This window comes from Stenella coeruleoalba (genome assembly GCF_951394435.1).
Source record: "Stenella coeruleoalba genome assembly, chromosome: 8".
Taxonomy (NCBI): Eukaryota; Metazoa; Chordata; class Mammalia; order Artiodactyla; family Delphinidae; genus Stenella; species Stenella coeruleoalba.
This window is the reverse complement of record NC_137154.1, coordinates 38244897-38365652: the sequence shown is the minus strand read 5'-3', so window position 1 is coordinate 38365652 and position 120756 is coordinate 38244897. Positions and strand designations below refer to the sequence as shown.

Here is a 120756-nt window from a genome sequence, read left to right as displayed (position 1 = left end):
GCTCCTTTTTTTTTTCTCCTTTTGTTTTATCCTTAGTAATAAGTATGTTTCCTAAGACTGTCCAGGATTATGAATATATATCTTGCAGTTAAAGTGTTAACATATTTCATTTTAGGGCTTCCCTGGTGGCGCAGTAGTTGAGAGTCCGCCTGCCGATGCAGGGGACACAGGTTCGTGCCCCAGTCCGGGAGGATCCCACATGCCGCAGAGCGGCTGGGCCCATGGACCGTGGCCGCTGGGTCTGCGCGTCCGGAGCCTGTGCTCTGCAACGGGAGAGGCCATAACAGTGACAGGCCCGCGTACCGCAAAAAAAAAAAAAAAAATTTCATTTTACAATTCTTATAATTTTGCTACTCCATGAAATTTTTTAATGAATAATGATTTTAAAGTTATAACTTGTCTGAGTGTTTTAAAAATAAGGGAGGAAAAACTAAAATTCCATCTACTAGCTCTCTTTGCCATCTCCCATGAATCATTGTATTAAAATGTTATTTTTTAATTTTAGTCCATTTAACATCTCCTTTTTAGTGATATGAAAATATGTGTCATTTAATTAAATCCTCACCCTCACTTTAGATTCCCTGTGTATGGAGTAAGTAACACATGTACGGCTTATGCCATTCTATATTCGTTTTGTACCATGTGACTTTACCTATTTTGCTGTCCACTATTACTCTTCACTTGTCAAAGTGATTTGAGTTTGCTTTACTTTTGAACTTTATCCTTTCTTTTCTTGGTGTTGCTACTTCATAAATATGTCCTTATTAGAGTAGTGATGTATTGTAGATTATTTCTTTTTTGAGACATATTTGCCATGCCCCTTAATGTTTTAAACATTTTTATGGTAGTATTGAAGCATTTTCCTCAAACGCAACAATTTAAAACTCCTATATCTTTGTGTAGTGATTCCTTCTTGTTCTATAGCATTGAGTAATGTGTATTAGAATTTGTATTTTAACTTTTTCCTGACCAAATCTCAGTTCTAATCCTGTATTCATTTCTTGTTTCCTTTGATGTGTATGTGTTTTCACTCTCTGATATTTCTAGTATGTTTCATTGAGGGTCAAGGTTGATCTTGGGGAAAAGAAAACTATGTCTGCAGAAAAGTCAGGTTTTCTAGAGCTTGTTAGGCAAGAAGGCAGTCCTTGCTAGAGTGGTTTCTGAGCACGGTGGAGAGTGCTTCTAACCCTGAAAAAAGTTTCTGACTCATGAGTAGAGATTTCCTGACTCCTTCCCTTTAACAGAGTGAAACAGCTTACAGAGCAAAAGCGTCCAGATTGTGGTGAATGTCCGTTGTCCAATTCTTTAGCTTTTTTATACCCTCCTTAAATAATAATAGTATTTAAAAATACTTTGTGCATCCCAACAGACATTCTCCATCTAACAGTTGTTAATAAAGGAAAATAAGTATTTTTTGGAACAGAAAGACCAGGACATGAATTTGGCAATCTCTGATTAGAAGAGAAGTAGCATATTTTATTGTTTTATCATCACTTTTGCCTGGATGATCTGAGTTTTAGTTAAGTTCCTCTCTAAGTACTCTCCCATTTTTCTACTGTTGTATTGACTTTTCCACTATTGTATTTCTAATGCACCTCCTTAATCATTGGAGAGTTTCGAGGGATGTAGAATGTTGTAGCACCATTGTTAGAGGTCTTAAGGTATCATAGCCACCAGCTTCATGGGGCTTATTATCCAGACTTTCAAATGAATTCTCCTCTTCCCTCACAATCCCAAATAATAATCTTTTCTCTAAGGAAGTCTGTTACTAATTAAGATTTAGAGGTGATTTTATTAAAACAGGATTAATTTCCAAAAGGTTTATATAAAAGATAAAATAGAGGCTAAATCTTTTATTTTAAGGACAACAGTTTGAAGCCAGTTAATGTTCAGAGTGACTGTTTCATTCATTTGGAATGTTTCTGGTGACTTCCAGGTAGTTTGGTCTGCCCCTCTCTATCTAGTTTAAGGACCTAAGAATGGAAGGGCCCTGGAGGCTGAAGTACTGTAGCCAAGGGGGAGGAAGGAGCCCCCATCCTGCTGAAGGTGTTTCTTTCTCTGAAGCAGTTAGTGCAGGATCTATTAGCAAATGAAAGTTCTAAGCCCTTGCAACTTTCAAAGTATCCGTCTGTGTACCAATTTATGTAGCCTCTAATTGAAAGATCATATTTGTGGAAGGAGTATGTGTTTATATGTAAGCTTGTGCTTAAAACAGGTCTGAAGGGAAGACCATTATTTATCCTGTGTTTTTTGAAAAAAATTGTCTTCTGAAATTAAAACATAAAAAACATTTTTTCATTATTGCTTTTCTTTCTCATGAAGGAAACCTGTGTTGCATAATCCATATTTAATCCATATTTATTATGTTTTAAAAACCATTTAATAATGATGGTTTATATATCCTATTTTGTCAGAATTTTTTAATTAATCAATTAATTAATTTTTGGCTACGTTGGGTCTTCGTTGCTGCGTGTGGGTTTTCTCTAGTTGCGGTGAACTGGGGCTACTCTTCGTTGCAGTGCACCGGCTTCTCATTGCAGTGGCTTCTCTTGTTGCGGAGCATGGGCTCCAGGTGCACAGGCTTCAGAAGTTGTGGCACACGGGCTCAGTAGTTGTGGCTCATGGGCTCTAGAGCGCAGGCTCAGTAGCTGTGGCTCATGGGCTTAGTTGCTCTGCGGCATGTGGGATCCTCCTAGACCAGGGCTCGAACCCGCATCCCCTGCATTGGCAGGTGGACTCTTAACCACTGCGCCACCAGGGAAGCCCTAAGGTCAGAATTTTAAATATCTTTTATTTGTTATTACTAATTCTGGGGGATTTTGAAAAGTTTTCAATTTAAATGAGTTAAAAAAGTAAGCGTTTATAAATATGTGGCCAGACATGTTCTGTTGATTTTAAACTTTGGAAAGAAATTTTATTAGTTTTAAGTATCCTCAGTTTAATTCTTTTTGGCTTATTTAGATACTTTGGACTATTTTTAAAACTACAAATAAATAATTGGATTTCAATTTGATAATTAGGAAGACAGAGAGTTTATACGACTTTGTTATTTTTTTTATTTATTTTTTTTTTGCGGTACGCGGGCCTCTCACTGTTGTGGCCTCTCCCGCTGCAGAGCACAGGCTCCGGATGCGCAGGATCAGCGGCCATGGCTCACGGGCCCAGCCGCTCCACGGCATGTGGGATCTTCCCGGACCGGGGCACGAACCCGTGTCCCCTGCATCGGCAGGCGGACTCTCAACCACTGCGCCACCAGGGAAGCCCTATTTTTTTAAATAAATTTATTTTATTTTTATTTTTACTTTTGGCTGCGTTGGGTCTTTGTTGCTGCACGCGGGCTTTCTCTAGTTGTGGTGAGCGGGGGCTACTCTTCATTGCAGTGCATGTTGCAGTGGCTTCTCTTGTTGCGGAGCACAGGCTCTAGACATGCAGGCTTCCGTAGTTGTGGCATGTGGGCTCAGTAGTTGTGGCTCGCAGGCTCAGTAGTTGTGGCTCATGGGCTCTAGAGCACAGGCTCAGTAGTTGTGGTGCATGGGCTTAGTTGCTCTGCGGCATGTGGGATCTTCCTGGACCAGGGCTCGAACCCATGTCCCCTGCATTGGCAGACAGATTCTTAACCACTGGGCCACCAGGGAAGCTCAACTTTGTTATATTTGAATTTGTCTTTTGACTATATGTTGTAAGAATTCTTCCAATGCAGTATTTATTGGAAAATATTATTCTAGTCATCATTTGTATAGGTTTATATTTAATTATATTAAATGTAAAATCAGAAAAATATGTAATATTTGTTGTGATTTTCTGGGGAAAAAGACAAATTTGACAATGTTGAAAGAATGAATTGTTTGAAAAACACTCATGTTGCACATTTTGGCTAGAATATTAAAATTTGTAATTTGTACATATCCTACATTGTTATTTTAATAGTATCACTAGCATATTTATTTTCTACACTAGATATTGAGCAAAAACATTTCTTTTGTGCGTGTGTTTCCGGCTATCATGATAAATGCTTATATGCATGTATGTAAATGTAACATGGCTGAGCCTTTTTCTTTTACCTCAGTTTAAGAAAATGCCAAACAGCACAATAGCCATAACTAAATTATCTATGGTGTGTTTACTTTGGAGGTGAAATAAGTTCGCTAACAAAAATACTTGAGAATAAACATAATGAGGCAACTTTTATACAGGGAAATATATTTCCACTATTCAAAGTGCTTCATATATTCATAGAAACATTAGAAAATGTAACTCTGCCTAAATAATGCCATACTCTTATAATATAATTTAAGATGTTAAATTCAAATGAAGTGATTTATCATTTCTAAAAACAAACAAACAAACAAGAAACACTAACATTGCAGAGTCATAGAGCCTCAGGGTCTTAGAGATCATTTACCTGGAAGGGACCTCTTCTCCAGCATTTCCTAGTAGACTTTTATCCAGCCCTGCTTCCAGTGATAGGACTGAAGTGGAAATCACAGTAGTTACCAGGCTTGTCTCCAATATTGGAATCACCTAAGAGCTTCAAAAAATACTGATTCCTGTGTCCCACCTCCAGAGATTGTGATTTCATTCTTCTGGAGTGCAGTCTGGGCTATGAAATTTTTAAAAGATCTTCGGGTGATTCTAATGTGCAGACAAGTTTGGGAACTGCTGGTAGATCATGTGGAAAACCAATCAACATTAGAGAATCTACGCTGGGGAGGAAACCTGACTGATGTTATGAAGGCTCTGTAAGCATTTAAATGTCACTTCAGTTACATGCACGCACACACACCAGTGTTTGTAATGTGTAGGAAACATTTCCACTTAAATTCAAGAACCTTTTAATAGCAAGATATCACAGTGACAAAGAATCCATGATAATGGGATAGTGGAAAGTACTGGGGGCTGGGTGTTAGGACCCTGGCTCTGTCATTCTCCAACTATATGATTTTTTTTTCCTCCTAGTGTCTGGAGAAAAAACTCTAAAAGTTCTAGACTGTGAGCTTTTACTAACTAAAATTTCCTAACTTTTCCATTTGAAAGCATTTCAGATTTGCAAAAAGTATGCAAAAATAGTACAAAGAATTCCCATAAGCCCTTCATCTAGCTTCCCCAAGTGATAACATCTTACAAAGTTATTAAAATCAGGAAATCAACATTAATACAATTTTACTAACTAATCTGCAAATTTTGCCAATTATCCCACTAATACACTTTTTCTAGGCTAAGAACAAATCTAGGATCTCACATTGCATTTAGTTGTGTGTACATGTGTGTGTTTGCTAACTCTGACAAAAAATTATCAGGCCTATCCAAAAAGGTTGCAACAATTGTACAGGTAATTCTAGTATGCCCTTCCCCTAGATATATCAGTTCTTAGCAGCTTGCCACATTTGCCTTCAAGCTTTCTGTCTGTATAATTCAGTTTTTTTACTGAAGCATTTCAGTAAAAAAGTTTTTTTTTTTACTGAAGTTTCAGACATTGTGATCCCTTACTGTAAATATGTGAGTGAGCATCTCCTAAGAACAAGGACATTCTTTTATAATAACCGTCTTATAAAAATTATCCTCTTATCAAATTCAGGAAATTTAACATTGTTACTATGGGCAAAGGATGTGGTCTGCCATTTCAATAAAGAAAGGATGTTGCTACCCTCAAGCCATCAGCCACCATAGCTGCCCACAAGAGTGCACCCTGAGGAGAGCTCAGGATGGAGATAAACAGGATACTAGTCCTTAGAGAGTTGAAGTGCATATCAAAGGCATGATTTCAGTGAGCCCAGATTCTTGCATCTTCCCTTACATAGAAAAGTGCTAAATTCATTAACCTGAGATGTCTGGTTTTCTTTAATTAACGGTAATCTTTTAATGTTCTGACGACCTGTTTTTGTTGTTTCTGTTTTTTTCACAAAAACTCCTATACAGTATATCCTGGTTCCTCCCTTACCTCTTTGGAACAGCCCCTTGGAGCTATCTGAGAGGCTGTCTCCCGGTCTTCAGTCCTCAGTAAGTCCCCTGAATAAAACACAATTCTCGGGCTTCCCTGGTGGCGCAGTGGTTGAGAGTCCGCCTGCCGATGCAGGGGACAGGGGTTCGTGCCCCGGTCCGGGAGGATCCCACGTGCCGCGGAGCGGCTGGGCCCGTGGGCCATGGCAGCTGGGCCTGCGCGTCCGGAGCCTGTGCTCCGCGACGGGAGAGGCCACAGCAGTGAGAGGCCTGCGTACCGCAAAAAAAAAAAAAAAAACCACATAATTCTCAACTCTTAGGTTATATGTTTTTTTTCAGTTGACATTCTAATACTATTGATCTATTATAACATCTGGTCCATATTCAGATTTCACCAGTTGTCTGAATACTGTCCTTCATAGTAATTTCTTTTTTTTGTCATCTAGGATTTAATCCAGAATCAAGCTTTGCATTTACTTGTCGTGTCTCTTTTATTTCCCTTAAGCTGAAATAGCTCTTCAGCCTTTCTTTGTCTTTCATGACATTGATATTTTTGAAAAGTACAGGCCAGTTATTGAATGGCCCTCAACTTGCATTTGTCTAGATCAGTGTTTCTCAAAGTATGTTCTGTGACTGGTGCTGGTCTATACACCAGTGTCACCCAAGAATGAGGGGTCAACATAGAAACTGAAATTAGTTATGCCTTTGAAAATAATTTTATGTCTGTTTTATAATAAAAATGGGAGCTTATATTTTTATGTCTTGATTTCCTTTTTCTAAGAATTCATTTTTGTTGTATTTTATAAAATATCAGTCCCCAAAGGGTTGGATATTTTCTTTAAAAGGTCCTTTGTCACAGCTACTTTGAGCAGCACTGGTCTAGATGAGCTTTGTGAAGCTAAGGACTGTGCTTTATTCACCTGAATCCATTATATTCAGACCGTACCTGGCAGAGTTCAGTGAATGGTTGCCTGTGGGATGACTTAAAATGGCCATTCCTGGGCTTCCCTGGTGGCGCAGTGGTTGAGAGTCTGCCTGCCGATGCAGGGGACACGGGTTCGTGCCCCGGTCCGGGAAGATTCCACATGCTGCGGAGCGGCTGGGCCCGTGAGCCATGGCCGCTGACCCTGCGCGTTCGGAGCCTGTGCTCCGCAACGGGAGAGGCCACAGCAGTAAGAGGCCCGCGTACGGCAAAAAAAAAAAAAAAAAAAAAAAAGCCATTCCTTTATTAGAGACACTTATGCTGAGTTCAAATCTGCCTCTCCATAAATTCTACATAGGAACCTTCCTTCTGCCTTCAAAAACATGCAACATGTCTATGCATATAGTTATGTGTTAGCTTTTCAGAGATTTAAAAACTGATAATAAGTCTTAAAGCCCAGTCTACTCCAAGCAAAAGTAGCTCCATTTCTTTTTTTTTTTTTTTTTTTTTTGAAGCTCCATTTCTTTTACCATTTGTAGTGATTAGGATTAAGTTTTGCTGAAATAAGAACACCTCAAATAAGAATGGCTTATTGACTTTGTTTCTTATGTTCTGCAAGCTCAGAGGTGTCATTCTAGGGCTGGTAGGGAAGTTTCCCAAATCATCAGGGACCCAGCACCCCTCTATTTTGCTGTCCCATTGTCTCCAATGTGTGACTTTTACACTATGGTCCAAGATGTTTGCTGATGCTCTAGCTATTACATCTGCATTCCTGCCAGCAGATGGAGGAAAGGGTAAAGAGCATATCCCTCCCTTTAAAGACATTTCCCAGAAAGCACACAAAACACTTCCATTTATATTAATTGGGTCAGAACTTGGTCATATGGCCACAGTGAGCTTGTTCTGCAGATAAGGGAGAATGTAAATATTTGTTTAGTTACTGACAGTACCACTAACTCAAAATTCACTGTGCCAATAAGACTACTCTTTATTGGGATTTGATCCACAGCCCACAGGATACTGTAATTCTTACAACAGTCCTGCAGGGAAGATTTTACGACCTGAATTTTAGAGAAGTGGAAATCGAGGCTGTCGGGGGTAGAGGGGGTGAGGTAACTTGCCTTTTGTCCTGCAAAGAGCAGCTGGTGTAGCTGGCATTTGAGTCCAGTTCTGCCTGTGAGTTTCTGTAGGTTACACTCTTTTTAAAGATGTGAGAAAAATAATTAAATAGGATCAATGAGACTACTGGAATGCAAGATGCTGGAGAAAGAGATATGTGCGTTTATAACAACAGCAAATGCCACTTGTGTTCTGAACTTGGCAGTTTAATTGATTTTAAAGGTGGTCTGGAGATCGTAAAACTTGATCACTGAGCATTTTGTTTTGCTTAAGAGGTCACAAGCCACGTTTTGGTTAGTAAGGGGAAATGGGCTGTTTTCAGACATTTGACTGAAGCATCCTGGAAATATAAATTTAGCTTTAGGTTTCAGTAATATAAGATTTTTTTTAAAGAAATGTAAGTTGGAGCTGGTAGCAGATGTTCCTATTCTATAAGTTTGCTTTACAACAATATGAAAACACGTGACATTCTTTACAGGTTGAAGGGTTTATTTTTTGTACGTCGGCTGAAAAAATACGCGCATCCTAAAAGTTATGGGTTTTTTTTAACATCTTTATTGGAGTATAATTGCTTTACAATGGTGTGTTAGTTTCTTCTGTATCACAAAGTGAATCAGATATACATATATCCCCATATCTCCTCCCTCTTGCGTCTCCCTCCCACCCTCCCTATCCCACCCCTCTAGGTGGTCAGAGAGCACCCAGCTGATCTCCCTGTGCTATGCGGCTGCTTCCTACTAGCTATCTATTTTACATTTGGTAGTATATGTGAGTCAATGCCACTCTCTGAGTTATGTTTTATTCGGCGGGAATTTTTAGGACTTCAAGCCCAGGAGGCAGCATCTCAAGTAACCCTGAGAAAACTGGTCCAAGGAGGCGAGGGGGCGGGTTTTGCAACAAAGGGCAGGTAGTCGGGAACATCAAAAGATTATTGTAATTAAAGAAAACCAGATACCCCAAGTTAAGGAATTAAGCCCATTTCTACGTATGGGAAGATGCAAGAGTCTGGGCTCACTGAAATCATTCCTTTGATATGTACCTCAACTATCTGGGGCCAGTGTCCTGTGTTTTTGTAGGGAGTGGCTGCGGTCTGATGGCTGCTAGATGGCAGGTATTCTTTCCTTCCTGAGTTGCCTCAAGGCTCACCAGCTTACCTTCTGGTGGTGGCTACAATCCCCGGTGACTGTGACAGCCTCTGTTTACTGATATGTTAGGAAATAATCCATTTCTCAGTATCAAAATAAAGAAGGACTTTTCAGAACCGTAAAAAAAAAAAAAAGTAATGTTAGTTTATCATGCTGATGGTAAGAACAATTGCCCCCAATGCGCTCCTGCATAGTGGATCTTCCTTAGAGCAGCGCCCAGGCGATCGGATCCTGGCCTCAGCTTATAAAGCGAACGTAGAGGCTGACGCGAACCCTGTGCCCATGCCGGCCGGCGCGCTCGGAGGCAGGAACTTCCTGCCCACTGCTAGCCGCTCCCACTCCCGGCGCGCGCGCGCAGCCGGTGGAAGTGTGACTGAGAAAGGCGCTGTCAGTAACTTTCCGTCTCTGTGAACGGAGCAACCAAAACGACTTCTCGCAGAGTTGCAGAAGGTGCAAATGCGCCATTAACTAATTCCGCGTAAAGTTCCACTCACCGCGCAAGAGATGTCCCGTCACCCACTCCTTAGGACCTGCCCACTCCTAAGAGGAAGAAGCAACTAAGAGAAAGTTTGAGGATGCAAGTTCCGGGAGGCTGTGGCCACGGCGCAGAGGGCAGGCGGCCCAACGGGGTGGGGCTCCGTGCCGTGTTCCGGGTTCTGGTGCTGATCCTGGGGCTCACGCTGCTCACCGCAGGTAGGGCAGGAGGGAGAGAAGGAAGGAGGCAGGGAGGGAGGAGGGGTGGCTTTCACTACGCAGTGAGGTCCGAGTCCGGCTGGGGCTAAATATCTTAAAAAGCCCCAACCAACCCTGAACTCTGTATTGTGAAATGCGGATTCATTTACTGATTCAACAGTTGTATACTGACGCCTACTATGTGCAGAGTCGGCACCTGTAGGAGTCTGTGAGCACACGCTCTGATGTTCTGTAAACCTCTGCTTCTCTTGCATCATGCCAGTTGCTGGAACGGAGAGGCGTGAAATAAGAAATTTACTCTGGGACTTCCCTGGTGGTCCAGTGGTTGAGACTCCTCGCTTCCACTGCAGGGGGCACGGGTTCGATCCCTGATTGGGGAACTAAGATCCCGCATGCATGCTGCCAAAACAACAACAACAACAAGTTTATTTCCCACAGTTCTGGAAGCTGGGAAGTCCATGATCGAGGTGCTGACTGATTTGGTTCCTGATGAGGGACCCCTTCCCGGCTTGTAGGTGAACGCTTTTTACTATATCCTCAGGTTTGGAGAGATGTCTCATATTTCTCATGTCTCTTATTTTTTATTTTTATTTATTTATTTTTTGGCTGCGTGGCATGTGGGATCTTAATTCCCCGATCAGGGACCAAACCCATGTCCCCTGCAGTGGAAGCACAGAGTCTAAACCACTTGACCGCCAGGAAACTCCCTCTCATGTCTCTTATAAGAGCACTAATCTGATTCATGAGGGCTCACCCTCATGACCTAATTATCTCCCAAAGGCCCCTCCTCCAAATACCATCACACTGGGGATTAGGCCACAACATATGAATTTGGTGGGGACACAAACAGTCCATAACACATCCGCCAAACACATTTGTGGATTAGAAGCAACATTGCTAAGATGGCAATACTTGCCAAATTGATCTACAGATTCAGTTCAATTCCTATTAGAAACTTAGCTGACTTCTTTGTAGAAATTGATAAACTGTTTCTCAAATTCCTCTGAAATTGCAAGGCACCCAGCATAGCCAAAACAATCTTGGGGAAAAAAAAAAAAAAGAACAAAGTTGAAGGAGTTTATGTGGATTAATGAGGGGCCATAAACTAAGGGCCTTTGTATCTGAAGACCCCTCCCCCCGCCCCCACAAAAAGGGAAGTTGTTTCCAATTATATGGCAGTGTTTTAGAGCCCCAGGCCTATGTTTCTTCCAAGGGTCTTCTATAACACAGTTCTCATATTGCCCCAGGTTTTCTGGAAGTGGAGATGGCAGGAAGGACTCAGATGGTTTTCCTGAATGAAAATGCGACTATCTTTTGCAAGATCCCTGGTTTCCCACACCTGGACATCAACAGTATGGGTATCACCTGGTTTCGGAAGGCTCAGTTGTCTGAAATAGAGATCAAAGTGTTTGAATTTTTTGGAGACCACAAAGTGGCATTCCGACCTGGAGCCAACGTGTCTCCATGGAGGCTGAAGAGGGGGGATGCCTCACTGCAACTGCCTGGGGTCCAACTGTGGGAAGCAGGAGAGTACCGATGTGAGTTGGTGGTCACTCCTCAGAAGGCACAGGGGAGAGTCTGGCTGGAGGTTGTAGGTGAGTGCCTGAGGGCAGTGCCCTGTGATTCCCATGGTGATGGGGCTTGGGGTGGAGATGTAGATGGGCCAAGTGGAGCAGAGCATGGGCCTAGGAGTCACATAGACATGGGTTTGAGTCCTGGGCTTCCATGAACTTCTAGACAACTTTGGACAAGTTATTAATCATGCTGAATCTCAATGCCCTTCCCTCTAAACAAATGTAATAATACTTTTCTAAGAGGATTGACTGTAGGGAAGAGGCTATGAAAAATGCAAGGAGGATGCTTAGAATAGTGTTTGGCCCATTTTAAGTTCGCAGTAAAAGATAGTCAAAGTAATTATATAATTTCCTTGGTGTGTGGACAGTTAGTCTTCACTGAAGAGGTACCTCTGAAAGGTAGCTGGGGAAGGAGAGAGATTGCACTCTGGTTCCATGGATCTGAATCCTATTCTATCTAACTTTGTTGCTTCCAAACTGAGTGATTGGGTCAGCCATTTAACATCTTTACACGTGAATTTTCCCATGTGCAAATGAATTTTCCATGTGCAAAATGAGGCAATAAGTCATACCTGCCTCATAGTGTTCTGAGGATTACACAAGATCATGTAGGAAAATGCTCAGCCAGTGCTGTTGTGAGGTAGGTGCTCAGTCAAGATTTATAACAACACTTTTCCCTAAACACGTTTTTGAGCTCCACTTTCTTCTATTATAAATAGGTCAGATACTCTGTGGATGAGCTTGGGGCTGCCATAACAAAACACCACCGACTGGGTGGCTTAAACAACAGAAATTTATTTTCTCACAATTCTGGAGTCTAGATGAGATCAAGGTGGCAGCAGGGTTGGTTTCTTCAGAGGCCTCTCTCCTTGGCTTGTAGGTGCTTGTCTTCTCCCTGTGTCTTCACCCCCTCTTCCCTCTGTATTTGTGTATCCTAATCTCCTCTTCTTATACAGACATCAGTCATATTAGATTAGGATTCAACCTAATGATCTCATTTAACTTACCAACCTCAATGAAAACCCTACCTTCAAATATAGTCACAGTCTGAGGGACTAGGACTAGGGATTAGGACTTCAACATATGAATTTGGGGGGGGCATACAATTCAGCCTGTAACTGAAGGGCAGTGTCTGTGAGCCCTCCATAATTGTACTTAAGACTTTGAATGTTTTGTACATATTAATTTTGGTAATGGGGATGTATATTAGAATTCATTTCCTCTGCAACTGACAGAAAGCCTAAAATAAAAGGGTTTTTTTTCCCAAAAATTAGATACACTTTATTTTTTAGAAGAGTTTTAGATTTACAGAGAAATTGGAAAGTTAGTACCGAGTTCCCATATTACTCTTGCCTCCACACCCCACTTGCCCCATTAGTATCGTCTTGTATTTATGGTATATTTGTTATAATTGATGAATTGATTATTCATTAATAATGTTCTTTTTGGGTTAGTATTAGTTCTCTTTGGGTTCTCTTTGGGTTAGTTCTCTTTGGGTTAGTATTAGTATGGTATATCTTTCTCAATCCTTTTACTTTTACTCTATTTGGGTCCTCATATTTAAAGTGGGTTTCTTGTAGAAAGCACATGTTTGAGTCTTTTTTTTATCCACTATGACAGTCTCTGTCTTTTAGTTGATGTAGTTAGACCATTCATTTAAAGTGATTGCGTATATAGTTGGACTGATATGTACTGTGTTTGTATCTGTTTTCTATTTGGTGCCTTTGTTTTTTAAATTTTTTTAATTTAACTTTCCGCCTCTTTTTATGCCTTCTCTGTTTTGTTTTTTTTTTGTTCTTTTGCAGTACGCGGGCCTCTTACTGTTGTGGCCTCTCCCGTTGCAGAGCACAGGCTCTGGACGCGCAGGCTCAGCGGCCATGGCTCACAGGCCTAGCTGCTCCGCGGCATGTGGGATCTTCCTGGACCAGGGCATGAACCCGTGTCGCGTGCATCAGCAGGCAGACTCTCAACCACTGCACCACCAGGGAAGCCCCCCTTCTCTGGTTTTAATTGAATATTTTATATGATACCATTTTCTCTCTTTTCTCTGTATATCAATTATACTTATTTAAAATTTATTTTAATCGTTGTCCTAGAGTTTGCAGTGTACATTTACAACTAATTTAAGTCTGCTTTCAAATAACACTGTATTGCTCCATGGGTAGTACAGGTCCTTAATAACAGAGTATTTCCAGTTCTTCTCTCCCATCTCTTATAACATTACTGTCATTCATTTAACTTTTTCATATGCTATAACCACCCAGTACATTGTTGCTATTATTATTTTGAATGAACACAATGATCTGTTAGATCAGTTAAGCATAAGAAAAATAAATGTTTTATTTTGCCTTCATTTATTCCTTCTCTGACACTCTTCCTTTCTTTTTGTAGATTCTAGTTTCTGACCTATATCATTCTCCATCTCTCTGAAGAACTTCTTTTAACATGTAGCAAAGCAGGTCTACTGGTGACAGATTTCCTCAGTTTTTGTCTGAGAAAGTATACTTCATTTTTGAAGGGTAATTCTTCTGGATATAGGAGTCTAGATTGGTGGGGTTTTCTTTCTTCGAATACTTTAAATATTTCACTCCACTCTCTTCTTTCTTGCATTTAAGAAGTCCCATGTCATCCTTATCATTGTTCCTCTATAGGTAAGTTATTTTTTTCCTCTGGCTTCTTTCAAGATTTTCTCTTTGTTTTTTTGCATTTTGAATATGGTATACCTAGGTATAAATTTTTTTTTTTCTTTTTTTGGTATTTTTCTGCTCGGTGTTGTCTGAGCTTCCTGGATCTGTGCTTTGGTGTCTGTCATTAATTTTGGAAAATTCTCAGCCATTATTTTTCAAAATGTTTCTTCTGCTCCTTTCTCTTTTCTTCTTCTGGTATTCCTATTACATATGTTACCTTTTGCTGTCATCTCACAGTTCTTGGATATTCTGTTCCCTTCTGGTTTTTTTCCCCATTCTTTTTTCTCTTTGCATTTCAGTTTGGGAAGTTTCTATTGACATTTTTAAGCTAGCTAATTCTTTCCTTGGCACTGTGAAGTTTACTGATGAGCCCATCAGAGGCATTCTTCATTTCTTTTATAATGTTTTTGATTTCTAGCATTTCCTTTTGATTCTTTCTTAAAGTTTCCATCTGTCTATTTACATTATCCATTTGTTCTTGCATATTGTCTGCTTTTTCCATTAGTGCTCTTAACATTTTAATCATTATTTAGAATTCTCTATCTGATAATTCTAAAATCTGTGTCATACGAGAGTCTTGTTCTGAGGCTTGCTTTGTCTTTTCATACTTTTCAGCATGCCTTGTAATTTTTTGTTGAAAACCAGATATTATGTATCAGGTAGTAAGAACTGAGGTGAATAGGCTTTTGGTGTGAGAGTCTATGTTGCTTTGGCTAGGCGTTAGGCTGTGTTTAGTGTTAATGCTGTACCTGTAGGTGCCAGAGTTTTCCCCCTTCCTTGTTTTGTTTGAATTTCCCTATGAACACCTTAAACAGAGCCTGTGTTTAACAGCTCTCTCAGTTGTAATCTGTTACCATTCTGGAACTCTGTTGATGTAGTGGTAAGGTGTTGTGGAGGAGAAGCAGTCTATACTCGTATGGTTAAATCTCATTCTTTTGAGTTGCCTGAGCCCCTAGGCTGTCTCACCTTCAGAAGTGTTTCTAGGTGAGGCGGGAAGGCTAGAGGGGGCTGGAGTTGGCTAATCATCACTATCCCAGGTCAGGCAAGACTCTGGCAAAGACTTTTCCCTTGAGAGCATCCTTTATTATGGAGAATGCACTGGGTATATTTTTAAATAGTTAACTTTTCCTCTCCCCATTGCTCAAAATAGGAGGGAATTTTTCTTGGATCTTCACAGTGAGAGCGTGGTGGGATTCTGGGAGGTAAAACTCATGAAAGTGTTGTGACCCCCCCTAAGACTGGGCCTTTAGGAGTTTTTTATTCTCAATCTAGTCCACACTTATCCTTTAGCAATTTGTCAGAGTTACTGCTTAAGTGTGTCGACCAGTTTATTACTCCAGTACCTTCTGCTTAAGGTTTTATGATCTCGGCTGTGATTCTCTCAATCTGCCTGTCTTTTTTCAGGGTGGTGGTTTGCCCTGTCACCTCAATTCTCTGAAGGATCTAAGAAAAGCTGTGGATTTACAGTTTGTTCAGCTCAGCTTTTTTTTCCTGTTATGAGGATAGAAGTGATGACTTTAGGTCTTTACATGTCAGAGGGAAGCGAGAAGTCAATAGTGCTTTTAAGAAGGTAGTTTATTTTCCTTTCACAAAACTGTAGCTAACCCAGGGCATGTGTGGCAGTTCTGTGATCATCTAGGACCCAGGATCCTTTTATGTCATCACTTCGCCATCCTCAACCTGCATTTCCACCTTGTGCTTGGAAATGTCTTCTCCATCTCCAGCCATGACATGGTATTGCAGCCATTCTGCAAGAAGGAAGAAGTGGAGGGGGAGAGACACTGTTCTTTCCTTTAAGATACCCTTGTTATTTCAGGAGACTTCTTAGAAGTTGCTCTCACTACTTCTGAATACATCCAAACTTCCAGACCCTTAGTTCACATGCCTACACCCAGCTGCAGAGAAAGGTGGGAGAAGTAGCTTTAACTTGGAGGTGTCTTTGAAGAATAGAGATTCGCAGCAAGTAGCAGTCTCTGCCACAACACTGTTCCAAGGCTTTCCTCAGATTCTCAACCATGTCTATGACACAGAGGGGCTTAAGAAACTCTGCTTTATAAAATTGCTGTGGTCACAGCATATCGGCACCCTGCCAGCACTGGAACCAGCATACCCAGATCATTTAGCCTAGGCAGAATACCATTCAGTTGACTCACCTTTCCTGAAGGCTTGCCATGGGTCTGACATTGGGCTAATAATAAGCAAGTCCCTACCCACCCTCAAGGCATGATTTCTCTCCCCTGGCAGCTCACCCAGTCAGTAGCTTGTTTCTGGAGCGAGCCGTGGTGAAAGATAATGAAGACAGACATATTTTGTGTAAGTCAAGTGGATTCTACCCAGAGTATATTAACATAACATGGAAAAGGTGGACCCAGAAGGATCCCCAGTTCCAGGAGATTTCTGAGGACATTATCACTGGCCCCACCATGAAGAATGAGGATGGTACATTTAATATCACCAGCGACTTGAGGCTGAAGCCCTCTCTGGAAGACAATGTGACCATCTACCAGTGTGTGGTATGGCATGTATCCTCACTCATGTGCCAGAGTTTCAACTTCACCCCGATTCTGATAGGTAAGCAGCCCCCTAGACATTTCCCCAACTCTTCCTCTTGAGGGGAATATAATATCAACTTTGGTTCCCACACAGTCTAGGGGAATATGGGGGCCAATAGGGAAGGAGAGAAAGCTTGGTCTGGTTTAGCTCAGCCCCAGAGTCAGCAGTCCAGATTAGGTCCTTAAGCTGGGACAGATGGTCTAATAGGTAGAGAGTGGTGATGACCTGGCTTCCAGGGTCATGGCTCTGGTCCTGCTGGTCCAATGCATCTGCCTAGAGGTGAGGGAGGTAAGGAAGGCAGAGGCTAACCAGTGGCCCTGGGAAATGTGGTCAGGGTGTGCCAGGTGGGGCTTGGGATGGCCCTGAAGGGAGAGAGAAATTGTTCCTGGAAGTAAGGACTAGGGATTGTGTGGGTGGGTGGTGTGTGCAGGGATGTGTTTAGGATACATGTGGGGCATGGGGAATATGAAATTGAAATATGCTTTGTGTGTATGGTGTAAGGCATTTGTCTGGGTGATATGTGTATGTCTTAGTCCGTATGGGCTGCTATTGGGTTGGCCAAAAGGTTCATTCGTTTTTTTCCATAAGATGGCTCTACTAGCACTTAGTTGTCTTTAACGTCATTCAAAACAATTTTGTTAGATTGTACGTGACAGCTGTCATATCAGCGTGCATTTAAAACAAGACATCAAAATTGGTGAAGTTTTGTGTAGCCATTTTAATATTGAAGATGGAAGAAAAAAAGCAACATTTTTGGCATATTATGCTTTATTATTTCAAGAAAAGTAAAAACACAACCGAAATGCAAAAAAGACTTGTGCAGTGTATGGAGAAGGTTGCTGTGACTGATCAAACGTGTCGAAAGTGGTTTGCGAAGTTTCGTGCTGGAGATTTCTTGCTGGACGATGCTCCACGGTCAGGTAGACCAGTTGAAGTTGATAGCGATCAAATCAAGACATTAATTGAGAACAATCAACATTATACCACGCAGGAGATAGCCAACATACTCAAAATATCCAAACCAAGCGTTGAAAATCATTTGCACCAGCTTGGTTATGTTCATCTCTTTGATGTTTGGGTTGCACATAAGTTAAGCAAAAAAAACCTTCTTGACCGTATTTCTGCATGCGATTCTCTACTTAAACATAACAAAAATGTTCTGTTTTTAAAACAAATTGTGACGGGCGATGAAAACTGGATACTGTACAATAACGTGAAACGGAAGAGATCGTAGGCAAGCGAATTGAACCACCACCAGCCACACGAAATGCCAGTCTTCATCCAAAGAAGGTGATGTGTATATGGTGGGATTGGAAGGGAGTCCTCTATTATGAGCTCCTTCCGGAAAACCAAATGATTAATTCCAACATGTACTGCTCCCAATTAGACCAACTGAAAGCAGTACTTGACGAAAAGCATCCAGGATTAGTCAACAGAAAACACATAATCTTCCATCAGGAAGATTACATCCATTACATCCATTACATCCATTACTTCCATTACATCCATAATGTAACACCACGTGTTTCTTTGATGACCTGGCAAAAACTGTTACAGCTTGGCTGGGAAGTTCTGATTCATCTGCCGTATTCACCAGACATTGCACCTTTGGATTTCCATTTATTTAGGTCTTTACAAAATTCTCTTAATGGAAAAAAAATTCAATTCCCTGGAAGACTATAAAAGGCACCTGCAACAGTTCTTTGCTCAAAAAGATTAAAAGTTTTGGGAAGGTGGAATTATGAAGTTGCCTGAAAAACAGAAGACAGTGGAACAAAAGGGTGAATACGTTGTTCAATAAGTTCTTGGTGAAAATGAAAAATGTGTCTTTTATTTTTACTTAAAAATCGAAGGCACATTTTGGCCAACCCAATACAACAAATTGCCACAGACTGGGTCACTTATAAAGAACAGAACTTTATTTTTCACAGTTCTGGAGGCTGGAATTCTGAGATTAGTGCGCCACTATGGCTGAGAGCCCTTTTCCAGGTTTCAGACCTCTCATGGTGTCCCCACATGGTGGAAGGGGTGAGGGATCTCTCGAGGGCCTCCTTTATAAGGCACTAATCTGACTCATGAGGGCTCCACCCTCATGACCTAAAGCTCCCCAAAGCCCCACCTCCTAATACCATCGTATTGGGCATTAGGATTTCAACATAAGAATTTTGAGGGGAGATAGACATTCAGTCTACAGCAGTATACAAGTGATACAGGGTAGTGTAGTAGTATGGAAGCTTTGGACGTGTGCATGGTATGTGTATATTGTATGTGGTGTTTGATATTGCGGTGTTTTTCTGGCAAGTGCTAAGCAGGCTGTTTGATGTGTGAAGGTGTTAAGTGATAGGATGGAGGATGCAAAGACGTGTGGCAGAAGGTTGGTGGTTCTATCTCTGACAGGGAAGATGATACACAGCCACACAGATCCTAGAAGCAGTCGTGTGGTCTTCTTTGGCCCCTGCCAGTAGGTTTCCTCTTAATGTTCTCCTCTTCTTTCTCTCTGCAGAATCTGAGAAGAAAACTGACTCGTGGATTGTTTGGTTGTGTATTGGATTAATCTCTGCTGGACTGATCGTATTAATTTTATTTTTGTTTTTTTCTTTGGAAAAGATAAGAGGCTGCAAAGCAAAGTTTAGACTTATGTTTTGGAGTAGACTCTGGGAATTCAGAACTCATGGCCAATGCATGGTGTTGGGGAGTTCTCAGTGTTGATGCTGGGATATTCTAAGTGTGTTTATGGTGTGTAGCTTTTTCTGATGTGTTGGGGAGGAACTGTCTCATTTGGTCTCCATGTGGTGGCCTGGGACTCTGAGGAGATGCATTGTAAAGCCCCTCTGCCTTCTCATAATAAAGTCTCACTGTAAATCGAACCTGACCTCATTGTTCACACCAGTCCTGTGAATGATGTGGGCTGCACTAGTGTTCTCACATATAGAATCCACAGCTCAGAGAGGGGAATTCCTTCCCCCGGTTGCTCATATTTTGTTAATAGCTCAATGAGATAACTTACCACCCAGATTTTACTGGTTTAACCAAGAACTTCTAACCCTAGTGAGGGTGTTTCCAAACTAAAACATGTTTCCAAACATGTTTATCCCTCTGGCCCACATAGCAAATAAAATAACTCAGGCTGTTGTTAAGACCAGTGTAAATGTGTTGGTTAAATGGTTCTAGGTAATAAAATTGCCTCCAGTTATTTATGAGCCTGCCAAGGCAGAATCTGTGCAATAGCTAATATATCTCATTATAAATGCTTTAGGAAAAGCAGAAAAATCGATTAATCAAGAAAAAGGCTGTTTGTCTAAAGCTGACCCACTGATTCATAGAGCCTGCTGGAGGGTGAGAGACACGGGAATCAGAGCCTGCTAGAGGATGAGAGACCCTGGAAGCTGGAGCTAGTTGCTCTAGTGGAGGCCAGTCTGGATCAGATGACAGCCACCGGACATGTAAGCAAATCTAGCTGAGATCATCAGCATCAACAGAACCAACTCTCAAATGCATGAGAAATACTTATTTTTTCTTTTTCTTTTTCTTTTTCTTTTTGGTGGATGGGCTGTGTCACAGCATGTGGGATCTTAATATTCCCGGCCAGGGATCGAACCCGTGTCCCCTACAGTGGAAGCATGGAGTCTTAACCACTGGAGTGCCAGGGAAGACGCTTTGTTTTTCTTGCTTTCTTTTTTTGAGAAATACTTATTTTTTCAAAGCCACTGTGTTTTAGGGTGGTTTGTTACATAGCAAAAGCTAACTGATACAGCTCCCCAGGAAGCTGAATTTTGACCCAGAAGTGTGGTTGCCGTGGAGATGTGCTGCTGGGAGCCCCTCCAAGACAGAGCCTGCTATGAAGAGTGTACTTAGCCACCATGTTCCAGCTATGGTATCTCAGGGATCTGCTGTAGCTTTTGAGCTTATGCCATGCTCTCCTGGCCAGCCAATGGCCGATCAAGGCAGGAATCTTTGGAGCTCCCTGTTGGGATGGCTGAGATTTTCTTGGAGTTGCACGGTCATCTGACGCTCTTGCTAGCCAATCGTCCTTTCTTCCTCCCTTCACAGGTATAAGACCTATGTCAAAGTTTCAGTCAGAACTGTAGTTATTTACTTCTGTCTGGTTTACGCTGGAGTATCTTCCCTTCCCCAATAATAATGGCATTATAGGGAAAACTGGAGTTGATCAAGTGAAGAGTACACAGAGGCAGGGCTGCGTAATAAATTGTGTAGTGTATCACTGCTTTACTCATTGGCATCAGTGCCTGGAAGGACCTAAGTATGGGGGACAGAGAGAAGTTCACACTCCTGTACCCAAGTTGGCCAGTCTAGGTGGCCTGCCTTTCACATCACTCCAGAGTTGGGCCAGCCCAGAGTGGAAATAGAGTAGGGTGTAGGTAGATGGAGATGTACAATGCCCCAGTCAGGTGGTCCTGGCACAGAGGATGCCAGTAATCTAGATTCTAATGCAACAAACCCACTCTCTGGAACTCAGTTCTGACCTTAATCCCATTGTTCGGCCTTTCCGCAATTCCTTTCAAGTTGGAACAGATCTGTTGTTCTTCAGGCCTGCCCCAGTCTAGGGTCAGCAGCATTCATGTCTTCTTCCCCCAAGTCTTCTGCATGTCTTGGTACAATAGGGTGTCTGACACTGGACCTGGGGAGACCTCAAAGGTGAGCCCAGAGATGTGTGGGGAGCCAGGGCTACTCCCTGCAGCAAGCTCCCTAGGAAAGTTCTCCCTAAAAGAAGATGTTGGAGAGGAACTCAAGAGCAGGACAGAGCTGGGAGGATGCTACCTGAGGAGAATGGGTTCTATAGAAGCTGGGTGAGTCCTCCCCAGCAGAAAGGCTGGAGGTCCACCTTAGTGGGCCACATGTGGGCCATGCAGTGACTGGCTGCATATGCCAAATCCAGAGGCATTAGGCCTGAGCAGGTTTCCAGTATGGGTAGGGGGCTAGTTTTCCCAGACTGGCAATTCAGTTTCACTACTGGAAGAGGGTGGCTTGGCTTCCCTCCTCTCTTGAACTCAGGACTGAGGCCCAGGACACATGTCACAACACCTGGTGTGGGTTGGGGACAGACAGGAGTGGCAGATGTGCCCCATTAGTCTGCATTGCCACCTGACTGGCTGTGGGAAAGGTAGCCTGGAAGGTAGGGACCCCAGTCCATTTGCAAGAAGGCGGAAGATGGAGGGTTCATCATACACATGGGTGGGAGAAAGTGTTGGTGAGGTCCTGTAATAGGGAAGAAACTTTGTATTCTATTACAAGTTAATCACTAAAGGGATGTTGCCTATAAGCTTAAATTATACATAATGGCCCGTCCCTGGGAACCCTGCCTCCCACTAATGAGTATTAAGCTAAAATACCTTTGTTTAGCTCAAAGGAAACATCCTGACCAGGCCCACCTGTGAATGACTGCAGGAAGGAAGAAATTAACACATACCCTCTGGAAGCTGACAGGAACCAGGACATGTTTGACTTTACCCCCTCCCCTTTTAGTATAAAAGAAGCCTGAATTTCTAACTCAGGCAAGATGGTTCTTAGGGGCACGAGCCACCACCTTCTCCGTCTGCTGGCTTTATGAATAGAGTCGCTGTTCTTTGCCCCAACAACTCGTCTCTTGATTTATTGGCCTGGCATGTGGCGAGCAGTACAAGCTTGGACTCAGTTAACAGTCCCTCTGGCTCCCTTGGTGTTTTGGACGTGATCTAGGCTGTCACTTATCATAGCTGAGTCTGTATCAGTCTCAAATCTGGGACCTTCCTGAGTTGCGCTTTCCCTTCCTGTTCTTGGTCTAGAGACATGACGCTTGAGATCAAGGTGGCACCCCTAGAGGAAGGTGGCGCTCAGGAGATTGGGACTGTGCAGCAGGGGAAGGGAGCAGGGCTGTGGTTTGAGACAGACTCGGGTTCAAATCTTGGGCCTGCCACTTACTAGCTGTGAGATGTTAGCAAGTTAACAGCAAGTCTGATCCCGACTCCTCATCTGCAAACCCAGAGAACAGTGCCTCTGTCAGCACTGGACCACAGTGACCTGAGATACATCCTTGGGATCTGGAGAGCCATTTCTGCACACAGGGTGTGGACAAGCTTGGACTGCTACATCTGCTCTCACGTGACACCCAGTGCTGTCCTCGAGGCGGAATATCAGAAACAAAATTCTCACAAAAGTTCCTGCTGGGCTGAGTGGAGCTCAGGGGAGCTCCCTTGTCTAGTTTAGACAAGTGCCTTAAAAAGGGGGTGCCCCCAAATGGTGGGAGCACTGTCAGTGGACAAGAACATCCGGTGGAGGGAGTCAAGGAAGGTCTGGTCCAGCTGTCCCTCCATGCCTGGAACTTTCCAGCTCCTCCCTGAGCTAAGCCTAAAGGCTAGGGGTCTCAGAGCGGAAAGCCTCGACCAGTGGTTCTGAGTTTTGGGGATCAAGTAGGTCTTGTCTGTGGTCAGCAGGTGGCGCTGAGCCCTCAGTTCTGCCGGTTCACTGTCACCAGCTGTTTAAGGTGCATGAGGGAGTGGAGGAAGGTTACTCTGGATGGTCCCCAGAGAAGGTGCTGCCCAGGGGCTTCTCATTAGTGAGTCTGGTCTCCTGCTCTGGTCTTAAGGACGGTCAAGCTGAGTCCCAAGAGCCAGGCACTGTCCCCAGAACTCTGGGCCAGCTCTGAGGAGCTTCTCATCCCTTCTTCCTCTAAGCCAGAAACAGGTCAGCTCAGCAAAGAATCAATGTTGGGGGGTCTGTGGGTGCAGAGAGGGGGCATCTTAGAGCTTCGACCAGCAGCTTCCTGGCCATTCAGGCCTGCCTCTGGAGTAGCCTGGGACAAACTCTCACTGATCCAGCCAAAGCCCTCTGCAGGCCTCAAACTGCAGCATTGACCTTGGCTTGTCCTCTACATTATCCACCATTCATTCATTCATTCAGCACTTACTCAGGGCCAGTCACAGTGCTGAGTCAGGCACAGTCCCTGACCTCAAGGAGCCATGGACTTGGGGATGGGGAGACGGACCCATAAACACAGGCAAAAGTAGAATGCCCACAAGCACAGAGGAAGGGAAGGGACCATCGCTTTCTAGAGGAATCAGGGGAGGCTTCAAGGAGGCATCATTTGGCTTGGACCTTAATGGATTTCAACAGGTAGAGATGAGGCTTGGGCATTCCAGGCAAAGGGAATAAACAAGCAAAAGCTCAGATGTAGGAAGATAAATACAAGGAGGGGATGCTGAGGCTGCCAGCGGGACGGGTGGTTGCACAGTGTCCTGGCCAGAGAACAGTAAGCTGTAAGGCTGGAAAGCAGGCAAAGCCTGAAATGACTGGTCACAGGTCTAGCCTTGACCAGAAGGTGATGAGGAACTACTGGAGGCACTTGACGTTGGAGAGAATGATGTCTTTTAATAAGACCACTCTGGTGGCTACATGGCAGATGGTGTGCAGAGGATGAGATGGAGACAAGAAGCCCAGGTAACAGTTGCAGTCACAGCCCCTGTCATCGGGGTCTGAGCTGGGAGGGGACATTGTGTAGAAAGTAAGACCAGGCAGAGAAACGCATCACCAGGGGACATATAATAGCACCTTCTCTCGGCATTTGCTTGCTCAGTTGTCTCACCACGTGGCTGATTGAATAGCAGTCTCAACAGTTAACATTTATTGAGCACTTATTATGGACGAGGCACTCAAGCATTTGACATAACGCTTTTCACTTACTCCAACAATTCTATGAGGTAGGTACTTGTAGTATCCCCACTTTATAGATGAGGCAACTGAGGCACAGAGAGGTTAAGTTATGTGACCAAGGTCTTAGAACTCAAGCAACTGTTTTGAGAGCTAACGCTCCAATTGCCACACTAATGTCTGTGACATACCCGCCTCTCTCCTGAGCCCCTCGGCCTTCCATCAGCCCCCTGGGAGTGGAGGCAGGGCTCAGGGCTATAAGCCTGATGGGTGCCCAACGGAGACGGTCAGACGGTCTTGTAGGGCTGGGCTACCAAAGGCAGGAAGGGGAAGTCTCTGAACTAGGGGAAGAGGGCCAGCCCCAGGTCCCTTTCCTGGCCTCCCAGCTGGGGTCCATGGCGCCTCTGAGATGTAGGCTGGCAGCTGCCGGCCCCTGCTCTCCCTGCCCACCAGCAAGAACAGCCCAGAGTTTAGGTCACGAAGGGGGAGGCTTTATTGACAATGGAGAAGGCAGAATTCTGGGCAAGTACACACAGCACTGCTCCAAGAGTCCGGCTTGGGGGTCAAGCCTGTCAGGACCAAGGGCCTTTGTGCCTCAGGGACCTCACACACCCACTCCATCCTGAGCTTTCCAACATCTCCTTTTCTAGCAACCCAAAGGCCCTCCATGGCCACCCTCTGGACAAAGTGAGTGGCAGCCACTGGGTGGGGGGGAGCCAGGCCAGGGTACAGTCTGAGGCCTGCCAAGCGTGGTGGGCCCAGGACCCCAGTCTCTCCCCAGCCTCTTTCAGCTTGGCATGCCAGGGTCCGCCCCAGCCCACTCCAGCCTCCCAGGGCCAGGGACAGAATGGAAGTAGGCAGGTGCAGCAGCCCCAGCCCCTGGAGCCCCCGCTGAAGAAGCCTTGGGGTCAGGGGTAAGGGGCCCGTCTCCCCTTCCCCGTGCCTGGGCAGGGCTCAGCAAGGTAAGCCTCCCGGTGCCATTTCCTCTCTGCCAAGCCCGCCCCAGGGAGGCTCCACATCTCCAGCCCTCCAGCTAGACTGTGTTCCCTCATTGCCTGCCGTCCCCAGCAGGCCAGGCCCACCCTTTTGGCCATCACCTTTTCAGGGACCAAGTAGGGGCTGGGGCCTCAGCACAGGCATCTCTCAGGGCCACAGAAACAGAGCAGCAGGCCTCCCATCTGGGGACTGTTCTTCCCCAGCCACCCGTCCAGCTTGCAGCCGGTCGGTCGTGGGGGCCGAGGACTAGATGGAGTCCCAGCTTTAGGGCCTGACACTTCCCACAGCTCCCCTAGCCTGGGGCAGGGTCGGGGGGAAAGCCAGTCCTGAGTTGGGGCTGGGAGGAGCAGGGACAAAAATAACCCGGTACAGGCTCCTGCTGAGGCCAGAAATAGAGTAGCGACAAGTGCCTTGCAACACCCTGGGCGAGCAGCAGGCAGGGAGGCTGAGATGAGGAGGGCCCAGCCTCTTAACAGGTCCTGGCCTGGCCGAGGGGCCCGCACTACGTCCAGTCTACATACCATGCCACACTGGCCTGCACGCACATGAGGAGGGGGGTCCAAGGGAGCAGGGCTCAGGACAGGGAATCTGGAGAGACGCTGAACTTGGCCTTGGCCTTGGCCACGGCCACGCTGCGCTTGCGCAGGGGCCCGCGGGCAAGGGTCAGGACATCCAGCAGGCTGGGGTCCTCATCCAGCTGGCGGGCCGTGCAGAGCGGCGTGGGCACTTTGATGGTATTGCCAAACTTGGAGTAGTCCACAGAGTAGCGGCCATCCTCCTCGGCCACGATGGGTACAAAGCGCTGGCCCCACAGGATCTCGTCGGCCAGGTAGGAGGTGCGGGCCTGGGTGGTGATGCCCGTGGTTTCCACCACACCTTCCAGGATGACGATGATCTCAAGGTCCTGATGGTGGTGCAGGTCGCAGGGCGCCAGGTCATAGAGCGGGCTGTTGGCGTCAATGACGTGGTAGATGATGAGGGGAGCCACCAGGAAGATGTTATTGCCACCCACACCATTCTCCATGGGGATGTCCACCTGGTGGAGGGGTACCACCTCGCCCTCAGGGCTGGTGGTCTTGCGCACCACCTGCATGTGGATGGTGGCGCTGATGATCATGCTCTTGCGGAGGTCGCCCACGCGCAGCATGAAGCAGAGGCGGCTGTGGCGCAGGGCGATGACCGCGTGCTTGCTGAAGATGAGGGTCTCAGCCCGCCGGTGGGCCTGGGCAGTCTTCATGAAGATGCAGCCCAGCATGATGGCATTGATCATGAGCCCCACGATGTTCTGCACAATGAGGATCAGGATGGCCAGAGGGCACTCCTCGGTCACCATGCGCCCGCCGAAACCGATGGTCACCTGCACCTCAATGGAGAAAAGGAAGGCAGATGAAAAGGAGTGGATGCTGGTGACGCAGGGCACAGCAGCACCCTCACCAGGGGCCAGGTCACCGTGGGCGAAGGCGATGAGCCACCAGACCATGGCAAAGAGCAGCCAGCTGCACAGGAAGGACATGGTGAAGATGAGCAGCGTGTATGGCCATTTGAGGTCCACCAGCGTGGTGAACACGTCCTGCAGGAAGCGACCTTGCTCCCGGATGTTCTTGTGGGCCACGTTGCAGTTGCCATTCTTGGACACGAAACGGGCTCTCCGCTCACGGGCACGGTACCGGGGCTCTGTCGGGTCCTCTGCTAGCCGCGTCAGCACATACTCCTCAGGGATGATGCCTTTGCGGGACAGCATGGCTCCAGCGACCACCAGGGAGAGGTCTCCCCCATGGGGGAGGAGCAACCACCTGACTGAGCCTTCAACCTACTTTGGGGTTTCTGCCCTGGGACCACCCTAAGTCTGCACCGGCCTCACTTCTGAGATGCCTCCCCAGCTAGACTCATCCTCAGCTCCACCTGGCCCCTCCTTCACTTTATACCAGCCTCACACCTCAGCCCACCTGCCCACTGCCTACTGAACCCCCTACTCTGCCTGTTCCCCACCTGGCTCTGGATCCCAGCTCAGCTCTCCTCCACTCGCTGACCACCCCTGGGCGTCTCCCTAGGACCCTTCTCCCCACTCAGCCTTCTTTCTCAACCCACCTCTCCCACCTGGGAACGTCACACCTCCGGATCTTACCAACCGACCACACCCCACACAACCCGCACCGTGTTTCCCGCCTCACCCATTTCGGCCCCGGGCTCCCCTCCAAGCTCCAGTTTCATACCGTCTCACCTCCAGGTACCTCTTTCCTAACCCACCCTCCGTAGCGCTCTCGCCGCTCTCCGATCTCCCTCTAGCTCTCGTCCTCTCTGTCTCCTTGGGATCCTCCGCCCTCCAGAGTCACCACTCCACCCAGCTCCACTCCTGATCCCCTCGCCCCCAGCGCGACCTGGCTGGCGGGGCCCACTCTAAGCCGCGGCCTCCCGGCTCCGCGCCGGCAGCACGCACGCCGGCGCCGCGACCCCGCCCGCCGCTCCGTCCCTGCCCCCACCCCGCGCTCCTCGCCGCGGCACCTGCTCCTGCTCATCAAGCCGCAGTCCTCGCCTCCCCGCCCCCTCCTGCTGCCCGGGCGCTCGCGGAGGGCCGTCCTCCGGTCCTTCTGTGTGTCAATCGGCCCGCGGAGGCCGACCTGTGCTAGGTGGGGTGGAGAATTGAGGACACCGAACGCCGGAGGCGTGGAGTGGGGGCCGGGGGCCGCCAGGGGGAGCCCGACCTATTCCTGGGCTGGAGGGCTGGCGGGCACAAGCTCAAGCCCCGCCCCTCGCCATTCACCTCCCACCGTCTTCCTTCTCCCGGCTCGCTTCGTCTGGCCTTGGGAGTTTGCCCAATCAGATGGACTAAAGAGGTTCCTCCCAGCCCACACGCTACGAAATTAGGGCGGGGCGGGGCAGGGCGGGACGGGGGCGGGGTGAAGGGAGTCGTGACCCGCCCTCCCATTCTGGGGACCGATTCCCTGTCTCCCTGGTCCCACCGCAATTTTCCCATCCTGGGTTGGGTCAGTATCCGCCTGGGCTTTGTGGGTTCCCAGCAAAAGGAGGTACCGAGGAGCTGTGTCACCAACCTGGTGACTGGGGTTGGGGCGGGGAGATTAGGTGGCCCGAGGAATCCTAACTGACCGTTTCTTTTCTATGGCGATGATTTTAGTATTTTCAGAGTCACGAATCCTTTGAGGGCCTGATGAAAGCCACGGACTTCCTGGGGGTGGGGCGTGGAGATGTACCTTAGTAGGTGTAGAAACATAGTTTAACACCCACTACAGGGGATGCTGGATGCTGCAGCCCAGAAGCCAGGGTGGTTGCATCTTCTCAATCATGACCCACACTTTCAATCCCACCCCTGCATTTTATTATATCTTATTTTATTATTTATTTATTTAAAAAATTTTAAAATATATTTGTTTATTTTTGGCTGTGTTGGGTCTCGTTGCTGTTCGTGGGCTTTCTCTAGTTGCAGTGAATGGGGGCTCCTCTTCGTTGAGGTGCGCAGGCTTCTCATTGTGGTGGCCCGTGGAGCATGGGCTCTAGGCACTTGGGCTTCAGTAGTTGTGGCACACGGGTTCAGTAGTTGTGGCTCGCAGGCTCTAGAGTGCAGGCTCAGTAGTTGTGGTGCACGGGCTTAGTTGCTCCGCGGCATGTGGGATCTTCCCAGACTAGGGCTCCAACCCGTGTCCCCTGCTTTGGCGGGCGGATTCTTAACCACTGCGCCACCAGGGGAGCCCCCACCCCTGCATTTTAAAGGGGGTTTGAGCTACTGGCACTTGCTTTACACCTCCTTACACCTGCAGCCTGAGGAGCTGTGTCAGGGCTAGCTTGGGCACTGGGGTTCCTAAGCTCTTGGCCTGAAGAGGAGTGGTGTTTCTACTGCAGGCATCAACCTAGTATTGTCCTGTGGCTTGGGCCCCCTCTACTACTCATGGTAGATCTTGGGCTATACTGCCAGAGATGCAGTGCTTAGGGTGGGGAAAGGAAAATAGGGTGAGCAGAGAGGGCAGCTCAAGGAGACAGAGTTACACAGGAAAACTCTGGGGCAACTACGGCTGCTCAGCCATCAGAAAAGGAACCTTGGAGAGTCTTCCCAGGGAGTTCAGATACTATCGCAGAAACCCCTGAGGTCCAAGGAGGATGGACTATTTTGTGTGGTCCAAAGTATAAACCAGTATAGACAGAGTGGAACAGAGGCAGGCTTTGATTTCACGTATGGAAGAGTCATTTCTAATTACCAGAGATGACCCTCATCTATGGGGTATCCAAGTCGAGGCTGGCACACCATCAGGGGTGCTATAGAGGAATTTGGGCTAGAATGGCCTGAGGCATCTCTGCAAGACTTCAGTGTGAGCTGTGACGTGCCCCTGTGCCCTTGCTACTTCCCTTTAATCCCTTGGCTGGTCGTAGGCATGGGGGTGGGAATCCTCTTTTCCCTCCTTAGGCTCTGCTCCTGGGAGGCCCAACGGTGGAGGGAGTGCCGGGCCCCCAGAGGCATCTCAGAGCTGGAAAGGCTAGGACTTGCCTCACAGCGTGACCCTGAGGCCTCACTTGCCGGGAAGGCGAGCCCCCCACCAAAAGGGCTCAGCCTCCTGCTCTGCTCCGTCCTGCACCTCCTCATACTCATCTCCCCCAAACACTGCACTTGTCAGGTCCCTTTTGCATTCAGAAACCTTCTCCACTTCCCTTTTGTGCATAGGCATGTCCCAGACTCCTTGTCCTGGCATTCAAGGCTCTCTGCTTATCTAATTCCCACCCTTCCCATGCCCAACTTAAATCCTGCCTCTCCCAGGAGCCTGCCAGGCCTCACAGAGCTCTCCTTTCCTGAGCTCCTCTGGCTCCTGGAACAGCCAGAAGGGTCTGTGCTGGACCCCTCTCCAATGACTGGTGGATTTTCTTTGCACCGTATGACTCTGACCCCCTTGCATACAACAAGGATGAAGGCCCAAGACTCCTGGGTCTGCACCCCAAGGGCCTGGTACAGCCGGTACTGAAGGCAACGTGTAAATGATAAAATGATACGCAAACAAGCACCTTCCTTTCTTGGTGGGACAGGTATACACTCATGTCTCATGATGCACGTGGAGTCTGAGGACAGCTGTTTTTTAGTCTCCCCAGTGTCTGGGCCCCAGTATGTCCCAGTCACTACCTGGCCGACTTGTGGCATATGCACTGTGCTTTCTCTCTGAAGGGCCGCCCTTCTCCCACTTCTGAATGTCCCTATGTGTGGGATGGAGATGGGGACATGTGATTCAGGCCCCTCTCTTTTTCAGAGGGGTAGGATGTAAGCTGGAGGTGCTAGTGGCCATCTGTCATGGGGGAGGGAGAGGAAGATGGAATTCATCACCCCTGATGTCAAACACCTGGATCTAGCCGTGCTTCAAGTAGTAACCTCCTGGTCTTCTCAATCACATAGGATAATAAATTCCACTGTTTAAGCCACTTTGAGTTGGGTTCCTGTCATTTGCAATGTAAATAATGCTAATCCGGGGTACCTGGGGACCCACAGTTTTAATCCAAGAATTAAACTGAGAAGGAAAAGGGACCAAGATATATGCAGATCTGCTACCTTATCTGATGAGATAATCACAAAAATACTATAACTCTGTTATGGACTGAATTGCATTCCCCCCAAAATTCATATATTGGAGCCCCTGCAATGTGATAGGGCCAGTGAAGAGGTAATTTAGTTTAAATGAGGTCATAGGAGTGCAGCCTCATCTAATATGTCTAGTATCCTAATAAGGAGAGAGAGAGATAAAAGGGGTGTGCACACAGAGGAAAGGCTGCATGAGGACGCAGCTAGAAGGTGGCTGTCTGGAACCGAGGAGAGAGGCCTCAGGAGAAACCAAGCCTGCGACACTTTGATCTTGGACTTCCAGCCTCCAGCACTGTCAGCAATAAATTTCTGCTGTTTAAGCCATCCAGGCTATGGTTTTTTTTTTTTTTTTTTTTTTTTTCAGGCTATGGTATTTTGTTGCAGCAGACAAATACGACCTAGCAGACTAAGACAGCCCTCATGTCACAGGTGAGGAAACATGCTTTTGCCCACACTCACAGAGCTTCGTCAGGTCTGCCTGATGCTAAAGTCAGACTGCTTCCACGGGACCCACGGTCCACCCCAGTCCCTGCCCACCAGACCCACGGCCTCAGGTAGGAAATAACCAGTCTCTTTATTTACAAGTGATTTTTACAGTTAGAGGTGGGGCAGGGTGGGGCATGGGATGGCACTTGGGCTCTGGTAGGTCACTTGTCTGCACGGACAAAAGAGGCGAAGACGCTGTCCTTCTGGCTGAGCAGCTTCTCTGGCTTGTCAAACTCAAGGATGGCGCCGCGCTTCAGGACGATCACCAGGTCTGCACTCAGGATGGTGTGCACGCGGTGCTGGGCGGGGCAGGAGGGGCTGTCAGGGTGTGTGTGTGGGGGGCGGGCTGGGGCAGCTGAGGCATCCCTCCTGCAGCTTGGAGGAGGGGGCATGTGGCCAGAATGTCTTATCTCTGCGGTGACTGCCCTTTCCCGGGGTGGCTGTAACTCCAAACCCTCCATCTGCTAATGCCACCCTCTCCCTCACCAGGTCTCAGCTCTGCCCCACCTCCAGGCTTCAAGACTCAGAGATTCTCCCAACGCCCCCATCTCCCATTTGCTCTGGAGAAGTAACCCTATCCTAGCTCACAGGGCCTTGGGACAGGAGCGGACCTTGGAACCTGGAGAAAGAGGGGAGGTCTGAGGGAAGTGCAGGCACAAACCCTCCTACACCCCAAATCCTGCAATCCAGGCTCGCTGCAAGTCTGCCAGACTCCTTGCCCTGCACTGCCACAGGGTCCTCTCTTGATTACCAGGCGCAGGTGAGCCCAGAGGCTGCCCACTGATGACAGCCTCAGGAGGCCAGCTGTCTCTCTGGGTGTCCCCCCTGCACCCCATCACGGGCCCCTTACCGCTATGGTGACCACAGTGCGGTCTGCGAAGGCCGTCATCACCACCTTCTGGAGGATGTTCTCCTGCCAGGTCGGAGCAGCAACTGTTGGCTCACCTGCCCAGTGGGTGGGGTCTGGCCTGGCTTCTGGCCCAGCTCCCATCTGACCCCAACCCTAGCCCCACCCCCTCCCTCTGGCTCTAGTCCCCATAGGACCAACCAGGCTCCCAGTGTTCAGGGGCTGGGTTCCACCTGTTGGGAGCTCAGCTGTGTGCATGTGTGTGTGCTGTGAGTGTGTCTGGGTGTGCTGGGTTGTGGGGATGGGTGTGAAATTTGTGGGTCCGTGTGCAGCTTGTGTGTTATATTCCAGCCTTAAGACTAGCTGGAACCAGGGTCCCCCAGCCCGTCGCCTTTTCTGCTCCATATGACTGTTGATGTTAAAGGCAACTTGAGTTTCAGGACTATTTTGTGCAACCTTCTCCCTAACACCCCCGAAAACCCTCTCCGAGACCCCCACCCCATGGGTGTGCCCAGCACCGACCGTGGCCATGTCAATGGAAGCCGTGGCTTCGTCCATGATGAAGATGCTGGTCTTCCTCACAAAGGCCCGGGCCAAGCAGAACAGCTGCCTCTGGCCCTGGCTGAAGTTTTCCCCGCCTTCCGTGATGATGGCATCTGAAAACAGCCCCAGGCAGGGGGCGCAGGGCTGAGTTAATTCTGCGTTGTGAGTTTAGTGGACGGAGTGGCTTGGGGTTTCAGGAAATGTGTGTACAGGGGTAAATATGTAGGGGTGTGTCATGAGTACAGGTGTGCACAGGGTGGCTGCACCTTACACAACACGGATGCCATCTGCTAGAGTTACAAAGAGAAGAGCGCTCCGTGGAGTTATGCACGGCTGTGGCCCTGGGCAGTTCTGGGAGGCGCATCAGCACAGAGTGTGTCCGTCCTGCATGTGTATAGGCCTTGGTGGGGTGATTTTCTGAAGCCAAGGCTTGGCCGGCCCCCGGTCCCAGGGGTTTCAACAGATACACCAAGGCTCTGCTGACCCCCGGGGTGGGGACACAGTCTTCCCAGTGGCCTCGATGAGTGACCTGTGCCTGTGGTTTCCAGTCAGTCCTCTCCTTCCTCAGGGCAGAGCTGGGCAGGCAGGTGGATGCGGAGGGCAGGGCTGAATATACCATCATGGTATTGGGGACTTGCAAGCTCTGTCTCCTTACTGTACCCCTGTGCCCCGTAGGAGAGGCCAGATCCTGACTGACCAGTTGTGTGACCTGGGACAAATCACTTGACATCTCTGAGCTCCTGTATAGTGAGAAGTAGAACTTAATGGTCTCTGGGATCCTGCCAGACCCCAGACTCTAAACTCTGAGCAAAGCTAAGACACGGGTGTGAGTTGTCCCTTCCCAGCCCTTACAAGCGTCCTTTAGTACCCAGCCTGTGCTCAGCCAGGAGTAGTTACCGAGGCCTCCGGGCAGCGCCTTCACCACCAGCTTCAACTGGGCTATCTCCAGGGCCTCCCACAGTGTGCTGTCAGAGCACTTCTTCTCCGGGTCCAGGTTAAATCTGGAGGGTGACACACAAAGTCCTTAGAGAGGGGAGCAGGGTCCTGGCTCTATTCCCAGGGGACGCGCAGAGGGTGAGACTGGTGAAGGGAGCAGTGAGTGGGAACTGATTGACTTGGGGGTCTGGCTGGGAGGGGGCAGCAAGGTGCTGGCAGTGGGTGGAGGAAAGCATCCCAGGCTTGAGGGTTGGGGGACCCCTACCAGTGCCTAGGCCTAATGGAAAAGAGAAAGGCATGAGCGTGCAGCTTTAAAGAACCCGCGCCAGCCCTTCATGCCCAGAGCTAGAGCAGGGCTGCTTGCCCAGGGAGGCTCGTCCACCCCTTCCTCTCTATGCCCCAGATCTGGAGGAGCGGAGCCAGGCCTGGGGCTGGGGTGGGCCTGGTGGCGGGGGTCAGGGGGCTCACCGGATGGTGCCGCTGAAGAGGACAGGGTCCTGCAGGATGATGGAGAGGCGCGAGCGCAGGGTGTGCAGCGGCAGTTTGGCGATGTCGATGCCATCGATGATGATGCGCCCTGCATGCAGACAGTGTCACAGGTGGGGCACCAAGGAGCGGGGACACGGTGGCACTGGGGACAGGGTCTGCCTGCAACATGGGTCCCAATGAGGATGCGGGGGAAGGCAGCGATGGCTGGGCCTCCTGTGACGTCTGACCATACCCAGGACTGAGGTCCCATCTGGTGGCTGTGGGTACATGAGGGGTGCCCGTCATACAGCTCACCTTCGAACATGTCCACCATGCGGAAGAAGGCAAGAGAGAAGGAGGATTTCCCACTGCCTGTGCGGCCGCAGATCCCAATCTGGAAAGAGAGGAGCAGGTACGCTGTGGGCACCTGGGGTGTCTGGGAGCCTCTAGTGCTGGGCTGTGCAGGTGTGGGAAGCCCCAGCATCTCTTCTCGTCCTGGTGTTCTGACCAGCATCCCTTTAGCTAGGGCTGGGCCCGGGTTTGGGCTTGTTTCCTGCAGTGGATCCAGAGGGGGCTCCTACTTGGCTGGCTGGGTGTGGTACATGACTGCAGATGTCTGACTGCAGGAGCTGGGGACGTGGGTGTCTCTCTATGTGCCTGGGTGTGGCGGGAGGGCCCGGGGTGGCTGAGCGTAGTGCACAGGATGTACCCCACCTTAAACTGGAGTCGCCTCTCACCCCGTCGCATCCGATACGGAGACAGAGGTGGTGATATAGAAGGATAAGAGAGGCAGGGACAGAGGTACATCTAAAGGTCAGAGACAGTGAGACAGACAGCCACAGACAATGACAGAGTGAGAGAGACAGAGACAAAGAGACAGGAGGAGAGGGGCAGCGTCGGAGCAGAGGGGGAGAGAGGGGGGAGTCAGTCAGAGTCGGATCGGAGTGCCAGACAGGAGCTCCCTCCCCAGGACAGGGCCTCACTCTCTGCCCCAGGACCCTGCTCTGAAGTTCAGGGTACAGTGTCCGGGAGAGCCCCTAACCATTTGTGGGGGGCCCTGACAAAACCCCTCTGAGTCAGGGGAGTCTGGGGTGTCCTGTCCATCTCCTTGGCGGGTGAGTGAGGGCAGCAGGAGGAGAAGGCGAGAGGCCCGGGCCTGGGAGACTGGGGGTCTGAATGGGTGTGAGGCCTGGCGGGCCCTGAGGGCCAGGAGGTGACTCTGTGAGGCGGTCCAGCCCTCTGCCCTCCCCGCTCCCCTGACCTTCTGTCCTGGGGAGATGAGGGCGTTGACGTGCTTCAGCACTGGCTTCAGGGAGCTGTCGTAGCGCACACTCAGGTTCTGGATCTGGATTTTCCCTTGGTCTGGCCAGTTCTTCGGGATCAGCGATGGTGCTGGGGGCCGGGCTGGGGGTCAGCTGCCAGGTGTGGGCCACAGCTGGTATCCAGGCATGCCCTCCTGCCCCCAGGCTCCTCATGTCCCCCTCAACCCAAACACACATCCACGCTGGGTCCTTTCCCCAGAAGTCCTCCCGCGCCCCTCACCCAGCAGCCCCTCGTAGCGCTCTGCTTCAGTGTTCAGGAGCCCGTGGATGCGTTTCACGGCCCCCAGCTGGAGCTCCATGTCCGCCAGGTTCCTCACCATCCAATTGAGGTAGTTGGACACCTGTGGGGAGCAAGCCGTTCACAGTTAGTGATCACTTGGTCCTGTCCCTGGCCACCAGGATGGCTCTTCTTACAGGTGAGGATGCCTTTTGCTGCCCACCGCTGACTGTCCAGGGGGCCATCCATGGAGGTTACAGTGAGTGTGGATCCTCACCCACCCCCACCTGGGGCCCAGGCCTGGGTGAAGGGGCAGGGACCTGCAGTAAGCCCTCCTGTCCACATGGTCCCTCTGGCGTCAGACTCGGTATAGCTTGGGGTAAGGCCTGGGAGCGTCTCAGTCAGGGAAGGTGCCCTGGGCTTCCCCAGGGGCTGGTGTCTGACTCCTCCCCTGCCCCACCTGCTGCCACTCACCATTAAGGCGTAGGTAAGGCCGAGGCCCACCAGGCCGGCAGAGAGCTCCCTGTGCAGGGAGTTGGAGATGGAGGTCACGGCCGCGATGAGGACCACACATGCACCAATGTACTCCTGCAGAGGGAGTGGAGCTGGCCTGGACCCTCAGGGGTTGAAGGCACAGCACCCCTACCCCTCACTCCCTTCAGGGCACAGAGCAGCTCAGCCGAGACTCAACCCCAGCCCCGCAACACATCATCAGACACACAGGAGGCTGTGAAGGCTGGAGCCCCAGTAGATAACGTATGCACACAGCTCTGCTCCCCCCGCCCCCAAGGCCAGCACGCATGCCTCACCAGCTGGCCCACACCTGTCATATGACCCACTTCAGACACACCTGTCACAGCTAAACACACAACTGTTCTCGCTCTTGGCACACACCTCAGACACACAAGCGTCCAGGCAGTGATATAAGGAAGGGAGGGCTCAGGTCAGACACGGGGAGGACCAGCAGAGTTGGGAGAAGCAGGAGGGCTCGATGCCCACCCCGAATGTACACCAGGCCAGTATCCGTCCTCTCTTCCCACCCTCCGGCCCCTGTTTGGCCCTTGCTCTGGCTGCACAGCCCTATGAGAACCCCCTGTCCCGGGGGTGCGGGGGGCTGCGGGGCACTTGCCATGCGAACTTCGAGCCACCTGTTGGCGGCCGTCAGGAAGAGGGAGGCGATGTTGTTGGAGTCCGTGTATTCAAGGAGCTTCTGCTGGAACCGGGCCTCGTACCTGGGGGGAGGATGGGGAGGGGGAGGGGGAATAATCTTGGTCCGTGTAGCCCCCGGGACTTTCCTCACCTGCAGAGGGGGCTGCCTGGGCCTCAGCAGCCCCCAGACGTGCCACCTCTGCCACCTTATGGATGCCACTCCTTCCTGGAACTCCTTCCCAGCTCCCTCCTGCTTATTCAAACCTGTCAAAGGTGCCACCTCCTTCAAACGCTTGTTTTCACCCCAAGACCTGTTCTCCTCTGCAGGGCTTCCCTGTTACAATAAAGCGCACCTCCACCCACCCAGGCGCTCAGGCTGGAAACCCAGGAATCATCGGGATTCACATCTAATCCCTCAGTCCTCTTATTTCTTTCTCCAAAATAGCCCTGGCCTCTGCCTGCCTCTGGCCTGCTTCCTGCCCACTGCAAACTCACTTGGACTATTGTATCAGCTTCCTGACAGGTCTCCCTGCTATCTCCCTTCAGTCTACCCTCCACACAGCAGCCAGCATCATCTTTCTAAGTCATAAATTGCATCCTATCTCTCCCCTGCTAAGAATATGAATGACTTTTCGGATAAAGAACCACCTCCTTGCCAGAAGCCTGTGTGAGCCAGCTCCTGCCAACCTCACCCACCTCCTTCCATGCCACAAATTCCCTTGCTCACTGTGTTGCAGACACAGAAATTACAGTAAAGTAATTTATTACTTTACTTGCCTTTTTTCAGTTTTGTGACCATGCCAAGTTCTTCCCCACCCCAGGGCCTTTGAACATGCTGTTCCCTCTGCCTGGAAGGCTTTCTCCTCTGCTCTTCCCAAGGCTGACTCCTCTCCACTTTCAGGCTTTACCTTAAGTGGCACCTCCTCAGAGTGGCCTTTCCTGGCCTCTTTTTCTCCATCTCTGCAGCCTGTTTATTTCATAACCTCTGCTCATATGCTAATTTCTCTAGCTGTTTAGTGTCCATCTCCCTCACTAGACTGTAAACTCCATGAGGATGGAGACCATGTTGGTTTTGGTCACTAATGTATCCCCAGCACCTGGCACTGTCAATAAATATCTGTCAAACGAATGAACCTTCCCTGACCCTCTAAGATAGATGGGACCTCTCTGTACCAGGAACTCTGGAGGCTTCTTTCCTGCCCTCGTGCCCTCATCACGTTCTCCCTTGGGTTACTTTGTAGGGATCTGCCTCTTCCCTCTGACAAGCCTGGGCTCCTGGTGTCGCTCTCCTTGGCCACCCCTTCAGACTTTGCGCCAGGCCTAGAGGAGGGGGCAGGTGTACTTGTTTGATGGTGAATGCAAGAATGAATGAAAGCTGTCTCAGCGTATGCTCTCAGGGAAACAACTGAGGGGACTCAGAAGAACTCAAGATGGAATTCGTGGGTATTTGCTTTTCACTCCCAGAAGCTGTTTGTTCTGCTTCGATTTTTTCTGGGTGGAGGGCCTGCGTCTGAATCATGTGTCTGAGGAGAGCAAAGCAAGTCTCTGAGTTGTGAGAGGGTGTGATCGCCCAGCCGCAGGGTCGATGTGTGTGTGCGGGTGATGTGTCTGAGGGGGGTGTGAAACCATCGGTCTGAGGGTCTGTGTGAGTAAGTGGGTGTTGTAGATGTGCATGTATGTGTGAGTGCATGTGAGTGACTGGGGAGTCTGAGGGGTGTGTGACTGGCCTGAGGGGTGGGTGTGCATGAGAGTGTGCGTGAGATGGGAGCTTCTGTGGTAGGTGTATGACGGAATAAGGAATGTGGGAAGAGCCCCAGCTTGGGGGCCATGTGGACCCCGGTTGGAGTCTGAGAATTATTACTTACAGGCTGTGCCTCAGGACCAAGGCTCAGTCTCCTCACCAGTAAAATGGGGATAGTAATAGTTCCTACATGGACTGAAACCACCATTCAGTGTTGGGCACCCTTGAAACTTTTCTTGGGAAAAAGCAGGGCCTCCAGAAAAACCCGGAAGGTCAGCCAGGCCTGGGTTCCCAGCCCAGCACCAGCTCTCACTGTCTGTGTGACCTTGGGCTGGATACTCAGCCTCAGCTGTACAGCGTGGCTTCTCCTGCCTATGTCATGAGGCTCTTACGAGGATTAAATGTAATAACCCACACACATACCTGGCACGTGGGACGTGTACAACCAATAAATGCCAGGTAGCTCTCAGCAGGACAGGCCTCTGGGCAAAAAGCCAATGAATTCAACACATTCAGGGATGATGTAAAAAGTCCTTCGCTCAAATTTAAAACTCATTGACCGTGTCAGTGCAGGGTGTGGGAGGCCTCCCAGACAGCAGTTTCTCTGGCTAACCGCTGGCTTGGTCTGAGGCTGGTTGCAGGATGTGGGCATACACTCAGATCCTACTGAAGGGTCTGGCCCACTCTAGGAAAGTCGCACTCTCTCTGCCCCAGGCCCTGCCCAAAGGCCTCCAGGATATCAATTCTAAGAGGAGCATCACCGAAACTTAGAGTAGAGGTTGGCCCAGGAGTGTTGAGGGGTCTGGAAGGTGAAGGAACTGGGGAGTTCAGGCTTGAGAAGAGGAGGAGGCTGGAAGGAAACCCTGGAGTCATGCCAGGCTCCAGGGAGCTTCTGTGGGGAAGACAGCACAGGCTTGCACAGTGGCAGGGGATGTCCAGGGAGCAGAGCCAAGGCCATGGCAGAGCTCTGCTTTGCTTTGCTTTACTAGGACAAGACCCCAAAGAGGACCTCCCATCGGCCCCAGATGCCCCAGAGAGTGAACTGGGGCTGCGGTGCTGTGCCAGGAGCCTGGGCACCTCTCCCAGGGCAGCAGCTAGACTTTGGGGGTTGGAGGGAGGAGATGCAGGCAAGCCTCCTCAAACCCTGTCAGCTGGCCCTTGAGCCCTAGGGTTACTGGACACAAGGCTGGTGTCACATGGTTACTGTCATGCCCCGCACAGCTGTGCCATCCTAAAAATAACCTAGAATCATTCTCTGGGTGAGGCTTAGAGACCAGAGCCCCAGTATCTGGGTCAGGGGTCTCTGACCTGTCTATCTGGAGGAGAGATGCCCTAATACTTCAGACAGAGACTGAGGTGGGAAGCAACAGCCCCCTCCACTCCCAAGGCAGCCTCAGATGCTTCTGTCAAGCCCAATATCACAACTCAGAGTGGCAAGAGGATGGTGGGAGTTTTGGAGGAACTGAAACTGAAGTTTTGGGAGAGTTCCTCCAGCCTGGTGAAGTCTTATCTCCTCTTTGAGTCCCAGCACTAATGACACCTCCTCAATGAAGCCTTCCATGACTGCCTCCCTTCTACGTTCCCAGAGCCTGTGTCCCCCTTTCTTTCAGAGTACTTGTCACATGGGTTTGCCCTGGCCTGCTCAAAGCCTGGACTGTAAATGCTTCCAGGGCAGGGGCTCATCTGACTCATTTTTGTCTTTTTAGTGCCTGGTGTGGGGCTTGGTGAACACTCAGTAAATGTTTGTTGAATGAACAAGCAGGTTCAAATCTGTACTTTGTGGGACCTTACAGAGAGCCGCAATTTCCTTATCTGAGAACTGGGAATAATCAAGCTTTCCGTTTCAGATTGCAGTGCAGAATGAATGAGACTGGCATGTAAAGTACTCAGCATGGTGTTTGGCTCACAGGAGAGTCTCAATGAAAGATGGCCTCAGGGCTGGCCCACACCATGTAAGGGCCTTTCCAGCATTGATGTGTGAGGCATTGTCCCAGCCTTTTCTCTTTTCATGTTTTGCCTTAGTTCACAGAGGCCATGGGCTTGGCTCTAGGCCTGAGATTCTCCTCTCTGGATCATGCCGCTAGAGCCCACTAGACCTGACACCTTGGGTGGACTGGCCTTGGGGACTGATGAGGGGGTGGGAGACATGTGTCCTGGGCTTTCCTAAGCAGAGCCCTGAGAATTGAATCTCATGACCTGTGACCCTGGCTCCATCCCCACCCCTCTACCCACCCCCCCAGGGTGAATCTGGTACCTGAAGGCCCGGATGGTGGTGAGACCTTCCACGGTTTCGGCAAAGTGCGAGAGCAGCGGGAGCTGGGTGGTGTCGTCCAGCTGCTGCAGGTCCCTGTGCAGGGGAGCAGAGCCGAATGGTTAAGAGGGCAGCTCAGGGCTCAGCCTGGGTCTGAATCCTAGCTCCACCTCCTACTACAGTGCGGGCAAATAGCTTCACCTCTCTAGGCCTCAGTTTCTTGCCTGTAAAGAGGGGAGACAAGGGTACCACCCCATCAAGCAGTCATGAGGACTGGATGAGCTCGTTTATGTAGATGCTTAAGCAGAGCGTGCTGAACGGTTACTGTTATCCTGGGCATCGTCCACCTCACGTCTGCATCTATCTATTTGCTTTGCCGCACCGCCTCACTCTGCAGCAGTGTTAGTTCCCTTTCACAGGCGAACAACTTGAACAGCTAGTCAAAGGAACAGAAAGACCAAACTCCACGCTTTCAGTCCCCTCCGCGATAACCACCACAGGCTTTGGATTTAAAGAGCTCCTGGAGAGGGTAAGGCCAGTGGTTTCCATGGCAACGGAATTATTCCTGCTCCCCACAGCTGCACCTTGACAAGTGTATTAGTGCCAAGGGGGTCAGCTTGGGAATGCAGGAAGCAGCTTTCCTGGACAACCTGTCCCCAGGGCCAGAGTGGGTGCCAGGGGAACAGGGTGGTTTCTCTGGCAGAAGAAATGAACCTTGTAGATCAGCTTGTACGGTGTTTCAAAAGCCACTGTGATTTTGTGAATATCAGTGCACTATGTTCCATGTGGGTACCAGGGGATTCTGGATCATCCAGGCAAAAAGCCGTTTATACCAATCGTGATCTTTGTGGGCAGGGTAATTGTGGCCAAAATGTATCTAAATTTCATTATTATTATCATAGCCAATCAGTATTTTGACTCATTTCTAACAAACTCTGTGGACTTGAGAGAGGTACTTAACCTTTCTGACAATTCCTAGTAAAAAACACATTTTGTATCACGAATCAGTACACACACACCCCCATACATGACCAAAACAAAGGTTTCATCAAGCAAAGCTTACTGTTACTATGTGAATACAGTCTCATATTTTCTATTCTATTTCATTAAAAAAGTTACGGGTTGTGATCTATGATACTGATTTCATGACCCACTGATAGGTTGTGATTGGCAGTTTGAGACACACTGGCCTAAAGATTCTTAAAAATTGTCCCTACAAATCTTTGCATCTATGAGCTTAACAGAATCACTCCCAGAAAGAACTTCCAAGAGAACATTCTTAGAAAATTTTGAGTAGGAAAGAGTCATGCGTGGCTCCAAGGCTCACGAAGGCGAATGTGATCAACGCGAAAGGCCGTGAGAGGCTCCCTCGAGTCCAGGCTTCTAGCCACGCTCTGGATCCACGTGGGTTGGGAGGTCTGGTTGCCATAAGACCCCTCACATCAGGTGCCCTCTGATTTTATGCATCAGCCGTCAGCCTGGACACTGGAATCATACAATCCTCCCGGGAAGCACTTTGGCAAAACGAACGAAGGGCATAATCACGTGCCTACACCCTGACCTAGCGATCCCAGTCCTGAGCATATCACCCAAGGAAACAGTTCAACTAGTAACTGCAGTGTGTGCGTGCTGACGGATGGTTATATTAGGGTAGTGGAATATGAATACTTCAATTTTCCATTGTTTTGGGGGACACGACTCTACTGCTTCTACGATGATGATTCTAATAACTGTGCTGAAGTGCCTGTTGCAAAGAACTTCCCATCCCTCACCCCCTGGCAAGTGCTGCCATCACCTGGATGCCACCCGGAAGTACTTCTGGATGAAGTAGCACACGACAGCCAGGGGCAGGAGGGCCACGAGGAACACAGGTGTGACATAGGAGATGACGGCCAGAGCTGAGACACAGAGCAGGGTGGAGCGGCTCAGGCACTCCAGCGTGGACGGGATGTGCTGCAGGAGGGGAGGGTGAGAAAGGGAGGTGAGTTTTGGTATTTGATGGCCTTCAGTGTGTTACCTGGAGTCATATTTTGCTCTCTTCCTTTATTACGGGTGCATGTCTTACCCCTGCAGCTACGCTGTAGGCTCCCTGAGAACAGGAATTAGAGCTTTGTTTTTCACCATCTAGTATGATGGCAAATAAAGAACACAGGCTAAATGGAAATGAATATTCTCCACAAAATCAGTCACCTTGGTTTAGAGTATGTTTGCAACCTTATTGTGAGCCAGAGTGGGCTTGGATGGAAGCCAAAGGGATGTGGTTTCCTTCAGCCTTATTAGGAGGGTCTCCCAGGGGAGGCCCCAGGTCCTGAGGCAGCATTATAATCAGATGGGGGCCACTGGGTTCCTACCCCAAGGCTCTGATCTGGGGAAGCCAGTGCCAGACAGGAAAAGCTCCTGGGGGCCTGGCCTCTCTGAACTGCGGAAATGCGTCGCCGTCCTGTGTACCTGGTCGATGGTGTTACAATCGGATGAGAACCTGTTCAGGATGCTTCCAAGGGGTGTGGTCTCGAAAAACCTAAGAGGTAACCAGAGGAGCAGTTACTCATATGTTTACTGATTTCCTTCCTGTTTACTGAAGGAGGACAGTTATTTCTTTCGTTTCAATGTCTATGGGGTCATCCCCAGGTCTGCTTTCCCAGGGGCATGCGCCTTTGCAGGTCTGTAGACATCTGGCCTGTGTCGCTGAGAATCCGGGTGGCCACCCAAAGGAGTGCTGGCCCCTCCCCAGCCTCTCTGACCCTACAGCCCATGTGTGACCTCTGCCACCGTTCTCAGCTTATCGCTCTGCCCGACACACTCAGGACTCCCTCTGTGTCCTCCTAGGGACACAGAGTTCTCTCCAGAGGGACAACTCTCCCAGGGTGGGGAGGGGACAGGGCCCCGGGGCAGCTTGTTGGCCGGCTGACCCTGCAAGGCCACTCCAGCTGTCAGCACTCCGGCTGTGACCCAGAACCGGCACAACCCCAACAAGAGGATTTCAGAACCACAGATCTGGACAAATAGAGGGTAAGTAAACCTGGAGGCCGTGTCTGTGGGCCACAGAGTGCTCACAAGGCTGAAAAGTAAAAAGTGCAGATGGTGAGGTCTGGCATTGAGGAGGGGCCAGATAAGCTGTTTGCCTACTGTATTTGTAAACCGAGTTAGCCAGCCAATTGGGCTGCGACAGCCTTAAACCTCTTTCACACCAAGCAGCCTTTGGGGGTTTTATCCATCCCATTACGGAGGATGAGAACAGCTTCCCTGTGTGTCCCTGGGGTCAGAACCTGCAGAATGGCTGCTGGCGGAGAGAGAGGCAGGGGAGGTGAGAGGTGAACCGTGGGTGGTACCTGACTAGGGAGGGGAAACTAACATTTACTCAGAGCCTGCAGACACTCGCTGTGAAGGGCTGTGGTGACAATTAGATGAGCTAACCATGTAAGATTCCTAGCACCATGTCTGGCTGAGTACATGCCAGTTTCCCTCTGCTTTCTGCACCGAGGAGGGCACTTTTCTCACATCATCTCCTTGAGTCACCCCCAGAAGCCTGCGACAGAGATCGTATATCCCCATTTTATTGATGGGAGACCTGAGGCCCAGAGAACAATGACTTGCCCATAGCCCAGCACAGCCAGGGGAGAGGCCTACCTCATGGGAGCCAGGATGATCTGGTTTAGCAGGCTACAGTGCAACCTCTTGGCCACCTTCAGGCCTGTCCACTCCACTGTGATGGATGTGACAAGGCACAGCACGATGCCCAGACTGCAGAGCACTGTGAACACCATGGCGTAGACGGTCTGGTCGAGGGAGCACTCCTGGGCCTGGCAGAGAATGAGGCAGGGTCCTGCGGGGGGCGGGGGTGTCCATGCTCAGCCCTCCCCCCACCCCAGCCCTGGCACTGGGGCTGCTGGCCACACCTGGCTGAGGGAGCAGTTCCTGGACGTGGGGCTCAGGATCAGGGCGCTGTCAGTCCACTTGGCCAGCCAGTAGTCAATGGCCACCAAGACCATGTGCTTGAGCAGCTGGGAGAAGACGAGCAGTGAGAGAAGCAGGATGCCGGCCGAGGACAGGTACTTGCTGCAGGCCCGCCACGGGATCTTGGCGCGCTGGTGCAGCACCGACGACAAGTTGTCCTCCTCCTCACTCTCGGCCGCCTCCTCTGCAGGCCGCAAGAACCCTCCCTGTGGCTTCACATTGCACACCCCTCTGAGGGGAACCAGGGGGGTGTGTCAGCCCCACTTACAGATGGAAAGACTGAGGCACACAGATGGGATGGGATTTCATCAGAGGCACACTATCTCCCCACTCCCAGAACCCCAAACCTTAGTCTCCTCATGGTTGATCAGACCTCAGGCCATGATTTCACTCCAGTCCCACTGTCTGTACCTTCCTCTTCTTCCTCATCCTGCAGGAGGCCATCTCTCGAGGACATGGCCCGGGGCAGGCCCTGGGGTGGCTCTGCGGCTTTTCGCTCCACAATGGTCTCCTGAAAGACAGATGGGTCTGGCCGACGTCCTTGGGGTGTGCAGAGGGGAAAAGGGAGGGTAGGGGGGCAAGCACCCCCAGTGATGTCCGGTGTCAGTTTCCAGGTTGCCGCTGTCAGTTTCCAGGTTGCCGTGTCCAGATGGACATGTTTGCCTGCCAGAATTTCTTCCTTCCCCTTCATCAGCTACCAGCACCCCTATATCCCTGTGGGAGACCGCCTCTCCCCCATTCTTAGTCTCTGTGACAGGGGGCTGATCATTCTCCCTTGCTCCTGGGGTGTGCACGTGACCCAGGACTGGTCAATCTTCCCATTCCACATCCCTGACCACAGTGATTTGTTTGGGGTGGGCATATGACCAAATCGGACCAATAAGAGTCAGCCCTGGGACTTTGCTAAACTGTCATGAAAGAGGCACTTTCCTTCTGGCAGAGCTGTTGACCTGGGAGAATGGAAACCTGAGATTGCCAATGGCCCTCATTGTTATATGAGAATGAAGCCAATGTGAGGTGAGTAGAGCCAAGGGATGGTGAGAAATAGATTCCTGATGATATTGCTTGACTACCTGGATCTAGCTCCACCTGAAGCTATGGCATTGACTCTCCAGTTTCTTGAGCCACTAAATCCTTAACTACCCACCCTTTTTTCTTCTTTGCTTAGCCAGTTTGCATTGGTTATCTGAAGCTTTGTAACTGAATGGTACCTGACTATCTCAGGATAAGCGGAAGTCATCCTCCTGACTCTGCCTTGGGTAGCTGGCACAGGTACTGGCTCTCTAGTGGGAGCAAGTTCATGCCCAGCTCCCACATCTGTCCTTTGTGTGTGTGTGGGGGGGGGGAGGAGGGGCTTCCTGGGGCCAATGAGGGCAGGAAGATCTTTATGAGTTCAAGTTCTAGCAAAACCTTCCCCTCAGGGGGTGGCTGACTGACCCCCAAAATACACCCACCTTCTCCAGCTCTTGGTCCTGCCGGTTCATGAGGGTCTTCCAGTGCTCAAAGAGCTGGCACTCAGACCTCTGGAAGTCCTTGAGCGTGCCCTCTCTCTGGATGGTGCCATCCTTCATGGCGATGATCTGGAAAGACAGAAACAAACCTGGCGGGGGGCTGGCTGGGGAGGAAGGGAGGAGGCCACAGCCCTGCCTGACCGAGAGGTCTAAGATGGATGTACACAGAGCACCTATCTCTTCCCCACCACAAACGGCCTCCAGCTTGCCCACTGCCCTCAGCAACACACTCCAGAATTTAGAGTGTGGTACTTCTGGCGGGGGGGTGGTATTCTCAATGGTTGCCCCGAGGTTGATAGAAGGGTTTGCAGAGCAAATTAGAGCATCCTGGTCAAGCTGTCTGGGTATCCCCAAGGACTCCAGCAGTGAGAGCTGTTTCCATACACTGAAAGGGCTAATAGCACGTTACCCTTAGCTCCTCCTCATGGCAGGTCTGATACGTTTCACCTGTGTTTGGCAAAGCACCTGTTGGTCTAAGGGTGTGTGGCCTCTTTGAAATCAATAAAACTTCTTTTATTTGAAACATTCAATGTTTTATACTCATGTAGACCCATCAGTAATTCAGAAACCCATCCTGCTCCTCTCACCCCCACCCACCCCATGCTGGGGTTCAGGGACGGATGCCCAGGAGTCCTGTTCACTGACACCTTGAGGAACCAGGCACCTCCGTGTCTGCCTTCTTTGGAAAGATTGTCCTGAATTGTCTCACCAGAATCACCACAAAAACTCAGACACAAACCTGTACCTGCTTTAATAGCTTTTTTTTTTTTTTTTTTGCGGTACGCGGGCCTCTCACTGTTGTGGCCTCTCCCGTTGCGGAGCACAGGCTTTGGACGCGCAGGCTCAGCGGCCATGGCTCACGGGCCCAGCCGCTCTGTGGCACGTGGGATCTTCCCGGACCGGGGCACGAACCCGTGTCCCCTGCATCGGCAGGCGGACTCAACCACTGCGCCACCAGGGAAGCCCTTTAATAGCTTTTTAAAGAAATCTAATTTTTTTTTCTTTTTTCTGCTTTAATATCTTTTTGTGAAAATCTGGATCTTTTTTTTTTTTTTTTTCCACAGTAGAGGGAAGATCTTACCACATGTAGAAGGAAGACTTATTTGGGGGGAATTAGCAGGGTCAATTAACACAGACCTGAAGCTTAGGAAGGACCTCAATTTCCCCGGACAAATTTATGTAGGATTCAGGCAAGACCCAGATTTCACAAGTCACATGATTTCCATCTTAAAAATTAAATGCTTTCCAATTATTTGAAAAGTAACTATTGTCTTCATGTTGAGGAATATGGGAATTTAACTGATGTGGGATTTCACAAAATTGCATTCTACTGGTAATATTGAAGTTTCTATTACCACTGCCGTTGTTTGTTTCCATATTTTCCATTGGATCCTAACTTGAATCTGAGGCACTAGTGGGCAGGAAGATGGCTCTCCCCTCCAAATGGGCACTCCCCAAGGCTGGGGGTGTGAGTCATCAAACTGGGCAGGAAACAGAGGTAAGAACTGAGTGTCTGCTTCTTTTTGAGACTTCTTTGTGCCAGCCTTGTGTGTACCCACATGGGGCCCGTGTCAGGATATGGATGTCTGCAGCTCTAGGTGATACCAAACCCTTGGGCTATGCAGGGTCTCCCTGACTGGCCCAGCCTGTGTGAAGCCATCCATTGCTGATCTCTTCTGCTTTGTGGCCCTCAGCAGTTGCTACTGAGACATCTGATTGACTCCTTTGAAGATGTCTGACTGCCTCTCCCGCCTCAGCCCTCCACAGCTTGACCCCCTTGTGGCCCCTCACCCAGTCTGCATGCGGCAGGTACTGCAGCTTGTGTGTCACTAGGACCACTGTCCGCTTATCATCTCGGAGCAGCTCAAGGATCCCAGCCTGCATCAGGTGGTCACTCAGATGGACATCCAGAGCTGAGAAGGGGTCATCCTAGGCAGAAGGGAGAAGGTAGGGACACACGCGGGAAGAGGGGATAACAGTGAGCGTAAAAACCACCAGAGTTACACCAGCTCTGTTTTAGGGACTGACACGAACCCAGCCCACTGCGTGGTCCTGGACAGTGCAACCAACCTTTCTGGGCCTCAGTTGCCTCGTCTTGAAATGGGGCTATCAGTTATGCCTCTCAAATAGATCTAATCACAAGCATTTCCTGACTCCTGAACCTCCACTGACTCCCTATAGTTTATTAAGTCTGAATTCCTTAGCACACTAATCCAGGCCCTTTATTTACCACCTGCTCAGTCTTCCTTTCCAGTCTCACTTCTCATCTGTCTTGTGCAAGCTCCCTACGCTCCAGGTTTCCAGGGAATTTGCCATTCCAGGCCTTTGCCCAAGCTGTTTCCTCTGCCTGGAGTGCTGATCTGCCTCTTGTCTTTCTGGTGAACTATTATTCATAGTAATAGTGGAGGGTGGAGAATAAAGCTGGGGTCAGAGACCTGAGGTTCCTTCTTCTAACCGTCTGTCCAAATGGGCTTCTTCTTTCCTTCTGTTTAATTGACTCACTCTTCAAGACCCTCCTCTAGGAAGCCCTCCCTGATTACTCTAGCCCTCACAGTTGTCTCCTTGGACATAGTCTGTGTCACACAGTTTGGCTTTCAAGTGGGCTGTGGCTCTTAAGTGTGGGTAAGCTCTGTCTCCCTAATCAGACTCTCAACCTTTGAGGCCAAGGGCTGGGTCTTAGAATTCTTCAGTATCAACTAAGGTACCTCACTCAGACCTTGGCATGAAGTAGGGCAGGTATAGATAAGTTTTATCTCATGTTTGATTACTAGTGGTTAACTGGAGTGTTGTGTTGAGAAGGATTCTGAGGCCAAGTTAAGTTTCCATGGGAAAGAAAGCTGTGATCAATTAGCAATGTCTGCTCTGGGCATGAGATGTGAAGTGGTAACTCACCTTCCATGTATTTGCCATTTTTATAGTCGGGCTAAATAAATGTTAATAGGTTGGGGCTGTCCTACAGGGAGGAGGCCTATAATTACTACTCGCCTCCCCTCATGGCTACTGCAGAGCCCAGTGTGAAATCCACATGGGTCAATTGGACTAACCTTGCCTCAGTTTCTCCATCAATAAGATGGGTAGGTAATATCTCTGGCAGGAGAGGATTGCTCCTGGAGGGGGAGGCTGTTGGGTGATGGTGTGTGTGGGACTGTCTATCTGTGTAGGCAATGAGCGAAGGTGGCAGCCAGACACGAGGGCCCCAAGGAGGTACCAGCTGGTGCACTCACCAAGAAGACGACGTTAGTGTGCTGGTAGAGGGCTCGGGCCACGCTGATGCGCTGGCGCTGACCACCGGACAGGTTGATGCCCTGCCGCCAAAGGGGAGGAAAGGTCATGCCCTCACAGCCCTTCAGGAGAGACTGTCCTGGCCCCTCCTTGTGAGCTCTTTGGGAGGGAGGCCTGGCTCTATGCACCTCTTTGCCCCCTCTTCACCTGGCAGAGAAGGGGAACTTGTACATGTTTACTGAATTCATTCAGAAGTGGGGAGAATGATTCCCAAGGTGCTAGGGACCATCTGACCCATGAAAACCAGGATGGAGGAAGGGCGGATTTAAATCACACATAAGGAGTACAGCCACAGAAGAATCCTATTTGTTTAAGCTTACGGAGGAGGGACCCCGCCTGGAGAGGGAACAGGAAGAACCACCCTGAGTCTAGCGCAGTGTTGTGCGGGCTCTCAGTACATACTTGGGGCATGAATGGAGATGTCAAGTCATCTCCAGCCTGGGAAAGTGCTAAGCTGACCTCTGCACCAAGCAAGACCGAAAACTTTTCGAGGACAGCCACCAACCCAGGGCTCAAGGAGATCATTTTGATCCCACTGCAGGCAACTCTTCAGCCTTCCCCCTCTCTCATTTCTCATTACCTGTTCTCCCTGAGAAGGATGTCAGGGCATGGTGATGGTGATGGGTGGGGAGCAGGGGAGGCTGAGGGCCCCAACTTTGAGAACCAGCCCCTGGAAGCTGCTACTAACCCGTTCCCCAATCTGGGTCTGGTCTCCATGGGGCAGGATGTCGATGTCTGGCTGCAGGGAGCAGGCTTCGATGACCATCTTGTACCTGCAGTGGGGTGGGTGGGGACACAGCTGATCAGCCTGGCCAGAGGTGGGCCTGGGCATTTGCAGAGGGTCATTACCTTCCAGGCAGACATGCCCAGGAGGAGCAATGGCTTTAATGGGCCTCCTGATGGGTGTAAGCAAACACCCCGTGAGCTTGAAAAGAGCTGAGGGCAGCACCTGACACCATCATGAAGAAAGTTAAATATTTGAAAGATGAAATTGAATGGGAGCAGATAGCCACATAAGTGACAAGAGAGGGCCTGGGGCCCCTGTGCAGTGGGAAAAGCTGTAGCCAGAGCCCATGCTTGGAGCACTGCCAGGGAAAAATCACTGCTGGTTTGCTTAGGCAGTAAATGATGATGGCTGGTCAAATATTCGCCCAGCCTGCTCCCCTCACACTTCCCTGGTCAGCTCTCAGCCCGGGCAGGTGCCAGCCAGAGTGCATGGAGGCATCACAGTGTCTTGGTGACATGTACTTGGGTGTCAGGAAGACTTGGATTTGAAACCCATTTCTGTCACTTACTGGCTGGGTGGCCTTGGGAAAGTTACCTAACCTTCCTGAGTCTTGGTTTCCTCATCTATAAAATGGGGATAATAATAGTACCTGCCTACTGGGATTGATGTGAGCATTACAGCAAGTCATGCATAGCAAGAGCACCTGGAAAGAGCTCCATGATGTTAGCAGTCATTAGCACTGGAGGGGTTTGTGTACAAGTTGCGGAGCTGGGGGTAGGGAAGCAGGAGAATGGAGACCCACGGAGGGCTGGGCGAGCCTTTTCACCCACCTCAAGAGAAGGCACCAGGGTTCCTGCACCTCCCTCCCCTCCTGCCTTCTCAACCACGGGAGCTGGACTGCCCTGATGCTCAGCACATCTGGATCATTTCCAGATGGACCATATGGAACAGGCTGGAATCCAGATAAGGGGGTTGGAGAGCAGGATGGCTGGGTGAGGAAGATCGATGGAGGAGCAGGCAGCCGGCTGGGCTTGGGGGCTGGGGCAGTGGCTCATGCATGACCAATTGCTCCCCCCACCCCAAGCTTGCCCCCCAACCCACCTCCTCGAGGCTTTTACCGTTGTTTGTTGAAGGGACTCTCAAAGGTGATGTTCTCCTCCACGGTGGCATTTAGCAGCCATGGTTTCTGAGAAGCATAGGCCACGGGGCCTCTCTTCCTGGAAAAAGCGGGGCAGGAGTAGGGAGGTATTCTCAGGGGGTTGTTGTCAGAGGTGGTTGTCAAGCTGATGGCTTAAACTGGGGCAAGGGGGTGGGGGCAGCACTAAGATGAGGAGGTGCAGTTGGCAGAAATCTGCTTTGAGTGGCTCCTGGTGGCCTCTCGTTCCCCAAGGGCCCGAGGCAGGCTTGGGTGCTGGGTCTTAGCTGGCTAGGGGATAAGGGACCTCAACCCCTCCCTGCTCTCCACCCCTCCCTATCCCACCCCTTCAGTCTGTTGCCCTTCCTAAGTCTCTATCCAGAGCCTGGGAAGACCCCAAAGTGTGACCAAACTAAGTAAATACTTGAACCCTGATTTCCTCCTTCCTTGAGTAGCCCTCAAACCACTCGACTTTGATGTTAGCAGGTAACACTCCAAATGGAACTTTTTAAAAATGAAGAGTCAAGGAACCCACATTTAGTGTGATGTGGTTTCTGAAGACAAAAAAAAAAAAAAAAAAAAGGAAAGAAAGAAAAGGAAAAGATGACCACCAGACAAAACTGATCTGGTGTGAAGCGAGCGGCTTGACGCACGGAAGCAGCGGCGGCCTCCGAACCACCGCGTGGAGCACAGCGCCCTCCCTGGCCTCCTCTGCAGCTGGGCTGGGCCTGGGGGGCTGCCTTCCAGAGCTCTGTGGCTCCCTTGGCCTGAGACCCCCTCTGAGGAAGCCTGCCTTGGAGGGCGGTGCTCTCGGGACACAGTACCTGATATCCGAGTCGGTTGCCGTCTCCCGCTCTGGGCTGCAGCAGGGGAGGAAAGACGTACCTTCAGGGTTCACCTGAGTAGACTGAGTTCTCCATAGACATTTTGAGCTCCCTCAAACCCAGCGTGAGTGCCTTTATAATCCCTGAGACCAAAACTGCAGCCACAAAAGCCACACGCCACCCAGGGGAAGCCTCCGCTGCCTGAATACACGCGGCGTGTGTGAGGAAGGCCTCAGGGGACCTGGTTAAGTTACGAGGGACAGTGGGGGGAAGGCACCATTGGTGTAGGCTCATGGGGGGGGGGGTGCTTCCCACGTCAGAGGAGCATGAGGCCCAACATGTGGCTTCTGCAGACCCAGCCTCTGCATTAGGGCGCGGACGCACTGGCCGAGGTCTCGGGCTGACATGGCTGCACAAATATCTGGGGCAGGAAGTGCGCTTTGACCGTAGCCAGGCGAGGCCGGGCAGGCCACCATGGGTGCCTGCAGTCTGGGGATGGCAACCTACAGCCGATGGAACTCAGTGTGGCACCTAGAGAGCTGAGAAGGGCTCCAGGTGTGATTTGCAGCCCCAGGTCCCTGTCAGAAGACAACCGTGGAGCCTGGGGGATCTGCCGACAGGGACGGGGTCAGCTGTGGTGCCCACGTAGCCTGGACAGACCCCAACTGCTCCAGTGTCAAATACTCCATCCCGTTGTGCTCATTCATGCGTTCATACTTGTCACATACCATGAGGCCTGATTTTTGGCTCAAGAACTATGGTTACTATGGCTAGAGAGTCTGGGCTGTCATCATGCCCTGGCACTTGGCGACAAGATGCGAGAAAGGGCAGAGAAAGTATGGGGAAGTGAAACTTCTGTGGTGTTGGAGAGTGAAGGCCAGAAGCTTAAACGGATTTCCAAGGTCAAGTCAACCTCCCACTCCTGACTTCCCACCACCTCCAGTCTGTCTCGATCGTCTTGAAAGAGGTGTGGTTAGGCAGGGTTTTGAAGGTCTTAGAGCCACATCAATCTATTTCACTTGGATGTCTTAGACGACCAGAACATAAAGCACATTGAACATAAAGCAACACGACTGAATTTTCTGTCTGCCTAGGGGATACCCACCTCTGCTTTTTATAACTTTGTTTCTCAACTTTTCTTTCTTTCTTTTTTTTTTTAATTTATTTTTTTATCTTTGGCCGCTCTGTGCAGCATGCGGGATCTTAGTTCCCCGACCAGGGATCTAACCCATGACCCCTGCACTGGGAGCACGAAGTCCTAACTGCTCGACCGCCAGGGAATTCTCCAAGCCCCTTCCCTTTATTGGAACCCACTTCCAACCGAGCTCCAAGGCTGTACCTGGGGTCCTCTCCCGTCTCGCTGTCAGGAAGGCTGCTGGGGCACAAATGGGAAAAAACAATACCCGTTACTTCTCACTCCACTGCCTTCCTCTCCATCGCACTGTGTCTTTGGGGAGAAGCAACCCCACAATCCCCACCCCTCTGACCCATCCCCAGTGCCCCCAAGTGGCTTCCATGGGGGCAGAAACTGTTCTTCTCAATCTCTGTCCCTCCCGCAGCAACTGGATGGGCCCCCTCCAAACAGCAAGGGCTTCATTAGTACTCCTGACACAACTCCAAGCAGCAGTGAAGCTGGGTTGGCATCAAGACTGGCTTATAGTTGGGAAAACTAAAACTCAGGGAGGGAAAATGACTTTCCCAAGGTCATAATCATTTCGTACAGCGTTTTCCAACTGTGGATTGGGACCCAAAAATTGGGTCTGAAACAAGTAAACTGCAACTGCACTTAAAAAGAAAAGAAAAGAAAAGAAGAAAATACCAATGTGCATTGCATGTGGTCAAGATGTGTATTTTTTGTGTGAATTTTTTTTTCTCTTACTTATCAATGCATAAATGTAGTGGACTGTGATGTAAAATCTGTTTCATACTGTGGATTACAGTAAAAGTTTTTTTGAAAAACACTGAGTGAGGGGCTTCCCTGGTGGCACAGTGGTTGAGAGTCCGCCTGCTGATGCAGGGGACACAGGTTCGTGCCCTGGTCCGGGAGGATCCCACATGCCGCGGAACGGCTGGGCCCGTGAGCCATGGCCGCTGAGCCTGCGCGTCCGGAGCCTGTGCTCTGCGACGGGAGAGGCCACAGCAGTGAGAGGCCCGCGTACCGCAAAAAACAAAACAAAACAAAACAAAACAAAACAAAAAACACTGAACGAGGTGACCTGAATATTGGTGCCAACTTTGTCAGTGCTCTTTCGCCTGCCCCAGGCCACCTTTCAACCTTCCAGAAGCAACCTTCTGCCAATGAAGTATGTACTTCTGACATGCACATTTGGGGAAAATCAATCTGTTCTGTCTTCATGCAGATCTTACTTTAACAATAGTAAAACCAGCTAACATTTATTGAACTTTTATAAGCACTTGTGATAAGCACTGCAATAGTATTATCTATTTTAAAGCTCAAAAAAACCATATGAAGGAGGTCCGCACTTTATAGACAAGGAAAGTGAGACTTAGAGAGGCTAAGTAACTTGCCCAAAGTCACACAGCCAGCAAATAGCAAAGAAAATAGATTTGTCTAACTCCAAAGCTTCATGCTCTTAATGACTATGCTGCATTGCTTCACTGTGATTACCCAGGCCATACCTCTGATAAATTTCTTGCCAGGAAAACAGGATGGACAAAAACAGGGATGGAAAGAAGCCTGATGAAATTCTCTTTTGTCCTCTGCTGAGGAGCAGAACAGAACAGACCCTGATGGATATATAATCACCAGTTCCCTATGATCCTATTCACCGATCTTTATGGTTTCATTTCACTCCCTCAACTCCACCTAACCTCATGTTCCCTAACCATCAGATTGCTGTAGTTTATGGACAAGCTGGTAATGTGGGACAGATGAAAAAACCCAAGCTTACAAATTCCAACTCTGCGGCCACAGCCCAGATAAGCTCATCGCTGCAGTCTTCTGCCTTGACTGCTTCCAGAGTTGCAAAGGCTGTTACTTTTCTGGAGGGAAGCACATCTGTGGCCTCCCTGAGGACCCCAGCACACACTGAACTCCCTCGGCTCTAACTCAGTTTGCAGCATTATCTGGGCTGTTCATTTAGCCCTTATAATGGACTACCTTCTTCTCTAATCAGCTCCTGTGTAAGTCTTTTATCCCCAGCGGGATTTTAAGGCAGGAAGAGCATCTTTTTCAGCTCCACAGTGCTTCGCACATGACAGGTCTGTAATAAATGGAGGTTGGTAACAGACATCTTTAATCGTTTGGGAGGAAGGAAGGGAGGGGGGCTAGCACTCAACGCGGGCCATCCTCATGCCAGGCACTGTGTGAAGTTGTTTGTATTCATCACTTCATCCTCACAACAACTCTATAAAAAGATGTTAGTATCCCCATCTTACAGATGGAAACACTGAGGCTTAGGGTTTGCCTGATGTGCCCAATGGTACAGAGCTAGAAAGAGGGGAAGCTGGGATGTGAATCCAGGTTCCTCTTCTCCTCTTTCCAGTGCAGTTCCAGCCTTCCTAGAATGAGTCTCCTCATTGTGTGTGTATGTCTTAATCTGAAAAGTAAAAACTGGTATATGTGGCACACACTTCCTCTCATTGATTGCTGGGCTCTTAAATGATTGTTCCTCTTCTGCCTGCACTTTTGGGACCAAGCAGTGAGCTAAGAAGATGATCTCTCCTTTTCTCTGACCCACCTCCTTCCCTGCAGCCAGCTGTGAGCTGGGTGCCTGTGTGCATGGCAACCCGAATCACTGCACAGAGCCTGCCCTCAAAGGGCTCATGGTCTGGCAGAGCGAATCAGACAGGTACAGATGTCAGAAAGTTATAAGGGCCAAAAGAAAAGTAGGAGCCAGAAAGTCCTATAGAAATTTGGGGGAAAAGTACACACAAACACATATGCAAATATGCAGAGAAAAGACTGGAAACTTCTGGGTGGCGGGATATTAGGTGGTTTTTAATCTTCTTTATACTTGCGTATCTTTTCTCATTTAATGTACATTCTTTCAGAGTCAGAGAAAAATGTACTTTTTACAAGTAGTTTGGAGGAGGAAGAAATCTGAGAAAGTGAGGAAGGGCTCATAGAAGTTACAGGTGAACGGAACCACGAAGCGGGAAGGATGGAGACAGCGGAGGTGGAGGGAGAGAATTCTAGGCTGGAGGAGGAGTCTGCATGAGTGCAGGCAGTGTGAGAAGTGGAAGGAACATGGGCTCTAAAGTTTGTATCCGATGGGCTTCTCTACTCACTGGTTGTGAAATCTTAGGCAAGTCCCTTTCCTTAGGGGAGGCTGTTTCCTTATCTATAAAATTGGGGTAATGGTAGGAACCTCACCATGACTCTGGGAGAATGTATTACCAACATAGCTCATAGCTGGTTGGAGGGAAGGACCTGGGTGGGGTTCGAGAATGAGGGATGGGGTGGGCGGGAGATCATCCTTTCAGCTCGGTGCTTGGTTTCAAAGGCACAGGCAGAGGAGGAGTCCAATGGCCCCAACATTCATTTAAGACCCCAACAATAAATAAAAAGGAAAGCAGTGGAAATTGAGGTTGGAAGGGGAAGTTAGGACTTATGGGTCTCCATGGTCCATTCATCCTGCCCCAGAGGGGCTTGTTGCTGCCCTGAAATATTACCTTTCATGCACAGTGCCCTTTCTGATTGATGTCGTTGGGTCCTAATGCCAAATCTCTGAGGGAGGAAAGGGTTTTTCTTATAGTTCAGATGAGGAAACTAAGATGCAGAGAGGTGAAGTAACCTGCCCAAGGTCACACAGCTATCGAGTGGCAGAGTCAGGACCACAACCAGAGACTATCTAGTTCCCAAGTCGGGCTCATCATGTCCACATGGTGCCCCTGCTGTCTGCTCACCGTCTCACCACACCTGCCTCCTGCAGGAAACCTGGGGTGCCCTTGAGCCCCTGACCCAACTCCCCAAAGGCTCCAAGGAACTGTATGAACAGATGGGATCACAGAGTCGTCCTGAGACAAGCCTATTTTTCACCCTGGGGAATCGGGGGTCTCAGGAGGCAGCCTTCACACCAAAAGGCAACAATGTCCTGAGGCAGGCTCAGAACAAGTAGGGCCCGGGGCGCACACCTCCGTGGGTGGCAGGGGCAGCAGGGAGCTCCAGAGAGGCCAGTTTGCAGTTCCTCGTGGGGAGGTACCTCAACACTTTCCTCGGATCCCTGCTTCCTGCTGTCTCCCCAGGGCTGTTTAAAATCAATCTACTGTGGACATTTTTTTATTTTTTTATTTTTTTATTTCCAGGGAAAGAATTTCACTTGAATATATCTGCTAATTTTGAGTGTTTATCAGAATGTTTTCCTCTTAAAGATTAAGGAGAGAGTTTGCAAATTCCCAGGTTAACAGTGAATCGAAGCAGAGAGCCAGGCAGGCGCAGGTGACTATCAGTAAAGTGAATATTTGGGAGCCGCACGAGACCTGGGTTCTCCCAGAGACATGGAGCCGGGCAACAACCGATGTGCAGGACCCACTCAAGGCTGCCTCAGTAACTCTGCAGCCTAGAATGTAGGGCCTCACCCCTGAAGCCCCCATGCGCATCCCAGGCCTCTGTCCACCCAGGACTGGTGAGCCCCCTGAGGGCAGGGGCCAGGTCTTCTCCTTTGTAGCTTACACAGAGTGGTTCACAAAATACACATCCTGTGGCGGGGGCACCTGGGGCATGGCATGGAGTAGCCCTCCAGTCCCATCTCCAAGGAGCTCAGTGTCATGGGGGAGACACGCCCCAGCATACGGTGTGAGGCATGCACGAATAGGATTTGCACATTCCACATGCTGGTGGAGAAGTTGGGTGGTGGAGGGCTGGGTGAGGGAAACAGCTTGGGCAAACGCATGTGGGAAGGAGAGAGAGGTAAAGGCGCATTAATTGCAGTCTCCTAAAGGTCATAAGTTGTTCCTGGTTCATTCATTTAGCAAATGCATTCATTTAGCAAAGGCGCTGTGGATACAGAGAGACAAACAAGATATGATCTTTATCCCCAGGGAGCTCACTACAGTCTCTCCTGGAGACAGGCTGGAGTATAATTAAAGAGCAATAGGGGAATTTTGTTCCTGGAATAGAAGTACATCGTCAAAGAATAATATTTATAATAATATTTATAGGGCATTTGCTACATGCCAGGTTAAACCTCACATTAACTCCACGGGTAATAAGGGAAAACTGGTACAGAAGGGTCACAGAATTCCCCAAAGCACAGAGTCCAGATCTGAACCCGGACAGCCTGCCTCCAGAACATTTGCTCCTATCCGCTCAGCAATACTGCTCATTTTCTTCAAGGAAGGAATAAATGAATGGTTGTACACACAAAGCAACCTCCCCAGAGCATTCTGCTGTGACCCTCCTAATCCCCCAAATCCCTGCCTTGTACCTCCTGGAACTCTTTCTGGCTGCCTGGTCACCAGGTCTTGGCCCTGGTATGGATGAAAAACACTGGAGCGGCTTGGCATCGCCCCTGCCTCTGGCTGCAGACAGCCAGGCCGCGGGAGGGGCTGCTGGGTCAAATGCTATTTTGCTCTTGGCTCACTTGGCAAGCGCATCGTTGCCCTGCAGCCCTGCAGCCCAGGGTCTGAGGCATGGAGCTCCTGCAAGTAACGGAGGGGGGCCCTCAACACACAGTCCCCACACTTAACTCATTGCCCAGGGTAGGTGGGCCAGGCAGAGCTGTGTACGTATCCAGGATTTTGAGAGACAAACAGCAGATGAAGCCAGCTGAGCCAGGTATGACCAGCCTCCTTCTCCCATCCGCTGTAATGAACTCCTGACTGATCTCCCTTCCTGCAGTCTCTCTCTCCCCGATCCCTCATCGTGTATCACCAGCACGTTTCTCCTACAGCCTTCAGGCTAAATCTTGTTTCCCAGGCCAGGTATACAGGGTGTCTGACCTCAGCGCAGCCCACTTCTTTCTTTCTTTCTTTTTTTTTTTTTTTTTTGCAGTACGCGGGCCTCTCACTGTTGTGGCCTCCCCTACTGCGGAGCACAGGCTCCGGACGCGCAGGCCCAGCGGCCATGGCTCACGGGCCCAGCCGCACGGGCCCAGCCGCACAGGCCCAGCCGCTCCGCGGCATGCGGGATCCTCCCAGACCGGGGCACAGACCCGTGTCCCCTGCATCGGCAGGCGGACTCTCAACCACTGCGCCACCAGGGAAGCCCCCAGCCCACTTCTTTAGTCCTGTCCTTCACCAGCGTCCCTAACACCCACTGCTCTGGCACCAGAACCACACCCTCTTACATGATCACACCTTTGCCCACGCTGATACCCTTGCCTGGAACACCTTCCTCTCCCACCCCGGCCTCTTCCATCTGATGAAACCACGCTCATCCTTCAAGGCTCAGATACCATGTCCACGTGAGCCTTCTTTCCTTGACCACAGAGTTCACTGTTCCTCTGTGCTCGATGGTGGCACTGATCTCTGTTCTCCTCCCTTGGAAGCAGCGGCCACGTCTTCACCATCTTTGCATTCCTATTGCTGTGCTCGGGGTCTGGCACACAGCAGGTGCTCAGTAAATATGGGGTGAGCGAATACATCAATGTAGAGAAGCCAGAACATGAGCTGAGTCATGAACAAATTCTCACAACGTCCCGGGGTTGGCTGCAGGCTACCCTGATGCACCCGCTATGCTTGGGAGGGAGGCTGTGCTGTGGAGGGGGGCAAAGTGGATCCTGGAGCAAAAAGATCCTTTCACCATCACTCCTCGCTGAGCCTGGAACAGAGCCAGGATGTGGGGCCCCACCTGCCGGTCGAGGAGAGTGAGTGTCAGTGCAGACAGAGCTGTGAGCTGTGCTGCGATGGTTCTGCTGAGGCGGGGAGGCGGGGTGTCACAGCCATTGAGGCTGCTGGCCTTCAGAGTGGTCAGGCTAGCTATTTCTTTGTGTTGCTCTCAAGCCCCTGCTCTCTCAGCACACAGTGGAAAGCCCATGCACTTGAGCACTTAGGGACACATCCCACTTCTGCCATTTAAGGGCTGGGTGGCCTTGGGCAACTTGCTTCCCCTCAGTTTCCTCATCTGTTAAATGGGGATAATGATAATGCCTACTTCACAGAGTTTGGTGAAGACTGACCGAGACAATGAGTAAATAAAGTGCCTTACACGGTATCTGGCACACAAGAGGCGCTCCAGCACCCTGGAGAGGCCCCTGTACCCGCTGGGGCTGGGGCAGAGGTTTCCTAAGAAAGAAGAGGCAGCAGTCAGACCCTGAGGGTTGGCACACCTTGGAGAGGAGGTTGGGGCTGAGGCTGAGCTGCCTCTGTAGAGACCAGAGAGGTGCTGACACTGGTGTGACGGCACCTGAGGTTGAAGGGGGTGGGGAGGAGATGAAGGACGTGGGGCAAAGGGGACACGCTCAGAGGGGGTCTGATTCAGGCTGAGTGGGACACAGACAGGGGAATCTAGGGGCAGCCCCAGTCTCTGGGCTCTGTAATCTCATCTAGGAAAGGCCTGCCCTGAGAGAGGGCCTGGATCCAGTTTGCCCTCCACATGGAATTTGGAGAATAATCCCTGGAACTAGGACCCAAGGGACCCCAGCCCAAGGCAGTGGCCAGGCTTGAGGGAAAGAGCCCAGGCTTGGGACCCTGGTCTGCATGCTGACTGGTAAGTCACCCAGCCTCTCTGTCCTCAGTTCTTACTTCTGTGAAATGGGGCGATAACACCCAGCGGGAAGCTTCAGTGAGATCGTGCTTGCAGTGCACTTAGCAAAGGGCCTGCCCGTAGCAGGTGCCCAATAAATGGTCAGTTGCTTTCTTCAGCTCACAGTTCACTGGGGGCTCCTGTCTTCCCATCACAGACACACACAGGCAGTCAACGGACAAGGGCTCCTCCCTCCAAAGCCCTGAGGGGCAGTTGGTACAAGGGCCTGGCAATGCAATGCTTGGACCTTTCCTGTCAGGCTGTGTTGAGAGACACCCGAATAAGATAGGGAATGGATGCAGAGACCGTCTGTCCCAGACATACCACATCCCCAGTGGAATCAAGGTTCCAGAGACTAAGGTCATGGGAAACCCAAGGGGCTTGTTCGCCAACCCACAGCCCCGTTGAGGAGGGAAACTTGCCAGATGTGCTGGGTGCACCATTCAGGGACATTTTGGAAAAACAGGAAATGCGGGTACATGCAGGTGTTCAGACACTGGTCCCAAGGTCTTTCTCTCTGCTCAGTCTGCACTCAAGCTTATGAAAAAACCTGACATCTTGCCTCTGGCTGTGACTTTCATTCCTGAAACCTCAGTCGGATCCCTCTTTCTCTTGGATTCTTGGATACTGGGGACGGGGAGGTGTTGGGGATGAGTGCCGGTAGGCTCCAAGCCACGCTGTGTGATGACTGCAGTAGCCATGTTCTGTCCAGGTTTCTGAACACCTTCTCCACCCTCTTCATTTCTTGGCTCTTCTTTTCTGGCTTTTAAAAAAGCCTATATTTTATTTGTATCTTTAATCAACTAGTTTCAAGTGCTTTTTGGAAGTGGGTATAAATAATAGATTCATGACTGACTCAGTCTAGGGTTCCGGCTCTTTAATTAGGATAGTGATCTTTGCCCAGAAACCTACATTTGTCTGGTTTATCTCTGGCTCCTTGAAATACCCACTGAATGGTCTGTATCAGCTTTGCTGATGACCAAGCCAGAAACCAATGTTTGTGTTACGGTCCCTCACACTGGGAGGCAGTGCGGCTGCGTGAACGCAGAATTTGGAGTCAAACAGAACTGCGTTCGAATTCCAGCTCTGCCACTTATTAGCTGGGTGAATGAGGGCAAAGAGTTTGGCCCTTCTCTACAACACGAGATCTGTTAACACTACTTACCTTGCTGGTTTTCATAAGGATTTTCATAAGGACATAGTGTGTGCAGAGGACATAGCAAAGTACCTGGCACATAGTGAGGGCTTAACAAATACTAATGATGGTAATGAGAATAACAATTCAGTGCTTTCATTGAGTACTCGCTGAACACACTCAGTAAATGCATGATGCATCCTCCACTGAGAAGCACGGTTGAAAAGAGGGCTTCTGCCTGCCCACTGTCTTTCCCCACTAACTGAGCCCAGAGGATGCATGTAGTACCTGTTCCAGAAGACGCCCCCCGAGACCTTCTGCATCTCCCCCAGGGTGGCTAGGAGGAGTGAGGACTTGCCGCAGCCCACCTGCCCCACGATCATGGTCAGCTGGCCTGCAGGGAGGGAGGGCGGCAGATGGGACTGGGGCCAGGAGGGAGTCTGAACAACCACCACCCGGAAAGACAGACAGACAGATATACCCAACCCCGGGGCCCCCATTTGCTTTCCTCCTACCTAGAATCCCCAGGGAGTCCTTTGAGCTTTTCCTTCTGGAAACCTACATCTTACCTCTGGCTCCCCAGGTCCTTCCTCCTTCCTACTGCTTATCCCCCCCGCCCCTTCCTAAGCACCTGCTTCTCCTTCCAGTGCTCTCAAGTGTGCCCAGCACCTCCCAGTCCCAACAAAGGGCACCCTTTCCTTCCCACTTCCATGCTTTGCTCCTGCTGCCTCCCCTGCAGAATGTCCACGCTGCCTCATGGCTCGAGGCACCCTGCTCATTCTCAGAATCCCCGCCTCTTCCACTATGACTTCCCTGGCTACTGGGGATTGCTTTTCCTTTTGTGAAGCACCCATTCTGTCTGCAACAGATGGCCTGACATCAAGGTCCCGCTCTCTTGCCCTGTCCTTGCTGTTGCACTGCTGCCTAGCACATGGACTCCTCGGGGAAGTAGCCCACCCCCTCTCTAACCTTCATACCCTAGAGCACACACCAAGAGTGCACATAGAGCAGGTACTCAATCAATCCTGATTTTTCTTTTTCTCCCCATGTCACTCAGGGGAGCGTGGGAAGGGAGCACTTCAAACACGACTCCAAGGGGGACACCCCCAGACCATGATAGAGGGGTGAGCTGGGCCATACCTCGGGGGATGCAGATGGTGATGTTGGACAGTGTGGGGATTCCATCGGGGGTCCACGTGAAGAAGCCTCCAATGATCTTCGTTGGCGGTACCCCAGCCCCGGAAGAGAACAGAAAGGCAGCTGGGGTCTCAGTGTGAATAGTCCGTCGCCTCCCCTCCCCCATGAAAGCCAGAAAACACCGATTCCAGTCCCCAGATCACTTCCAAGGCAGGGGAGTGGGGGAATGGCCTTCTCGTGCAGACCTCTCTACCTGAGGCACCCTCCCCAGAGGACTGCTACAGGTCCCCCCACTTGGTGGAGATGGAAGCATTGTCCCTGGTCTCAGGACTCCTATGGACTCTGCAGGCAGCCAGGTGACCTCCAGGGCAGAGGGCTCAGCACACAGGTCTCTGGCACTTCAGATTTAGTGTTTCCTCCTGGAGTTGGCACTGGGTGGCGAGCGTCGGGCTGCGGGGTCTCAGACTCACCTGGACACAGCAGTTGTCAGCATCCCCATCTGCACTGGGGGTCAGGCTCTGCAGCGGACCCATGATGCCCCGACAATCCTCCCAGGCTGGACGCTTGCGATTCACAACCTTGAGGGGCTGGGGATGGTTAGGAGGAGGTGAGGGCCCAGGGGCTGGGAGCTGTGCAGGGAAGGGAGCTCCCCCCCAGTGAGGACAGGCTGAGGCAGGACCAGCAGGGAACGAGCTGCATGCATTAAAGAAAAACACTGTGTGTGTGGCGGGGAGGTATGGCAAGGGGACGCTGGACACTCACCACCGCCTGGTACTTGCTGGCCTGGCCCCGGGGCTCGGGCTCCCGGGGAGCACACTGCTCCTCGCGGATCTCTGCGCTGGACAGGAACTCGCTCAGCTTCTGCACGCTGCAGAGGAAGTGCAGACACCCCTCACCCTGCCCAGGGCAGAGGGGAGGGGAGAGGGAGGAGGGCGAGGCCTGAGAGAGCAGCTCTGAGAAGATGCCAGGTTCTAGGTGTGGCCCTCAAAAAGCCCACACTGGAGGGGACAGACAGGGGGCATCCCATGGGGGGGCGATAGGTGTTACCAAGGTTGGTTAGGGTCTACTAGTCAGCTGGAGTAGGTTAGGGCGTGGATCAGGTGGGATTGGCTAGTTTTAGGGTTAGCGTTACAGTTGGTTAGTCTTGAGTTATTAGACTGAAGGATGTTGGGCTTTACCAGTGACTTTTAGGTTAGTTAGGATTAGGATTGGCTATCAACCACAACTGATATTTTTTGATCGCGTAATATACATGAAACACTGTTAAATATTTCATAAGCACATAATTTAATCCCCATAATATAATTTGATCTTGCTGGGGGAGGTGTGGAAGAGGTATTATTCCCAACTCATGGAGGAAAAGGCTCCACCCCTGGGATTTCTTTATGGACTCAGAGGAGGTTCCGGAAGCTTCACTCTTTTGATTCATTCTCTCTTATCCCTGGGGGTGGGCAAGACGCCTGGGGAATCTTGAGAATTGTTCGTGTACCCCTCTCCCACCTTTTGCTTAAATGTCCAACAGCCTGGGGCCACCCCCACCCCTGTTTCTGTTCTGGGCATGACACCCCCTCCCCACAGCAGGAGCAGACAGCCAGCCTCGTCCGCTTCCCCCTCTGTCCTTGTTCCAACACACTTGGCAGGGGCTGTGGGGGAGGGGAGGAGCTGGCTTTGGGGTCAACCTTCAGGCTGTGTCCTGTTCCCACTTTCAGCCCAGAGTCTGGTCTCCCTCTTTAAAAAGGGCTTAGCGGGCTTCCCTGGTGGCGCAGTGGTTGAGAGTCTGCCTGCCGATGCAGGGAACACGGGTTCGTGCCCCAGTCCGGGAGGATCCCACATGCCGCAGAGCGGCTGGGCCCGTGAGCCATGGCCGCTGAGCCTGCGCATCCGGAGCCTGTGCTCCGCAATGGGAGAGGTCACAGCAGTGAGAGGCCCGCGTACCGCAAATAAATAAATAAATAAATAAATAAATAAATAAATAAATAAAAAGGCCTTAGCTATCCTGATGATGGTTACATGAGAACGGTTTACATAGAAATACTTCTGACTCAGGCAAGGGATTTCCCATAGGTGTAGCATCCTTGAATCTGTGGGTTCTACACAGAATCACAGGCTGGGGTGTGGGTGGGGGAGGAGGGCTGATCATTAGAAGTCACAATGCCATGGCCAACAGGAGCTAATCCCTTTCCAGCCGGCTACTCCCTAGTCAGATACTCCTATGACCACAGTTCTACTGCATTATGACCCCTTCCATCCTTGACCCTCCTTCCATCAGCTACTTCATTCCAACAGCTACCCCTCCCTGCCAGCTGCCTCAGACTTGCCAGGGTCCCTGAGACAGGGGTGTCACTTCCCTCAAGGCTGAAGGGGCTTGGGTACAGAGGACATTCGTTACTGTCTGGTCCCATTGGTGATGAGAAAGGACACAGCCAGCTCTCCCCAGTGGCACGACTGGCCCTTGCTTTCAAGGAGCTGTTTCAAAGGCCTAAGGAGATCTTCGCACTCCAGCTGTGGCATTCTCCAGCCAGAGCCTCAGCCTTCTACCTTCAGGCTTTCACTCCCAAGAAGGCAATGCCTCTGGGAGAGGGGCAGAGTCACCACTGGGCTCTAGAGCCCAGAGGTGGGGCCTCCCAGAGTGCGAGCCAACTGGGGAAAGGGTGTACAGGCACCTGGAGGGAGCTGCTCCACTGAGCGGGGCTGTGAAGGCGCTGAGACCCGTGGAGAGAACAGGGGATGTTCAGCTTGGGGAAGACCAAGATTTTGGGGATACCTTCTGAAATCTGAGGGGCTGTCACGTGGGGGAGGGATGGCGCTCATTCTGTGGGGCCCCGGAAGGCAGAACTAGGACCAATGGTTAGAATTGATGAGGTTATACCAAATTTGGCTCAATGTTGAATTTTCCTTTTTATGGAGTTCTCTCGGAGGTGACACTCTCCTTGCAGGATGTAAGCACGTTGGCTAGTCCTTCTCAGGGACTAGAGGGAGGGAAGCTACACATGGCCCATGTCCCTCTGACCAACCACAACCAGCTTCAGTGAAGCCCAGATCAACGGGCAGGCATGTCCTGGGACCAAACAGCTGTGGTTATAGCAGTGACCAGAGTGAGCCCTGGGGCCGACACGTGAGCGGCCTGACCACTGCCCTTGCTGGACCCTCCTCTCACCTGACCAGAGCTTTGACTGTGGACCGGACCACACTGGACAGCAGGAACAGTGGCGTCACCAGGATGTGGAAGAGGGAGAGGGAGGCAAAGGCTACCGAAGGGGAGAAGTCGGCCTCTTTGAAGAAGCTGACGTGGCCCACGAAGGTCTGCGGACAGAGGCACACATGCGACAGAGCAGAGCGTGACTCAGCGTGTGGGCCCCTCCCGCACTGGCAGCCCTCAGCCCTGGGAAGGAAATGAGAGGCGGGAAGCAGGGGACCTAGGGGACCTTTGGGTTGGAGACACCACCATCCTCACAGCCATCTCATGGAACCATCCCTCCCTGCCCTGCCTCCTTCATTCCAGGAATGACCAGGGAGGAGCCCTCAGGGTAGGTCAGCTCTACCCTCTCAGACTGTAGTCCTCCGTCGGAAACGTAAACACGATCATCACAAAACCACCTCTTCACCTGCCGCCTGCCCCCCAGCCTCCGGGTACCTGGCTCGGCTCCGTGGCCTCTGCTACCCAGAGTTCCCCAGGGAACCAGGCCAGGAACCAAGTCAGTGAGTCACGTTGAAAGTGAATTCCCAAGTGTGACTGACAGGCTGTGAGCTCGCCACAGTTCAGGGACGCCGGCCCCGGGGGAAAGTCACAGCAGCCAGGGATGGGAGCCCCGGGTGAGGGGCTGTGGGCATGGGGCCTTTCTGAGGGGCGCACTGCCGGCCCCCACTGTTCAGCTCCTACTCAGCTTTGGTCAAAATTGCTTTAGAAAACCACCATTGTCATATTTAATGGCATGGAGAATTCTTCGTGTCATATTCTTAAATTTTAAAAAGCAGTTTACAAACCTGCATAGGAAGCACAATCCTAATTTTGTAAAAATGTTGTATTCTGTGAATCAAAAAAAGACTGGAGAAAAACACATTAACTTTGTTGCCAGTGGGATTATGGGTGATTTAAGTTCTCTTTGCCCTTTCCCTTCTGTATTTCCCAAAATTTCTACAAAAACATTGTAGAAATTTTTACTTTTATAATGAAGAAGTCTCACTTTTATAATGAAGAGGTTTGATAGTTGTTTTTGTTTTTTCTTTTAAAGAAAGTTTAATTGCTCTAGAGACTAAGCGTCAGGTCTTCCAGGCCAGGGGTTGGAGGTCCTGTCTGCCTGGAGTGGGGCAGTGGAGGAGGGACTGGCTGCATATATAGACTCTCCATCCAGCACCCTATTCTCAGTCCTGCTGCTGAGCCCATCTTCCGAAGCCCCTGTGCAGAAAGGCCAAACCCTGGGCGACTCTCACGCCAGACAGCCTTCCCCACCCCGCCCAACCAACTCTCACCGGGAGACGAAGAAAGGATCCACTTACGATGAGGACGGCTGCGATGGGGATGGCCGTGTTCATGAAAACTGCGGAGGAAGCACAGGGGGAGTTTAGTGGGAGGAAGGAGACGGCTGGAAGTGAAGCTGCCCAGGTTGGTGTGAAGGCAGGGCAGCCTCTGGGGTCCCTTCCCCAGCCTGCGGGATGGAGCTGGGCAGAACTCTAGCTCTGTGGCACCTCCAGCTCCTAACGTGTGTCCCTCAGGACGCTTATCTCCATCACTGAGACTTAAGCCTTTAAATAAAGGTTGAAATGCTCTTACTCTGCTCCATGTGGACAGTGTGAAGAAAGCCCTGTGAGAAAGTGGCAGGGGAAGGGATTGGAGAGCTGGTGGACTGTGGTCAACCACGAGGTCAGCAGCACGTGTTTCTGGGGGCACCAAGTTGCTACTCCTTCCTCTACGTCTGGTCCTTGAATCCCTGGCTCACTCTGAGGCCGAGAGGCTTCCCAGTCTCCCATGGCTCTTAGGAAGGATTTCAAACTCATTCACACTGAGGTATTAGTGACTGAGGACAGCTGGAAGCAGGGTCTGCCTTAGCTCTAAGGCTGACAGCCCACGCCCAGGTGGGACAGTTGGTTTGCTGCAACAGAGGCCCTCTCCTTATTCTGTTTATGGTGTGGCCCTCAGGCTCTTCATAGGGACCCCAAAGAGCAAAGAGATCTGGACTTAAAGTCAGAGAAGGGCGGAGTCCCCATTATTTCTAAGCTGTGTAATCTTGGGCTGATCGTTCACCTTCTCTGAGCCTCGGTTTCTTCACCTGATTTTTGCAAACTTGTACTTACTTGTTCACATACTCTGGCTCTCTCCAAGGTGAGAGCAGGTAATGAAGGGAACAGGCCTCTGTGATGCCTCAGTGCTACCTGAGTATTATACCTCATGGGCTGCTAGCTTAGCCCTGCTCCTCTGGTCCAAGCTGTGAGATGCCCAAGAGTGCCCTGACCCCAGGCCAGAACTTCCAGAGAGAGTAGCCCTCCTGGAGTAAGAGACGCCCATCCTAGCTGCCACCTTCCCACCTCCTCCTCCTTCCTTCCAGCAGCCTCTTCCAGGCCAGCGCAGAAAGGAGTCTGGTTCTGATATTAGCTAAATTAAAGGAGGAGCCAGGAGCCAGGAGCCAGAGGCCAAGGGCAGAGCCTGTGCACATGGCCCCTGTTTAATGAATGGCGAAGTGTCTGACACTCTGAAGAATTCCAGACCATCAACACCATTCCGAGAAGCTGATTGTCTACTTACTCCAAGAGTCCTGCACCACCTAGTACATACATGGAGATGTGGAACCCCAAGGGAGTGGAAGAACGTGGTCCCCGTTCTCAGGGGGCTCCCAGTCTGAGGAAGGAGATAGGAGGAACTATGCTCCCAGGAGACACCTTATAGGACGGGGAAAGAGGAAACATGCCCATATGGGGTTCCCAAGCAGATAGGAAAGATATTGTGCCCATCTTTGGGGAATCCCCAATCTATGCGCCCTGCCATTGGAGGGCTCCCTGTCTCATGGAGAAGATATGGCTGGAGCCCTTGGGGCACTGCCAATCTCTCCGACCACAAGGCTTTTTATCAACACTAATATCACACATGATGGTGATTTAATTGCCCTTCTTTTTTTTTTTGCTGTACGCGGGCCTCTCACTGTTGTGGCCTCTCCCGTTGCGGAGCACAGGCTCCGGACGCGCAGGCTCAGCGGCCATGGCTCACGGGCCCAGCCGCTCTGCGGCATGTGGGATCTTCCTGGATCGGGGCACGAACCCGTGTCCCCTGCATCAGCAGGTGGACTCTCAACCACTGCGCCACCAGGGAAGCCCTTAATTGCCCTTCTTGATGAAGGTTCCATGGTCTCCTGGTGCCCACCTCAATGCCACAACCCTCCCTCACAGCCCTCTCGTACTGCAGGGGGCAGGATAAGCATTATTGGTTTTCCCACAGCATAAGGAACCCAGATCTGGGACATAGGACAGAGCATGGCCATCACTGGCTGGGGAGAGGGAGGGAGAGGAGGATGTCCATCAGGCCTGGGCCATTGACCATCACCAACGATGAAGCTGTAAAGACAGTTAGCTTCGTCCCTCCCCTTCAAGGCAGTTCCTCCAGGGAGCTCCCTCAGGCAGGGGCCACCTTCCTCTCCTGCCCATCCTGTCAAAAGGTACCTGTGCACCCCACCTCGGCCCCTGCCCCAGGCCAAGACCCCTCCCCCACACACGGGGGGGCTCAACTCCCAGCTGAAGAATAGGCTTGGAAGTTAGATTATAAATTGGTACAACTCGCTCAGAAAGCAGTCTGGTGCTTTGTAGCTAGAGCTGCACAGGAGTTCAGACTTCTGATCCTACCATCCCTCTCCTGGAAATTTATCCTGAATAATCACTCAAGAGAAGCACAAAGCCCTCAGCAAGATGCTGTTAGCTGCAGCACTGCCTGTCACAGCAACACAAAAACCACAACCACAGCAACGAACCCCTGAAACCAAGTAAACTGGAAACATCCAACAGGATCAGCTGTTTTAGTAAATGAGGGAAAAAGGCAACTCCGGGGAGCCTCCATTTTCCCGAACCACGTAAGGGCCGATGGGACATTAAAGGCAGCGGAGGAGTGGGAAATATAACCAAGAATAGATTTCTCTCCAACTTTGGCATGGGGTGGGCTGACTCACTTAGATTTGATCTAGGAAACAATGAAAAAAAGAAGGACATGACAGTGCTCAACCCTTGAATGTTAGGGAGTAGGGAATACTGTTAAATAACACTAAGTGAAAGCAGAAGATTATGAAACGATGTGTGAGTGTGATGCTGTTATGGAAAAGTTTAGTTGCATGTAGGCAGGTCAGAAAGGCCACCTTCAAGAGGGAAAGCCTTTTTGTAATGGAGTAGAGATAAGGGTACCTATTGTTTTAACACTGCCCCTCCATCCTTTAAGAAATATTCATTCAGAAATTCTTTTTTGAGGGTCTCCGCTGTTTCAGGCATTGTGTTGTGTTCTGGGGGTTCCGTAGTGAACAACTGTGTCAGCTTTTCATACCCCCCAAACAAAACAAAACAACAGATCAACTGAAAACAAAGCAGGGCTCAGATCAACTGCTCCCCCGCCTGCTGCCCGCCGCCCGCAGGGCTTTGGCCAAGGAATGCTGTCTGGCCTTGTGGGTGGCAGTCCCCCCACGCACTGCAATAGCAGGAGCTTTTCATTTGCAAAATATTGATAAATATTTCAGAAGCCATGCACGGGGAGGCACAGTGAGCCATTTGTGCCTCTGGTTAACTTCACCCCCTCCCCTACCCAGGGCCAGGGGAGGAGCTGCCAGCTCACAGTGACTGCAGGCTGCACCTGTAGGAGGGGAAAGGCATTTCGAAGTGAACAGAGCTATTCAGTCCGGTAGTCAGTCTGAAGTCAGCAGAGGGAAGGAAAGTAGGCAGTGGCGTGTGTCCGGCGCTGGAGGTGGTGGAAGCGAGGCTGGAGTTGGTGGAAGCGAGGCAGGAGGCTCACAGCCACACTGATTGCGGCTTCCAGCTCTCCCTCAGACACCCAAACCCCCCCGCCAGGCTATGCATCAGCAACCCACTGTGGCTGTACCAGCTGGTGGAAGGAAGGGCAGACGCTGAAGTTCAGAGAAGCTGGAGAAGGAAGGGGGACCAGGTCTGGAGGTCTCCTTGTCCCCACACACTGGCTGTTCTGAGTCAGGGCCTCCGCCGAGGAGGAGACGCTCGCCAAGAACAGCCAGGGCCTGGGTTGCGGGGAGGGGCAGGTGCTGGGTGCCCTGTGAATGGGGTTCACAGGCACCATCCTGCCCACCCCACACCTCCATCCGAGCTTGGGGGCTTGTTTTTTGCTTTTCAAAACATAGCATGAGGCCAGTCACATTCATTTGATGTGAACCACCTGACTGTGGTTCAGACCCAGGTGGGAAGAGGGAAGACCCCTGACCACAGAACACTGGAAGAGATGGCAGACCCACCTTTCCTTTAAAATCCTTCAATGCCTCTCCTGCCTCAGGAGAAAACCCAGCACACAAGGTCCTGCGTGATCTGGTCTCGTTACCCTCTCCTCACCGTGATATACTCGAGTCTTGGACACACCCGTCATCCTTTTCACCTTTAGGCCTTTGTGCCTGGAACATTCTTCCCTCACTTGGCTGACATGGGATCCTATGGGCATCGGCAATGGGTTTCACCGAGCACAAGGCTTCCTTGACACCCACCGCTCCTAAGATGAGGTTGGGTGCCGCTCTGATGGATTCCACTTTCTGTTCCTGTCACTCACGACACAGCTGCCCGTCTGGCTTCCCTACTAGACTGTGAACAGCCTGCCACATCCCCCAGGCCTGGCATAGGGCTTGACACATAGTGGGTGCTCAGTAAATATTTATTAGATAAGAGAACGAAAGAAATAAAGGAGGCCAGGGCCAGGTGTGCCCGTGAAAGAGAACACGGGGGATTTAGAACTGACCCTGTGGCTCTAACCACAGGCACGGCCCCTGTCCACGGCCTGGTCTCCCACAAGACTGCGAGGGTGAGGACCGTGCAGCCCCCTCTCTAATGTCCAGGGCCTCAGGAGCGTCTAGCACAGAGAGGAGGAATGGGTGCTGCACAAAGGACAGAATGAACTGGCAGCATGTCAACTGGTTGACAGTTAGGGCCTGGGACCCCTGTGTCACCCCTGCAAAGCTTTCCTCAAATTTATGGCTGGACTGGACACCTAGAGCTATGCGGGTTCTGCAAGGAAATAAGGGTTGCATTGGTTTCTAAGGGGAGTGAGCACAGCACTCGCTCGCAGCTTTTCCCCACTTTGTCTTCTGCTCATTGAAACCCTGCCTGTGGCAGGTGCAGCCACGCCGCCTCTTGCACGAAGCTCTGTGTGAACTCTGAGGCCGTGCCGGCTTTCTTCTTCTCTGTTCTCTGCCATTTATTGGCTGAGGACCTCAGAGAGTCCTTTCACCTCCCTGAGCCTCAGTCTTCCATGCTGTAAAATAGGACAATAGTGCTACAAACCTCACAAAGTTGTTCGGAGGGTTAAACGAAGTCAGGCTTGCTGGGCAGCAGCGTGGAGCAGGTCCCCGTGGTCGAGAGCTCCCTGCCACACTGTTTCACGGATGTTAGCTCTGACTTCTTAGCAGAGTATAAACTCCTTGAGAACAGGAGCACATCTTTTGGTCTCTTGCGTCCCTCCCAGTGGTTAGCTCAGGGCAGGGCTCACTTAACGCCCTCTGAGTAACTCATATCTGTTTTTCTTCGAGAGGAAATGCTGATTCTGGATTTTGATGGCAGAGAAACTGTATCATTTCCTTTTCACCCCCTTGCTCTGTCCTGCCATGCACCAGCTCAAGGCTCCACAAACAGGAGCTCTCAGTGATGCCACTGTGAGACCATCAGACAGAGTGTCAGAGGTAACCTTGTCTGCCTGACAGTCTGCCTGGTGTACAATGACCAGACTGAAAGCCCAGCAGGCAACACCAGGATGGGCCCCATCAGGACACGTGACTCCAGGGCTCCTTTGCGGCCACAGGACCCCATGGCTGGTGCCAGAGGCGAGAATCAAAGATGCCCCATTACCTCAAGCTTAATGACCTGTGTCCTAATTCTGGGTGACAGGGAGCAGAAGGCAGGAAGTCCAGGAGGAAGTAAATGAAAACACACTCAAAGCATATAACTGCAGCCTGGCGGTGCCCTCACCCTAACTCCCTGTCTCTCCCCAACCCACTGCCGACCAACACAAAGAAACCCATTCCAGCAAGGGCAAACACAGAGCAAACAGCACTTGGCTTTCAAAGCTCTCTCTCCCGGATGGCTCGTCCCCTTCCTCCTCTCTGCCCTCTTCCAAGGACCAGCCTGGGCTGCTCTGTTTATCTCTCTAGGTCACCAAGTACTGGACAGGTGAGGGGCCCTGGGGAGACCCCTGTTTAGCTCCAGAGCCATTGTCATCTCAGCTCTTGACGACGTGGAGCCTCCTTGCCCCAGGTCCTCCTGGCTCCAGACCCTTCACAAAGCCATGGCTAGTCTTCTGGGGGCCCCACAGGACAAAAAGCACCTACTAGACAGGCTTAGTAGGCTAGCCTGGGAACCTAGGCGTCTTATGATGTTGTTTCCATAGGAAACATGTCCCAGCAGGTTGAAGTTTGGATTGCAGGAAATAAGCATACATCTCTTAGAACCAGAGTAGCTGCCACCTGCCCCCACCTGTATGATCAGAGGCTGTCCCTACTTTGCTGTCAGGAATCTTGGGGACCCAGTGCTCCCAATTTCCTTACGGCTTCCCTTCCCTCTCTCCCGTCGTAGCAACAGTGAGCCCGCCCTACTCCACCCTGCCACGTTATTGCCGGGAGGGGGAAGACCTCCCCCACCGCAGCAGTTGTTCCCCCTGATGGGGTGTCTGGAAGCTAGGTGTCTGTAACTCACCGGTCTGTACACAGTGTGGGGTTACTGTTACCACGACCAGGCTCAGGGGTAAGCAGAGCTGACAGAGAGGCTGAAGAGGGCCTAGGGTGTGGACACTGGTTTCTCTGAGCTCCCCAGAGTCTCCTGCCTAATTTCTCCTGTCCTATCAAGTGCTCAGCCCAGGGGTGCTTGGAGCCCACAAGGTCACGGCTGAGGAACCTGGAGTGTCTTGGTGAAGAATCTAGGAAGACTGCCATGCTCATCGCTCCATTCTGAGAAAATCAGCTCTTAGCAGGATTTTCTGCAGAAGGGTGTCATGGCTGGTGCCATGATGGTGGGTGGCCTGGCCACTGGTGCCTGGACCAGGACGCCATGGTCTGACCGGACACAAGGAAGTGCTCAGTGCAAGCCCCACCTTGTGAGAACCTTCAGGTTGGACGCTGGCCACTTGAGCCCACCAGACCCCCTCGCTAGGCAACGTGACTGCCAGGAACCCACAGGTGACCTGAGGGACCACCTCATTCTCCATGCACCTCTCTGGGAGACACATCTGGTGCACCCTCCACTGCTGCCCAGCACTGCCATGCCCACAGGTGTGTCTCTTCCTGCCACACCAAGAGAACCAACTTCAGCCGGAGGGGGGTGGTAGTCGTAGTGTCTACCTCTCTTAATTTCCTTCCCTATTTCCCACTCCTGTCAGAGCCCATGCTGGGATGTTTCTCCTCTATTCAGAGACAATAGCCTGAAAATGGTGCCCATTGTGCCCTCAGTTTTCTTCACCCCACTTGGGTTCCTGGCTCTGGGTGGAAAACAGCATGAGGCTGGGAGTCTAAGAGATTCCAGAGGATCTAGTCTGAGCCAAGCCATTAACCTCAGAAGTGACCTCAGGAAGATGCCCCCCTCTGGGCCTCAATTTCCCATCTGTAAAATGGTTCTCCCAACTTACAAAAACATTTTCCATTTATCTCTCCTTGCCACATTCTGTGTAATTTCCACAGATCTATCTTTTTATTCACAAATTCTCTCTTCAGTTATGTTAATTCATTTAACCTGTACACTGAGCTGTTTTTTGTTTCTTTTTTATTTTTTTCTCTCTGGGGGCTTCCTCTTGGCCCTTCCTACCAAAATGGCTCTTAAACTGGACAGATCAGGGAATCAGAATGAGGTTTTCTAGCTGCTAAATATCTACATCCCAATTATGCACTTGGGCAGTAACCACAAAGGGGTGGATCCATGGAACCACTAGACCAACTGTGAGATAAACTTGGGCCAGGACTCCATCCATCACCTGACCTCTATATGCCCACTCTGACCAGGGGGCCAGCTGAATTAATTTCAATAACTAAATTTTTAATTTTTAGAAGTTCTTTTGGCTTTCTTTTTGCTGGTTTGCCTTGTGCCTTCCTTCAATTATTTTAACACACTTATTTTGTTGGTTTTATTTTGTTTTGTTTTTTGGCCATGCCGTGCAGCTTGTGGGATCTTAGTTCCCTGACCAGGGACCAAACCCTGGTGCTCAGCAGCGAAAGCACAGAGTCCTAACCCCTGGACTGCCAGGGAGTTCCCTTAAAGCACTTATTTTATTATCTCTTTCAGACTATTCTATCATCTCGAGGTATTGAGGAACGAATTCTCCTATTTGCTGACTCTCACTCTGGTGGTACATCTTTTCTGGAGGATTTTTGTTTCTTTATTATCAGCTCATTGTTTAACATGAGTATTTGCCACTGGAGTCCTATGTTCTCTGGAAAATGGTTTTAATATGCGTGTCTTCTGGGACCATAGGAGTTTTACCAGTTTTGGTCTTTTTTTCTCTATTTTCGGGGCTTGGGGTTCCCAAACCACTTGGTTAATGTAAATTCAGTCCCTACACCTGTGAGTACCTCAAGCTTGAGCTTTTGTTCTTTAAAGAGAAATTTTCTACCTCTCATGGCCCCAGGTAGATGAAAGCTTCCTTAAGGCCCTGGCAGCTCAGTCTGACTTATTGAAAAGAAGTCCTCACACTCGGGAGAATTCAAAACTGCTGTTATTTATTCATTTATTGCTGCCTCTCAATAACATATCAGCTTAATAAGACATCAAAGACCACATCTATCTCTCTCATCACTGTACCTTGAGGGCCAGCCCAGGGCCCTGCACGTAGCAGGCTCTCAATACGTTTGCTCGATAAATGGCTGAAGAACATTGATTTCTGGCAGCTCTGCTACAAGAGACAGTTTGAGGCTCTCCTGGACGGGATGATCCCCAAAGTCTCCCACTTCTGCCACCCCTACCTCCTCCCCCAGCCCTGGCACCCTATCCTGGCATGTAAGTAGCTGCACACAGGGCTGGCTGGTTGCGGGGGACTCACTGGAGATGGAGGTGTAGACGGCGAAGGCCCTGAGGCTGGTCATCTCCTTCCTGCGGGTCATCTCCACCCGCGTGCAGAAGATGTTCTCCCAGGCGTACAGCTTGAGCAGTTTGATGCCACGCAGCATCTCGTTGGTCTGTTTCAGCCTCTCGTTGGAATACTCCTGCCAGGAGTCACTGAGTCAGAGAAGGGTTTCTTTTGCCCCCATCCCACCCAAGAGGAAGGAGGTGGGTCAACGCCCTCACCATTTTCCAGCCTCCGCCCAGCCTCCGTCTCCTTGGGGATGCTCCATTAATCCCATTTCACAAAGAAACCGAGGCCTGGACAGCTGAAGTGACCTGCTTAAGGTCAATCATAGTGTGGATGTGTGTGGGGGGCACTGTTTGGTGACATCTGGGGGAAGAGTGAGGAGACCCACTAATGTAAGGGGAGAGGGAGCGGTATGGGGGAAGGATGGGAAAAGGGGGCGCATGCACACCTACAGATACTTACCAGTGTGCTCCGCTGGGCCTGGGAGAGCTTGGTGGCCACAAAATACTGCACTGGAGCCAGCAGAATGATGACAGCTGCTCCAATTAAGGCACTGATTCCAAGGATGTAGTAAAGGAGAATCACACCCACGATGATCTGAGGGAGGGTCATGGGAATGAATTCCCTTTGATCTGGGGGCTTCCCTGCCAGGGGGTATTGGCACCCCCCTCCCCACCCGGTAACCCAGTGCCCTAAAGTGGGACATGCCTTTGTGTCCAGCTTTCAAAAGTTTCTTGTGGGAAAGAGGAGGAGGTGTTACAAAGCAATTTCAGAAGGAGGGACTCACATGATGGGCTCTCACACAAGCAGAGAATTTCTGGGCTGGTAACTAACTGTATTTATCTGCAAGGCTGGCTGAGGCATTAACTCTCTCCATGTCTACTTTTGCAGATGGAGGTCTAAGAGGTGAGTCTGCACAGTGAGTGACAGCACCTTTTGTTCTATTGGCTGGTTTTCAAGGCTGATGGTTCACTCTCATTGGAAAAAAGTGATACGTAAGCAAAGGAGCAAAATAGCTGTATCCATGCCAGACAAAACCAGTCCAGGGTCTAAGAGTTTACTTTTCATCCTTATGCTCCTGGTGTCTTTAATTTTCAGTGGATCTGGTAGGCATCCTCTAAAAAGAGAATTCATTCTGTTTCTAGCTCTATGTAAATGACAGCTGACTTCTGAATATTTATGAGAAGTATAAATTACTCTTGCCAGCCCCCAAAGCATCACGATGACAACTTCTCAGGTCGCCTTCAAAGGCAGACGCTTCTAAATTCAGGACTTATTCTAGAGGAACAGATGTGCTGCTTCCTTAAAAGAAAACAAAAGTGTGTCTGGGTTGGCCCTGCACTCCCCGAGCCCTACACCAAATTGGCACTAGGCTCCTGCACCATCTCAAGGGCCAAAGAGCGGGTGGGTGGCTCTGTTGTGTCTATTAGTTAGAGAATGCCTCCTGCATTAGCAGGTTCCTAGAGGGCGGGTAAGTGACCCCTTTACCACCTGCCTCCCAGTGTTTAACTGATGTTAAATGCTGGCATGGATGGGCAGAGGAGCACATTAGGAGATGAAAAACCTTCCTACTCTTGCTGGCCCCCACTCCCATCATCCCTCTGGAAAACTATCCCTGGCCTCCACTCTTTCCATTAGCTGTCCTCATTTGGAGGCAGTCGGGGTGTTGTTTAGCAACTTGGGTAGAGCAGGATACCAGGGAAGCTCTCAGACCACTGCCAGAGTCACCGCCAGGGCCCCGGCTGGGGGGTCGGTGTCTGCACGCCCACCACCTCCAAGGCTGGCAGCTGCTGGGGCAAGAGCTGGGGATGTGACGACTTCTACTGCCACCAGGCTCCTCCTCACACTTCAGCCACCCTTTGTCACGCTCCCCAGACCCTTCTGCCCCCTCTGCCCTTCTGCAGGGGTCTGAATGGACCCTGTGAGAGAACATACCAGAAATCAGGGATTCTGAGTGTGCAAAGCAAGTGTGGGGAATAAAAGGACTATTTTATCTCCTAGTCTCAGGCTAGGAAAGCAATCTCAGGTAGTGGTGGGGAGATCACAGTCCCAGGAGTCTGCAGCCGAGTTTGAATGCAGTCCCAGCATTTACTGGCAGTGCAATCTTGCATCTCAGCACCTTCATTTTTAAAATGGTAATTTTAATTGCCGCCTTAGCAGGACTGTTGTGAAGATTAAATGAACATATATATGATAAGAACCTAGAATAGTGCCTGACACTTAGCTGGAGACAAGGTGGCTGACCTTTTTTTAAAGATCCTTTTTTGATGTGGACCATTTTTAAAGTCTTTACTGAATTTGTTACAATATTGCTTCTGTTGTTTATGTTTTGGTTTTTTGGCTGCCAAGCCTATGGGATCTTAGCTCCCCCCACCAGGGATCGCAGGGATCGAACCAGTACCCCCTGCAGTGGAAGGCAAATTCTTAACTACTGGGCCACCAGAGAAGTCCCTGACCCTCCTTCTTAAAAACAAACAAACAAGTCTCATGGGATCTCTGTCACTAGGGAACCACAGAAAGGCGATACCTGGGTATGGTGCTCCTACCAGCTCACTGTGTGGCCCAGGGTAAGGTCCCTGCCCTCTCTGGGCCTCTGATGCCCATGGCATGAGGAAGCACAGAGGTCCCCACTCTGGCCAAGATCTTTGACATGGCTGTCAATAAGCTTCAGGGGGCCCGCAAAGCCCCTTAAATTGTAGGCAAGATGTGTGAATGCACATTTGTTTTTCTGAGAAGAAAGTTTCATTAGGTTTTCAGAAGTAGATGTAGATCAGTGGTTGCTTAGAGCTGGGGGCAGGGATGAGGAGTGACTGCCAGGGGATGTCGGTTTCTTTTTGGGGTGATGAAAGTGTTCTAAAATTGTGATGATGTTGCACAACTCTGTAAACATGCAAAAGTGAATTGTACACTTTAAATGGGTGAATTATATCTCAATAAAACTGTTATTTAAAAAAGTATATGTGAATAAAAAAGATTACAAATCAGGGTGAGCCCCTGGGGACAAAGGAACAGGGGCTCCTGAGCTAATTTCAATACCATCAAAAGCCTCATGTGCCCTGTGGCCAACCAGGCTCCACATGGAATCCTGACCTGGTCAAAGGAATTGTATCAATTCCGGTGGTAACACTGTGTCTTGAGGCTGGTCAAAGCTATAAGGGCAAAGGTACAGTCTTTGAGGAATTAAAACAGAAAATCAAATGATTACTTCATGATAAATAAGGAAATGTAAGTACTTTGTGGACGTAAAAATTCTTACCTAATCTCCCCCCCCCATCCCCCCCACCCCACCCCCAACCCCGGTGTTGTGAGAGTTAATTACACAAGTGAGACAGGCTGGGCAGGCCAGGCACAGGGCAGGGGCTATCAGCTATTAGTTTTGTTAGCAATGGTACATGTGCAACAAACACTATTAATGATAGTAACCAGGGACTTCCCTGGTGGCGCAGTGGTTAAGAATCCGCCTGCCAATGCAGGGGACATGGGTTCGAGCCCTGGTCCGGGAAGATCCCACATGCCACGGAGCAACTAAGCCCGTGCGCCACAACTACTGAGCCTGCGCTCTAGAGCCCGCGAGCCACAGCTACTGAGCCCGTGTGCCGCAACTACTGAAGCCCGTGCGCCGCAACTACTGAAGCCCATGCACCGCAACTACTGAAGCCCGTGCGCCTAGAGCCCGTGCTCTGCAACAAGAGAAGCCACCGCAATGAGAAGCCCAGCACACCGCAACGAAGAGTAGCCCCTGCTCACCGCAACTAGAGAAAGCCCACGCGCAGCAATGAAGACGCAATGCAGCCAAAAAAATAAAAATAAAAATAAATAAATAAAATTTAAAAAGTAAAATAATAGTAACCATAACAATGCAGCAGGTCTGGTGGACAAAATCTTCCAAAACGGGTTGTTCAAGGAAACACAAGAGAAACGATGAAAGGCTGTGACTATTAGATGAGCCCTCCAGGCCCTTCTATAGTTTCTGTAGTCACTGATCCATCTTGGCAGAGTGGAGGGGGGCACAGGGATCTGGGTGTTGGTCAGTGGTAACAGGGAATGGTGTATGTGGCTGTTCCCGTAAAAAGGACCATCAGATTTCCTGCCCTACATCCAATCTTGTCTAGCTGCCTCCCTATGCAAGCCTCTCCTTCTGTTTTTCTTTAGTGTCTCTTACATATAAACTTTACAGGTAAGGAAGACCAATATACATCACTTTAGATTAAGGTTTATGGAATCTACATCCCAAGAAGCAATGGATTCTGGATTGGTAAAGTTCTTACATCAAAGTGAGCAAGTTAGAGGGCTGTGATGTTTACTTAGTGACCACTCTATGCCAGGCACTGTGCTTGGTGCTTTGCTTACATTATCTAATTGAATCATCAGAACACCTCCAGAGGGTAGGAATCATCCTCTTTTCCCAGATGAGGAAACCGAGGCTCAGATAGGTTAAGGACTTGAATCAGCCTGCCTCACCCAAGTCTAGACACTTTCTGCTATACCAGGCATCCCCTGTGAAGCCTGCAGGCCCTCTGGGAGTGGATCTTGGATTTCAGTTTCTGGCCTGAGCACCAGAGTGAAGATGCATCTTCAGGCACACGGCAGGAATCGCAGACTCTGTGGCGGAAGAGCTCCAGATGGGAGATGGAGCAGATGAGGCCAGGAGTCAGGTAAACCGTGCCGGGGATTCTCATTCTACTGTTGGGGGAGAATGTGCTTCCTCCAGAGCCAGTCCCAAAAGTTGCCTGGCTTTAGGAAATGCCATGTTTTAGATTTCCAAAATTAACACGGGTTTATTGGAGAATTTAGAAACGCATAAACAAAATAAAAATCGCTTGTAATCCCACCACAAGGACTTTCAGTTCTTTTTTTTCCTGTGTGAATCTGTACAAATATATACATGTGTATATTCCAATTTAGCAGGAAGCACACTGTGAATACTATTTTTAACTTACTCTTTTTGCTTAAAAATACATCGTAAAAAAAAAAAAACATCGTGAACACTTTTCAACGTAATTAAGTACTCTGCTATAACGTAACTTCTAATGTCTGTGAAAGTGTTCCACACATGATTATTCTATACATATTTTTTAAGGTTGGCTACATTTTAAAAGTCTTAGTGACACTGCCTTCTCTGATCATCAAGAGAGATGGCTAGACCACTTGCAGAGTATAAGACAGTATAGACACCCAGGCATACACTCCATGGAGACCCCAAGGGGATAGAAGGTGCAGGCAAACAAGGAATGGAAGATGGTGAGCTTCTGGCCACTGGGCATGTACCAGCGGATTCTGGTTTTGTGTCCCCCAATCCCCAACAAAGCACACATCCCTTACCTGTACTGGCATAGCCCAGAGGTTTGGGCACAAGAAGAAAAACCACATGAGCTGGTTGGTGTCGATGGCTACCAGGTTACAGATCTGCCCGGCAGTCATTTCCCCCATGGATAGGTTGGAGGTGGACAGGTGCATAATTTTATTGTAAATTTTGGTCTGGAAATGAGAGCAGAGTGTTTCACATTTGTCATCGTCAATATCCTAATCACCACCCCAGATGCCATGTGTCTCTAAAGTGCCAGGGGCTTCTCAGACATTCCCCCATGGAGCCCCAGAGCAGCTCTGTAAAGGGCACTGCATGATTGTTCCAGTTTTACAAATGGAGTAACTAAGGCTCAGAGAGGTAAAGGGCATTGACTATAGTTCAAGCAAGTCAGAGAGGCAGCATTCGCGTGAGGAATCTGCTAGCATGGCAAGCTACTTCCCCAGCAAGCAAGGCCTTTCCCTTGGAGACAGGACTTAATTAGCTTTTAAATCTTAAAAGCAGATTTTCACGTCCAGTTGTATTCTTGATTTACCGGAGGTCCGTGGAGAACACAACTTTAGAGCCATAAAAATGACGAAGGGTGGCAGCCATCTGTTTTAATGCGGCTTCTTCACCCGGGAAAGGGGGTATGCTCTGGGGCCAAGTCCTGTCTTAATTGAGCCTTTAAATAAAACAAGGATTCAGCCTGGGAAGGTCTTATGTGAGACAAATGCTTGTGTCGATCAGCCCCAGCACCTTCTGGAGTCTGGCCACCCCAAGGACCTTGTTCTACTTCCCCAGGGTAGATGGGGAGCAGCCATGGCAATGGCTCCCTGTGAACTCCGAACCTAAAAGCTCTATGTGCACGGTGACTGTGCCTCCCAGAAAGATGGCAATTGTCAGGCTCCGTGCCCTTAAACAAGGAAAAATGCATTCCCTTTAGGGATGCCTGCTCTTGAATGAAATTCTACTGTGCATTCTGTTGCAAGGTGGATTCCCAGCCCTTAATTCATCTTTTGTGTAAACCCAGGCTTTTTCATGGGTCAGGTCTGCTTAAAGCATGAACCTGTTCTGTCTTTTACGAGTTTATATATACCATGGGTAAGGTTTAATATAATGGCAATGACATTTTTTGACAGATCTATGCTCATCCTAAGTTATGTGCAATCAGTCTTTAAAGAATAATAATAAATCTAGTTTCAGTGAAGTAGGAACATACAGTAAACTATCAAATAAAGCATTATTAAGACCAGGATATAGAGAATTACATGACCGAAACCTGGTATATGTCAAAAATTATATATAATACAGGAATCTTGCTTCATAACTTTTCATGCAAGAACTGTCGTTGTTCTCAAACTCATGAAGACATAAACCCTTATCTAGAGATTTCTGTAAATCTCGGAAAGGAAGAAGTTTTTCTCTAATTTGCTCCCATAATAAATGCCAGCATTTTCTTTTGGGGACATAATGAATTCGTGCAAAAGATTCAGACAGTTTAATAAAAATGATTACATGCTAATACATTAAAAAACCATATTTGGCTTTTTTAGTATAATTGGAAAATATTGGGCTAGTGTGTGATTTATGACAGAAATAGAAAGTAGATTTAATTACAAAACTGCTTGACTATGAAATTGGCTGCTGTTTGTGGTGATACATGCCTGCCTGTCACTGGAGGGGTCTGGACAGAGTTTGGGACTTTAGAGAGGTTTTCTGAACTAGCAATAGCTTGGTTCTCCTAGATCTGAACCCCTATGAGTCTTAGAGGGTCTTAGATTTTCCTGGGATCTTTCTACCATTCTCACTTGATGACATTCATGAGGAAATGAAAAACCACTGGAGATGGACAGCTTCACAAGCTGTGCACTATACAACTCCAGGGGGCGCCACTCACATGGACTATACCAAGATAACCAGAGTTTGGACCCAGACACAGTCTCCAGCCCAGGCTATACCCTTCTCTTCTCAGTTCCTTTTCTGCAATGCCTCTGATCCTGGCTCCCAGAGGACCAATCAATGTTCATGATTCTGAGAAACATTTCTGAAGAATGAGCTGGCTTTGGGATTTAGTCACAATTTCCTAGTGTTCTACTGACTTCATGGGAATTGCTGGGTATGGCAGAATCTGCCAGCTGTCCCCCACTATCCATTCTCTTCTTTCTGTAAGAAGAACTTCTAGCAGGGCATATATGGCTGTCAAGAATAGAGACCAGGGACTTCCCTGATGGCCCAGTGGTTAGGACTCCACACTTCTACTGCAGGGGGCATAGGTTTGATCCCTGGTTGGGAAACTAAGATCCCACGTGCCGTGTGGTGTGGCCAAAAAAACAAAAAAAGAAAGAAAAGAAAAAGAATAAAGACCACACCTTCTAGCCTCTCTAGATATAGCCACATGGCCAATTTCTCCCCAGTGGGATGGGAGAGGATCTGTGCAACTTCCGCATCATGATTTGAAAAGACATTAGGCCTTCCTATTGTCCCATCTTTCTTCTTGTCGGTTTAAATGTAGACACGATAGTGGCAATTTCAGTAGTCACATTAAACCATGAGACAAAGTCATGTAAGAAGGCTGGCAAAGCAACATTACAGAAGGAGCCAAGGTCTCTGATGATTGTATAGCTGCCGCATCAGCCCTGACTAAATGTGCAAAACAAACTTTTATCCTATTTAAACCACTATCACACTGGGTCTCTCCATGCCAACAGTGGAACCAAAATTCTAATGAAAACACTGGGGCTTGGGGCTTCCCTGGTGGCACAGTGGTTGAGAGTCCGCCTGCCGATGCAGGGGACACGGGTTCGTGCCCCGGTCCGGGAAGATTCCACACGCCGTGGAGCAGCTGGGCCTGTGAGCCATGGCCACTGAGCCTGTGCATCTGGAGCCTGTGCTCCGCAATGGGAGAGGCCACAACAGTGAGAGGCCCGCGTACCGCAAAAAAAACAAAAAACGAAAAACACTGGGGCTCATCACCACCTTGCCTAATGGGGCCCTGAATCCTTCCTGACCTTGACCATCCTTTCAACCGACTCTGAGAAGGAAGCCACAGCAGACAGGAACAAGAACCTAGACCCAGGGACTTACCAGGCCGGGTACGTCTCTCTCGTCACGACCCAAGATTTAAGAGTTCAAATAGATCTTACAGTCTATCTAGTCTTGGTATGTCAAACATGCTTCTTTGTAACCAAAGAAGACTGTCTGGTAACAGAGCCCTGGAACAATATTTATAGACGGATTCTTAGGCTGCACTTGCATTCAGCAGGAAAAAGTGCTGTGACTGATTAGTGATGTCCGTTCCATTCAAGGCTGAGCAGTTGACATCTCAGATCTAGTCCAAGGCAGAACTAGGGCTAGAACTACTACATTTCCCAAGACCAGCCCAAGGCACTCTCCACTATGTCACACTGCCTTGTCAATGGTTATTGTTTCAAAACACTGTTAAAGGGTAACAAGAAAATAAATTCACAGCAGAATCATTCTTGAGTGTCCGTGAGGACAAATAATGCAGTTCTTATTGTTTAGTGAAAAGAATAATCATTCAAGTACCTGTATTGCTCCTCTCAAGTTAATTCCAGTTTCAATGGCGACATAGTAGGATGCTTGCAGAAATGTCCTTTGCAGTAGGAGGGCAAGGAACAGAAGCACGGCTAAGACGTAGGCATTAGCAAGGAACTCTTGGGATGAGACAAAGTAAACCCCGAGAAATTGTGTCTGTTGGAAAGAGAAATTCAGAGGTGGCAGTCGTGGCCAGCAAAATGACTGCCATTGGTACCTGTTACTGGGCCATAGAGGCCATTATTATAGGACCCTCCATGCTTGCAAGCCTTGGGCAACTGTTTATGAGTGAAAAATCAGACTAGCATTCTTCTAACTACAGGGAGGGTTGCCTATACTCTCTCCATCAATAAACTTAGGTGAACAGAATGTGGCCCAGTTCTAACCTCATGCCCATAAATATGACTCTCAGCTTTTTGGCCACCAGGCCAGGGGAGCTCACTCTGAATAGGACAAGAATAAATAGAGCAAATCACAGAGCAGCCAAAACTAGAACTGCTAGAACAGATCCCACGACGTGTGTTCTCTGCTACAAAAACTGAATCAGCTGAGGCCTTGTCCCACATTCACCAACAGCGTGCACTATAGAAACTTCTGGGGAGAAAGACCAGCAGAAAACATGGCAGTAGTGCTCCCAGGCGAGAGATGGGAACTCATTGCCTATAATTGACTATTTCAGACCCAAGCGCCCCAGCCTTGTGGGCTCCTGGGACCTCCTTTTAAATATAAGGCTTCCTGCACCTCCAGCAAGATCTCAGATGATAAGTAGTGGGGGAAAAAAAACCCAAACACTTTGACTTCATTGCTAAAGATACCAGGGAACAACAGCATGTGTTTCTAAATTCATCATCAACAGCTCCTGGGAAAACTTTGATCTTGATTAAGTCCATCGCTCCCCAGCAGAGCCACATCAGTGTTTCCATGAAGACATAGCTCTCCCCTTCCGGAGACTCCGCCCTGAACTTTGCAAGTGATTTGGAAGGGTGTGGGAACTGCTGCTGCGGGATAAAGAGTGGTGGGAACAAAGTGCTGAGAAGGAGCCTGATGGCATGTCCACACCAGAGCAGGCTGAAAGGGTCAGGATTCTAAGCGGAGTCCTTCCTGTTCCTAGAGTCAGAAATTCCTACATCCTGGATACAGGCCTTTCTGATGGTAGAGAAGATCTTGTCTCTTGGTTCAACAGGCCCCTTTAACCAGCTCTCACAGCTCCATGGAGCCGGTCCTGGTTACAACTGTATGGCCCTTCCTCTGTGGCATGGGGTCTCTCCCTTTTGGGGACAGCAGGAAGCAGATATAGGGAGAAGTGAGGTCTCTTAGAAGGGGGTCCTACTGAGGCCTGAAGCCCCTGACTCTGTCTCATTTGTCCAAGTACAACAGGAAAAGGGAGAAGGGAGAAGTGAGAGGGTGGGGATGGCTGGAAGCAGCAAAATGGACCTTAAAACTAGGCCACATGGCTTAAGAACCTGACCTTACAGGGAAGCAAGGGGCAGGATACAATATTTACCAGGTGCAATGCTCACAACACGTAATGAGAAGAGTACCATTATTAGCCCAATTTTACACATGAGGAAATGGAGTTTCAGCATGGTTAAGTGGCTGGTCCAAGGTCACATGCTGATAAAGGAAAACAACACGTGAACATGAACCTGTATGATGCCAAAATCACTACCGTAGATCCACTACTTAAGTCTCATCCAGTCTTTTGACCTTGAGTCTCCTGCTGTCAGCTACAAGCTTGTGACTTGTGGGGGACTGAAAGATGCCCACCTGCATGGTTCTGGGTCAAAAATGTAGTCATCCGGGCTTGGGAAAAACCTGGTCCTGTGTAACATGCCTTGGAATTCTTCTGTTCTACCAGCCTCTGTAGAGACCCAGCTCTGGAGAATAGAGTCCATAAAGCCACAAAGCACATCATGGGGGTTTATCTCAAAGGAAATAATTTAACATAAGGAAAGAGCTGTATGTGCAAAGATGTACTATCTCTGGATTATAGCAGGGGGAGAGTGCAAAAATCCATGTAAATATCTAACCACAGGGAATGGGTAAGTATATTAGGAGACTCATGGGAACGCTATGCCACCAAGAACCCCAGTTACCACGAAAGCTCTCGAGCAGCATGGAATGGCGCTCATTCACTGTGTCACAATGATCAGAAAGCACATACGCTGGGGAATGAGGGCTAGAAAAATCAACCGATCTCATTGGTTAGGCTATGGGCACTATTTATTAAATGCACTCATCCGTATTTGTACATTTTTCACAAATTCTCATTTTTCAGATCTAAAGGCAAAGCCTTGACCCCTTCCCCTAACAACACACACACCCTAGGGTCAGAAATAATATTTATTTGGATCAAGAATTTTGTGACCTGTTAAAATGACAATCTGCTTGCAGGTATAAGTCATTGATTGGGTCATTATTTGATCTCTCTTCAAAGAGACAGCATAAAAGAGATGGAGGCCAGAATGGCTACATTTTGATGAAGAAGTGGGTTCTAGACTAGCCAAAGAGGGCTAGGATGCTGCCCAAGGAAGGCAGGCCCTGGGAAGCTTCAAATGGCTGTGAGAGCACCGGCACTGCCCAGCACCTTGAAGACTGGAGAGAAAAGGCCAAGGACTTACAACTTGACATTTGGCGGGTGGTAAATGCTTTGGAAGATCAGATGTCCTTGTCTCACATTTTCACAAGCTCTCAGGGAGGAAATTGTGTTTGTTTCCAGGGGTTTCCCCAGTAGCGCTCAATAAATATATTTTAAATTAATCAATGCATATGATCTTCATCCCCCATCTACTCTTTATAGAAGCTATACATTTCCCCATTTGACAGTCGAGCCAACAGAGGCCTGCAGAATGTAAGTGACTGCTGAAGAGCGCAGAGGGAGTTTGTTGCAGAGGTAGGCCTAGCACCCAGGACTCTACAGGTCTGATTCCCATCGCCCCTGCCTGGCCAGAGGTATGACTGGAAAGCCTCCTTTCCCTTGTTCTCTGGAGCTTAAAGGGGAGGGGAACACTTGGGATCTTGCTTCCAATTTTGGCAAGGGCCATAAAGTGAATTGCTTGTAGGTCCCAGTTCTGGGAGGCCCTGGGTAAAAACACTGAGAACTGTCTTTGACCACTCACAGACCAAGGCACCCAGCCATCCATCCACAACCATTTGACATTGTGGTTTAGAGCTTAGACTTTGAGGTTAGCCATATCTGAGTTTGAATTCTGACTCATTAGGTTAGCTACTGTGTCCTTAGTAAGTTCCTCAACCTCTCTGAGCTTCAGTTTCCTTACCTGTAAAATGAGGCCATTAAGGGTTTCTACTTCAGAGAGTTGTTATGAGAATCCAATGTAACAATGTAGGTAAAAATTTTTTTTAGTAAGGGTAAGCAGTAACAGTAACATCTGCATTATTCATTGAAGAATAATTTCTCCTGTGCCTCCTGGGTGTCAGGCACGGAGCTGGGCACATAGAGGTCAGACAACACAGGTCCTGTCTTAGGAGACTCAGGGTCAAGTTGAGGAAAAAGAAAAGGGGTGCTTTGATGGTGCAAGCATAGGATATTATGGGAGCACAGAAGAGGAGCATCTAATTCAACCAGAGGAAGGCTTCCTGGAGGAGGTGACATTGGAGATGCATCTTGGCAGCTGAGAGGGGTTAGTGATGCACACCAGACCAGAGCAGCTCATGGGCATTGTTGTAAAGAGACCAACCCACACGCTGACATCACAAAATCATAGAAATGGATATAAGTTCTCAAAGTACCCACAGTGATAGCCACAAATATAGGCGTCCAAATGGGGACACAGATATACACAGAAAGAGACATACCAAGAGACACAGGGACAAACAGAAGGAACATACGCATACACTCATAAGCAGGTCTCAGGAGAACTCATTCAGAAACAACACACACTCACTAACCTACACATGACTCCCACTGAGGTTTAGAGGCCATTCGAAGCTTTGGCCCTGAGATCAAACCCAGACTATTCTTTTTTTCTCTACTCAGCTCACAGCCTAGAGCAGTGCTGGCAGGTTTCAGATGCCAGCAGTTCTTTATAAATCCTTGCCCGCCTGACAGATCGGAGGCATTCATGGCAGGTGACAGATTGCTGGAGGGGGTTGGGTGAGAGAGGGGGCTGGAAAGAGATCTATTGTGGGCTGTGCACAGCCTGGGTCCCAGCTTTCCTTGGGGAGTGGCAGGGGGACAGGAGTGTCAAAGATCTAGCAAGCTATATGACACTTCCAACAATAAAAGAAGAGATAAGAAATGCTTGTCCTTGAAGATGCCAAGGGCGGTATGATTCTTGCCAACTGTGAGTATCCTGGCAAGGGAAGAGAGGACAGGGCAGCCACTGATAATAAAGTAAACAATGGGTGCCTGGCTGTGCTGACTGCAGCAGGATGGATTCAGGCTGAGCAGAAAGAAGGGCTTTCTCGCTGAGAGGGCTGTTAAACATTGTGACGTGTAGCTAGAGAGCTTCCTTCTTTGTTCAAAAAGACCAGAATAGCACCTGTCTCTCTGGGTTAGAGCTGCCTGCCGGGAGGCAGTGGGGTGAACCAAGTAACTTTTTTTTTTTTTCTTTTTTGCAGTACGCGGGCCTCTCACTGTTGTGGCCTCCCCCGTTGCGGAGCACAGGCTCCAGATGCACAGGCTCAGCGGCCATGGCTCACGGGCCCAGCTGCTCCGCGGCATGTGGGATCTTCCCGGACCGGGGCACGAACCCGTGTCCCCTGTATAGGCAGGTGGACTCTCAACCACTGCGCCACCAAGGAAGCCCCGAAGTAACTTTAATAAATGACCCCTTTCCCCCACTTTCTGGGCCCAGAAGCCCAAATGAGAATTAAGCCATATCCCAAGCAACCACACGATTGAGGACTCTTTGTTGCTGACGCTGGAGACTATATTTACTTTCAACTCTCGTTTCTATGTCTGTAATTTGCTGATTGTATTTGGGCTGCAGGGAACAAATATTAAATTTGATAAGGCCTGCTGCCACTGAGGCAGTGCCATCTGTCTCGGTGATTTGTGTGCCAACAAGTAACTGAGACAAGAGCGTTCCAATGAGAGGGCAGCAAATCCCAGGGTTTGTGTATAAACAAAGAGAAAAGAGAAGGCAAAGCTAACATTCAGATGAACTAATATTCTAAGTGTTGTTCTCACCATCTCTTTGACACATCCGCCGTCAGAGTTCTTAGGAGACTGGCATAAGAGTTTTGGGAAACATAGGAAGGAGAAGACGATGTGGACAAGCTGATAAGGGCTCTGGCTGGTGTCACTTCCCCCTAATATTAACAATTGGCTCCATGCTGCTGCAGTTTTATCAATATGGAGTATTTAGGGGTCACCTAAGGTCAGACTGAACCTGAAGGTGACACTCCTGCGGACAAGAGAAGCAGTCTCTTTCCCCCTCTTTTGAGGGCAAATAAAGTTCAGCGGCTCAAAAGCCATTGAAGTCTAAATAAGCAAAAAGTCTTCAAAGTTTTTTTTTTTTTTAGGCTTTCTCAAATTTCTTTTTTAAGAAATTGATACATTATTTAAGCATTTTCTAAAAGCATAAAAATTGTGAAGTACAGTAAAATTTTCATAAAATTTATTTCAAAGTTAATAGTCCTCACATTCTTGATTGAACAAGAAATCTACCCATCTTAGCCTAGCCAACTCCTATGCATCTGTCAAGGTCCCATTCAAATACCCTCTCCTCTACGAAGCTGTCATGATCACTGGCTGAGTTAGTCACTCCTTCTTCCCTTAGTTCCTTGTATCTACTTCCGAGTAGTAGTATTTAACACATGGTATAAAAATATTTTATTTAGATTTCTCTCTCCTCCATTGGGTTTCACAATCCTTGGAGCCAGCGGTGATGGCTTGATAATAATAATCAATTTAGCATCATGATTGTAAATGCCCAGACTATGGAGTGAAAGAGACTTGGTTTCAAATCCTGACTCTGTCACTAACTAGCTGAGAGACCCTAGGGAAAGTTACTTAACCTCTTTGAGCCTCAAGTTCCTCATCTGTAGAATGGGAATTAAAATACCTACCTTATAAGTTGTATGGTTATGTGAATTATATCTCAATAAAACTGTTACAAAAAAAACTTACCCTAAAGGGCTGTTTTAGGGATTAAATGAGATAGCAAATGGATAACTTCTGCACACAGCCAGGCATGTATTAAGCAGTCAATAAATGGTTGTTATTATTGTTAATCTCCTCATCGTAACCATTGCCTCTATACTCTGACAGCCTAACCCAGGTCTGGCACATGGTAGGGTTCAATAATCATTTGCTGGGCTTCCCTGGTGGTGCAGTGGTTGGGGGTCCGCCTGCGATGCAGGGGACATGGGTTCGTGCCCCGGTCCGGGAAGATCCCACATGCCGCAGAGCAGCTGGGCCCATGAGCCATGGCTGCTGAGCCTGCGTGTCCGGAGCCTGTGCTCCGCAACGGGAGAGGCCACAGCAGTGAGAGGCCCGTGTACCGAAAAAAAAAAAAAAAAAAATCATTTGCTGAGTAAATCAGACAAACAGACTTGGAGTGTCTCATATTCCCGGCCAAAAGTACTCAGCTGATTAATTATACCTCTGGAAAAAATTCATATGAACCTCCTGAGGATTAAATGGTATCTGCAATTTTGAAGCCCACGAGATGAATAACATTACACAAGGGAGAGTCGTAAATTAGTAGTCAGATCCCTAATTAGTAATTCCCTGCATCATTTTTGGACTATTTGTGGTTAAAAGGTTATAATGATGTTCTGCTGGGAAAATAAGACTCTGAATTTTATTAGAGGTGAAAAGTTTTCCGCTTCGTGACCATCTAAACCTAAGTGGCAGCAAAGAAACAGATGGAAGAATTAAGTACTCCACCCTCACCCCCAGAGTGGATGTTATTGCCCCAAGGAAGGAAACTAAACCCCAGAAAGATTTTTCTGTCGCTGTTGTCCGACAAATTTCAGTCTATAGCATCTTTAGAGCTGGAAAGGTCATTGGATATCATCTAGTCCAATGGGCTTCAAATATTTTTAAGACATGGAACTCTTTTTAAAAAAGAAATTTTAATGGGCAAGTCTAACTTATTAATAAAACTGGGGCAGCTTTTAATAAAATTTGTAGTGGAGGGAGAAAAAGCCCTACACACGGAGGTTTCCCACTCTCCTCCCCTCAACAGCAGCCACCAAGATGGCCCTGCAGAACCTTGAGTGCTGTGCATATACAAAACTGAAGAAGATAGATCCCGGAAAAGTTATTTCGAGTCTGTTAAGATGACATGAACTAAAAGCTAACAAATAGAAGCTCTAGACACTGGATAAACAAATGCACTTCCTGCAACCTTCCGAATGATGACGTAACTGAGAGAGGTATTATGGTGACTATGGTATGGTGAAAAGAGCAAGGCGCCATAAATCCTCTAGGGGCACAAGCTTGCCTTCTAACATTTCTGTTGACCAGATGCAGAGCATCTCCTAGAGGGGGATATTGCTAAGGGCTCTGTGCATCATAAGGAGCTGCCCCGTTGCAGCCACAGCTCACACACTTCTGCCTCTTGCCCTTTCTCACCCGTGAGTGAAAACCTTGCAAAGGGTGCCTGCTCTACCCCTCGGTGGCCTACCTTGGGCTGGAAGACGCGATTCTCCTTCCCAAGGTGGTCCACGATTCCAAAGATGCACAGTGGCCCAGCGAAGCCCAGCAGGTCAGCCAAGATGCGGAAAGTGCTGCTGAGGACCAGGCGCCTCCCGAAGGCATGGCAGAGGGCCTGCCAGATGGCCCGGGCACCCTGTGTGCTTTGCATGTCCTTCCGCTGTCCAAAGAGACCCATGGCCAGGTCAGAGTGGCTGAGGGCCCGTTCACAGCAGGGCCCAGCCTCCCAGGATGCTCCTGGCTCCTGCTGCCTGGGGAAACCCAGTGGCATCTGCTGCAAAAAGGTGAACTCCAGGAAGAAATTATGGAACCACCAAGTGTGTGGTTGTGTGGGTCCATATGGGGACCCAACATGGTCCAGGTGGGGAAACTGAGGCCAGATGATGGCTCAAGGTCACAGAGCTGGTCAGGGACTATGTGGCGAGCACAGCACTGTAATGAGGGAGTAAATATGCCAGTCCAGTGCCACTGTGTCTGCCTCAGTGTCTCCCCTTGATGCTAGGGCAGAAGCAGCAAAGGAGCACTGGACTGGGAGTCAGGCAACAGGTTCTACTACCTACCAGCCATGGGCCAGCTCTGGGGAGGTCACAGCCTTTCTCAGGGCCTCAGTTTCCTCATCAGTGATTTGGAAAGATGCCTGCCTAGCTCAAATCATAGAGTTATTGTAAGGATCAGGCTACTAATGCCCCTGCTCTCCAAATGGATGAAAATTCCCACCTTTACAGTCACTGGGCTCCAAAAGGAACAGCACAGGGCATGGGAAATCAGTACCTCCCTTCAGGGCCTCAGTTTCCCCACATGGACAATGAAAGTGTTAGACCAGACGAGCTAAACTGTGAGGGCCATTCCAGCTGTGGCTGTCCTATGAGTCTTTGGTCTTGGACTTGTCCCTGGTTCACTGTGTGACTTAGGGCAAGCCTCTTCCTCTCACTGGGATTCAGTTTCCCCACTGTCCCATCAAGGGTTTGACCTGATACTTTCTGATGTCCCCATCTGTGACTCTAAACTAGAGGGCAGGGAATGGATGGTGGGGCCATGCCCCCACTGACCTCCTGGGCATCAAAGGCCTCGCAGAGCCGCTGGTAGTTGGTGAGGGCCCTCATGGCAATGGGCAGCTTCCCAATGGCTCGGAGATCAATGGGCTTCTTGTGGGCAGTCTTGATGAAGGCGTTCATCCACCAGTAGGTGCCTTTGGACAGCAGGTTCACGAAGGGCTGCAGGAAGCGCACCCCCAGGTCCTGCAGGTCCTCTGGGGGCTTCACTTCCCTCGGCATCTTGAAGAAGATGTATCTCTGTGGGGCACACGGGTCACTGAGGATGGGTAAGTGCACCTTCTCACCACCCTCCATTCTGCCTCGGCAAAGATCTGGGGTTGTGACATCCCACCCTTGACCTCTAATAGATGGGGCCATCATTTGCCTATTCCCAGGAAGAGGATCCCCCCAACTCCTCTTGGCTACCAGTGCCAGGGCCTCCTGACTCATAACCCTTCATCGAGGGCCACTCTGAATCCCCTGGGGTGGGTTGGGTTGGGGAGGAGCAGGAATCTCCCATATACCATCTTCTCCTACAATTCTGAAGATGCCATTGTGTTTCATGTAGGGTTTGCAGAATGTGGAGTCATGCAGACCTGGGTTTGAATCCTGCCTCCTCCGCTTACTAGCAAGGCGTCTTTGGACACATCTCATCTAAAGTGTATCCTCATCTAAAAAGGGGATGATGTGAGGGTCAGTGGACGTAGGGAATATAGAAGCCTCCATAGCCTGCAAATCACCAACTAAAGCAGAGGAGTCAGAGAATGCAGATCAAAGGAGCACTTTATGCTCATCAGACTGGCACAAATTAGAAACGGCTATAGCCCCCCTTGCTGGTTGGAGAAAGGGAAAGCGCTTTCTGATTCACTGCTGGTAGGTTACAGCATTTCCAGAAGGTAATCTGCAGCATCAATTAACATTTAAAATACACAGACCCTTTGAGCCAGTAACTCCACTCCTTGGATTCTCTCCCATAGAAATAAAAGCAGCAATACATAAAGATATAGGAATGTTGAATATGCCATTATTTATGAAGGTAAAAAGTTGGCAACAGGGGCTTCCCTGGTGGCACAGTAGTTGAGAGTCCGCCTGCCGATGCAGGGGACACGGGTTCGTGCCCCGGTCTGGGAAGATCTCACATGCCGCAGAGCGGCTGGGCCCGTGAGCCATGGCCACTGAGCCTGCGCGTCCGGAGCCTGTGCTCCGCAACGGGAGAGGCCACAACAGTGAGAGGCCCGCGTACCGCAAAAAAAAAAAAAAAAAAAAAAAAAAAGTTGGCAACAAAGTGAATGCCTGTCAATAGGGTAATGGCTGAATAAATTATGGCTCATCCACACGATGGAATATTATGCAGCCATTAAGGAAGCTAAATTAACCATATCAGACTTGGAGGGAGTCACAAGGGATATCTGTTAGATGAGAAAAGCAAGCTGTGAAAAACTATGTATAATATGATCCCATTTTTATAAAACTAATATTGAAAGAAAAAACAATACTTATATGTGTTAAGAAGAAATTCTTAACACATTATATTAATTATATTAATAAAAGCAAAGAGGTATTTAAAAGAGGTATAATAAAAGGTATTATATTAATAAAAGCAAAAAATGGAAGGACACATACTAGGCTGTTAATCTGGGTTACCTGGGAAGGGAAAGGTTGGGGGAGGGGAGGGTATGACGCTCAGAGAGGGAAAGGGGGCAAGCAAAAATGATTAAAAAAAAGACATGTATGCAGCCACATTTACCACATTTACTCATTCATGTGTAACTATATGAATACATTAAAATAAGCCTCCCTGACCTCAAAAAGAAAAAAAAATCAAACAAACTCAGAGAAGCCAGTACCTGAAGCTTTTATTTCCTCTCTATGGGATTAAACCCAGACTCCTACAGCCTCAGCTGTCACTTCCTCTCCCCCTGGGAGCCTGGGGTAGAGGGCAGCTGGGCCAGATGGAATGTTCCTCCTGAAACTTTTCCCACTGGCCTCAACTCACCTTTTGGGAGCAGGTAAAAGAAGCTGACTCCTTCTAGGGTTTGGCTAAGAAGAGGGTGGGGACCCACACCCAGGCGCAGGACACGGGTCAGAAGCCCCGCCCTGGCCCAGGTGTGTCCTCAGGTGGGTGGCAGCCCAGGAGCGGCCTGCTTACCCTCACCCTGATGACGTTGACCTCCACGAGGAGCAGCATCCCGTAGAGGATCACCAGCAGCCCCGTGAGGCAGAAGCGCAGCTGCGAGAAGCCGATGGCGTGGTCGTAGAACTTGACGAACTTGATAGTCTTGGTGATGAAGGCCAAGGTCCAGTAGACTAGCAGGGCTGCCGAGGGGAGACAAGAGAGCACAGAGGATGTGTGTGCACATATTCACGTGTGTGTGTGCAACTGTGTGGAAGAGGACAGAAAATAAGTGTGTCAGGGAAGAGGTGTGTGTGCGGACAGGCAAGTGTTATGGGTGTGAGTATGCACATTTCTGAGTAAGGGGGTGTCTGTGTGTGTGAATATATGAGCATGTAATTTTGAGACGACCGTGCATACATTAAAACGTTCATGATAGGCATGTTCAAAAATAATCATCATCTTATAAGTCAAGGTGGTCAGCCAAACTTCCCTTTACAATAAATAAGAAGAAAAATAGTGGAATTATTTCTTGAATTTAACTAAGTTATAGGCACCATACCAAATAAGCACTTTAAACATATTTATCTCATTTATTTTTTATATTAGCCTGTGAAGGAAGTCCTGGCGTCATGCTCAGTTTAACGGACCAGGGAATCGAGGCTCAGAAAGGTTTGGTAACTGATCTAAGGTCACACAGCCATTAAGCGGACTAGCCTAGTGCCAGAGCCTGTGCACGTAGGCTCCACCCTACAATGGCTTCCTTGCGGAATCCCCAAGCTGGGAAGATCTTAAAGGTCCTTCAATCTAGCCTTTTCATTTAACAGATGAGGAACCTGAGGCCCAGAGAGAGGTGACATGCCCAAGCTCACTGCAAGTTAGTGACAGGCAGAGAGTGAGGGCCTAGGTCCCTGGCCCCCAAGTCCAGAGTCTACTACAGCATGATGATGCTCCTCAGGGAGCCTGGGGAGTGGGAGATACAAAAAAATGAGTCACAGTCCTGAGAGGCAGTGTGTATAGTGGTTAGAGCTGGGCCTGCAGCCAGATACCCCTGGGCACAGATCCTCTGACTTAATAGCTATGTGACCTTGGGTAAGTCATTTAACCCATCTAGGCTTCAGTTTCTTCATCCATAAATGGGAATAATAATAGTACTACCTCAAAAGTCGTCATGAGCAATGCATGGAGAACATTTAGCACAGTGAGCCAGGCACACAGTGGGCGCTCTTTGGATATCAGCTGTTAAGATATTTGTTATCTCCAGATTTCAGACCTTGGACCATAAATACCAGGAGCCATCTGTGGATTCTATCCTGTAAATTCCCACCACCCCCATCCAAATCCACCAGTAAACCACAGTCAGCTGGTGACAACAAAAGACAGCAGTAACTAAGTCCCCCTTTAGGGGGTGCTTTAGCATAGGCAGTCCTTCCCCAATTACCCCCTAGAGTCATACGCTCTGCAATATATGATATATATGATCTTATATATGATATAAGGTCAGCCTAAATGCCTAGAGCTCCTCTCTAGAGGAATCACAGAGAGGGAAGGAGACTGTCACCCTGCCTTCATCCCTAGGAGGGCCAGGACATAAATGCCAGGGCATCTCTTGGGGACAAAAGCTGGGGTCTGTCCCAGCCTGGCTCTGGGCTGGGAACTAGGTTGAGACATTGAACTGGGGAGGGACAAATGCCACCTGAGTGAGAGCATTAGGATAGAGGGCAGGAGCATCCGCTTCTGGTCCCAGCCCTCAAGACTGGGATGATGTCCCTCAGCTGGGCCAGGTCTCCAGGTCACAAGGAATCCCCTAGCTGGGGGACATTCCCCTGCATCCACACCTATACTCTCCCAACAGACTCTATCCCAGGCACCAGAACCTCTTTAGACCTTCGTGAGGGTTCCTCCTGAGGCCAAGACTTTAAAATATGTCTCAGATTGGTCTTGCCGCTAACACGTAACAGATATGGTTTGATTCGATCTTTATAAGAACGTTATGCCTTAGGCAGGGACTTACTATTCCTGTTCAGATGGGGAAACTGAGGATCAGAGAGCCTGAGGGTCTTGTCCAAGGTCACACAGGGAGTTAGTTGAGGACCCAGGACTAAGCCCAGGGGTTATTTCCACAGTCCCATCCTACAGTGCTGAGCCCTCAGCCTGTTGCCAGACACAGCAGCATTCGGTAAAAGCTTAGTGCATGTCCGAGAGAACAGGAGAAAGGAAAGAAAGTAGTAAAACACAGGGGCTGCTGGTGAGTTTTAAACTCTGAATTCCCATTACCTCTGCTTCTTCCCTCCCTTTCCTCTCCTTCATCCCCACATCCTACATATTACCAAATTCTATTTTACCTCCTAATTATCTTGAATCCATTGACTTCTGTCCATCTGGGTGGCCACCTGGGTCAGGTCACCATCATGTCTCCCCTGGACCGCCTTAAGAGCTTTCTCATGGTTTCCCCACTTCCCCTCTTGCCCTCCTCCAACCTAGCCTCCGTAGAACAATACATTTAATCAAATATGATCTCAACACACCCATGTTCATAGCAGCATTATTTGTAATAGCCAAAAGGTGGAAGCAACCCAACTGCCCATTGATGGATGAATGGATAAACAAAATATGGTGTGTGTGTGTGTGTGTGTGTGTGTGTGTGTGTGTGTGTACACACACACGATGGAATATCATTCAGCCTGAAAAAGGAAGAACATTCTGACACGTGCTACAACATGGGTGAAACCTGAGAATATAATAAGTTAAATGAACCAGTCACAAATGGACAAAATAGTGTATGATTCCACTTGTACTACGAGGTGCCTGATGTAGACAGATTCATAGAGACAGAAAGTATTATCGAATGATGGTTTCAAGGGGTTGAAGGGAGTTATTGTTTGTTTAATGGGAAGATGAAAGAGTTTTGGAGACGGATGGTAGTGATAGTTACCCAACAATGTGAATGTATTGAGTGCCACTGAACTGTACACTTAAAAGTGGTTAAAATGGTAAGTTTTATGTTATGCATATGTAAACACATACACACACACATCCCAATCCTCAATGACTTCCCATCACCCTTGGGATAAAGAATAACGCCTGTAGTGTGGCCTTCAAGGTCTTGCCCCACCTGTCACTCCAACCTTCAAAGTTCAGCTCCCTTCTGCTCTCTGCACTTCAGCTGCTGTTTTTTGCCCAGATTTCCTAATGTGCTTTGCATCTTCTGCCTCTGGGCCTTTGCACATGCTGCTCCTTCTGTCTGAAGCATTCCCCTGTCCCTTCTCGCAGTTAGTTCCTACCTATCCTTCAGTTCTCAGCTCAAACATGACATTCTCACAGAACACCTTTTGATCTCACCTGGGTCCAGGAACAAGGTTACTTCGCGGGACAATGTAAGCCGCATCATGGGTCACCTTTCTGCAGGACTCCAGACCTGTGACCGGACAGTAGCTTCCTCAAAGGGCCAGCTATTCCCCTAATACCTGCTGTCTTGCAGCTCATGGGGTGCATCCTCTTCCCTTTTCCCTGTTCTAGAATTTCTGGCTTTGTGGAGAGCAAAGCTCTACCAAAGGGGGGAGTTAGTCTTTGTTCCTTGGAGAAGGACTGGTCAATCCATGGGTGGTCATTTGTGCTTTGCGGAGAGAACATTATGCTCTTTCTGGAGAATGAGAAAATGAACTCGCCAGATGCCCAGACAGGGTGTTTCCAGGGGCACCGGTCAGCCAGGCCTCGTGGTTAATGAGAGGTCTCTGTGCATGAGGAGCTGCTTCAGACGCTGGCGCGGGAGGCTCTCCGAAGCTTGTATTTAACACCTCTCCATCTGTTGCCCCCTAGTCCCCCAACCACACTCACTTGGGGGACCCTGGGGTGGGGGCATCATCTGGACAATCCTGATGGAGCCAGCTCCCGCCTTACACAGGAAGGTAGACCTGTGATCAGCTTGGGAAACTTTCTCTGCCCACTCATGACACCGTGCTGTCTCTGGCTTAGCACAGAGAGTTCCAGACTCCAGATGTCAATTAGATGCTATGATTCCTACAAATCATAGTCTGACTTAATGACACACGGTCTGACCACAGCCTAACAGGCAGATGTACAGCCCCGGCCTTAGACATGCAGACTGAGCCTCACACAGAGGCAGATCTGTGGATTTATACCTCTGGCCTACGCACAGTCTGAGGACCCTTAGACACACAGTCTCGGCCTTTTTAAGAGCCTCCTTGGGTGCCAGACTCCTGGGATCTAAACCTGAATCTGAGGACTGCCCTGGTGGTCCCGTGGTTAAGAATCCACCTTCCAATTCAGGGGATGCAGGTTCGATCCCTGGTCAGGGAACTAAGATCCCACATGCCGTGGGGCAACCAAGCCCGTGCGCCACAACTGGAGGGCCCGTGCACCACAACTACTGAGCCCATCCGCCACAACTAGAAAAAAGCCCGCGTGCCGCAATGAAGAGCCCACACGCCGCAATGAAAGATCCCGCATGCCACAACTAAGACCCAGTGCAGCCAAATAAATAAATAAATGTTAAAAAAAAACAAAAACAAAAACTTGGCTGTGGCCCTTGACTAGCTGGTGAGACTAGTGCAAACCATTTAACTTCTGAGCCTCGGTCTCCTGGTCTATAAAAGGGAAATAATAATGGTACCTACCTCATAGAGTTGTAAGGATTAAATGAGTTAATATGTAAAATGCTTAGGATCGTGCCTGACACGTAGCAGGTGCTAAATGAGTGTTCACTGTTATTATTTGTAACCTCTCTGAGTTTCAGTGTTCACATCTGTAAAATGGGGATAGCAACAGTACAAGAGAGAGAGTGGGGGGGTTAAGTGAGATAATGCACGGAGGAAGCTTAGCACTGAGCCTGGCACACAGCACACACTCAGTAAATGTCAACATCCATCACTGTTGTTTCTGACTGGGACCCCGGCCACATGGTGTCAGAAGGTCTAAGCGGGCACTCCTAAATGTTGGCAAACCACAGGCTCTGGTCCTGGGGCCCTTCTCTTTCCTCCAGGTTACCTCATTTGGGCTCAAGATGCCACCTAGGAAGCCGTGACTATCAGACCTCCTCTGGAACGCCCAACTTGTTTATCTAACTGACCGCCTGACACTTGAGCTGGCTGTTTCAAACTCAGCTGTGGCCTAAACACCCCAACTCCTGCTCCTTTGCCATGTCAGTTACTAATACTGCTGTTCACTCATGTACTCTGGCCCAAAACCTAGGAGTCTTCCTTGTTCCTCTCCTGGCCCCTGACCTCATCTCCTACCATTCTTCCTTGGGCTCATTTGCCTTCGACCATACTAGCCTCTTTGCCAAGTTTGTTCCTATCAGAAGGCCTTTGCACTTGCTGCGCCATTGCATGGAAACATCTACCCCCAAATATCTGCATGCTCACTCTTACCAGAGACCTCCTCTGAGCATCCTATACAGACAGCAACACGGCCTTCACTCTCTACCCCTTCCCAGCTCTATGTTCTTCATAGCATCATCACTACTTGTTTGTCTGTTTACTGTCTTTGCTTGTGCGTCTCCTCCACCAGACTGGAAGCTCCACAATGGCAAGCATTTTTCTTCTCTACTTCTGAACCTCTAGCACTTAGAACAGTGCCTGGCACATAGTAAGTCCTCAGCAAACATTATCTGAAGGAACAAATGGAAGTACCTATCCCTCCCCGTTTCCCACTCCTCCCCTTTCCCTACCAATCAGCAGCTTGGGGAAGTTGGAGGTCTCAATGTTGTGATAGTAGATCACAGAGGTGACAGCAGCCATGAACGCCATCCCGGCCGGCATGTACAGGTGGAGATGGCGGGACTCGGTCACCCTGAGATAAGGGCAAGAGAGACGGAGAGAGAGAGAGGGAGAGAGAGAGAGAGAGAGAAAATGTAGATGAGCTGCGTGGTACCCTAACAGAGTGGCCCAGGCCTCGTGCTTAGGGCCAGCACACAGTGGGGACTCCAGAACACACATAACCGTATCGTTCCACAGCATATGCTGGCAGCTCTGCCCAGCCCAGACCCCAAACACACCTGTCAACTAAGGGGCCCAGGCGTTCACACAGAGATGCTATGAGAGCTCAGTGTTCAGGCTTTGAAATTCATGGCCTTCTCTCTCTGGGTTCACACTTACAGAATCTGGCATAGGGGAGCTGGCCTTGGCAGTCGCAGCTGCAAAGCTTCTGGCTTAGAACCAGCTTATCCCCCTACAGAGGCCTCAGTAGGTGGGCTCTGGTCTGGTGATAAGCCCCATAGGGAGCCAGAGCTCCCTCCCAGAACTCAGCTTCTCCACGACTGGTGAGGAGGCTCGACTTGCCTGGTCCTGGTCAAGCCCTTCCAAGGCTCCTTTCTATAGAAAGCAAAACTCAAAGGCACAGGTGATGTGGCCTCAAGTCTTTTTTCCAGCACTGCCCAGCCTGCTCTTTCTAGTGAAGCTATGGTTAGGAACCCCTCCATTCCCAGGAGGCCTCCTCCAGTCTTCTGCTTCAGTGCTGCCCTTGCTTGCGCTGCTCCTTCTATCCGGTGTGCAAAGAGTCCCTGCCCTCAAGAAGCTGACAGTAGGGAAGGAAGCAACCATGCTCAGAGCTAACTGTCTGACTAGGCAGTCTAGGGAAGTGGTATTGCAGATGGACAGAAGGCTGAGAGCACACAGAGGAGGGTGGGCAAGCAGGGAATGCTTCACAGAGGAGGTGGCACAAGGCTGAACTTTGAAGGATGAGCAGGAGTTCAACGGAGAAGGTGGGGGGCATGAGGAGAGCCATGTTGGGACCCCAAGTGGTCTGGTGGGACTAGGATATAGCATAGAGGCAGTGTGTTTCCCTTTTTCCTCGCTAGAAGAACCACAAGTTTGCTCCAGCAGCAACGCGCCCAGCCCCAGGGAATGGATGGTGATTGGTTCAAGCAGCCATGCAATTGCACACTTCTTTGTCAGTGATTGGTTTAAGAGTGGCCATACAACCCAATTCTGGCCAATGAGATGTCAGGAATGTCTGTAGAAGATGATCTCCTGCATAAAGAAGAGGCTTGTGGGCAGCATGCCCCCTTTTTCCTTGCTTAGTTGATGCCTGGAGCTGGGTAGCCATCTTGTAACCATAAGAGAAGATATGGTGGACACACAGAGTATGGCATAGAAAGATGTGGAGAAGCTGGGTTCCTGATGCCATTACTAAGCCACCACAACAACTAAAAAAGGTGGCCTCCAGATTTCTTGTTAAATGAGACTGTACACGTTGACGTTCTTCAAGCTTGACTAGTGGATAGTCTCAGTGCGAGGTCTTCGCACTGTTACAGGAGGTACAAGGCAGTCACTCGTGGGGGCACTGGAAACAACCAACACCCTGTCCAGGAGGTCTTCAAAATGCTTGCCTCTGTCCTCCTTGAAATAATTTTGAAAAACTCTGTACTCCTGTGTACATTTTTAAGTGACATCCAAAATGTTATTTCATAAGTTTAAGTACATTCATTTTTTTTTGCAATAGAAAGTAGAAATGATAAACATTTTATAAGATGAAATAAGACAGTGAATAACCATAATTGAAATAAGTATTTTATGACACGACTTAAATAGATTTTGGCTGCTTTACTGAATAATATACACCGACTTAGATAAGAAATTAGGTAAAAGTTTTATATACGGCTTTTTCCAGTGTATGGTGGTCTGGGAAAACATTCTATATTTAAAAAAAAATTCTAAATAACCTATACTGCTTTGGTTGTTCTGAATTCAGAGCATCACAGAGAAATAATACTTAAAGGAAGACAAGAAGCCCTACAGGTTAGATGCCTTACTTAATCACTAAATGAGGCTTACCTTAAACTAAACTCAAGTTCGAAGGCCACTGCTTTAACGGCCCCCCTCTGTCATCTGCCCCGTACACTTCCGGCAAGTCGGCCAACTCAGGACAGGGACTGTGGCTTCTCCTCATGTCCGTTCCCCTTCCCATCCTCCTTCATGCTCCCCTGCCCAGGGGTGCAGGCCACAGATGGAAACCAGCAAATACCGGATAAGTGCCTATGGAGGAGCTGACCTGCTCTCTGGGGCGGAGACGGCGATCTGCACTGAGCTGGAGAGGTTTGGGATCCAGGTGCTGCCCCACACAGGAGGGCCTGCTGCACAGCCAGCAGGACAGAGTCCCCAGCCGTATTCTATCCAGTCTCGCACATTCTGGGAATATACTAGCTGCCCAGGGCTCTGCCGCTCTGCACTCTGCACCCTGTCTATGCTCTAATTTCATCCTCCACTGCCCTACGAAGCAGGCAAGGCAGGGCTTATGATGCTCATTTCACAGGTAGAGAAAGTGAGACCCAGAAGGGCTGGGTGACTTGTCCCAAGTCCCACAGCTGGTGCGTGGCATAGCAGAAATGCTAGCAAAGACCCAGGTCTACCTTCTCTGCTGGAAGGGTATTTTCCCCTCTGTTGTTTTGTTCATTACAGCCGGGTGAGTATATTCTGGCCGGAGGGCTCACAAGGCATCCCTCCCATCTCTAGCATCTGTGCTGCTTTGGAAGGGGTGTTGGGATGGAAGGCGGGAGGCGGACTTGTCACCTGCTAGTTATGTGGCAGTATGCATTCTGGTCCTGCTCATCTGAGGGCTTTGATAGCCAGGAGGAGGCCCAAGGCAAGCAGTTATCACAGAGATTACTGCTGAAGCCAGGATGCAGGGACATTGGGAGTGGGAGGGTGAGGCAGTGTGTGTGTTGGTGGGGGTGAGGATCCCATCCCCCTGCCGTCCAGCTGCAGGAGCCAGGGCTGGCAGGAGTGGAATCTGGGCATAGTCTGATTCCAGCTCAGAGGGATTGGACCTCAAATATTTAAGCCAAATGTCCAGCACCCTCCACCACCCCTTCACCCAGGCAGTCACTGAGCCTTGCCGATCCTTCCATTCTTCCTTAGTGAGATGGCTGCTTCATCTCCTCCTCATCTGCACCCCCAACTGCTGACACACCACTTTTGGCTGCAGTTATCTCTCGCCTAGACTACTGCAATCAATCCTAAGCGCTGCTTCTACCTCCAGCCTCTCCCTGCTTCCACCCTGCCCTCAAGTTCTCACCTAAAAGTGCTGTGCTGATTACATCTCTTCCAAACTGCCTAGAAAATTCAACCCAAACACTCAGCCTGGCATGTGAAGCCTTCCTGCAGATGCCCCCAGTTTCCAAATCTCAGCCTCCATCACTCCCACGTGTTTCATGCTTCAGCCCCGCCGCACTGCTGCACTGCTCCCACCCTGCCTGCTTCCCCTCCCACCACTCCCCACTCGCCCACGGTACCTTTCTCACGACTCCCCGCTGGCCCTCCCTCTCTGGAACTCCTCTGCCTGTCAGAACCCTAGTCATCCTTCCAGATCCTGCTCAGAAGTCCCCTCAGCCATGAAGCTTGCCCAACTGTGCCTTCCTTTGTCCTCCCATAGTACTTACTTGTGACGTTATTTCATTTATTCTCTTAAGGAGTCCCTAAGGGTCTACGGAGCTTTCTCAGGTGCCTTGCACTGTGCATACAAAGATGAATAACATGCAGATTCCAACTCTGAGGCCTTTCTGACTTAGGCAGGAGACAGTTTGCAAATAGATATAGATGTTAACATACAGTATGACCTATGCTGTGGCAGAGGTGTGAAGACTATGCTGTGAGGTCCAGAGGCAAGGTGGGCATGGGGAGAAAGCCCATAGGAATGAGGCTAGAGAGAGGGAGGGCCGACTGTGAGGAACCTGGATGCCAGGCTGAGGACTTAGGACCTTGTAAACAACTGGGAACCAAGGAAAGATCTTAAGCAAGAGTGATTTTTTTCCCTCCAAGAAGGTAATCCCAGCAGCTTGTGGGAGAGGCTGGGCATATCCACTCTAATAGGCTCTAGGATTATTTCACCAGGCCTTGGTGTGCAGATCTGGGTCCCCTCCACCCTGCTGCACTGAGAGCAGGGCCTGGTCCTCACTGTCCAGTGCCTGGCACAGAGAGCCTGGCACACAGATGTTGGGTAAACAGTTGCTGGATTTATCAGCAAATGAAACGATATTGGCTCATGGAATGCAGCTGAGCTGGGGTCTCCCTGGGCCTTTTAGGAAGCACCCTTGAGTAGATCCACTATCCTGGGTCCTCTGAGAGTCACTCACCCATCAGACAGGATGCCCTCCGCGATCTCACACACCAGGACGAAGAGCAGCATGAAGGTCAGGATCCAGCGCAGGTTGTGCCCAGGGAAGTGGAGCCATGTGCTGTGGTGGATGTGCACCTTGGAGCTCTGACTGCCCCATCCTGCAAGGAGAGACAGGAAGAGGTGGGAAGCCTGGCTCTCCTGGAGGAGGTTTCGTGAACCCCAGGAGGGTGTAGGCATTGGGTCCATGGTGGGGATGAGGTGTGTCCCCATGACAATGCCCCAGTCTGGTACACATGAACTAAATGTCCTTGCATGAAACCCCGGACCCACAGAGGCCCACACGTGCAGGTACCCATTTTATATGCCAACTTCTTGTGTGACAAATAACCGCGTAAATAAACGTGTGGTGGAGAGCAACAGTGTAAATGCTGGTACAGTTTTTGATACACATGTGAACATAAGCTTCCTTCCTATTTCTAGTTGTCTTTGTCAACAACTAGCAACTTTTTGCTTCTGCAGCATCTTCCTCTTTTTAATTTTGTAGCAATTTTTCCTTTCTTCTCAAAAGCTGTATATGAATCTTAAGATTTGCTTTTTTCTTAATTAGAGCAAATTAACACGTTTTGGGGGAGGCAGGGAACACCCTATGAGTTGACAGAGCTAGCTAGCTTGAGAAATTCGAGGTCTTGGAGAGAGATAAAGGGGACCCTAGAAAAGAGGCACACACAACTGTCTGGGCGGTGACGCTCAACTCTGCGTAGGGCTTTCAAACGGGCGCTGGTGGCCTCCGTCCGGGTCGCTGCTAAGTCGGATCGGCTCTGCCCCGAGCCCGAGAAATTGCGCTCCGGAGACGCGCGTGCCGCGGTGTGGTTAGCTGGGGAAGCGGAGCCTCTTCTCGATCAGGGCGAGTGGAACCCCAGGATTGCCGGAGGCTACTAACCACTGTCAGGTTCAGCCCCTGGGAAGCACAGGGTTCGCAGGGCCTCCACCCAGCCTCTGAGGAGCAGGCTGCACTCCTCCCTGGGCCCAGCTGCGGCTGACGAGAAGGGTGCCTTGGGGGAGGGGTGGCCCGGCTCCCTACACAGCGCCTCTGAGGTTACAGCCCGACCCCCTCCCGACCTATCCAGCGCGTACAGAGACCCCTGCTTTCCCCTTTCTCCACCCCAGCTCTGGCCCTGCGGTGGCAAAACTTGGGGGTCCCCTGGGTCAGGAGCTTCCGTTGTGGTGCGTGCGGTTTCAGGGACACCCCGGGAGTGAGGGCTGTGCGGGTGTGTGAGCGCCGGCACCGCGGGGCACAACACAGGGCAGGGGAACCCAAGGGGGAGGCGAGCGGCGGTCGCCTGGCTGCAAGGGGACGCGGAGCGCTGCGGCGCGCAGCGCCTCCTTCTCCTCCCTCCCGACCACCGTCCTCCCCTCCTCCGCTGCTCGCCCCGCGCGCTCACCGATGAAGAGAATGGGGAAGGTGATGAAGAGCAGGAAGACGTGCGGCACCACGTTGAGCGCGTCCACGAAGCAACCGTTGTTGAGGACGCCCTGGTCCACCCGGTAGGCGGCCGAGTGGTTCTCGCTGCCGCAGAAGGCCAGGGGCATGGCGGCGCGGGCTCGGGCTCGGGCTCCAACTGCGGCTGGCTGCACGCGCCTCCCGCGCTCTGTCCCCTGTAGCTCCGCCGCCCGGCCCGGCCGTCAGGCCCCAGCCCCCACCCCGCAGGCCCCGCCCCGTTGGCGCTCCGGCTCTCCCACCCCGCCCAGCTCCTCTACCTGCGGGGCCTGAGGGGTGGCGGGGAGCCCGACCCGCCGGGCCGCGCTGGGGCCGAGTTCCAGCTGTGGCGGCCCGCACGATGCGCTGGGGGCCGCCTTGTGAGTGCCCCGCTGCGCGCGTGCGCTGGGGAAGCAGGGACGACAGGCTGGGTGGGTGGGCATGCTCGAGTCTGGATGGGAGGGTGAGGGGTGCAGAAGAGAGGAGGAGGGTCCTCGCGGCTCGGGAGTGGGCGCGGTCGGAGTCTCGAGTGTGACCTCCCTGCCCGGGGTCTGAGGTGTGAGCTCACCTGGGCCTGGCTCTCGTGGGTATAGTTAGAGCGGAGGGTCCTGGTGGGGCAGTGTGGGACAAGCCCCATCCCATATGAATAGGAAAAGCATTCAAAAACATTACCTAGGGGGGAGCTTCGAAGGTTTTCGAAAGTGGTTCCAGGCGGGGGACGTTCATAGGTGCTTTACAGCGTATCCCTCGCTTTCACAAATGGAATCTTCCAATACTCCTGCTAAGTACAGGTTAATTGCTCTCATTTTTCTGGTGAGGAAACTAAGGCTCCGGGAGGTTACATGACTGACCCAAGGTCTCACTGCCAACAAGTAGGGAAGCATAACTTGAACTCAGCTCATCGAATTTCAGCCCGCACTCCCCAGCCCCCATCTACCTCAGGCATGCGTCTATTACATGATTGACACCTCCAGCGACTGGCAGGTGAATGGATAGACTAGATCATGGCCCAAGGTTGAAAAAGAGGTGCTTGTGGAATTGTATCCAGTGAAGGCAATGGAAGGCAGCCAAGAGGGGTGGAAAGAGATAATGTCACCCTAGGCTGTATCCTTAACCTGACACAGACAGGCTTAAGGAGTTCAAGAACCTGGTGAAATCGTAAAGACAATATTATGCCTTCCTATACTTTTTGGAGAAATTCTCACAGGTCTGTGACCAAAAAAGTTTACATCCTATGAAGAAAGAAGACAAAAGGGGATTTGGGATTAGATTTTAGAAGAAATTTCTGAGTTAGGGATATGGAGCGTAAATGTATCTGTTCTCAGGAGGAGCTAGGGGGTCATCAAGGAAGCTCTCTTCAGCCCTTTTCCCTATGAGCTTCTCTGAGCCTGTTCTGAGGCTGCTTTGAGGCTGGAAGCCTTTACAAGACGCTGTCAGGAAAGGACTCAGCTTTGCCTTAGGACTTGAGAGAGGCCAGGGCAGAACCAGGAACCAGAGCAGAGGGCAGGTGGGGCTGAGTGAAGAGCTTGGGGAGGGCAGGAGCTCAGGGTTCAAAGTCCTCAGACAGTCTTCGACTTTTTGGGAATCTCTCTGAGGGCAAAAGATGTTTCCTGCAGTATCAGCCAAAATAGTGAAAACTTGGTGGCCATAAATACCCTGTACCGGTGGCAGGAGTTAATTAATCTGGGTGAATGCAGCCACTGAAAAAGTGATTGCTGAGTCTATGTAGTCAAGTGGGAAAAGCTTATGAGACAATGTCAGGTGAAAAAGGAAGAAACAAAATCGTGTGTTTCCTTTGATTACAGCCATATTAAATATGTATGTTTGAATGCAAGCCTGCGGGGGAAGCTCAGACTTGGAAATGGCTGTTACATTAGGGTGGTGGGTATTATACATTAGCTACCGTTGCTGTGTTTATAATTATTGTTATTACCATTCTCTTTCTGTAAGAATGAAGCAACTGAGGTTCAAAGAGATGAGATGGGGAATTCCCTGATGGTCCGGTGGTTAGGGCTCTGCACTTTCACTGCTGCCGAGGGCACAGGTTTGATCCCTGGTTGGGGAACTAAGATCCCACGAGCCTCGAAGCACGGCAAAATAACAAAACAAAACAAACTAAACAAACAAAGAGATGAGATGATGTGCCCTTAGCCACCTAACAAAATTGCTTTTAGGTTTTTGTTTTCGGCTCCAAGGTTTTTTTTCAAACTTTCTTTGCCATTTTGTTTTTGTAGTTATAATTTTAGCTTTTCACACTTTCAGCAGTGCCGTTTTTCCTTTCAGTGGTAGATATGTATATATTTTAAGTCCTCAGCCCTGGCTCTACCACTACTAGTTGTGTCATGTAGGACAAGTTACCATTCTGTGCTTCAATTTCCTCTTTTCTAAATGGGGAAGATAATAATACAGACCCCAGAGGATTAAAATGAGGTCACGGGTATAAATGTGCTATGTGAGCCTGGAAGATGGTCCCGGCTACCTCACCCTCTGGGTGCCCACCCATGGGACCCCATCAATCAATCACGGTTATCTAGTGGTCTTTCCCTTCCTTGGCACTCAGCACACAGTGCCTGGCACATCCCACACACTTGCCTCTTCTGGGCCATTTGAAATAAACAAAAAGCCTGGTCCAACCCAAGCTGGACCCAGGTGTAAAGGACAATTAAGGGGTCATCACCTGGGACTAAGAGGAGGCTGGAGGAGGGCACCACGTTCGCCATCTCTAGCACAAACCTACTGCGTGACTATGGGCACATTCCACCCTTTCCTACACCTAGCTTTCCAGTGAGGATGCCCATCACACTGCCCATCATGTGGGTGTTATCTCGAAAAGTGTGGAGTCAGGTGCATAAAGAGGCATGAAATGACTCCTGCTGTAACATGGATTGTGAACTTGGAAACACCCAAATGCTCATCAATAGAGGGCTGGTTAAAATAAAACTAACACACGAACAAACAACATGATAATTCCATGATGTGGAGTACTGTGAGGCAAATACAGAGAGTAAAGTAGGGTTATGTACACAGACACTGAAAGATGTCCAAGGCATAGATGTAGAGCAGTCAGTGAAGCATGAAACCATTTTATTTCTGCAACAGAAACAGACGCAGAGCTACAACGTCTCTGTGGGGAGGGCTGGGTCTCAGTAACCCTTTCCCACACCCAGAGTTTCTTGCTGGCTTCTGCTGCAGGGGGATGGAAGATGGATTCGCCTCGGGAGCAGGCTTGGAGCAAGGGTATTCCCCTTTGAAAATTCTCAGCCTTCCTCATAGCAGAATGGAAAACCTGGGAAGGATTTCATGGACCTGGATTGTTGCGCTCCCGGACCCACTAGGTGAGTGTGGCCACAGGCAGGACCCGTCCCCTCCTTTGTGCATGGAAAGGAAAGCTTGGCACAAGGCTTCAAAAAAGTCCCTTCTAGTTCTGATGTTGTTCAGGCGTCAGTGCCCTGTCTCAGGTGTGTCAGAGACCATGACAGAGAGGGTCATCAAGGTGATAATGGTGACATAATAGAGAGGGGTGATATTTCAAGAAATTAACCCTTTCAATAGCCCCAATCAATAGTGAGATGGTTAAAAACAAACAAAACCAAAAATGGTATTATACATACTCTGCAGGAAGTACAGAGAATAGAGTAGGGCGATCTGTACTGACTTGGAAAGATGTCTTCTCCCCGCATCCCCTCCCCAGCTCTCCCTTCAGGCAGATGACTGTGCAGCAAATTCCAGGTGGAGAACAGACAACTGGTGTATCAAAAAGAGAGTTCTTGAGATCAGGAGACTGTGCTCAGCCTCCCTACCTGCCTGAAGTGCGCACGCGTGTGTGTGTGTGTGTGTGTGTGTGTGTGTGTGTGTGTGTGTGTGTGTTGGGAGGGCAGGGGAGGTGGATAGCCAGCAAGGGAAAGGCTAGGTGTCAGTTGTGCCAGAAAATCCGTACAAGGGCTATTTTGAAGAAAGATTCCCTTGCCCCGGAGCAGGGCCACCAGACTGACCGAAGAGACAGGGGATCCTCCGCCACACTTGCCTGGAGGAATGATGCAGGAGCAAGATAAATCCTCCCTAGTCTCTTGGCATTACCTACCTGGGGAGGCGGGGAAGGAACTCCCAGAAAGTCCAGTGTTAACGTTTTCTGCCAGCCTGGAAGGGATGGAGGTTTGAAATAGAAATTAAATCAAGTTCTTGTTCTTGCCCACTTAAGCTTTGGTCCAAGATCATCCTCACTACAGTAACACAGGCCAGAGGACGACTCCACGCATGGCCTGGTTTCTCTTTGAGGCCAAGCCCGTCCCCTCATTTTATCCCCAAGACATCCAGCTCCCCAGGGCATTGATTAAAAATGGAGGGCTTCCCTGGTGGCGCAGCGGTTGAGAGTCCGCCTGGCCGATGCAGGGGACACGGGTTCGTGCCCGGGTCTGGGAGGATCCCACATGCCGCGGAGCAGCTGGGCCCCGTGAGCCATGACCTCTGAGCCTGCGCTTCCGGAGCCTGCGCTTCCGGAGCCTCTGCTCCGCAACGGGAGAGGTCACAACAGTGAGAGGCCCACGTACCGCAAAAAAAAAAAAAAAAAAAGGAGGCTTTACTGAACTCTTCATGGGGCGGCGGGGAAAGACGTAATTTGCACAGCTCACAACTGAAACCCAGTAAACCCCTTATTTCTCCCCCAGCCCCAGCAGTCTCCTCTGCTGTGTGTTTTCTTGTATCTCCTGTTCCTTCTTCCACACAGCCTCTTCTTGTAAACACGCCCCTCAGTCCTCAGAGCAACCCAGCATTTGTCTTCGGCCTGTACACCCACTCAGGGTTTCTCAAGCACGCCTTGTTTCCCTTCCCGAGCTGCTGACTGACCTCAAACCTGCTTTCTTCCTGGAGAGATTATTGGGAGAGAGAATAAGATTTTCTCTCTTTTGTTTTACCAACATTTGTTCAGTTCTTAGTGTATGCCTCACACTTTGCCTGTTTTAAACCTCAGAGGAACGGCCTAGTAGTTACTAATATCAGAGAAAACTGAGGCTCAGAGGAGTTAAGCTCTTTTCCCAAGATCACACAGCTGGGAATCAGTAGAGAAAGGACTCAAACCCAGTCAGGCCCTGCTTCAAAGCCTGCACCGTTAGTCACTCCTTAAAGGGATGCTGAAGGTACTGAGGATTTTACCGCTTCTCAGTCTTCATCTCCTGAGGAGGGAGTGCAGGCCCCAAAGAACAGACTTTTGGGGAAACCTGCACATCTGTGCATTATGCCTCTTCTCTGTGTTAGAAGCCAAAGGAAATACCCAGTCATGGCGTCAGTCACTGGCATTAACTGGGGAGCCAGATAGGAAGACCTGAGTGTGAGGGGGTCCTGCTGAGTGGGGCCTCACCTGTGGGTGAAGTAGGCTCACAAATGACCTGGCAGTGATTTGCTTTGGAGAAAACTTCCATTAGGGATGGAGGGGAATGATTGCATGTGAGCTGCATGGGGATCCCATAAGGTGCGCTGGCCTGCCCCTCTCCCCACCCGAGGCCACACTGCAGCAGGATCGCCATCTGGGCTCAATCTGATGCCTCTTTCTGGCACAGCCTGGCCCCTGACAGGTGCCTCTGGCAGGTGCAGCACGGCCTCGGCTCTCTGGGCCTGGAGGGCCCTTCCAGAGCGGGAGCTGAGGCCAGGCAAGGGAGGAGGGGGGAGTGCAGCTGGACCACCTGTCTTCCCTTCAGCTTCTTCCCTCCCCCAACCCCAGAGGGACCTGAGCTCCTGTCGCCTGAGGAGAGGCTCCTGGACCCAACTCTATGCTCGGGAAGTTCAGGTCCCAGCTCTACCCCGACCAGCCATGTGACCTTGGGCAAGTCAGCCTCTGTGATCCTGGATCAGATGTGTGGGAAAGCCTGGCAAACAATAGACCTCATATCAAGCTTTTCAATTCTCAAATCAGCTGAGGGCTTCTTATCCAAAGATAAGACACTGATCAAGACACTGATCCTCCCCCTGCTAGTTTTATTAAATGTAATTGACATAGAACATTGTATAAATTTAAGATGTATGACATAGTGATTAAATATATGTATATGATTATCCTTGTGTTTAGTTAACATCCATCTCCTTACATAGTTATAATATTTTTTCTTGTGATGAGAATTTTTAAGATCTACTCTCTTAGCCACTTTAAAATACACAGTTCAGTATTGTTCACATGTACAGTCGCCATGCTGTACATTACATCCCCAGAACTTACGTATCTTATAAGTGGAGGTTTGTACCTTTTGACCACCTTCATCCATTTTCCCTATCCCGCATCCCCACCCTCCATCTCTGGTAACCACCAATCTGCTCTGTTTCTGTGAGTTCAGCTTTTTTAGATTCCACACATAAGTGAAGTCATACAGTATCTGTCTTTCTCTGACGTATTTAACTTAGCATAATGTCCACAAGATTCATCCATTTTGTTGCGGAGGGCAGGATTCCTTCTTTTTACGGCTAATATTCCATTATCCATTTTCTTTATCCATTCATGCATCGATGGACACTTAGGTTGTTTTCCATGTCTTGCCTATTATAAATAATGCTGCAACGCTTACTGATTTTTAATAATTGATTGAGTTCCTACCTAAAACTTAAGTGGGCAAGGACAAAGTGCCAAGCCCCTTATAGCATTATCTAGCTTGATCATCATCGCCCTTTAAAGCAGATGATAGAATCATCATTACACAGGTGAGCATAAGGCAGAGAGGGAAAGTCACTGGCCCAAGGACCCCCAGCAAAGTAGGTAGCAGAGCTCAGGTTGGAACATCCTGCTGAGAAACAGGGGTGGGCTGGGGTAAGGGTGGAATAAATGAGGAAGACCAAAAGGGGCGTGGGAGCTTTCCAGTTGGAAGGAGGTGTGAGGAGGTAATGGGAACTTGTTTGGACATGGTGTCTGCAGAGCAAGACCACCGTCCTTATTTATACTTGGCCGCTTGTGTGTGGACCTGTATGTAAATACACAGCCTATTTCTTGGTGCACTGGTGAAAACTTGGTGTATAGATGGAGGTAAGTGTGGGCGTGCCTGCCACTGTGATTCTTTTTTTTGTTTAATTTAATTAAGTAATTAATTTGGCTGTGTAGGGTCTTCGTTGCTGTGCGCAGGCTTTCTCTAGTTGGGGCGAGCAGAGGCTACTCTTCGTAGCGATGCGTGGGCTTCTCATTGCGGTGGCTTCTCTCGTTGTGGAGCATGGGCTCTAGGCGCACAGGCTTAGTTGCTCCGTGGCATGTGGGATCTTCCTGGACCAGGGCTCGAACCCATGTCCCCTGCACTGGCAGACAGATTCTTTAACCACTGTGCCACCAGGGAAGTCCTGCCGTTGTGATTCTGTTGGGGAGGAGGGAAGAAGACCCTTCTCTCTGGTGCTTGGGCAAAGGATGACCTCTTCACTCAGGCAAGCAGAGACCTGAAAGGGAGGGAGGGAAGGAGTTGGGGGTGAGAGAGACAGAGGTGTTGAGACAGGCCCACAGCCACTACCTAATGTTTACCTGCTCGAAGGAAACATTGCCGAAGGGCTCCCCCCTCATGCCCTGTACAGAGTCAAAATCTATTTTTAGCTAAAAATAGGACATTAAAAATTCAAATTGGTGAATATATTTAATTTTAAGCTTTCTGAATAGCCAATGTGCCCTTGAGAAGACAGTCATTTAATGATGTGGGTGCTCTGGGGCTTGAGCAAAGGACAGATCCTGGAGAAGTTTTTTTTCCCCCCGTGTATTTATTTACTTACTTTTAATTTTATATTGGAGTATAGTTGATTAAAAATGTTGTGTTAGTTTCAGGTGTACAGCAAAGTGATTCAGTTATACATATACATGTATCTGTTCTTTTTAAAATTCTTTTCCCATTTAGGTTGTTACATAATATTGAGCAGAGTTCCCTGTGCTATACAGTAGGTCCTTGTTGGTTATCCATTTTATTTATGTATTCATGTACGTATGTATGTGTGTATGTATTTATTTATTTTTGGTTACCCATTTTAAATATAGCAGTGTGTACATGCCAATCCCAAACTCCCTGTCTATCCCTTCCCCCCACCCTTCCCCCCGCCCCCCCACCATGAGGAGAAGTTTTGTTAGGAAGCGTGAGCCAGGTGGTTTGGAGAGAAGCATCACCTTTTTCATTGGAGCTGGAGAATCAAATCAAATTCCTTTGCTGATCCAGCCCCCTGGTGGGAGAGGGTTGCGGGTGGGGGGGGGGGTAGGGGGTGGGGGGGGAGGGTGTTGAGGTTTGCTTGCTCCCCTACGTGGGAGAAATAACTTGGCTCAGTCAATGGGTGATCCGATCTGTATTTGAGGCAATTAGCCAATTGATTACAGACGTTTATTGGGTATCCACTGGGTGTAGGCTGGGCTCCCCCGTAACCCTGCAAAACTGAGTATTATTGTGTCCTTAGGAAACTAAAGCCTGGAGAGGTTGAGGGACTTGCCGTAACTCACAAGCCAGTGAGTTACATAGTCTAAAATGAAACCCAGGTTCAGCTGCGTCTGGAACTGGTGTGCTTCCCATACCAGTGGTTCTCAAAGTGAGACCCCTGGACCAATAGCATCACTTAGGAATTTGTTAGAAATGCAGATTCTCTGGCCCACCCCAGACTTACAGAATCTGAAACTCTGGGGATGGAGTTGAGAAATCTATTTTAACAAGTCCTCTGGGTGTTCTGATGCATGTAGAGTTTGGAAACCATTGCTCTCTACCGCATTGTCTCCTGATTAGGAATAACAGATTGTCCCTTCCCTCAGGGGCTTACAACCTGGTTGGGAAAACAAGATAAACATACATTTATTTTTTTTAAAAAGGTGACTGGGCTTAGAGAGTTAGCCTTCTTGAAGCTTTAGGGCAAAGGTGGCCTTGAGAGGTGGCCCAGCTTGTATAGGGGAAGAAGGAGGAGACTGTCCGGGTGGGGAGGGATATCAGTGTGTGTAAAGGTGGGGAAGCTGGGATCAGACTTTCCAGATGCAGTGAGGGGACAAATGAGTCTTGCTGGGATGAGGTTCTCTGAGGGGAGTCACAGAGGGGAGTCATGGAGGACAACGGGAGGCCTGATTACTAGTACTCTGGAATTTCCAGCTAGATTCTGCCCCACTGTTCATTTGACAGCCCACATTTAGGAAGCACCTGTTAGGCGTGCCCAGCACCAGCCAATGGAAGCTAAAACCAGGCTCCCTGACCCACTGACTGCTTGCTTCTCAGCTTTCAGCCCTGGGCTCAAATGTCACTTCCTTGTGTGAAACCTTCCCTGACCATCTCACGAGATGGGCCACTTAAAGGTCCCTCCCTTTGGTCTCCCAGCAGTTTGTACAGTCCTTGTCACTGCGCTTGCCACCCAGGATTGTGATGACTCATTTGCGGGTCTACCTGCCCCACTTGGGGCTGAGACTGAGTCCTATGTAGCTTTGGTTCTGGCACAGAGTAGGTGCTCAGATCTCAATATTTGTTAAACGAATGAGTAAGTAGATGAATGAACGAACACGTCAATCAGTGATAATATTTCCCCATGGACATAACAGCTGTGAACTTGCTCAACTAAGTGGAAAATTGATGTCTATAAATTGATTCAGCTTTCTCATTGACTTACATCGTATCATGGAGGTGCACTTTCTTTGTCTGTTTCATTCACTTGTTGGCATAACTCTATTGAGCACATATCATGTGATCAGCACCTTACTGAGTGCCAGACATCCAGTGGTGAATGCAGGGCCTGCACCGAAGGAGTTTACTGTTTAATCTTCTAGGAGTTCCCAGCACCTCACTATTAAGGTTTTTGATTTTTGTTTTAATCATCACCCTTTTATAGAGCGGATTTAACCTCTTTGGGATCAGAGATACTTTTGAAAATCTGATAAAAGCTTTGGACCACTTCTCCAAAAGGAGATTAAAATTCTGAGGTTCGTAAACCTTCCCTAAATCTATTCGTGGGCCCTGAGTTAGGAACTGCAGGCCTGAGGTGGCTGTCGGGTGGGCATCTGTTGAACTGTGCTGAAGGTTTAGAGCCACATCAACCAGAATTTTGCCCATGGTCTCTGTCAAGTGAGTAATGGAGCCTGAAGAGGAGAGCCTGAGCTGACTCACTGGTCTTACGATTGCCCTAGACCAATGAAGAGTCTGTGGCCAGAGTGGCCAGCTGTGAAGCACATAGGCAGAGAGGGAGACGCTCTGTTTCCTCTAAGGTGGCTGTCTCCATTGCTTGCCTGTGACGCTCGCTGAGAACCTCCGTTTTCTGCCCACCTGTGACCAGCATGTGGACTGTGGGGAAAATAAAACTTCCTTAGATTTCTCAGTGCTCCTGTAAAAAAGCAAAATGCCCTAGCATCCTGAGACTTGGAAATGTATAAGGTATAAAGAGGAAATTTTTGCTTTCACTTTCCCTAGGACTGTTTTGCCCTTCATATATCATGAGAATTAGATCTGCGGCCATTTATCTAGATACTTGGTCTTACCCAAAAGGATAACAAAACATATCCAGCAATTTCACTTGCGGGTATATGCTCAAAACCATTGAGAGCAGAGTCTGGAAGAGATATTTGTACACCCACGTTCAGAGCAGCATTACTCACAATAGCTAAAGGGAAGCAACACAAGTGTATACCAAGAGATGAATGGATAAGCAAAAGGTGGTATTTGCATACAGTGGGACATTATTCAGCCTTAAAATCACATGGTACAACGTGAATGAACCTTGAGGAAATTATACTAAGTGAAATAAACCAGTCACGAAAAGACAAATACTACGTGATTCCACTTATTTGAGATAGGTAGAGTAGTCACATTCATAGAGACAGAAAGTAGAATGGTGGTTGCCAGGGGCTGAGGGGAGAGGAGGAAATGGGGAGTTATTTTAAATTTAATGGGTACAGTGTTTCAGTTCTGCAAGATAAAAAGAGTTTTGGAGATGGTGATGGTTTATAATAACGTGAATGTACTGAATATCACTGAACTGTGCACTTAAAATGATTAAGACAGTAAATTGTATGTTATGTGTATTTTACCACAACTTAGAAAAAGTATATTAAAACTTCTCTTATCTCCCCCAGAGGACCAGAAGGTTATAGCCAGGGCCAGTTCCCCAGGTTAAGCGCCTAAGGTGCCAGGGAGACTAGAGCCCTAGTTCCCTAGGTGTGTACATTCCAGAAGTTTAGAGTGAGAATCCTTTCCATCCCTTCTCAAAGAAGCAAAGTCTTTTTTTTTTTTTTTTTTCTAAATTCCCCTTTCTAGAGGGGAGGGAAATGGTTATCTCCCTCCTATATATAAATGGAGAAAACCCATTATTTTCCATCCCTGGCCTTAGATTGTCCTATTGCTCATGTAGGAGATTTTTCCATCTTGTTTTCCTCTCATCATCTCAAGGGTAAGATCTGGGGCAAAGGGAAGAGGGGGAAAGGAGGGGCTGACTCCCTCATCATCTCCTGTAAGATAATTGATAGGAAATCTGTCTCTGATCTAAAATACCTCCTGCACAAATTCAGTATAAAATTAATAAAGATGAATATTAAACACCCAACCTGTACACATGTGCGTGCACATACACACACACACACACACACACACACACACACACATGCACACTCAGCTGGTGGCCTGCTGGGGGAGCAGGTGCAGCTTCCTTAGTAAGAGAAGGTGCACGGAGGACTTTCTGCACTGAACCTGTGAAGAGGGGAGATGGTTCCCCCCAGCTACCATAGTTGTGAGTGTGGGAGCACAGAGGCAGGCTGAGGAACGCCTCTACCTCAGAGCCCACCTTTGGAAAGCCCCATCCTGAAATGCGTCCCAAGCGCCTCCTTCTATCTGTCCTAGACTTTTTTTTTTGATGTAAATTTATTTATTTATTTATTTTTGGTTGCATTGGGTCTTCATTGCTGCGCACGGGCTTTCTCTAGTTGCGGTGAGCGGGGGCTACTCTTCGTTGTGGTGCGTGGGCTTCTCATTGTGGTGGCTTCTCTTGCTGTGGAGCACGGGCTCTAGGCACACGGGCTTCACTAGTTGTGGCTCACAGCCTCAGTAGTTGTGGCACGTGGTCTCAGTAGTTGTGGCTCATGGGCTCTAGAGCGCAGGCTCAGTAGTTGTGGCACATGGGCTTAGTTGCTCCACGGTATGTGGGATCTTCCTGGACCAGGGCTTGAACCCATGTCCCCTGCACTGGCAGGCGGACTCCTAACCACTGCGCCCCCAGGAAAGCCCTGTCCTAGACTTTAAAAAAATTAATATTAATTTGAGATCCAAGAACTATTTCTAAGCACTTTATCTCTATTCCTTTTTATTCTCACAATTCTGTGAAGTAGGTACTGTTTATATAACCCTTTTATAGTTGGAGAAATGGAGGTAGAGATTAAATAACGTGCCCAGAAGAAGTGAGATTTCAGTTCTCACTTCTTGGGACATTCGGGAGTGACTGTTGGAACCCCTGTATCTCAGCCTGAGAGTTCTGTGGTCATAACAGAACTTTCATTTCCCCATTTCTTGTCCCCAAGTGGTGACCAAGTAGCCAGCCCTGGCAGCTGGAGTTGGTGAGGGTTCCGCACACTGAGGGAGTTATCCCCTGGCCTCCTGAGCCTCAGGTTCCTCCCAGAGTAGATCACAAGCAAAGGAAAAGGGAGACCAGAAGGAAAAGAGGAAGGAAGGGAGCTTTGGGGGACCAAGGTCCTTAGTGGACACTGCTTTGTACCTGCTCAGATCTATTCCCCTTCCTCTGTGACAGCACTCCAGTTTTCCTTTTGGAACCCACCTTTTCCCTTTACTCAATCCATGGGGTGCTGATGGGGCTATATGGGTGGACATGTGACTCAGGCCTGGCCAATCAGGGAAGGCCTTACCCCCAAGACAAGCTCATGAGAGTAAATCCTTGGGATTTAGCAGGAACTACTAGGATAGAGGTGTGCTTTTTTTCCACTGGGGTAGCACTACCTGGTAGAATATATTTTGAATACTGGAGACCATCTTGGCATTACATGGAAGAGTCCATCTAAGAATGAAGCCAACCGGAGGAGGGTAGAGACAAGTGATGGTGTGATGGGTAATTTTATGTCAACTTGGCTTGGCCGTAGTACCCCGATATTTGGTCAAACACATCTGGATGCTGCTGTGAAGGTATTTTTTAGATGAAATTAACCTTTAATTTAGTAGACTTTGAGTAAAGAAGATTATCCTCCATAATGTGGGTGGGCCTCATTCAGTCAGTTGAAGGCCATAGTAAAGAAAAGACTAATGTC

The 120756-nt window shown here is 49.6% G+C and overlaps 3 protein-coding genes across 17 annotated transcripts; 1 reads left to right on the top strand and 2 right to left on the bottom strand.

The window, feature by feature from the left end:
- Positions 1–9045: 9045 nt before the first annotated feature.
- Positions 9046–23003, top strand: NCR3LG1 (natural killer cell cytotoxicity receptor 3 ligand 1). Of its 3 annotated transcripts, none has more exons than XR_013829421.1 (5): positions 9046–9816; positions 11064–11411; positions 16322–16648; positions 19134–20073; positions 20192–23003. XR_013829421.1 is itself a non-coding variant. In XM_079929036.1 (4 exons), exons 1-4 carry the CDS (start codon positions 9699–9701, stop codon positions 19337–19339), a joined length of 999 nt encoding a protein of 332 aa, XP_079785162.1. In that variant the 5' UTR covers positions 9046–9698; the 3' UTR covers positions 19340–23003. The 3 variants fall into 3 exon arrangements, 1 of the variants encoding a protein (XP_079785162.1); XR_013829422.1 differs by having other exon boundaries at positions 19134–20680; positions 21992–23003; XM_079929036.1 differs by having other exon boundaries at positions 19134–23003.
- Positions 23004–23236: 233 nt separating this feature from the next.
- KCNJ11 (potassium inwardly rectifying channel subfamily J member 11) lies at positions 23237–27011 on the bottom strand (the record flags this gene model as incomplete). Its single annotated transcript, XM_079930222.1, has 1 exon — positions 23237–27011. One exon carries the CDS (start codon positions 27009–27011, stop codon positions 25845–25847), a length of 1167 nt encoding a protein of 388 aa, XP_079786348.1. The 3' UTR covers positions 23237–25844.
- Positions 27012–31074: 4063 nt separating this feature from the next.
- On the bottom strand, positions 31075–108167 carry ABCC8 (ATP binding cassette subfamily C member 8). Of its 13 annotated transcripts, XM_079928264.1 has the most exons (40): positions 108127–108167; positions 107524–107963; positions 106098–106239; positions 101697–101818; positions 96044–96210; positions 93910–94152; positions 92832–93020; positions 85225–85389; positions 81714–81869; positions 76854–76988; positions 76362–76524; positions 67622–67689; positions 66309–66454; positions 63914–64019; positions 63622–63738; positions 63155–63230; positions 62303–62408; positions 53572–53607; positions 52233–52268; positions 51392–51490; positions 50235–50319; positions 49489–49569; positions 48056–48193; positions 46208–46333; positions 45165–45264; positions 44696–44937; positions 44427–44599; positions 43248–43317; positions 42595–42752; positions 40803–40895; positions 36788–36890; positions 36133–36246; positions 35662–35782; positions 35381–35511; positions 34435–34513; positions 34120–34228; positions 33613–33716; positions 32695–32828; positions 32176–32238; positions 31075–31624 (listed from the first exon to the last, which is right to left on the bottom strand). In XM_079928264.1, exons 2-40 carry the CDS (start codon positions 107669–107671, stop codon positions 31487–31489), a joined length of 4782 nt encoding a protein of 1593 aa, XP_079784390.1. In that variant the 5' UTR covers positions 107672–107963; positions 108127–108167; the 3' UTR covers positions 31075–31486. The 13 variants fall into 13 exon arrangements, with proteins under 13 accessions (XP_079784390.1, XP_079784385.1, XP_079784391.1 ...); XM_079928259.1 differs by lacking the exon at positions 108127–108167 and having other exon boundaries at positions 107524–107982; XM_079928265.1 differs by lacking the exon at positions 108127–108167 and having other exon boundaries at positions 53572–53604; positions 107524–107982.
- Positions 108168–120756: the final 12589 nt, after the last annotated feature.

Excerpts from the sequence above, each read along its gene's own strand:
- NCR3LG1 (XM_079929036.1), top strand. The coding sequence starts at position 9,699 with ATGCAAGTTCCGGGAGGCTGTGGCCACGGCGCAGAGGGCAGGCGGCCC. Across the intron at positions 9,817-11,063 it reads GCTCACGCTGCTCACCGCAG|GTTTTCTGGAAGTGGAGATG; the intron begins GTAGGGCAGGAG and ends ATATTGCCCCAG. Across the intron at positions 16,649-19,133 it reads CTTCACCCCGATTCTGATAG|AATCTGAGAAGAAAACTGAC; the intron begins GTAAGCAGCCCC and ends TTCTCTCTGCAG.
- ABCC8 (XM_079928264.1), bottom strand. The coding sequence starts at position 107,671 with ATGCCCCTGGCCTTCTGCGGCAGCGAGAACCACTCGGCCGCCTACCGG. Across the intron at positions 63,739-63,913 it reads CCAGCAAGTACCAGGCGGTG|CCCCTCAAGGTTGTGAATCG; the intron begins GTGAGTGTCCAG and ends AACCATCCCCAG. Across the intron at positions 35,783-36,132 it reads GCCTTACCTACGCCTTAATG|GTGTCCAACTACCTCAATTG; the intron begins GTGAGTGGCAGC and ends TGCTCCCCACAG.